The following is a 144,179-nucleotide window of genomic DNA, read 5'->3' as shown; positions in this document are numbered from 1 at the left end:
GGAGACTAAGAAAAGGAAGATTCTAGGATTATTAAACTTGCTAGAGAGTTTCACTAGCTCTCCAGTCATTTCCGAAATGATCACATTTGGGGACCCATCCTGTGTGATGTTTCCACCCATTACCACCCAGTGAAATGGCCATTCCAAACGACTCCAGAAAGTCGATCTTACTCTTGCTAGATAAAACTCCCCATAAGAGTTCATTTGCTTCAAGGTAATTTGCCTGGGCCTCTTTACTCTACTTATGTATCAGTGTCCCAGTGCTCAAGGAATGTAGTAAGAATTCTTTTTCATTTTTATGAGGATAAATTAAAAACACTGAGAAGGGCAAACCAGAAGACGCTTCCTCTGAATGTAGGTCTGTTCCTCTTTCTCCTGTTGCAATCGCATCGATTCTCTTGCTGATATTTTCTAACTTCTTTCTTAGTTGTAAAGATTTTCTTCTAATTTATTCCACCCTCAAATTCCCTGTCCCTCCAAATAAATTGATTTCCTATTCTCGTCCCAGAGTCTTTCCAGTCAACATCTGACCTTACAGCCTCTTCACTTCTTCTACATCATGGCTTCTTCTTCACAAAGTCATAATTGGCTGGGCATCTGCCACCAAGCACCACTGGCTGAGTGGGATAGCTGATAAATTCCTAAAGCCTTACACTTTGGCAGTAGTCAAATTCCGTATCCGTGCGGCCTGATGCCACCCTTCCCTTTTAAAAAGATTTTATTTATTTATTTTCAGGGAGTAGGGAAGGGAGGGAGAAAGGGAGAGAAACACTGATGTGAGAGAGAAATATGAATTGGCTGCCTCTCACATGCACCCGTACCGGGGATCTAACCTGCAACCCGGGCATATGCTCTGACCAGGAATTGAACCAGCAACCTTTTGCCTTACAAAAGGACAGCCAACCAACTGGGCCACACTGGTCAGGGCATAACCTCCTTCTCATTTAACACACCATTCTGATTACTGACAGATAATCCTGGTCCCTTTTGAGTTCCTCACCACCATCACCACTTTTGAATCTTTCTTCCAGTCTCGTAGCATTATGACAGTTTTCTAAGCTTGCTGAAGGGAGGGAGGTGCCCCCATGTGATGACAGTTAAAATCCTCTCACATACCTCCCCAATCTTTTTTCTGATTCCGACTCTGCACCTGCACTCTATTCAAACTCAATATTCACTCTGCTCACCCGGTGTTTCCCGACCACTCACTGTGGAAGGCATTGCTGTAAAGTTGTCTAGATGGTCAAGGACCTCACAAGACCGTAGGCATGGACCTAGATTTTAGGCCTACTTGGAGAATAAGGACATCCCACAGTTGTCCTTATTGGACACTGAAATGGGAATTCATAAGCATATTCCCATTTCAGCTTAAGTTACTAGTATAAAATGTAGCCGTTTTTTTAGGGAAATGTGTTGTGCTTTGTGTCACCTCATCTCCAAAATCCATTTAACTGGCGTATTTCAGATTTTTTAATTCAGATCAAATAAAAGCTATTAAAGATTAGAAAACATAAGGCAAATATATCAGGATCTTATTGCAAGCTGGTTTCTCAACCTGCATACTTGAAATGAGCATCATTAGCTGAGTTTAAATACAATAGAGATAGCAGAGAATTTGAACAACCAGCCACACAGGAAAAGGTGTTTAAACAAGCTTCCAAAATCAGTAGTTAAAGTGACATCTGATGTGGAATTTGATGAGCAACACAGATCAAGGGAAAAATGTTAATTAAACATGGTGGTGACTAGTGATAAAATAATGATAAACTATCCATTGCTTAAATATCTATGTGTAGCGGGGAAAGATGACAAGGAGGGCAAAGCCTTTTGTCACGAAAGTTCTGGCTGGTGAGTCTGCCAGGTGGTTCTGAGCTTCTGCTGAACCCCGAGTGGAAGGCTGGCCCTCTCAGAGGTAATCAGCTTGGTCGCTTTAGGAAAGTGGTTTGCAGGAGCATTTATAATACATCAAACAGCAATTAGCATAGCCCCCACCCCTTACAACTAACTTCAAATGCCTGGGGTATCAATATTCTCTCTTCAATCTCCCTAGATGATTCTATCTAATGTGCAGTGAGAATTGAAAGCCACAGTTCTAAGAGATCTGATGACTTCATATTTTGAGGGTGGCTAAGGAAATCTGGTTTCGTTTCAGGATGGTAGACTAAGTATATCCTGTAGCTTCTTCATTCCTGCAACAAGGGCCTCAACTGATGATCCTAAATAAGTGAACCTTTCAACAAACCAGAAACTTCTAAATCCTAAGATACAAGATGTAGACTGGCTTGGTGCAAAAACAAAAAGGCCACTCTAAAGTGTGCATAGAAGACTATTGCAACAGAGGAGAAGGGAGCACCAAGCCTGCTTCCTCCCTGAAGGTGCTAAACACCAGAAGCAGAGGAGTATTACGGACCATCAGCATGTGGGTCCTTGGGACACCACTGCAGGAGGGGCCAGAAATTCCTCTTCCATTGATGCCCTGACATGTACCTTGAGCCAAACAGCAGCGAGAGTGTCAGCTGCCAGGTAGGACTTGTGACCAGGGAGCCCAAATTAGACAGGCATGGCCATGTGTCATGAGGCCGGCCGTTGCCAGAGGAATAAGGTCCCAGAACTGAACACCTCTGAGAAATCTCACCCAGTGACATCCTTTTTCACTGTCACTGAGAACAGGTCAGAGGACAATTCAGACCAGCAATATCCCCAAGCAGATGACACCCACTGACAGAGAATGCAGTCTAATGGAGAATCTCAACCAAATGGTGATGGAAAAATACAATACAAGCATTTTTTTAAAAAAAGATTGCAGAGTCAAGATCACCACACATTCGAGGAAGACCAACACTACAAAAGATGACAAACTCAACAACGTGGATGAACAAACACTCAAGGAAGATAAATAATAGAGCAAGCAAAGCAGGAATTAAGACTAGGGTGGGTAAATTTTTCTAATACATGTGTGAGGTACAGCAGTCACCAGCAAATCAACCAGAAGACATGGAAATTAAAATTGGATTCTTACAATAAGAAACTGAATAAGCAGATGAAATTGATTTCTTTTTTGAAGTTTAATTTTATTACCATAAAGACTAATGTATGTCTTATAACCTAGTGCCTAATGATAGTTCCTAAGTTCAATAGTTCACTTTTTTTGAAAGTACATAATAATATTCAAATAAGAGGTTATAGGAAGTATTTTTGAAGAATGAAATGTTTTATGTATTCTTTTAAAAAGACTTGGTTCATTTTGAAAAATAATCATCAGTAAGTGAAAAATAAAATTGAAAGAAAGAAAAATACGTTTTTCCCAAAAACACATTAAAAAAATACTTGCTGGTATTTGTAGTTTAAATGTGTGGAGTTAAAATGGGCCAAATTTACAAAAGGCAGTTAACAACAGCTTGCAAAAGGATTGGTCTCATCTCTTTAGCACCAAAAAGAATGAGGTAAATACACCATGTAAGATACAGCCAGGTTTCTCCTCGACTCCTTACATGGACCCACTGCCCCGGCCAGCCACAGTACGTAAGCATGCTTCCTCCCAACCCCACTGAGGAATCTAAAGGAAGGATTTAAGAATGACTGCTCAGATTATACACACTGCCAGGATTTTTTCCCCTCTCCGTAGTATGTCAGTGAATACAAGCAGGTATCAACTTCTTTAATCAGAAATAAATAACTCCACCTTCAGGAAACTCAGTTACTTTCCCGGTCCTTTTTAACCTGTCATATAAAAAAGCCTTTTTATTGCTACAACTATTTCCTAATTATGGTTGGATTTTTTTGTTAAGGAAAATTTCCCCCAGGCATACCTGTTTCTATTTCTATTTTCGAATGACAAAGTATGTGTATTTTATGTACTGTCCCAAGTTTTCTTTTATTCATTCTTCTTCTTTTAATACTTTAATCTGTTACTTTTTGAGGCATATTGTACATTGGACCAAAAAGAGAACTGGCACGTTGACCCTAAAACACACATTTCATAATCTGAGTAAATTCTGAGAACATGACACTTCAATGACATTTTCCATCAAAGAAAATTCATCCAGTTTTGTGCTTAACCAAAAACTTCTAACATTAATTTCTAACTGGTTATATCCCCAGCGCACATGTATTTTCAAAAGAAAACAAGCCATTTCAAAGTAATCTTTTCCTAAATGCCATCTGATACATTTTTATAGCGAACTGAAAATTCTCAGTAAACTGAAGTTATGTTTAACAACAAAATGAATATAGCTTATAAGCCCACCTTATAGGTTTCTTAGTTTAAAGGCAACAGTAAATTAGCATTCTGCAATGGAGCTATAAGCCCAGTTACTTTTATCTGGAATCTTATGGCCATAGCATCTCACAAAACCATGACCCACATCCTAGCACTTTTTTGGGGGGGTGGGGGGGTGGGCATCTGGCTACGCAGAAGCCTTTGATGAGATCCTTTGTCCAAATTAGTATAATTTTTTTATTTTCCAGGAAAATATGGAAACCATATCACACATTCTTACTGAACATAAGTTACATTACCATCAATGTCTCTTTTAATTTTGCTCTAAAAGAATTTTGAAAAGTCTAGACATCGCTGATATTTTTGAATTACACACAGAAGACAATTTCAAAAGATAAATCTTAGTATCTGACCCATTTGGCGTATCTTTACTACCCAGAATAAAATCCATAAAAATGAAACTAATGTGATTTTCAAAAAGTTCATATATGGCAGAGTCTTAGGATGAGGAACTTCTAAACAAAAGAAGGTGGATACTCTCATCTTGCTACTTACAAGCATTTTTCCTCATGGGGATGCTGGTGTATTTGTGCAAGTTTTGCTTGCAGGCAAGCATGTATATAGGGCCAGAGCTTGTTGGTGTCTGTTCCAGAGAATGTTTCCAACACCCCTTTTTTCTGGTAATGTTCCAGGACAGGTTTGGTTTGGTCTTCGTAAGCCCTTAGTCTCTTGATAAGTGTCTCTGGTCTATCATCCTCACGCTTAATGAGAAGTTCTCCGGTCAGATCGTCCGTACCGGCCACTTTGGGGGGGTTGAATTCAAGGTCGTAGACGCGACCACTGGCTGGATGAACCCAGCGAGCATCGAGGTGTTGCATGATGACCTCAAAGGGCACATTCAGGTTAATCACCAGGTGTATCTGGTGAACTCTATCGAGGGCTTCAGCTTGTGCGAGAGTCCTGGGGAAACCACACAACAGCCAGCTATACTGAGTGAGATTTTTCAACTCCTGAAGTGTCAGACGAGTCATGAGGTCATCCGGGATGAGTTTCCCCTGGCCCATGAGATCCTTGGCCAGCACACCAATTTCTGTGTCCCTCAGCACATTGTCTCGGAGCAGGTCCCCGCTGGAGAGCTTCTTTAGCTGGAAGTGTTTGACGATGCGCAACGACAGGGAGTGCTTGCCCGAGCCTGGAGAGCCCAGGATCACTGCGCGGAGGAGCTGCCGGGAAGGCCCCATGGCTACCCAGCCGAGCCCTGGCCGCAACGACCGTTGGGCCCCCTCTGGGCCTGTGTGCTCCAGGCCAACGCCTTGAGGACACGCGCCAGGAATGTGCAACCTGCGGTGGAAACGGGTTTTTTAAAGGGACGCTACCAAAGAGCCAATTCATGAATTCAAAGGCTGAGCCAAGGAATTCTCTCACAATACAATATAAAAAGCTGAAGAGAGGGCATGTAGAAAAGGAAAATCAAGAAATGTAAAGTGCAGATTCAAAAGTTCTGCCATTCATAAGTAGAAAATGGAGAGGATGGAGGGATACAGTATTTCAAGAAATAATTAAATAGACAAGAATTTCCTGGAAGTAAACAATAATATGGATTGCAAGAACAGACAGTGCAACAGGACAGAGCATCTAGAAACAAATGTTAACCGAGTTGTAGGTAAATAGGTTTCTCACACTGCACTGGTAGGGTGTTGCCACTGCTATTTTGGGAAGCAACTTGGCTGTGGCTCTGGGTTGTTTTTTTAATTACTTCCCAGTATCTTCCTTACACAAATACTCTCATAGACCAACAAGAAAGCACATATAGGATGTTCCCTTCACCCTTGTTTATAACTGTGAAAATTTGTTAACAACCTGAATTTCCACTAATAAAAGAATGCCTAAACAAATCTTAACGGTACTGTGGAATATTATGCAGCAACCGAAGACAGAAAGGCAGATTTCTGTGTGCTAACCATGAAAAGATTTCTAAGACATTGTATCTGCAAACAGCTGCAGAATGGTAAAATTTATGTTCAGCTTGTGTTCAAGGGTCACGGAACTTATGTTTAAATATACCTAGTAAGTGAACTGAGAAGCCAAGTTTCAAGCAGTGGAAAGACATGACTTGACTTTTGTTTTTCAAGGATTACTTGTCTGCAAGAATGGAAGCAGGAGGAGCTGTTAGGAGGCTATTTCAATAGACCAGCAGAAAGGTGAGGAAGTACAAATATTTTAATTTAATTTCTCCAATATGAGTGAGAGTGAGCATCTTGCCATTTATTTTTGGACAATTTGCATTTTATTTCCATGTAAAATTCTTGAATTGACAATTATGCACTTAGTCGCTTTCTTGGAAAAATGTTTTAGGTTTTGTTTGCTCCTTGAGCTGTGAAACAGGTCCTTCGCTTTGTCTTCGGGGTCCAATTGCACTGGCTTAATACAGCATCAAGCCATGCATTACACAATGCTCATGCTAATTAGAGGCTGCTGAGCCACCAAGGCTGCATCCACTTCATTCTCTTCCGTTCATGAGCCAATTCATTTCTAAAAAAGATCCATAGAAAATAATCTGATGGGTTGTTCTTTTTCTATAAACAAGAGAAAGCTATTTCCAGAATAAGAATTTGGGGAGTAGAAGCCTAATTTCTGCATTTGTATTTTCTGGGAGCAGAGTAGCAATGCGCTCTAATTTCTCAGATTTCTTTTTTGTTGTTTCTGCTATTTTTGGCTTTTAAATAGTGATATAATCTCTCTTATTGTTTCTGTACCCAAAAGAGTTACACTGAATACCTAAGAAGTCTCAAAAGGCAGATGCATATTTAATAGAAATTTGGCTCACATCCTACAGCAAAGGGAAAAAATGATGTTATAACTTGAAACAGTATTTTTCATAATACTAATTGATTTGCATAATAAAGCAGCACACTATTACTGTCTTTTAGGATAACTAATTACATGCACAAAAAGGGATCTCACCAAGGCCCTTCTATCCTGGATAGATTTACGCTTCTAGTATGTCTAACCGTTACCTAATTTCATACCAGACTCTAAACATCCCAGAACATCCCAGAGAGTGTCTGCAGAGAGAGGGTACATTCCCTTGGTTCTGAGTGTGGGTGGGAGAGCATGGGCTCCCGAGTGACTTAGCCCAAGCACACTGCATGTGGGCCTCCTGGTTGGTGTCAGGCTGCTAAGCACAGAGTCATTTTTGGCTCCCAGGACCACTTTGCCCCTTCCTCCTTTTCCTACACTGATGACCCATAACCTGTTTGAGGCAAATGATTTTGAAGCTTGTTCTTAGTAACAGCTGACAAGGGATTCTTTGATAAAAAACATAACCAGTAGCTAAGTAATATCATCTAATGTATTTGACCTCATTTAGTAGTAGTAGTAGTAGCAGTAGTAGTAGTAGTAGTAATAATAATAATAATCATGCCAACCCAAAAGCCCATTGAAATTTTCTAGGTATTTCTTTACAACAACAGAAACCAAACGACAGAACAACAAAAGAAAAACAGAAGGGACTCCTCCAGTTAGTCTTAGTGTTAACATTACTAATCATTTCAGGGTGAAAATTTTCAAGTTGACTTATTGCCTGCTCCCTAAAGGAGAGTGAGCATCTTAGGGCATCCCAGGAGAAAGAGCTAAGAGCCACAGGAGGATAGCAAGTGAGACATTCATTCATGGATTCAGCCAACCTGCAGTGGGCAACCTGCAGTGTGGCTAGTTGCTCTAGAGGCAGGGGACAAAGCCCATGAGGAAGACTGAGGCCTGGGTGTCTGTTCTCACGACAGTGACATTCTAGTGGGCATTATGGGCCAGTGTTGCCCGAGGGATCCTCTGGGAATGTGAGATGATTTTAGGTCTCTGCCGAAGAGCGTTCCACTCCCCTGCCTCCAGGTTTGATAAGCATGTTTGACTCTTTGTTGCTACATATTTAACTACAGACATTTCAAAGATAAGTAAGTTAGAGAATGGTATAGTCCCACATACTCATCTCTCGTTTCAACCATGGTCAACATTATGCCAATTTTATTCTACCTGATATTTTTTTCTGGGGTATTTTTCAATCATGTTTTATCTTATTTTTTTCTGGAGTATTTTAACTAATAATACCTTTTAATTTTAATAATGAATGTTTATGTTTTAATGTGTATCAGAAAAATATAATGAGCACATCAACCTCATACTTCAGGGTGTTCTTGCTTAGGACAAAACTTAACTATAAATTCAAGTTTTCAGACAAGCTACACAGATAGGGCACAGTTCAACAAAGGAGTAATAAATGACTAAAGTTTAGAACTATTGTTAGAGGAAACAAGAGGGTAAGAGGAGGTAGTAGACATTCCCCTTTACCTTCCCTCCCTCAGTGAGGTTAGGGTGGTTACAAGAAATCCCTTCCTCTATAGACAATATTTAGCATCATGCCTGGCACTTAATAAGTGTCTACAACAGAGAAGGTAATAGAGTTTAGGGGAGACACCTTTGAAAGCAGAAAACTGATACTAGCTAATATTCATTAAGTACCTACCATGTGCAAACACTGGTAGGCGATTTATATATATATTATCTCATTTCCTCTTCACAGCTACACTATGAGTAGATGTTATAATCCCCATTCTTGGAATTTAAAAATTGAGGTTCAGAGAAATTAAGTAACTTAGTCATAAATCTATGAAGTCACAGGGCTAGGACCTGAATTCAAGCCTGCCTTCCTCTAAGTCCATGTTGTTTTCCACCCAGCTCCCCACACAGCCAGGGCCCATTTCCCAACCACCAGGAGGCAGCTGGAGAAAGAAGTAGGTAAGTGGAGTTTAGAGGCCTGGTGTAAACCTGATTCTTCCATTTGCTAAGGTCGTGACCTTGACACCATTTCACTCCACTTTTTCTGAGCCTCTGTGTCGTATGCATAAAATAAGAACAGTAATACTAGTTACTCAATTTGCAAGCACAAAGAGAAATAATGTATATGGAAATCTAACACTGTAGGCACTAAAGCTGGGTACTCTATCTGAAGGCCCTAAGAGGGCCTGTGATCTTACACAATCCCCTTCCCTGCAAAGGTGAGGGAGCTGGCCCCTAAAGTCCTGCTGGGGTTAATGTTCCAGAATTGATTAGACTGAACCTGTTACTAATACCAACTCTGAAGGTAAAGGAAATAACTAGATGAACCTCCATTCAGGATGATTTTATTTATAATTATTTATAATTTTCTTTGTCTGGATTCCTTAGAAAGCAGAGCCTGACAGCGCTCTGTTGCTGCTGCTGTTGAGTAGGAGGGAGCGCAATCCTGAGGAGCAGAAGCCAGGGACGCAGGGGTACGGCCTTGGGAGGAGGCGGAGAAATCCGAGCAGGTGTAACTGAGCTGGTCGCCACTCAGTGCTACTGACTGCTCTGTCTTACAGAACCATGCTCTGAAAGCTGCATCTTAGGACAGACTGTCTAGAGTGGGGGAAAAAAGAACAGGTTTTTCTCCCATTTGCAACATTTTGACTATGAGATGTTAATTCCTCTGCAATTCTTGGTTGTGCAGTTCTAGGCTCCAAAGCAAAGTTCACCGTGTCTCGCCTCTTGGGGTCCACAGGGAAGCCCAGGAAAGGAGACCAGAGGCGTGTGGCATGGGCGTGAGACTGGGCTCTCGGAGACACACCTGTGGGAAGTAGTTGGAGCTGGTGGAGTTGGTCAGGGTGGCATTTGGAACAAGAAACAGGTGAGGATGAGCAGACCTGAAGTTGTGTGAGTGTATGATACAATACTTATGCCCAATCAAGTTCCGATCAGAATCTGAAGAGGCTAACTTCATAAAATAAGTATGATGATGAAAAGGGAAATAATTCATAGAAGAGAAAAAAAGATCCAAGTATCTTATTCTGAAAAGGGTGGGTAATAATAGTACTAACTAATAAAGTTGTTGCAGTGATGGAATGAATTCAAGAAGTTAATATTTATGAAGCACTTAAAATATATGTGACATATAAAAGCCACTATGTCGATGTTTGTTTTAAAAATTAAATATTAGCTATACTAACTTAGATGGCTGCTGCAACTGAGCATTAAATTTACCTCTAAGCTTTCTAGCAGTTAAGGAAAAAAAAGAAAATATGATCAAAATGAGCCTGCTAATTCTGAAGGGAAGCCAAGAATTTACCTGGCATGAAAACTGAGAGGGAATTGATCCCAAGGGACATTAAAATGCAGAATAAATAATGATTTCAAAATGGTTTAAGGATGGCTAGTTCTTTTGCTGGTACTTTACCAGATATAGCTACTTCTTCTGGAAGCTAAGATAATGAAGTTCAGATTTATAGCTTTCTGAGGTGTTACTATGAGACAGTAATTCCCAAGCAGGGGTGGTGTTGCCTCCCCGGGAGCCACTGGGCAATGTCTGGTGATATTTTTGGTTGTCACTATGTGGGGCGGAAGGTGGCGGGGGAGGGGTAAAGCTACTGGCATCTACTAGATAGAGGCTAGGGATGCTATTAATATTGCACGGGACATACCTGTACTAAAAACATTATTTGTTCACTATCCAAAATTCAAATTTAACTGGGAACCCTGTAGTTTAATTTGTTTGCTCTAGCGACGTGGCTACTAAACTTTCTGGTGTGTGGGACAGCCCTCCACAACAAAGCCTTGTCCAGCCCAAAATGTGAATAGTAGGTAAATAGACAAATTCTGCCCTAAGTGAAGTATAGATCTTTGCATATTTTCCTGGAGGAATGGAGGCATAGTATGGATATTAAAATTTATTTTCCTTAGTCCAACTTCTAAGATTAGTTAGCTGACAATTAGTTCCAGGTCCAAACCTCTGGCCTCAGCCTAGTTTATTTGTGTCTGTGAAGCTGATGGAAGCTCGAGTTCTGCCTCCAATGAACAAGTGACCAAGTAGACATTGTATAGGGAGCTTCTTGAACATCCCCATTGCTCTTTCAATATCTTCTGTCCATACCAATAGTCTGACAGTTGCTACCTGCTGCCTCATCTGGTTACTTGGAGAGATTCATTGTGTAAACAGTCAGTGGATCCAGAAATATTTATCCAGACTAAAGTGATTTTAATAAAGTGATTTGGACAGTAAAAAAATGAGGCAGAAAATAGCACCTACAAAACTAGAGGGGCTTGCATTTCAGTGGCAAAAGTAATTCAGAAGAAGGACACCCTCTATCTTTATGTGGGATTAGGTCAAAGTTAAGGGGTGACTGAAGGACAAGCTGGGACAGAGAGCTGGGTGAAGTCCACTTTCCAGAGGAGGTCCTGTGAGTGTCGGCAGTTGTTGGGATATGTGGTCTTTTGAGCAAGGAGTCCCAGCTGCCATGGGGCTCTGGACAAGGGTGGTAGAAAAGATTTAGTGAAAAGTCGGAATTTTAATTCCCTCTTTCTTAAACTCCCATTACTTTTCTAGTTGCCTTTGCCAAGGTCCACATCACCTTGCCTGCCCCCACCCCACACTTTTTTAGGCGCTTCATGCAATAGGAACCAAATAATACAGCACAAAGAAAATATTCTCTAAGTAGAGATAGAAATGAAAAAAATGTAAAATCCCTCACGAACATATCAATGGGTTAATCTTTCACCGCCACCTGCTTCCCAGGCCAACCTAGAATGAGACAAACAGGAATTAGTGGTGTCTTCAGTTATTGCCCAGGGAATATGTATTGCAGTCAGCAAACTATAGTGGGTGCATTGCTAACTATGAAATGGCACAGAAAAATGGGAAAGTCAGCAGCCAGCGGCTCTGCTGAGCAAAACTGCCATCTGTTATCGTCTGTGGGGAGGTGGCCCCTGCACTTGCACCTTCACACCACACTAAAAAAGATGGAAGGGTCCTGGCCAGTGTAGCTCAGTGGATTGAGCTCGGGCTGAGAAACAAAGAGTCAGCAGTTCGATTCCCAGTCAGGGCACAAGCCTGGGTTGCGGGCCAGGTCCCCAGTGGGAGCCATGTGAGAGGCAACTGCACATTGATGTTTCTCTCATTCTCCTTCCCTTCCCCTCTGTCTAAAAATAAATAAACAAATAAATAAATAAATTGTTTTTAAAAAGCAATTATAAAAAAGAAGAAACTGGAAGGCAGAACCGTGCTTGATGTGATGTGATGTGATACCCGATGTTCACACTGGTGATCCTGATTCACCCAGAAAGGATTCAGTGGCACTTAGTGTCCTCTGTTCAGAGGGCAGGGAATTTTATCATCCACTTTTGAAAGCTTGCTATCAAAAAATAGCTGAAAATAACTTTTTCTGTCTGTGATTGAAGGGTCAGTTTCAATGTTCTGAAAAGCTGACCTCCATGCTACACTTCGTTGCCCATCTGGGCGGGAGATGAGGCCCCACGGCACTTCCACAAGGTGCTGTATGTCCCAGGGGCACAGCTGACTTCTCATTGGTTTCGTTTTGAATCGGATGCTTCTGGATGGCCCTGCCATTTTTAAAAAGTAACCTTTTTCTGATAGCATGGTGTTAGATTTACAAAAAAGTTGTGTGAATGGTCATTTGCACATACCCCGTCATCGAGTTTCCGCTACCATAACATCTTACATGACAGGGCACACGTGTCAGATCTAACATATTGGCGCATTACTATTCATTAAACTCCAGGCTCCATTTAGATGTCACCACCTCATGCACTCACGCCCTCGCTCTGTTCCAGATCCCATTCCCGGCCACCGCACTACACTGAGTTGTTGTGTGTTCCCCAGTCTCCTCTGGTCTGTGACAGTTTCTCAGTTGCTTGTTTTTCTTTCTTTATTTCTTTTGGTTTTTAATCCTTACCTGAGGATATGTTTATTGACTTGAGAGAGAGAGGGATGAAAGGGGATAGAGAGAGGAGAGAGCAAATTCAATCAATTGCCTCCTATATGCACACTGACCAGGGATCAAACCCACAACCCAGGCAAGTGCCATGGTGGGGATCGAACCCGCAACATTTTGGTGTGCAGGACAACTCTCCAATCAACCGAGCCACCAAGCCAGGGCTCTTTCCTTGCTTTTATTGACCTTGACAGTCTTGAGGAGTTCTGGCCAGGTATTTTGTAGAATGCCCATTACCCAAATTTGAGTTTGTCTGTTGTTTTTCGTGTGATTAACTGTGGTTATGGGTTTGGGGGAAGAATAATACAGAGGTGAAATGCCCTTCTTGTCACATCATGTCAGGGGTGTGAGATACCACATGACATCTCCAGTGATGTTAACCTTTATCATTAGGTCAAGTTGATGTCTGCCACCTTAGTCCTCAAGACAGAATGCAAGGTAGGATTGAGGATAATAGGATTGCAACACCTGAGCTCCAAACTTGGCAGTTTTACAAACAAACTCAGTATGTCCCAAAATAGTGATGCAAGCTGCTCTGCCATCCATGTTCCTAACTTCAACATCCATCCAGTTGCCAAAGTCGTGAACCGGGGAATCGTCCTTGACTCCTGCCTCTCTCACTCCCGCCACTAAATCATGCCCCAAGTCCCACAATCCCTGTTTCCTAAATATCTCAACGCTTCCATTTCTCTCTAGCTCCCTGCCATGGTCCTCATCCAAGTCACCCTACCGCACACCAGATTACTGTGGCGCGTGATCAGCTGGACCCCCTGCCTTCAGCCTTGCCCCCTCGATTGCTTCTACTCCGCAGGCTAAGGAAATCAGATCATACTAGTCCCCCAGTGAAACCGTACTTACTGGCCTCAGGACAAAATCTGAACTTCTAGCAAGATTTACAAGTGTCCCAATCTCTCTTTTAATTGTGTCTAGTCTCCCTCCCTACTTTTTTGCCTCAAACCTCACAATCATAACCACCCTTTTTCCCACTTTCCCAAATTCACTGCTCTTGTTTCACCTCTCAAAACTTCACATATGCTTTTCTCAGCTTATAGAATGTTATCAACCAACTTTAATTAGTTTTCCATTTAACTAATCTTTCTGCAAGAAAAACTGATAAAGACTTCCTCCTTCAAGCCCTCAAAGGAAAGAGCTTCTTTGGAACCCTCTTTTTGACTAGGCCTCACCTGGCTGAGGCCAGATTAGCAAGATCCTGCTAAGTCAGTTTGGTGAGAGCCCCTCTCTCCTTGATAACTGACCACGCTTGATATCTGACCGAGTTCTTCGCCCCCCACTCTTGATGTCTGAGTCCCTGACCTGCCTGTAGCAAAAATCCCATTAGGCCAATTAGGCAAGAAGCCGCATCCCTTGATGTCTCTCTGCTCTTAGCATTTTTCAGTCCACTGACCTCACTCTGTTTCTTGACTGTGAATCCCCAGCTGTATTGCTGTATTTTAAACTGAGCTCCGTTTTATACAGAAGTCTCTTTCCTACTGTAGTAGTTACTGAATAAATTCTGACTATACATCTTTTAATTAGGGTCTGGCTTTATTTCTCTTTAACAACTCCCTGAGCCCTAGGTGAGGTTAGGACTCCTATCATATACCTCTTCTACTTCCCCTGACGTGATTCTCATTATACTTTATTGCAACTTATTCTCTAAAATTTTTTTAAGTAAACTGCAAGTGTGCTGAAAACAAGGATTAGGTCCAGTTCACCATTGTATACGCAGCACAGCTCAAAGCTTGGCATCTGTAGGGCAGCCGAGGTTTGTGGAATAATGGAATGAGTTTTTGAAGTTGCTTACTTGCCTCTATGGGAAGTTTTAGGTGGTTTGGGGTACCATCAGAAGGTAATGTAGTCAGCCTGCACCATGGATGGAATGAACCTGTATCTACTTGTATACCGCTGAGAACTCGAAGTCCTTCCTGGCCTTGGTCTTTCCTGCCGCAGAAACACTGGCCGGCCTTTCTCTAGCAAGGCCTCGTGTACAGTGGGCTGTACCTGGCTCATTCAACTTCTCAGGAGGACTCTCTCATCACCAGTGCTGAAAACTCAGTGTTGTATTCTCTGTGTTTGTTAACCTGTCTTTCTTTTGATTTTCTGGCTAGCACAAAATATACACTAGACCTAAATTAGTCAAATTTAGTGCTCAGTCACAGAAAGGTAATCGATAAATTCTTTATTTAATGTAACCATTCCGCATTCTGTATCTGTCTGTCTGCTTACTTATTCCACTGATGGTTGGAAGTAATTGCCTGGCTTTAGAAATATTTTAGCACACTGAGAAAGGGTGTCAGATATGTGTTGAGTATGAATGGGGGCTTTCTGCTGTCTTGAGACAGATAAATAGCTGGCTGATAATTTTCAAACAGAAAAATCTTCATTTTCTAGTGTATTTTAATAAAGTCTGGGTTGTGGGTAAAGGCAAACAAGACAGTGATTACACTAAATAAAATTTTATTAAGCAAATAGGTTCAAAGTGAAAGACTGTCGTCAATACTTACACCAAGAGACCAAAGGGACCTCCTGTAAGTCCATCACAGACCACCAGATTGCACCCCAAGGGGACGAGCTCTCGTTGAAACCCCTCTAACTAATGAGTGTCTGTCGCAGTTTCAAAGGTTTGTGGAAAAGAGAATTCTGTGACCTCTCTGGCAGATCCTTCTGGGTGTTAGAAGTGCTGACTCTGGGAAACCCGAGTCTATTGATTTTTCACTTAAATTCTTTCTGCAGGTAAAACCTAACTCCTTTAGTCTTTTTGCAGTGTAGGAGAAAACAGAAGCTTAAAGAGGTTAAATTACTTGCCCATAACCTCATCCAATAAGTGGTGGATTTAGGATTTGAACCTGGAACTGTCTTACTCTAAATCCCCCTCTTATGTTCTTAACCAATGGGTGCCTTGCCTACTTAATGAGATTGTCCAGTCAACAAGATAGTTCAATTCCTTAGCTAGCTTGACTTGAAGAGAATGCCCACTATTGGCCATAAACCTATATGACTCTAGCTGTGTGCGGGGAGCAGATCAGTGTGAGGCAGCTGACAGGCTGCCTTTGGAAACACTGGAGATGGAGATAGAAGACTGCAATGTAGCAGCGCTGCCTGGTGTGGTTCCCGAACCAGCTGGAAAGCACTGAGTGTCCCAGGCCTTCAGTGCAGTGTTCGACTTCACAATGTTCCCAAAAGCTCTGACATTTAAAAAGTGGTAACAGCTAATCTGAGCTCAGGACTGGCAACTGTCTCCGATCCCTCGTCTGTAAAATGAGGCTCATAATAAGGATCAATGGCACATACATGTAAAGAGCTTGAAACGGAGCCTGGTTGGTAGTACGCTTTCAATAACGCTTAGGTGTGAATAACATATTTCAATTGTTACCATTGTTTTTGTTAGTATCATTGTTATTATTCCAAAATGGGAGCAAGGTGATTAAACACAGCCACTGAAGTGGTGACTCGGCCCTCTGTACCAAGGTCCTGAGCGGCCAGTGACTCAGCCAGTCAGGTGGTAGCTCCAGCAGCTGCTGCTAAAATGCACACACAGGGGCCTAACCACCCTGTGAGTTTTGCACATTTCCTTTAGTTTTTCCCAGAATTATACCCACTGTTGTATATGCTAATATTTACTAATAAAATATTGGTGTATTTAACTCTCATTCCCCAAAGCCTTACTTTGCAGGACTCCTATTCTTACTGTATAATTTTGGCATTTCTGTTTTTTATTACAGCTCACTAATGATTCACATCCATAGATGGTTATTAGTCTTATATCTACTCTTCAGATTTTTATTTATTTTTTTAAATATTTTATTTATTTATCTTTAGAGGGGAAGGGAAGGAGAGAGGGAGAGAAACATCAATGTATGGTTGCTTCTTGTGCATCCCTTGCTGGGAACTGGCCCCTGCTGGGAACTGGCCTGCAACCCAGGCATGTGCCCTGACTGGGAATCGAACCGAGATCGTCTGGTTCTCAGGCCCGCGCTCAATCCACTGAGCTACACCAGCCAGGGCTACTCTTCAGATTTTTAACCATTCTTATTTTAACTGAAGTCTTACTTTTGCATTCTCACTGCATTCTTCATACTTTTCTCTCATCATTTGTGTAGCTTTGTTATATTCTATTTAACCTTTCTCTAATCTTACATTAACATTTCTTACATATGGCTCATTGGTTGTTTTTTTTTACACTTTTACACTGTTTTTTTTTTTTTACTTAAAAGCCTTTGTTTAAGCACATAAACATTCAAAATGCACACAAAAATATGCTTACTATAAAAACACTGACCGCAGACATGAACTAAGAGGGGATTGCTGGAGGGAAGAGGGGTACTGGGTAGAGGAGGACAAAAGGGAAAAAATTGGAACAACTGTAATAGCATAATCAATAAAATATACTTGAAAAGTAAAAACACTGAGAAATGCATACAGTTCTTATAAGCCCTTGTCCATACTTTATTGTCATCAAAATATTGAACACTTGCCTAGAAGTTATAATTGTAAAAACTGTTATATTTAAAAATATGGAACAAAGCTCAGAAACACATAAGATAATTATGAAATGTTCCCTGACATTGTCAAAATGCATTAACTAACAGGTTCTTATTTTGACGATCACTAGGTAACTCGCACATGCATTAGCTGCAGGGCTCCCATGAAGAACTCTTTCAGGTGAGCCAGGAGGATGCAGGCCTGTGTTTTCATCTCCTTAGCCTACAGGTAGATCCCATGGGGTGCAGTTTGCCTTCCCCCTTGTACAACAGACACATGCACACCCACATGCCTTGCTCTATCCTCCTGTCTCCTTAACGACCACAATTGTTGTTCATCTTGATCACATTTTATCTCTGCATAAAAGAGGGCGAATGTGTCATAGGAGCACACTAAAGTGCCACATCTGTATCCCCAGCCAACCTCTCCCTTCTACCTTGACTGCCCTATATTTGCAAATGAGTGTACTTGCTTGAGTTGAATGGAGTCAGAATATACCTAGAGGGAGTTTGTTAAGAAGAAAAACGACATGTTTCAGTTCTTCCTAGCGAACTAGGTGTTGGTGGAGGCCAGTGGACAACAGTGACATTCATGTTTCTAACTTTCTCTGAGTGAAAACTGTGTCATGGTGAATGGCATTGTGACCATGCACATGGATTCATGCAAATATAGGAAGCTATTGAGAGGTCGAGGTCCTAATTTAGGAACATTTAATGGGATCTACTGGTGGGACCTTCTGAGTACCTTGCTAGTACGTACACACTAATTACAGACCCCTGCCCAGGGCCAGCTGCCCACAGGAAGGTTCAGAGTGTGTGTCAACAGGTAAATACCACATCAAGGCATGTAAGTTACACTCTCTACCTCTTTCAGCATCTTCTGCCTGCTGAGTAGCAGGAAGTAGCCTAATTAAAGCAGATGTATCCTAAACATCTATATTGGAGAAATAAGAAGTATCAGGAAGTCAAAGGTGTTTTAGAAGGTTAAACATCTTTTATAAACTGATGTTGAATTCACTGGAAGTGTAGCTTTGGAGGTTGAGGTGGAAGGAGCCCGATTTCCCAAGTGCAGCGATGACTCGGCAAACTACGCAGGCTCTACGTGCCAGAGGAATGCGCACCTCACTCCAGCAAAGCAGCAGGTGGAAACAGCTGCGCTGTGCAAATTTCTCTGGACCATCGCAGCAGCAGAGAAGGAATCCAATTCACGTTAACACCTGGGCCAGAAATCGGGGACCTATTCTAGGAAATAGGTGCGGTGCCAACAACCTTTTACACCAGATATAGTAATAATAAGGTGTCAAGCTCTGAAATAATTTTTAAAGCCATAAAGCTGTTTATTCTGTCACTGGAAAAATGAGATATTCTTTCTTTCTTTCCTTGCTGTATCCGATAGCAGACAAGGGGTGTGTGGTGAGTTCCTAAAGGCTCTCCAGAGGAGTCTGCCGCAGTCCGTAGGACAGACACATATGAAAGGAGGCTACACAGGGACTTTGAAAGTCAGATTCTTAGACTTTGAACTTGATCACAAACCTCCTTCTATATATTTGTGTGGAAGTTCATTTATTTTTTAAAATTTATTTAATTATTTTCCAAGTAGAGTTTTCTGTCTATTACTCCCATCCCAACCCAACCCCCATGATCCCCCCTCCCATTTCCACCCTTTTTAGTTGTTGTCCATGTATCCTTTATATTTGTTCCTCTAAATCCCTCCCCTGTTTCCCCTGAAATTTCCTCCCCTCCCCCCTCTGGTCGCTGTCCCCCTGTTGTCTATTTCTTAATCTATGTAGTCTTTCTTGAGCCCTTTCTAAAGTGACATTTTAGCCATACCTGTGTAGAATCTTTTTTGTATTTCTTCCCATCTACTCATTGACTCAGATCCCTGCCTGGAAAAATAGTTAAAAGTGAAATGGGAGAGGAAATCAGTAATATTGTCAGTTAGATTTTTTAAAATGGACTAGCTGCCCAAAAATTTATTCACCAGAACCAGTCTTGGAAATAACCATAAACTACTCTATTCTATTAGGAAGCTTTTGCTGTGTAATAAACTACCCCAAAATTTATGGGTAAAAACAATGGCTATTCATGTGGCTAACAATTTTGTGGATTGGCAACTTGAGCTGAGCTTTGCTGGGCAGTTCTGGTCTTGGCCAGGCTTGGTCATGGGTCTGCTAGGTTGGCTAGAAACTGTAGGGTGGTATCTCAGCGTGGTGAGCTTGTGGCTGCTTTCCACAGTCTCCTCACCTTCCAAGCAGGCTATCCTAGGCTTTTTCTGCATTCGCTGGGTAAGGATCCTACTGAGGGAGCAGAGTGTTTAAGGTCTCTTTAAAATCTACCTTGGAACAAGCACACATCACTTTTATCACATTCTATTAGCCAAGGCAAGTCACGAAGCTATTCCATTCAAGGTCAAGCCCACCTACTGATGGGAAGGGTTGCAAATCCCCTGCATTGCTAGAGGCACAGGCAGAGGGAGGGGAAGAATTGTAGTCTGTTATACCTACCAAGTAAAGAGAAAATAGATCCAAATAATTTTATCACAGGTAAATTTTTCACAGAAGAAAAATGGGCTGATAAATAAATTGTATGAATTTGTACCTTATTTGAAATAATAGTAAGTAGTCATTCTTGCTGATATTGACACCATGAAAACAGGAAACACAGGGCAAATTTTTATTTAATTTTAGTCTGGCTTCCTAGATTTCATACATATAATCGTAAGGCTTAATACAGTAATTGCAGCAACTTTCATTTCGCAGTGGTTTATGTAGATCCTTGTTGCAGGCTGGGATATCCCAGCGGTACACTCGGAGATGGAATGTAGCATACACGATGTTTATTAGGGTGCATCCCTGGCATTAACACCTGTGGAAGAGAGAGGAAGGAGCAGAGAGAGAAGTTGATTGTCCAGGTCAGTTCCCAGCCTCAGTTCACTGCTTACAGAGCTCTGGATCTAAAATGGCCTATCAGAGTTGTTCCAGATTGGGCCGGTATGGCCTGGCCTTTGTAAATGACCCTTCCTCCATCAATCATTGGAGTCAGCTCGGCAGGATATGACCTTGGGCAAAATAGCTTTCTGAGACAAGGCAATCCCTGACAGGGCCAACAGGTGAGGGCTGTCTGCACTTTTGGGGCTGAAGGCTCTTCCTCCCAAGTCCAGCAGAATGCTAATGAACCACAGGAGATTCTAGTTACATACAACTGATTTAATCTGAAGGAGAAGCTGCATGGACATATAATGTGATGATATTTATTTTCTGTTGTTTTCCTAAAAGGATTTCAAATAGCTTCATGAAGAGTACGTGACTCAAAGCACTGTTATCTTCATGTTGCTGCTGGAGCTGAGCAGAAAGCAGAAGGCTAACTGAGGAGTTAATTAGCCATTGGTACAAGTCTGCTCCGTGCATATTTCAGACTGGCCCTTCTCCTCCCAAAGGAGCACTGATTCCTGCTACCCTACCCTCAGGCCAGCAGTGCCTGCTGTGGTGGATGGGGATGTGGACTTTTTTCTTCTCCTGTCTGGGTCACTAGTTACACGTATTGTCAACAGGGAGTGAATTTGGGCTACGAGGAGTGGGATTTGGGTCAGGGCCCAGTAGTCGAACCCAACTCTAAGGTAGTTATGCACATAAAAATCTAAGTTTACCATATAGATCTATTGGAACTAATTGTGTGGCAATCATATTTTTTCTTTTCTTTATGAAGGAATGAAGAAAGTTTTCCTGGTATATTTAGAATAGGATTTGATTTTCAAAAATTTGATTTACATACAACTGTTCAACCATTTGGTGCACTCAAAGCTGGATTAGAAAAGGACATTACACTTTCCATCTGAACACTGGATTATCCTTTCAAGGGTTTTGACAATACTCTTTGTAAGAGTTTGACCAGCCACAGTGGGAGGCAGTATTTCCTAGCCTCAGTAGTTAAGATCCCAGGTCCTAGAGTAGGACTCTTCTGATTCTGATGCTTTTAGATGTATGTTCTTGGACAAGGCAATCTCTCAGAGCCTCAGTTTTCTCATATGTACATTTTAGACCATAAGAGCTATTTCCTCCAGGAACAACTGTAAGGATTCAGTAAGGCGATGCCCACAAAGAGCCTGGTGTAGACCCTGGAACAAAAAGTGTTAGATGATGATGGTGACAGTAATGGGGAGGCCCATTTAGTCGTTGTCTGCTGTTACATCCCCACAAACTCTCACTCCTCTTCATGGTCTACTTAATTTGCCAAATATTATTTTTCCCACTGCAAGAGATCTAAAGCAATAGGTAGTGGGTAGAAGTAAAAGACTGCAGAAGAACAAAATGTATTTTTGAAAAATTTGTAAAATGCAGATTCACTTCTAGAATAGCAAGATAGCAGAATGCAAATTAGTTCTGGGGGAATTACATAAAAATAAACAGCTATGGCTGTTTCAGTGATGTCCAAGAGCAGACACCTAAGGGAACAGAGGGAGGGGTAGACTCCTGTGTGGGGGCCATCACGGGAATGAATCGCTTGGGTTCAGGAACAGGAGGGAGTGGGTAGGGATCAGCAAGCCGAGCCAAAGGACTATGGTTTGTGGGCATGTGGGAAGCACACAAAACCACAGGCTTCTCACTCTCAGGTCCACCAGTGGCTAGCCAGCAGTGACTGACTGAGAGGGCTGACAATGCACAAGGCAAATTGAGTAAGACTTCTAAATATAAGGACTTTTGACGTAGTGTGTGAAACCTCAGCTGTTCTATAATAAGCTCTAACCTTTGTCCACTCTGGAACCAGACTTTACAAGGAGATGGTTTGCTCTTGCTTGGCCTCAGGTCACAACAGTTCGTTGCAAAGGGACATTGCTGAATTTACAAACTATTAATATAAAGAGACTTATTTTCAGTGTGGTTTAGGTATGAGCCTAACAGTCTACAGTGGAAAAAGAAGAGCTCTCTCTTTGGCAGTAGTGACTTATGATGCGGTGCTAGATTTGGTAAGGTCATGTTTAGTCGGTAAGATAGGGATCAGGTGTGTTCAGATCAATCCATCTTCTTTACTGTGCCATTTATTGTGGTCATGTGCAGGTTACCAACTTGAAAAAAACTCAGCTAAATGTGTTACCAACTTTCAGAGGAAAATGCAGTTTACCAGCTCTCAAAGAATTCAACAAAATGCATTACCACAGAAGCAATTAAAATTAATTTATCCTTTGGTTGGCAATTTAGAAGAGCTTTAGGTTCTTGGAGGACCTCATTGCTGTCACTATCACTGTACAGTTCTACAGGTTTAGAGCATATAAGCAACCAGGACCAACATCTGCACCTAAGCTGTCTTGTCAGTATGTCCCTAGTACCCAATTCTGGACTTCTGCTACTTTGTCATAAAAGTACTTGCTTAGAAGCCACTTCTGGTCAACTGAGTATTCTTTTTTTAAACATTCCTAGGTATTTTATTTTATTTTTTGAAACAATTGTAAATGAGAATGTTTTTATTTACTGATTTGAGAGACAGAGAGAGTAAGAGACAGGGAAGAACTGATTTGTTGTTCCACTTATCTATGCATTCATTGGTTGATTCCTGTATGTGCCATGACTGGGGATCAAACCCACAACCTTGACATATGACATGACAATGCTCTAGCAAACTGAGTTACCTGGCCAGGGCAAGATTGTTTCCTTTTATTTACTTTTATTTTTTAATTATATTTTATTGATTATGCTGTTACAGTTGTCCCAATTTTCCCCATTCACCCCTCTCTACCCAGAACCCCCTTCTCCCTCAAGCAATTCCCACACCATTGTTCATGTCCATGGGCCATGTGTATAATTTCTCCGACTACTCCATTTCCTACACTGTACTTTACATTGCCTTGGCCATTCAGTAACTATCTATTTGTACTTCTTAATCCCCTCACCTCTTCACCAATTTTCCCATAACCTCCTCTGAGCTGGCAACCATCGAAATGCTCTCTGTATCCATGAGTCTGTCTCTGTCTTCTTGTTTGCTTAGCTTGTTTTTTAGATTCAATTGTTGATGGGTATGTGTTTATTGCTGTTTTATTGTTCATAGTTTTGACCTTCTTTTTCTTAAATGAGTCCCTTTAACATTTCATCTAATGATGGCTTGGAACAGATGAATTCCTTTAGATTTTTCTTGTCTGGAAAGCTCTTTATCTGCCCTTTGATTCTAAATGCTATCTTTGTTTGCTAGGTAGAACAATCTTGGCTGTAGATCCCTACTTTTTATAACTTTGAATATTTCTTGCCAATCTCTTCCAGCCTGCAAAGTTTCTTTTGAGAATTCACCCAACAGTCTTATAGGAACTCCCCAATAGGTAAGTAACTGCTTTGCTCTTGCTGCTTTTAAGATTTTCTCTTTATCAGTGACCTTTATCATTTTAATTATGATAAGTCTTAGCATAGGCCTCTTTGCACCCATCTTGTTTGAGATTCTCTGTGCTTCCTGGACTTGTATGTCTATTTCCTTTACCAAATTAGGGAAGTTTTCTTCCACCCAGTTCTTGCTATTTCTTTTCTTCTTCTGGCACCCGTATGATGCCAGAAGAAGAAAAGAAATTGGAAATTGTCCCAGAGGCTGCTTACACTATCTTCATTTTTTTTAATTCTTTTTTCTTCTTCTTGTTCTAATTGGTTCTTTTTTGCTTCCTTATGTTGCAAATAATTAATTTAATTCTTGCCTTCATCTGCTCTACTGTTGTTTCTCTATAAATTGTTCTTTATTTCAATTAGTGTATGCTTTTGTTTCTGACTGGGTCTTTTTTATGCTGGTGAGGTCCTCACTGAGTTCCATGAGCATCCTTATAATTGGTGTTTTAAGCTCCTATCTGATAGACTGCTTATCTCCATTTTTTTCTAGTTCTTTTTCTGGAGTTTTGATCTGTTCTTTCATTGGCTCATATTTATTTGTCTTCTCATTCTGGCAGCTTCTGTGTTTGTTTCTGTGTATTAGGTAAAGCTGCTATCACTCCATATCTTAGTAGCATGACCTAATATGGTAGGTGCACTATGGGGTCCAATGGTACAGCCTCCTCTATCATTCAAGGTGCACCTTTCATGTGGGCTGAGTACACCCTCCTCTTGTACTTGAGCCTTGGTTGCTTTTGGCAGGTTAATGGGAAGCATGTACCCAGGCCAGTCAGCTGCAGTGACTAGCTGTGACCACTGACACCAACCTCTGCCCTCTGTAGAGGATCAGCTCTGCGGGGACATTGTCATGGTGCTCTGACATGGTCTGTAGCTGTCCGATGGATGTGCAAGCTCAGGGATTTCCTGAGTGGTACGGGCCAAGGTCAGTCCCAACTTGTGTTTTGCTCAAGGCCACCCTGCCTGAACTCAAGCAATCTGAGATGACTGCTACTTGTGGCAGGCTCAGAGATTCCCAGGTAAAGCCAAGCTGTGAATCTAGGCTGCTATTGCTAGTGACAGGCCTGGGGCCACTATGGGGACTGGGGGCTCACTGAGGTTGGCTCTTGCTTGTTAGAGAAGTTTTAGGAAGTTGTGAAGCATGAGCCAAAACCAGCCATTCATGTGGAAAAGCAGCTCGGGTTGGCCCATAATTTGGGTGGGATGGGGTCTCTGGGGATCTCCAGGGTGGGGCAAACAGTGTTAGTCAGTGCGATGGAGTCTCGGATATAGCACCAGCCTGCCAGCTCTTGGCTCTGTTGGGGGAGGGTTGAGAAAAGGGACAATGGCCTCTGCCCACATTTCTGTGTGAGAGAAAGCTGTCCCCAGCTCTTGCCTTGATGCTAGACACTTCAGTGTCTTCCTCTATACCACTGGTGCCTTTCAGCTGTTTCCCCAGTGCTGGAGCTCAGCGGGAATGAGTCGGAGTAGGTGAGTCTGTGTGTGGGTGTTTTAAGAGGAACTGCTAGGACTGCAGCAGTTTCTTCCACTGACTCATTCCCTGCTGGGCTTTGCAGCCATAAGTTATGGGGACTTATCTTTCTGGCTCTGGAACCCTGGGCTGGAGGGCCTGGTATGGAGCTAGGACTCCTCACTCTCAAAATATCCCTCCCAAACTTTTATGCAGCACATGTGGATATGGAACAAGCCCATTTTGTATCTCTGCCCCTCCTACCAGTCTGGATGCATGTGGTTTCTTTAATTCTGTAGTTGTCAGACTTCCATTCAACTTGATTTCTGATGGTTCTAAGTGATGGTTATTCTACATTTCAGTTGTCATTTTGATGTGATTGTGCGAGAAGGCCAGCCATGTTTACCCATGCCACCATCTTGACCAAATGTCCTGAGTCTTCCATTTGTCTGGATTCAGAGTCAATAAGATTATCCCATAGCAGTAGCTCTCAAATGTATGCCATCCTTGAGACATGCTAAAATATAGCTGTAGAGGAACTCCTCTGTTGGGAAAATAATCATGGGCAATGTTTTGCCTGGGGATTCCAGATCCTTTGCTATCTCCAGGTCTAATGATAGAAACCTCAGGCTTAAATATATATGGGCTGCTTGGCATTTCCATCTGATTCTGATAGCCCAATAATGAAAGTAGCCTCAAGAACTTCTTTTTAAGTAGTCTAAGAAAATATTAATCACTATTCAACTAAATAGTTCATGGCCACATAATGACATGACATATAACTCCTAATGTTCTTATATCAAAGTATTTTTGTTCCAGTTGTCTTATTCCTTTTTGAATGAGGGAAAAGATCCCACTGACTTCTTGAACCTATGGTGTATATAATTTAAATTAATAAGACTGTTTTTTTAGATGACTATTAAATGGACCAATTTCAAGTGGGGATCCTAGGAGAGCTTTAAAAAACACATGAATTGTGCAGCTATACCTGTAAAAAGGTATGATTTTCCAGGACACAGGCATTAAAAGAATATACAAGCTATCACTTGGCTGGTCCTCATAGGTGCACTGGTCAAATCCTTTCCCAGTTAGGCAGCTGATGGGATCAAACTCCTCAGCACCCTTCTTATCTTAGTTATCTTAGTTTCCATCTTATCTTCCAAGCACTTCATCTTGCCCTCTCTTCTGCTCTTTCCATAGTTCTTTATATTTTAGCGTCTTACCTTTTGCCTCGCTCTGGCATCTCCCTTGCTCTTCAGTCCTGGTGCTTGGTGCTTCTCCTGAGATCTGCCCTGGTGCCTCCCTAGGCTCTGATTTGCATACCACCTTAGGTTACACCTGCTCCCTACTGCTCTTGGTGATAGCTTCCCCACTTTGCCCTAAGGCTAGTGCATGTGTGGGGGTGGGGTGGTGTACTCTGCTCAAGAAAAAGATACCAACAAACTTGTTTTACCACAAACCCCTTTTAATGAATTTTGAAAATCTTTTTGCCAGTTCTGCAGCATGTTTATTCTTAAATCTATAGGTCCAACAGTTTTTGATTATTGATTGATTGGCAAATATCTGTTGAGGCCTGCTAGGTTTCTGGTGCTAGGCTTGACATCGAGAAGTTACCTTGTTGCCTTTAATTCTGAGGAGGATGTAAGGGTGCTTTGGCTGTGAGATATGTCTCCCCACACTTGACTCCAAGAGTTGACTACACTTATCCCCATGGCTGGCAGATAGACTCTTTTCCCTCCTAGTCTAAGTGGTTGCCTCCTAAAGCTGTTGAGAAAGACATCTTTCCCAGGTAGATCATTCCTTCATAAAGTGTGTATAGATTGTCAAGTGCAAAAAACAAGAAGTAGAATTTTATGTAGAGTATACTAATTAGTTGAAAAGGAAAGGAAAGCCCTGGCTGGTGTGGCTCAGTGGATTGTGTTCCAGCCTGCAAACAGAAAGGTCACCGGTTCGAATCCTAGTCAGGGCAAATACCTGGGTTGTGGGCCAGATCCCCAGGTGGGGACATGTGATCCATGTTTGTCTCCCTCTTTTTCTCCCTCCCTTCTCCCCTCTCTAAAAATAAATAAATAAAAATCTTTTTTAAAAAAACATCTTTCATTTAAAAAAGAAAAAGCAAAGGAGGGAATATATATATAGCACCTTTAGAAGAACATGCAAGCAAGTGATAATATCAGTTGCCTCTGAGGAAGGAGACTAGGTGGGTGGCAGTCGGGAGAGAGCAGAAAAGATTTTTCTGAGTACACTGTTGTAACTTTTGGATTTTAAGCCATGTAAATATTATAGCTATCAAAAACAAATAAATTTTTAAATATTAAGTCTCAAAAAGAAGGTGGGCACATGTTGGAATGTAAGGAGCGGCAGTTCCTTGCTGGAAACTTGAACAAACTGGTGAGAGAGGCACACAAGTGTAGGCATGGAAAGTGAGTCCCTAGGAAACCGTAGAAGAAGAAAGCAGAACTCAGCCTTATAGAATTGCATGTAGGGTTTCTTTTCCCTGAAAAATATATTAAAGTACTACTCATGAATGCTCATGTGCTGGGGCACCTTGGTCCATGGTTGGGAAGCAGATAGGCAGGCTCTTGATGGCCCAAATAAGATACCAGAGGGGGGCCTCTGAAAAGCCCTGGTAAATCTGAGGGGTTTAGTGGCTGAGATTGTCAGCTGTATTAAATTCTGCATATGCTGGTGTGGGTTTCTGTGCAGGCCCACCACCAATTAGGGCTTTGAAGACTCACAAAGTGCTTAGTTTTGTGAGGCTTGTTTTGAATTTTAGGCAGGGAGATGCTGGGTTTTGATGATACCCTGTCATAGTATCTTCCTTAATGAATCTCCTTTCTCCTCTGAACAGTAAAATTTGTGTTCCCTAGTGTAAACAATAAAAAATGTACACAGAAAGTGCTTTACAGTATTGATTAAGGCTGTTTCTACACCTGCTGTTTACACGTCCATCACTTTTTTTTGTTTGTTTTGGTAACAAATGAGCTAAATACAGTGAGGAAGCCACAAGACAGTCCTGTGTAGCCCACAGAAGGAAAGTCACAACTCACCAGATATCAGTTGATTACCAAATTTGCAAATCAACCACAGCAGGACACTGGCACTAAAACTCTTCAGAGCAATTCACAAATATTAAAAATCAGAAGTACTTAATAAGCCTTCGCGGGCCTGCGACTCAGACGATCACAGTTCGATTCTCAGTCAGGGCACATGCCTGGGTTGCAGGCCAGTTCCCTGCAGGCCAACTCCCAGCAGGGGACGCCTGAAAGGCAACCATACATTGATGTTTCTCTCCCTCTCTCTTTCCCTTCCCCTCTAAAGATAAATAAATAAAATCTTTAAAAAAAAAAGAAGTACTTAATAAGCTTTGAATGAGGGGACTATTATATTCTGTGCCCAATCTGTAAAATATAAGTCTTGCCCTGGCTGGTGTGGCTTAGTTGGTTGGAACATCATCCAGTAAAGCAAAAGGTCATGGGTTCGAGTCTCTGTCAGAGCACATACCTAGGGTGCGAGTTCAGTCCCCAGTCAGGACACATGCAAGGGTCAACTGATCAATGTTTCTCTCCCTCTCTTTATTCCTCCCTTCCCCTCTCTCTAAAATCAATAAGCATGAAGATAAAAATACATGTATATATAAGGTTTTTTTTTTCAGAAAAGCAAAACATGCACACATATGTTCTATTGGTTGTGTTTGCTGGGCATCATTTAAAAGGTCCATATCAAAACATTCCTTTTGCAACTCTAAACCATGGGAAACTAGAACAAAGTCAGATTCCTGAGGTGGGCAGAGTTCTTTACTGAACTACAGTCAAAGGAGCCACCCCTTCTAGGATCACAGAGCAGCGCTGGAGCAGAACCAGAGTTCTTCATCTTGTGTTCCTTCTTACAGTCAGTTGAGTGTATTTGACTGTTGCTCATCTTCCCCATTTCACAGCTAAACAATTTACAAGGATTACGTCCTTAAATCCTCACAACTACCAGTTGGGCTGTAATCATGATGTTTTATGGATGAAGAAACAGGGGCATAGAGAGGCTAAGTAATTTTTCCAAAATCACAGAGCTAGTCAGTGCTTGAACCCAGGCAGCGTGATTCTCGAATCTACATTCTGAACACCACATTGCACTGCTACTCTAAAGAAAAAAGGCCTGTGTTCAATGGAATGATCTTATACCTGCTATGTTTAAGGAAAAAGAATTAACTTTATACTTGAATATGAGGAGAAAAGAAAACTCTAGTAAACTTGGGCTGCTGCGTACAGTTGTGCAGGTGAGCCCGGCCCAGCTTGGGGCCCGCCCCTAGGCAGCCCCCGTGAAGGGTGCCTCTCAGTGCTCTGCAGCACACGCAGGGGGGCAGCCTGTAGGACTGGTGAACTTTGGGTAAATGTTTCTTTATCATGAGTGCTATTATTTTCTAAATGATCCCTATAAAGCTAGGAAAGTTGACTATAGAAAAAGAAAAGCAAGGGAAGGGAAGAGATAGGTAAACAATTAAGATATTGGCAAGTTTGCTTCCTATTTGACAGATTGAATTAACTTGCTTTGCTATGAGAGATATGAATTACCGCCTATGCTCCCACATCTCTTCCCTTCTGGTTTTTTTTTGTTTGGCATATTATCATTTTTACATGGTCAAGATTTATAATATTTACATTCTATCAGGGATTGTAATCCCCACAGTCGCTTGGTCATAATTCCACATCTAAACGGACCACCCAACCTTGTATCATAGCCTCTCCATTATTCATACTGATTAACTTCTTAATTAGCCGCCAGACTATCACTGGATACCTATAATTTTGTGATTTCATTCCAGTATTTCTATAGGATGGATTCCCACAGAAATTTGCATTGTTGGGTAATAGGGTACAAACATTTAAAATTTCACAGGCATTGACAAATTAGCCTCTTAGAAGGCTGGTCTAATTTACGATCAAAAACAGTCTCAAAGATCTTTTTTAAAATCTTTGCTTATTTGAAAGATTGTGAAGAGAATGCCACATAACCCAAGTTACAGGTAATGACTATTAATCATTTATTATGTATTTTCCACAACATTTTGCTGATATACAAGCATAAAATATACACGTACACACATAGTCTTTTTTAACATAAAAGGGCAATACTATACAAGTTGTTCTGCACCTTGCTCTTTGCCATTTCAGAAAATCCATATCAGCACATATCCATCTAATTTTAAGAGCTAAGTTGTTTAATATATAGATGCCCCAATATATAGATTACCATTATATAGATGTTCCAATATGTATTTAGTGTTCTATTAATGGTATCTTAGCTTGTTCCAGACTTTTACTTCAAATAATGCTACACATAATATCTTCTATCTGCATGTTTGAACACATGTATGAGTGTGTCTATTGATTGCATTCCTAGAGGGGAAATTTCTGAGTAGAAAGGTGTGGCATTTGGCTTGGACTGCTGCTGCTGGAAGGGTCTCTAAGACGCCTCACCAGCTGCAGCCGCACCAGCAGTGCATGAAGTCACCTGTTTCCTCACAGCCTTTGCCATATCGTGTGCTGTTAAATTTTGGACTATTGTCTATCTAAGAAAGTGAAAGTCATATTGTTTCATTTTAAAGTCCACTCGTCTTATTCTGGGTAACAGCTTACAAATTTTTTAGTATGTCTAAGAGGCATTTGTGTGTCTTTTTCTGTTACCTCTCTTTTTATATCCTTTGTCCATTGTTTTCATCGGTTTGGAGAACTGCTATTTCTTTTTAATTTGTAAACTTGTGTATTCAGTAAATTAGCTCTAGCTACTTGTTTTGTTAATATTAGTTCCCACCTGTAGCTTGTATTTTCTCTTTCTTTGAAGTATTTTTAGCCATGAAGAAATATTCTTTATTTTTATATAAATTTTTTTCTTTTTTAAAAAATTCTTATTAGCCCTGGCTGGTATAGCTCAGTGGATTGAGCTCGGGCCTGTGAACCAGAGGATCACAGTTCGATTCCCAGTCAGGGCACATGCCTGGGTTGCAGGTGGGTTCCCTGCAGGCCAACTCCCAGCAGGGGACACACGAAAGGCAACCATACATTGATGTTTCTCTCCCTCTCCTTCCCCTCTAAAGATAAATAAATAAAATATTTAAAAAAATTCTTATTGTATTTTTTCCATTACCATTTAGTCCCCTTATACTCCCCTCCTCCCCAGCAATCGCCACACCGTTGTCCATGTCCATGAGTCCTTTCTCCTTTTTGCTTAATCCCTCTACCCATGAACCTACCTTTCCCCTTAGCCGTCATCCTGCACTCTATGTATGAGTTTGTCTCTATTCTGCTTGTTAGTTCAGTTTGCTCAATAGATTCCACATATAAGTGAACAGCCAATCAGAGAAAGATAGATAAATTTTTTAATAGTTTATGTTTCAAGGTTTTGTGTCTTCCTTAGAAAGACCTTTTTCATTTCTTCAAAGACCTTTAAGATTTAAATAAAATTATTTCATGTTTTTAACATGCTTTCCTGTTTTCATTTTTATATTGAAATATTTGATTCATCTGCTACTTATTTCAGAGTAAGATTGGCATTCAGTTCTTTTTGTTCTAATCATTAGCCCATTGAACATCAAATGATCCATCTTTCCCCCTTGATTAGAAATCCTGCTCTCAAGAACATCACAGAATTTCCAGGGGAAAGGTACCTAAAGAAGGGTCTAGCTTAGTGGGTCATGCATCTTGGTTTGCAGATTGGTGCACAACTAGCCACTTCAGGATTTCATGAGGGAGTCAACAAAAATACAAGTCACTGCCCCAGGAGCTGCAGGTTCTGGAGGTCCTGGGTCGGGTTCAAGTTACTCTCTTTCCTGGTTTATTTTAGAACTTTCAACCCAACGTAAACATTTCATGGAGAATTCAATCCATAACTATATTTACAACAGCTTCACCTAGGTCCACTATTACTAACATTCCCTATATTTATATCTTTCTGTATATATTTATATAGCTCCATGCACACACACATTTATTCTTTGAATCCTTGAAAATTAGTTGCAAACATAATTTCTATTCAGTTTTATATATTTCCATATTTTTATCCTATGAACAAAGATATTTACTTATATAGTCACAATATAATGATCATATTCAGGAGCTTTACCATTGTTACAATACTATTATCTAACAGTCCATATTCAGACTTTCCCAGTTGTTTCAATGTTCTTTATAGTTGCTTTTTACATCCTGAATCTGGTTAAGAATCCTCAATATATTTCATTTTCATGTCCCTTTCATCTCTTCCAACCTGGAATAGTTTCTAACTTTTTCTTTGCCTTTAATTACCTTGACATTTTAATTGTTTTTGCAGAATGTACTTCAGTTTGGATGTGTGTTTCCTCATGATTAGATTTAGGTTGAGTATTTTGGTGCTATATAGATGGCATGCATCACATTGGAGACACATGTCATTTGTCTCATCATCGGTGCTGTTAAGTATAATCACGTGGTTCGTGTAGTATATACCAGATTTCTTTCTAGCCACCCATAATATTTAGATGCTATGCATGTGACTCTGAGGCAAAGCCAGGTATAGGATTCACTGATGAGTCAAATATATGACTCAGAGATGGAATCTCTTCTAGGTGGTCTCTGAAGGCTCGGCATTTACAGGAATTCAATTAGCTCTATACAGGAGAACAAAGTTTTCAAGAGCACACATATCCTTCATCTAGTTTATTCATTAAGAATATTTTAAATGCCTTAAAAGAATTATTAGAAGCAGGGACCCAGATAGATATTTTTGCACTAATGTCCATGGCAGTGTATTCACAATTGCCCAAAGGTGGAGACAGTCCTCATGTCTGTCAGTGGATGAATGAATAAACAAAATGTGGTGCACACGTACAATGGAATGTTCTTCAGCCAGAAGAAGGGAGAAAATTCTGACACATGCTCCAACATGGAAAACATCACACTATTTTAAAAAATCATCACCAGCCCTGGCTGGTGTAGCTCAGTGAATTGAGCACAGGCCTGCGAGCCAGAGGATCGCGGTTCGATTCCCAGTCAGGGCACATGCGTGGGTTGCAGGCCTGTTCCCTGCAGGCCAACTCCCAGCAGGGGACACACAAAAAGCAACCATACATTGATGTTTCTCTCCCTCTCCCCTCCCCCTCTAAAGGTAAATAAATAAATTTAAAAAAATAAAAAATAAAAAAAATAAAATCATCACCTGTGTCAAAAGTGGTTTGCAAAGTTTCTTGGTACTATTGACATTTTGTCCAAATAATTCTTTGCTGTGGGGCTGTCTGATGCATTGGAAGCTGTTTAGCAGCACCACTGGCCTCTACCCACTAGAAGTCAATAGCGGGAGATAGCCGACATGCTCAAAATATCCAAATCAATAAAGTTATTGGTGAAAATGAAAAATTTGTCTTTTATTTTATGGAAAAAAACATAACAAACTTTCCAATACTTAATGGCACTGATTGTGCACTTAAAAATGCTTAAAGTGGTTTTATTTTATCTATAGGTTACCACAATAAAAAAACCATTTGTTTATACTAAGATGAAATATTTACCCTTTGTAACTTTCCTGCCTTGTTTTGCTTTTGGAAAAACACAAAGCGCACTATTCTCTCTTCCCTATAACATCCTTCTAACTAGTCTGCAGCCTATACGTACACTGATCCTCTCTCTCCCTCATGTCCCCAACAATGGCAGGAGCAGTGTAAAGTTGAATACACCTTTTGTGTCTTACAAATTGGATATTAGGACAATACAAAATGATCTTGGAATTTTTTGAGGAAATTAAAGCTAAACATCCTAAAAGCAAGGCAGCCCGCCCATATCAGACATGGCACAGTGTGTGTGGCCCTTGCCCAGAGCCCCCCTTCCCTTCTCACCCAGAGTCTGCGCTCAGGCCCTGTACCTGCAGAGAGTCACTCAGCCCCAGCAGCAGCTTGAAAGCAGGTTGTGTGTGATGATTTCTATCAAACAAACTGTAAAGACTGCTCAGGGCTTTTATTTTATCTCTAGGAGGTTTCAGCACAAAGAAAAAATTGGTCAACAGGAAAGAGCTTGGCATTTCTTGATAGGCTCATGTAACAAGTCACAAGCAAGAAGGCAGCTCCTTTGCTATGGCAACACATTTATTTCTCCCAGTGAGGTAGGCTCTGGTCAGGCTGTTAGCTGCCCTCACAGCTCAGCATGCACTTGGTCATGAGGTTGCAGCTCATGCCACTCCAAGTTCAGGCCCAACCAGCTCTCATATCATTTGGATTCCAGGCTGATTATATGGGCCCAAGGTCCAATTCTATTCCAAGCAAGTCACTGAGCAGGGGTGAGTCTCCCCCTTCCCCTAAAGGGTAATGCTTGCTTTGGGGGAGGTCTGGGGAGGCTGCACCAGCCTGGATTCAGCTGCACTCCTTGGAGGAGATTTGTGTCTTTTCATGGAGCAGGCAGGAAAGGATGCAGGAAAGAGAGGAGTCCAGAGATCCAGAGTGAGTAGAAGAAAAAGGGACCAGACAGTCCAGGGCCTTGCATGGGAGCTCACCTCTCTACTTCTCCAGGGCATGTTGCCAACCGCCCCTAGCCTCTACCCACTTGCTACCCAGCAGAATAGGCTGAGGGAAGGAAGCAGCTCTCCCTGCTTGCAGCCTGACCCTAGATTTTCTTGTTCTTCTCTAAAGCCTTGGGCTTGTGCTCCTCAGCCTCTGCCCAAAGTAAAGTGGCCTAAAGGGATGGTTGCTGTTACCAAGGGAAAAATGCAACAAAAAATCTCCAGGGATTCGAGGAGAAGAGGGGTGTGGCCCTTAGCCTAGGTGTGACGAGGAAGGGATAGGCCTTCAGCATTCTTTGGGCCCAGTCCTATCCTTCCAGGGCCTGAAGAGCAACAGTGCAGTTCAAGTGGAAGGCCAGACCTTCAGCAATAGCCCCAGGCTAGAGGTTAGGGAGAAGGACCTAAGATCCTAAATGTAAGGTTTCTCCTTCACTTGGTCCACCATGCTCTTTCTCACCATCGTCCTAAACCAAGGCAGTACCTGGGTGAGTTGGTACTGCCTTCCACTCTTTGCAAGGAGTAGGAGGAGACACTGAGTAGAAAAGGAATTGAGAAGCTAACATCCTGGACCCTAGAGGTGTTCTTCTTCAGGTTGTCTGAAGTGACAAGAACTTTTTTTCTTTAGTCTATTTGCTTGAAGATTGACTTCTGACAATATTTTCCCTCTTAAGACAAGCCTCGTACGAATCACTCTCATCCAGGCAACCATCACCCACTCATCTGAAGCAGACTATTTTTTTTTTTTTTGCCCAATTTGCTTGCTGGAAACTACTGCACTTTAGTGTCTGCAGTGCAGATGAAAGTAAAAATGTAAAAAAACAATCCTCTGCCTTGATGATGGGACTAGAGAATCAAAAACAGCAATATGTGCAGCTAATAACTATTTAGTGGTGAAGGAGGAAGGGTAGAGGGCCAAAGGTCATGGCCAAGGTGTGTTTCCTCTATTCAGTATTCATTCTGGACTGACAATCTTACTGTATACTCCATTCTGTCCTCCAGAAATAGGTTCAGTGTGACCCGCAAGTAAAAACTACTGTAGGCAAATGAGATGCCTCTTTGATCTTTTGAGTTATATAAAACTTGTATTTGCAGGTCAGTTACAGTCAGAGCATCTCTCTAGAGAAGCCATTTTTTTAAAAATATGAGAATTGACACCATGACATGAAAGTGACAAATTGACATAAAGTAGTCTGAAATTTCATGAAATAAAAAATAGTAACAGAAATATTAGCCCCTCTGATGTTAAAGAAATGGAAGAAATGGAAAGGTCGCTGTGCAATAAAGAGGGAAGTGAGGAGTCTCCAAGTACATGGTGAGAAACATGAAATACTTGTGCCTGAGTGGACCGGAATGTGGCTGCAAGATTCTCCACACAGAAATATTTTCTGGGCATGCAAAGCCTATGAAGTGAACAGCCAGCCATGGAGAACTCTCCAATTTCCAATGCTCTGGTAAATACGATGAGATAACATTCTGAACTTAAACATTCTTTCTTCAGTGACACTGCCCACCATCTGGGAACTTTTAAATCAGTGCTCATGGGAAGTTCAGAATGAGCTGGAAAGTCACCTTCCAAAATGGGAGCAGCCCAGCCCCAGAGCGCTCCCACTGCCCTGAGCTGATGGACATCAACTCCCTACACTGCACTGTGCTGCATCAAGGAAGACGATAGGGGGCCACAACAATGATGAAAGAAACTGGTGTCAGGCCTTTGGTATCTATCTAGGGATGTAGAAGCCCTGCCCATTGATCATCTGTGGATAAAACGGTTGGACAAAAGGTTGATTGGAAATTTCAGAAAGGAGGGATCAAGATGGCCCTACCTGCACCCATCAGGCCTTACCTGGTGAAATTCAGCATTTCTAAGAGTCGGACAACCAGACAAGTGTTTCCCGGTATGGTGTACTAGTAAAAGCACAGCATCATCTATCACATATTCTTGCCAAAAAAAAGGTTAAACCTACATTGAATCAATCCTGTACATCTAACTTCCAGTTTATAAGAAATACACAGGTAGAGAAACAAAGTTAAATGATCCACCAGGAAACAAACAGTCGAAGACAGATCATGACATGTTCTGCAAGATAGTTGGCCTTGTTTTTTTCCAACACATCATTGGGATTAAAAAGTAAGGGGCAGAAAGAGGAGGAGGAGCTACTCCACATTAAAAGATATTTAAGAGGCATAATAACCAAGTGCAATAAATGGACCTTATTTGGATCCTGATTACAACAAACTGTGGGAGGGCAACTGAGACAATTAGGGAAACTTGTAGATGGACTGCTATTGAATGATACCAAGGAATTATTCATATTTGACATTGTAATTGTATAATAATGTCCATTGTTTTTTAAAGATGTATGCTGAACTTTGTAGAAGTGAAGTGATAAGATGCCCGATATTTTCTTTTAACTACTTCAGGAAATGAAATGATAGATAAAGCAAGAACACTGTTTAGAATTTTTATGAGTTGCTTTTATTAATGATTCTGTGTACATGAGTATATTATGTGCATCAGTGAAACAAATGAGCTCTGTGAAACACACGCAAATGAAAATATGTCAGGCCTATTGGCGCTCACTTAAGACAAGCAGAAAAAGTGTTTTCTGAGTTACTGAAAATAGATCTGTTCTTCTCCATCTTTCTTTTGTGTGCATGTGTATGTTCCAATAAAACTTTATTTATAAACACAGGCTGGATTTGGCCACAGCTGCGTAGTTTGCAGACTCTTGATCTAGGCAGTGCTTCTTAATTGTTAATGTGCCACAAATCATCTGGAATCTGGTTAAAATGCAGTCTCTGATTCAGTAGGTCTGGAATAAGGCCCAGTAGCCTGCATTACCTTTTTATTATTGCTTATTCTATCATGGTTGTCCTAATTTTTCCCCCTTTGCCCTTCTCTGCCAAGAGTACCACCCCTACTCCCACAGTCAATACCCACACCATTGATCATGTCCACGGGTCATTCATACATATTCTTTGACTACTCCCTTCCCCTTCTTTCCACCTTTCCCCCTCTTTCCTCATTCCTTCTGGCAGCTGTCAGTCTGTTCCATGTTTCCAAGTGTCTGGTTCTATTTTGCTCATTAGTTTTTTTTGTTCATTAAGTTCCTCTTATAAGTAAGATCATATGGTATTTGTCTTTCACCAACTGGTTTATTTCACTTAGCATAATGCTCTCTCCAGTTCCATCCATGCTGTCACAAAAGGTAGGAATCCCATCTTTCATTCTGCTGTGTAATATTCCATTGTGTAAATGTACCACAGTTTTTTAATCCACTCATTTACTGATGGGCACTTAGGCTGTTACCAGCACTTGGCTATTATAAATGGCTTTGCTATGAACATAGAGGTATATAAATTCTTTTGAACTGATGTTTTGAGATTTTAAGGGCATTTTCCCAGCAGTGGAGTCACTGGGTCAAAAGGCAGTTCCATTTTTAATTTTTTGAGGAAATTCCATACTGTTTTTCACAGTGGCTGCCTGCAAATAATGGCATTTTTACTTCCTCCTTTCCAATTTGGGTGCCTTTTGTTTCTTTTTCTTGTCTGATCATTGTGACTAGAACTTCCAGTACCATGTTGAATAAGAGTGGTGTAAACAGACACTGTTGTATTGTTTCTGAATTAAAGAGAAAAGCTTTTAGCTTTTGCCCAATGAGTATGATGTTGGCTATAGGTTTCTCATATATGGCCTTTATTATGTTGAGGTCTGATCTCTCTATTCCCACTTTGCCGAGTGTTTTTATCATAAGTAGGTACTGAATTTTATCAAATGCTTTTTCTGCATCTATTGATATGATCGTGTGATTTTTGTCCTTTATTTTGTTTATTTGGTGTATTACATTTATTGCTTTGTAAATATTGTACCATTTTTGCATCCTTGGGATTAATCCCACTTGATCGTGGTGTATGACCTTTTTAATGTTTTGTTGGAGCTGGCTTTCCAATATTTTGTTGAGGATTTTAGCGTCTATGTTCTTTAGAGATATTGGTGTGTAATTTTCTTTCTTTCTTGTATCTTTATCTGGTTTTGGAATTAGGATAATACTGGCCTTATAAAAAGAGTTTGGGAGTTTTCTCTTCTTGAATTCTTTGGAGTACCTTGAGAGGGACAGGAGTTAGTTCTCTTTTTGAATGCTTGGTAAAATTTACCTGTGAAGCCTTCTGGTCCAGGGCTTTTGTGTACCAGAAATTTTTTGATTACTGCTTCAATTTTGCTAGTTGTTATTAGTCTATTCAGGCTTTCTGCTTCTTCTTGACTCAATGTTGGAAGGTTGTATGTTTCTAGAAATTTGTCCATTTCACCCAGGTTGCCCAATTTCTTGGCATATAGTTGTTCATAATGGTTTCTTACAGTCTTTTATATTTCTGTGATATCAGTTGTTACTTCTCCTCTTTCATTTCTGATTTTATTTATTTGGGTCTTCTATTATTTTTTCTTGATGAGTCTGATTAAAGATTTGTCAATTTTATTTATCTTTCCAAACAACCAGCTCCTGGATTCACTGATCCCTTGAATTAATTTTTAGTCTCTATGTCATTTTAATCCTGCTCTAATCTTGAGTATTTCCTTCCTTCTACTTGCTCTGCACTTTCTTTGTTGTTTTTCCTCTAGTTCTTTTACATGCAGGGTTAAGTTGTTTATTTGAGGTTTTTCTATCTTCTTTAGGTAGGCCTATATTGCTATGAATTTCTCTCTCAGGACTGCCTTTGCAGTCCCATAGATTTGGGGCTGTTGTATGTTCATTTTTATTTGTTTCCAGATACATTTTTATTTCTCCTTGATCTTGTTGTTAACCTATTCATTATTTAATAACATGTTATTGAGTCTCCATGTCTTGATCTCATTGTTAACCTATTCATTATTTAAGAACACGTTATTGAGTCTCCATGTTTTTGGGTTTTTCTTGAGGTTGGTTCTAGCTTTAAGCCATTGTGATCCAAGAAGATGTTTGATATGATTTCAATTTTATTGAATTTGTTGAGGCTTGTTTTGTGTCTACCATGTAGTCTATGTTTGAAAGTGATCTACATGTGTTTGAAACAAATGTATATTTTGCTTCTTTGGGGTGAAATGCTCTGTAAATATCAATTAAGTCCATTTGATATAGAGTGTCATTAAAAACCACAATATTCTTGTTTTTTTGTATGATCTATTTATTGTTGACAGTGGAGTGTTAAAATCCCCTATGAAAACTGTATTGCTGCAAATCTCTTTTTTAAAATTCTCCAATACATTCCTCATATATTTAGGTGCTCCTATGTAGGGTGCATATATGTTTACAAGGGTTATATTATCATGTTGGACTTCTCCCTTAAGTATTATATGGTGACCTTCTTTGTCTCTTGTTACAGCCTTTGTTTTGAAGTGTATTTTGTCTGATATAAGTACTTCTATACCAGCTTTTTTTTTATGTCAATTTGCTTGAAATATTTGTTTTCTATCACTTCCATTTTAGCCTGTGTACATCTTTTGTTCTGAGGTGGCTCTCTTGTAGACAGCATATATGCAGGTTGTGTTTTCTTATTCTTTCAGCTACCCTACCGCTTTTCATTGGAGCATTTAATCCATTTACATTTATGGTTATTATTGATAGGTATTTGTTTATTGCCATTTTTCCCTTTGTACTCATGCTCCTTTCTTTCTCTATTTCTTTGTATTCTTACAGCAGTCCCTTTAGCATATCTTTCAGTGATGGTTTAGTGGAGGTGTAGTCTTTTAGCCTTTTTTTTTGTTTGTTTGGAAAGCTCCTTATTTCACCTTTCATTTTAATTGAGAGCCTTGCTGGATGAAGTGGTCTTGGTTGCAGACTTTAGTTTTCATTACTTAAAATATTTGTTGCCACTCCCTTCTGGCTTGTAGTGTTTCAGTTGAGAAAGCTGATAGCCTTATCAGAGCTCACTTGTATGTTATTAGCTATTTCTCTCTTGCTGCCTTTAAGATTCTCTCTTTCTCTTTAAAGTTTGCCATTTTAATTATGTTGTGTCCTGGAATTGGCCTCTTTGGATTCATCTTGATTGTGTCCCTCTGTACTTCCTGAACTCATGCGACTTTTTCCCTCATCAAGTTAGAGAAGTTTTCTGTCATTATTTTTTCAGACAGGTTTTCTACCCCTTGCTCCTTTTCTTTTCTTTCTGGTATCTCCACGATGTGACTATTGTTACATTTAATGTTGCCCTGAGACTCTCTTAAATTATCTGCATTCTTTTTTAGTCTTTTTCTTTTTGTTTTGTTGCTGATTTGGTGTTTTTTCTACCTTGTCTTGCAACTCACTGATTTGATCCTCTGCTTCATCTAGCATGCTTTTCATTCTTTGTAATGTATTTCTAATTTCAGATATTGTATTCTTCATTTCCTCCTGGTTCTTATTCACAGTTCTATGTCCTTTTTCATGTTGTTATAGTTTCTACTAAGTTCCTAGTAGCTCCCATAAAGTTCCTTGTAGTTCTCGATGAGTTCCTGGAGCAACCCTTATAACCATTACTTTGAACTCTGATACATTGCTTGCCTTAATTTCATTTAGCATGTTTTCTGGGGATTCCTTTCTTCCATTTTATTGGGGATTGTTTCTCTGTCTCTCCTTACTAAATGACTCTTTTTGTTTGTTTCTGCATGTTAGATTGACCTGCTCTGACTCCTTGTTCTCATGGGGCAGCCTTCTGTGGTAGAAGACCTGTGGGACTCAGTGGTGTAGTCTCCTTGATCTCCTCAGCTGGGTGCTCCAGGGATGCCCTTTATAAAGTTTATGTGGGCTCTCTTGTTATAATTGAGTTTTGGTTGTTGTTGGCTTATTCATTGATGGGTTCTCCTGTCCTGCTAGCTGACTGAGATTTATAGCCCCCACCCCATCTTGTATGCTGTTGTACAGGTGCTGCCAGAACAAAAGAAAAACCCAGCAAACAAAACCCGTACCAGCAAAAATACCCACAACCACAACTGCAATATCAGCAACAAGTGAGCAAATATTAATAAAGGTGGAGAGAGAATAATAATATTATAAAAATATCATGAGATATTTAGTGAAAAATAGTAATTATGAGAGGATAGAGGAGAAAGAAATAATAAGAGTAAAGATTAGAAACCAGGCTAATAAAGGGAAAAATAAAATTTAAACTGAAAGGGCAGGAAGAGGTAAAATGAAGTAGGGCAGGGGAACATTGAAATATGAGATTTGAAATAAAAAAATAGTGAACACCTAGCAATAAAATTGAAGAAATGCAACAACAATCATAGTATCAATGACAAGCAAGTGAACATTAATAAAAGTGGAAAGGAAACAAGGATATTATAAGAAAGGAACAAAGAATGTGAAAGGACTAGTAGAAAGAAAAATGGTTTTGAAAGGATGGAGGGACGATAAACAGTGAGGAATAGAAACCGGGCATAGAAAGGGAAAAATAAAATTTAAAACAAAAATAAGAAAGGGAAGGGAGAAAGCAAAATGGAGTAAAAGAAGGGAAGAGTAAAATATGAGAATTGAAATAAAAGTCAAACAAAAGTAGTGAAATAATAGGAACAAAATTGAAGAAAAAGAAAAAAATGTTTAAAAGCCATGCAGGAGAAGAAATAACTGAAATAGTGAAAAACAACAAGGTGGAATTTGTCTCAGCAGAGTTCAGTGTTGGCCTACTGTGTGCTCCTGCATCCATCTCTGGCTGCATCAGACGGCATACCAGTCTAGCTTTGGGCAGCCTGTTCAAGGCTACAAGCTATCCATAGCCTGTGGCTTTCTCTTTTAGGCTTGGCTTGTCCCTGCAATTATATCCTGATGACTTTTTATCAGCACAAGGCCCAGGGGTGGTTCATCACTGAACAGAGCAAAACATCCTCTGTAACCCTTTGCTGCAGAAATTCGTATTCCCTGAGATTCTACTGATTGTTCAGGTCACTGGTGGGAAGATCAGCCAAAATTCCATGCTGGGAGCATGACCAAGTGGACTCAGCATCCACCTACTCCTCCATCATGTTCTAGTCTCTTCCATGTTTTGAAATAATCAAAACAAACAAAAAAAACCCTTTGTAGGACTGAGACAAACAGCTTACATACAAAGAAATATGGATGACTTTTGAAAATGAGGATTTCTTTGAAAATCCACTGATTTCTTAAAAGTTTAAAGAATAGTAACTTCAGATTTGCCACTTGGAACAAAATGGGGCTGGATTCTTCCTGGTGACAAGTCTTCCTCTAGGACACTCGTTTTCAAAGCATAATCTGGGAACTTTTAGAAATGCAAATGATTTGGGTATATACCAGACATACAGACCTTGCAGGGAGGAGCAGCAATCTGGTTGTAACAAGGCCCTCGGGTGGTGGTTTGCACACTAATGTTCTTGGAGAGGCGGGGGTTCTCCCACTGCTCTCAGAGCGGCAAGTTAAATGTTAAGAAGCACATCAGTTCTGGGAACCCCTGAGTGGATCGTTTAGTGCAATGCAGAAATAATGCACTAAATGACTCATCGCCCTTACTTGCTAAATGATGGGGTTTCGTCCGGTGGTAATGTCCCACATCCTCTCCTGTGAACATATCTCAACTGTGTATGAGGAGCTATTATTAGGAAACATGGGTTAATAATTCTCTTTAAATCCAGACATGGCCAAGAGGTCGATGTCCTCTAAGAATTTTGAGTCTGGTTGCTAATTTGTGTCCTCTTAACCTCTCATTCCTTGAGCACATCTCAGCCCCTGATTTGATGAACTTCATTCTTGAAGGGTGATCAACTGTGAAATATTTGCTGGATTCCTTCAGCTGCAGGAGATTCAAATTGACCCACTTGTTGGCATATTCCCATTCAGGCATTTTTGGTTTTTTATTGATCTTATTAGGGTGACATTGGCTCGCACAACTAGACAGGTTTCAAGTGTATAACTCAATAAACCATCATCTGTACACTGCAAAATTAAAAACAGGAAAGAAATGGGCAGGAATCTGTGCTTATTACATCAGAAACAGTTTCTCTCCATTAATGTCTGTGGGAAGTGAGAAATTTTTGTTTTGCAAGAAAAATATTGTATTATTCAAAGAGATTAGAAACTGCCCTCGGAAAATACAGTTGAACTTCTACAACAGTCATCTGAACTCTAACTCCTGAGTGAAAGCAGAAAGTAGAACATCACCTGCGGGTTTCACAAATTCCCGAAGCCAGCCCTGAGTGGGCTGAGGTGGAGTTGCTGGATGGTCCAAGGAACCAAGTCTCTGCTTTGGAGAAAAATCAGAATGAACCAATCTTTAGTTTGAGAGACAACATTGACTATGCAATCCATTCTCCCCAGGGTCATGGCCACTTACCAACTTGGAGATGTGGGTCTGACTCTCTAAAAGTGGAAGCAGGTTCCCTAGTAAGTGACAAGACAGGGTAGAAAAAGCATTGATCTTAAAACCTGACAGTACAAGCTTCAAATCTCAACACTATCTTTTTGAAGTAGGTCACATTCGTGATTCTCTGAATCTCCATTTCCTCATTTATGAAATGAGAATAACACCTAGTGTGCAGAGGTTGTCCGGATATATATACACACAACATTCTGTTCTACTAAGGGCATGCTTTATAAACATGAGTGTTCTCAGATGTGCTTGGTAGACCGCGGAGTAATGGCATGTAACATGGAAGTCCTGATGGACTTCACCAGCATGCTAATGTTTCCCTCCATGAGTATCAGCAGCTGATCACAGCTGAATATGGCAACCGTGAGGCCTACAGTAATGCCTGCTATATCTATCACCGCTTATTATCTTGGCTCACTTTGATCCACTGCTCTGTCCAGAAAGTGTTTATCGTATGACTTTCCCTGGTCTTTGGGCGTGACGTCCTAACCACCGTAACTCAGGAGCCTCACATTCCCTTGCATCCCTTCTATCAAGCTACACTCAGTTTTTAATTTCTTTACATAAAAATTTGAGATTTACTGTAGTATTTTTAATTAGGAATTTAACTTTTTTTTTGCTGTTGTAATATTTTTACTAGGATCGTTATTTTTGTTAATGCCCTGGTTATAAATTTGTTCTATTTTTAAGAGATATGCTCCTAATATTATTTTTCCATAAGCCCTGTCTGGCAAATTGCCCAGACTGGCAAATTACCTGTCTGTTCCAGGTATCTATTGTTACATCTAACAAAACACCCCCAAATCTCAGTAGCTTAAAACAACAATTTCTTACTATCTTTCATGGTCCTGAGGATTGACTGGGCTCGGCTGTGGGCTTCCTTCTTGGGGCCTCTCATGCAGTTGAAGTTAGATATTGGCTGGCACTGGAACCATTTGAAGGCTAAACTGTGCTGGTTAACCAGGATAGTCCTTTCACGTCAACTCCTGGCTCCTTGTCCCCTCTCTCTTTCCACATGGTGCCTTGTCCCACCCTCCTGGGCCTCTCCGCAGGACTTGGGGCTTTTCACAGCATGCTGATCTCAGACTAGTCACACAAGGCAGGTGGACTTCAAGGGCAGACAATGAACACTTATGGGCTGCACCTAGAATTGACACGGTGTATCTATCATATTCTGTTGGTCAAAGCAGTCACAGTACAGGCCTATGTTCAAGGTAGGGGTGGTGGTGAAGAAATGGAGAAGTGAACCCCAGTTCTTGATGTGGGAGTGCCAAGGTCACTCTCCCTGTGCCAGAGATATTTTTGTGGCCAACTTTGGAAAAATACAATCTGCCACACTATCCTTAAGGGGCTAGTTACTGTCTGGAGAATAATGTAGAAAACACTCAGCAATCTGATTCTTAAAAGGCAAAGTGCCCATCCCTAAGGGATCGGATTGGCTGTGCTTGGAATAATATACAAAATAAAAATAGAATAATACATAAAAATATGGCATACAAAATAAATCGAAGTATGGTTTTTGAAGGCAGGTGTTAACTTCTCAGTGGAGAGACTCCCCCACCCCCTTCACACAGGGTCCTAATCTCCACTTTGTGACAAATGATACAGTGCAGTTTGGGAAACCTCTAGGAGTCTTAGAATCCAGGAGAAAAGTTCTCTCCCAGTTTTTGACTTTTTTTCATTACTTGGGAAAATCTACCACGTGAAAAAAATTGATAAGCAGTCTCCTAGCTAGCAAAGCTATGGAATTGAGAGTTTATAAAAAAGTGAGTAAATACAGAAGATAGTAAATGAACTGCTGAGCTCTGGGCCTTTCCTTGAGCTGCATGATTCCCGAGCACTTCCCAATTTCATCTCAGTGGTTAAAAACCGGGAAAAGTCTGAACACAATTTGATTTAACACAGTGCCTGCCCAAATAATAGTCTATTTACCTTCACACCAAGCAATCCTTTCTTGTGCCCGAACTTCAGGGACATAAAAAATTGTGCTTAATCTCTGATCTTCAATACCTCTGACTCTAAAAGATAATTTTTCTTATTTATCATGTTGACATTATTGCTTAGGGCTATATGTAGTCTTGACAGTAAGTACTTGATAGAAGTACCTCTGTTGGTTGTACAAAGTTTCTGACTCTAGCTTTAAAAAACCATCTCTTCACCCTGGGGTTCCCTCCAGGCTTGCCCAGGAAAGTGGCTCGCTGCTCTGGATCCTGAGGATTCTAGTATCTTATATGTGGTTTTTGTTTCATGTGCCCTGTTGGGGCCAAGGCCAATTCCATTTGTGTAATGTAATGAACCAAAAGTTCTCAATGATGTTTCCCTGGGACTTAGTTCATTTTTTCCTGCTTTGCTTCTGTCAAGGCAAGGTTTCTATAAAATCTACAGAGTCTTAATATTGAATATCATTTTTCTCTTCACATAAAATTTTCATTGGCTTCCCCCCACTATCTCCACATTATCATTATTATCCTTGGTATGAGTTCTTTCTTAGTTTCCAGTGACAGAGAACCAAACTCAAATAGGCTTAAGACAAAAAGTACACTTACTGGTTCTGGGAGCTGAAAGGCCCAGGGGCTGGGCTGGCTTCAGGCAGAGCTGGATTTAGTGCTTCAATTATGTCACTAGGATGCAATTTCTTTCTATCTCTCCTTTGCTGCTTCATGTTTCAGCTTCGTTCTGAGTCTCCATGTAGCCCCGGGCTCCTGCCTGCTCCTTCACAGTGATGTGATTGCAGGGGTAGCTCTAGCCTTACGTTTCCTCAGGTTAAAGTGCAGCTCAAAAGACACGGTCTTTTCCAGTAGCTTCTGAACAAGGCCCAAGATTTATCATGATTGGGTCAGTTTAGGTCATGTGTCCATCTTTGAACCAATCACTGTAGACAGAGAAAGACACAGTATATGCAGAGTCACATGTTCTGTCTTTAGAACCAGGGCTGGAACCACCCTGGGCAAGCGCTGAATCTGCAAGGAGAGTCAGGACTCTTGTAGAAGGGCAAATGAATTCAAAGGAAGGAGCAAACAACTGCTAGTGTTATTATTACCATCATAATTCTTTTTTAAACCACCATTATTTGTACAATTCCACTTAACCCATAGTGCCTGGAACATATTAGCTCCATAATACATATTGAAGGAATGAGTTTTTTTACTAATGGTAAATATTAGTTCACTGCCAGTCAGACAGGGCTGCCGAGCAAGAGTAAGGCATGTGAAACAAAGAAAACATTGAAGCATTAATAATACATGAGCTAATAAAGTGGTCCTTCAGATCTTTATTATTAGGCCATTTTGATACATAGGCAGCATGTGCACATGTATAAGTGAAGTACATTTTACATTGCTATATAAGTGGACGGTTTTAAATCTCTCCCCAGGCAAGCAAATCTGTCACACTTCACTTTCAGCTGAATTGGAATCCTTCTAAAATGTACTCTCAGATGTTGCAAATGCTCCTCCACTGTGGTGCCTCACTGTCTAAGCAGAAAGCCTTCCCACCCTCTGAGGGAGAGGGTACAGGGGAGGGGGAGAGAAACTGCCAGGTCAGCTTCAGCAGCGCAGAGAGAATGTGTTCTTTCTGCTGCCTCTTTCCACTCCTGCTGCCCCATTTTCCACTCCCTAAGCAGGGGAAAGCAGCTCATTGCTATCCAGTGACCAGACTTTTGATAGAGGACAGAGCTCAGAAGATTGTGTGAGCAGCTATTTCTAAAGTCTCCCAAGGGTGGTACTAAGAATGACACAAAACTAGTTCCATTATGGATGCCCAGAGACAAGATAATAGTGCCATCACATATGCATAGAGCAGAGTTAATTCAGTACATGTAATGTGTGTCTTAGGGTCAGGGGGAATAATTCTCCCACAGAGCTCCACTAGGGAAAGGCTGAGTTAGATCTCGGTGCTTCATCATCTTGTTTGATTCGAGTGCCCTGTTGTGTGTTGAAGAAAAAAGATTATTTCTTTGGCCATCGACGTGAATGCAAATTAAAATTTAGCAAAGACCTGTGCACACATATACACACACATGTGCATGTGTGTATAACACATATATTTGTACAACACATTGTGTTCGATATGTTAGATATAATATACATGTTCAATGTTCTATATGTAATATATTTTGATATATACTTGTGAATATATATGTATGTGCACACACACACAATTATTTTTTAACTTCATTAAGAAAGAAGCTGTATAGCCTCCTGAATGTAAAGGAGAAAAACCCTTTCTCTGTACTCTTGGCTCCCCTTGGGGTTGGCAGAGATTGCTGTGAGGAGCATCCCAGGAGCCCAGTGGGAGCAGAGGTGGCAGTGCAGTCAGCTGTGGGCCCTGCCCTCTTTAGGTTTGCACTGTGAGGGGCAAGTGTTTTCCCCCTTGATGATATTCTGTGGGTACCTTGTGTCTTGGTGGCTGGAATGGGTTCTCTACACCTCAGGGAGGAGGGCCAGAAGAAGCACATTACCTGCGCCTCCTTCCTGCACAAGATGTCAGACCTTCTAGCTGGGAAGAGGATCCTTCCATTCTGCACCAGGCTAAACACTAGTAATGGCTTTATCATACCTACTATCTTGCCCTTTGGCCATGAACTAACTGAAAAGATTCCTTTTTTGTATCTATCTTTAATGCCAAGGATGAGAGTTTCTGGAGAAGCATTTACCACCATGAGTCTGCTAACAAAGTTACAGGGGGTATCAACAGTACTGGGCAGAGAGAGAGGATGCTCTGTGCACTTGGCCATGGACTCAAGCACAGAGAGCCCAGAGATGATGTAAAAAAACAGCCATAACCTCACAGTCAGATATATGGGGGGTAGATGAGGTTAGAAGGATCCTCTTCTCTTTTCCAAGAAGCCCTCAGAATAACCATCCTTCTCCTCCATGCAGAGACCAGAGATAAGTTGGACACCTTGAGTTTACATCATGCTTTTTATCTAGATACCTCAAAAACTTCCTTGGAGAAATTTCTAAAAAGAAGAGTCAGAGAAGTGAGAAAAAAATGAAAGCTTGATTGTTACAGCCTCACTCAAATTTTATGATGCATTGGGATGAAATCGTCTGTCACCCAGTGAATGTTTGTGTGCATTGTTTTCCTCCCCTCTCCACCCACTGCTGCTTGCCCAGAACTAACTTAGAAGAATCCAGCGTTCAAAGGACGTCATCAATCAGGACTCCATTATGAAATTTGGACTCAGGAAAGGCAGTGTGTTGAGCAATTTTTGGAAGCTGATTTTTCATTAGAAAAAAGGTGGGAAGTTGGGAATTAAGTGGGAACAAAACACACTGGCAAGGGTCTGCATTGCCACTGCTAAATCAAACAGTGAGTCACCTGGTTTCGCCACAGCCCTTCCATGTGGAAGCTGCCCTCAGACTTGGCCTCCTGTTTGCATTTGTAAACTGCAAATAGGCCTAGAAACAACATTCTTGTGAAGGGTGGATTCACTTTATTCTTATTTCTCAGGGCTGACCTAAGGATTACATTTAGGAGTAGGTTTTATTAATAAACACTGTTCACACATTTCATAATTAAAATATTCACTTAACTCTAATTTATTTTTAACAAAACCAAACTGACTATTTCACATAGCCCTAGCCTAATGGAAGATAAAGTTTACCTTCTGTTCTGGTGTATCAGTGAGAAATATTTGCTTCATTACAAAATAAACCGAGGGAACAATTTGAAATTATGTCAAACAAAATCAGCAGTCAGGTTAGGTAATAATCTCTTTCTTTGCTTAAATTTTCCGTAAGGAGACAAAAATGTAGCAAGAGAGAAAAATAACAAAAGAGGAAAATAACTTTTTAAAAAACAGAATACTATGAAAATATGCAACCCTTTTGTCTACCAAACTGCTGGTGACAGTTGTATCTATGTGGAAAACACAGTGTTTACACCTTCATTAATTTACAAATTTTTCCCACATTTGCATGCAGATAAACCAGGAGAAACTGGAGAGTGATACAGACTGTGCAACCCAGGGTCCTAGCACCAGGAAATAAAGCCTCAAAACACCAATTGAAAATATCTATGGGGGTTGAGGCACAGAGGGACTCCCAGCCTCACAGGAGAATTCACTGGAGAGACCCACAGGGTCCTAGAACATACACAAGCCCACCCACCCAGAAATCAGCACCAAAAGGGCACAGTTTACTTCAGGGAATCGGCAGAGGGGACTGGAATTCGACAGAGAACAGAGCAAGTGCCATTGTTCCCTCTAGAACCCTGCTCCCACATATTGTGTCATAACCCAGTAAGTGGGTTGCCCCACCCTGGTGAACGCCTAAGACTCCACCCCTCATACATAACAGGCACAACAAGACAAAAAAATTGTCCAAATGGAAGAACAGATCAAAGCTCCACAGCGAATACAACTAAGTGACCAAGAGATACCTAACCTATCAGATGTACAGTTCAAAATACTGGTGATCAGAGCCCTGATTGGTGTAGCTCAGTGGATTGAGCACGGGCCTGCAAACCAGAGGATCGCGGTTCGATTCCCAGTCAGGGCACATGTCTGGGTTGCAGGCTGGTTCCCCGCAGGTCAACTCTCAGCAGGGGACACACGAAAGGCAACCATACATTGATGTTTCTCTCCCTCTCTCCTTCCCCTCTAAAGATAAATAAATAAATAAAATCTTTAAAAAAATACTGGTGATCAGGATGCTCACAGAATTAGTTTAATTTGGTTGCAAATGAGATGAAAAAATGAAGGCTATGCTAAATGAAATGAAGGAAAAGGCACAGGGAACCAATAGTGATGGGAAGGAAACTGGGACTCAAATCAAGTGAGTGGACTAGAAGGAAGAAAGAAGCAATCAAACAGAAAAATATGAAGAAACAAGAACTCGAAAAAATGGGGAGAGGCTTAGGAACCTCCAGGACATCTTTAAATGTTCCAACATCCAAATTATAGGGGTACCAGAAGGGGAAAAGGAACAGCAACAAGTGGAAAAGTTATTTGAACAAATAATGAAGGAGAACTCCCCCAGTCTGGCAAAGGAAATAGACTTCTAGGAAATCCAGGAAGCTCAGAGAGTCCCAAAGAAGTTGGACCCAAGAAGGAACACACCAAGGCACATCATAATTACATTAGCAAAGATTAAAATGAAGGAGAGAGGACAGTTACCTACAAAGGAGTTCCCATCAGACTGTCAGCGGATTTCTCAAAAGAGACCTCACAGGCAAAAAGGAGCTGGAAAGANGCTTAGGAACCTCCAGGACATCTTTAAATGTTCCAACATCCAAATTATAGGGGTACCAGAAGGGGAAAAGGAACAGCAACAAGTGGAAAAGTTATTTGAACAAATAATGAAGGAGAACTCCCCCAGTCTGGCAAAGGAAATAGACTTCTAGGAAATCCAGGAAGCTCAGAGAGTCCCAAAGAAGTTGGACCCAAGAAGGAACACACCAAGGCACATCATAATTACATTAGCAAAGATTAAAATGAAGGAGAGAGGACAGTCACCTACAAAGGAGTTCCCATCAGACTGTCAGCGGATTTCTCAAAAGAGACCTCACAGCCAAGAAGGAGCTGGAAAGAAGTATTCCAAGTCATGAAATCCAAAGACCTACAGCCAAGATTGCTTTATCCAGCAAAGTTTTCATTTAGAATGGAAGGGCACATAAAGTGCTTCTCAGAAAAGGTCAAATTCAAGGAGTTCATCATCACCAAGCCCTTATTATATGAAATGTTAAAGGGACTTATCTAAAAAAAGAATATAAAAAACACATATAGTAAAATGACAGCAAACTCACAATTATTAACAACCACTCCTAAAACAAAAACACACTAAGCAAACAACTAGAACAGGAACAGAACCACAGAAATGGAGATCACATGGCGGGTTATCAACAGGGGAGTGGGAGAGCAAGAGGAGAGGGGAGAAAAGGTACAGAGAATAAGTAGCATAGACAGTAGGTAGAAAATAGATAGGAGGAGGGCAAGAATAGTATGGGAAATGTAGAAGCTAAAGAACTTAATACAAATGGACATGAACTAAAGGTGGGGAATGTGGGTGGGAGAGGTGTGCAGGGTGGAGGGGGATGAAGGGTGGATGGGAAAACTGTAATCAATAATAAATAAAATGTATTTTAAAATATTTACAAATTATTATAAAACACCCAGTGTGTAACTGTGATAGAAGAAACATAAGCAAAATGGTTTGAGAATGCCGTGGGTCATAAGCTCAAATGGCTATAGGAATTAAGCAAGTCACATAAAAGTGTGATAGTGACCAAGGCAATATAAGGATGACTGAACAAACAGAAGAATGCTTATGCTATCTAAAACATTCATATTTGATTTTACAAATTTAGTCCAGGGCCTGCTGTGGGCTTCCAGTTTTCCACTCCTGAATTATGGAGGAGGAAGTCTACTCTTACGGAAAAGTTTTCATTTAAAGTGAACCTTGACCCTGGCTGGTAGCTTACTTGGTTAGAGCATAGTCTTGACATGCCAAGGTTGTAAGTCTGATCTCCGGTCAGGCCACAACTAAGTACAACAACAAATTGACGTTTCCCTCTCTCTCTCTCCCCCCTCCCCCTTCCATCTTCCTTTCTCTCTCTGAAAGAAGGAAGGAAGGAAGGAAGGAAGGAAGGAAGGAAGGAAGGAAGGAAGGAAGGAAGGAAGGAAGGAAGGAAGGAGAGAGAGAGAAAGAAAGAAAAGAAAGAAAAAGAAAGAAAGAAAGAAAGAAAGAAAGAAAGAAAGAAAGAAAGAAAGAGAAAGAAAGATAAAGCCTTGAAAAGTAACATTTTGAGAGGAGAGAGAGAGCAAGCACAGGAAAGGACACTCTAACCTGAAATTGCTCACACACAGAAGCCTAGGTCACAGTGGGAGTCTGTTTGAGTAGGATGATGTCTTAAGGGCCAGTGTGAGGCATTTGGCTTTATTGAGTATGTCCAGAGTGGAATCTCAGATCCCCACCGAGCTATTCTGTTTACCAGGGACCATGGCTCAGGAGTGGGGCTACCATTCCTCCTGTCACTCTGGTCAGAACCCAGGAACCATTATTTTTTTAAATATATTTTATTAATTATGCCATTACAGTTGTTCTATTCCCCCCCCATTTCCCTCCACCCTGCACACCCCTCCCCCGACTCCTCCCCTTTAGTTTATGTCCATGTGTCACAAGTTCTTTAGATTCTATATTTCCCCTACTATTCTTGCCCTCCCCCCTATCTATGCTACTTATTTCCTCTACCTTTCTCTATCCCCCTTCTCCTCCTCCCACCCCCTGTTGCTAACCCTCCATGTGATCTTTATTTCTATGGTTCCTCTCCTGATCTAGCTGTCCTCTTAGTTTGCTTTTGTTTTAGGTGTGGTTGTTAATAATTGTGAGTTTGCTGTCCTTTCACTGTTCATATGTTTTATCTTCTTTTTCTTAGATAAGTCCCTTTAACATTTCATATAATAAGGGCTTGGTGATGATGAACTCCTTGAATTTGACCTTTTCTGAGAAGCACTTTATCTGTCCTTCCATTCTAAATGAAAGCTTTGCTGGATAGAGAAATCTTAGCTGTAGGTCTTTGGATTTCATGACTTGCAATACTTCTTTCCAGCCCCTTCTTGCCTGTAAGGTCTCTTTTGAGAAATCCACTGACAGTCTGATGGGAACTCCTTTTTAGGTGACTGTCCCCTTATCTCTTGCTGCTTCTAGGATTCTCTCCTTCATTTTCATCTTGGCTAATGTAATTATGATGTGCCTTGGTATGTTCCTTCTTGGGTCCAACTTCTTTGGGACTCTCTGAGCTTCCTGGATTTCCTAGAAGTCTATTTCCTTTGCCAGACTGGGGGAGTTCTCCTTTATTATTTGTTCAAATAACTTTTCCACTTGTTGCTGTTCCTTTTCCCCTTCTGGTACCCCTATAATTTGGATGTTGGAACATTTAAAGATGTCCTGGAGGTTCCTAAACCTCTCCTCATTTTTTGAATTCTTGTTACTTCATATTTTTCTGTTTGATTGCTTCTTTCTTCCTTCTGGTCCACTCCCTTGATTTGAGTCCCAGTTTCCTTCCCATCACTATTGGTTTCCTGTGCATTTCCCTTCATTTCAATTAGTTTAGCCTTCATTTGTTCCTCTAATTTGTGACTAAAATCAACCAGTTCTGTGAGCATCCTGATCACCAGTATTTTGAACTGTGCATCTAAGAGTTTCACTATTTCTTGGTCACTTAGAGTTATCACTCGGGGGCTTTGAGTTCTTGAGCCCTGTTTTGGACTGTTCGTGCTCATTACCAATGAGGAGCGGAGCCCTAGGTGTTCACCAGGGCGGGGCCACTCAGTCGCTGGGTTGTGACGCTGTATGTGGGGGCAGAGTCAAAGAGGAGCAATGGCAGTCCCCTCTGCTGCTTCTTGCCACTGGGGCCTGCACGGTATCCCTGCTCACTCCTTCGCTGATTTATCTGTGCCCAAATGTGTGACCGCGGTCAGCCCGCCGCCCTGCGCCCTCACTGGGTCCGCCTCTCACCACCCCACACCTGGGATCCGTCCATGGCCACCTGGGCACCTGGGTCAGGGGATCTTTCTTTCCCGTCCCTGCTCCGCTGCTGGCTCCACCCCTCTTGCCAGTGCGGTTGAACAGTTTGTTGTTGTCAGACTTCCGTATAGTTCAATTTTCTGTGTTTTGGCTGCGTTTTTGTTTGCTAAAATTTTGTTGTCTTTAAACTTGGTTGTGGGAGAAGGCACAGTGTTTCCACCTACGCCTCCATCTTGGCGGAAGTCTGAACCATTATTTTTTACTTTCTTTTTCTCTCAGGCCTCAGGGACAGAGTCGAGTTTTATGGAAATGAGTCTCATGCATTGGTAGAGAGAGAGGATTCTCTTTAAGAGAAAGTCTATAGAACTAGGTGCAAAATGAATGTTTATTTTGGATGGGTTGGTGTAAGTGCCAGGAAACCCACCTCTGCAGACCCTTATGAAAACCATTATTGGAATCTGCTTCCTCTACCTTCAAAACTATGTCCCAAATCCCATGGCTCTTCCTGACATCCACCACTACCTCTCCAGACCAAGAGCTACCCTTAGCTATGGCATAAATCACCATGGCCAGCCCCCTCGTTGGTCTCCCGGCTGACACCCTTGCCCTACTGCAGTCTATTCCAAACATGTGAGGCAGAATGATTCTTCTTAGATCTACATCAGAGCACACCATACCTTTCCTCAAAATCCTTCAATGGCTATCCATCACACAGAGAATAAACTCCCTTAAATAAAGTCCTATTATCGGCTCCAAGATCCTAATATACAGCCCCCAGTTGCTTCTCAGGCATCATTTTCTGTCTCTCCCCACCGATTACTCCACCGTAGTCACACTGGCTTCCTTGCTATGCCTTTAACAAGTCAAGCACCCCACCACTTAGAGCCTTTGTATCTGTTTTTCTCTCTGCCTGGAACACTTTTTCCCCACATATTTGCTCGTCTCTTCCCCATCACTTCATTCAGTCTTAGCTCAAATGTCACCTTTTGATCCCCCTGTCTCAGTGATTTTCAACATTTTTCATCTCATGACACACAGAACTAATTACTAAAATTCTGCAACACACTGAAAAATATATTTTCTTGCCCATCTGACAAAAAAATGATTTACACCAGACATGTGTTGGCTATTGTCTTTTTTTAAATTTAAAGGAAAAGAGGTCAGTGCCCCTGATTAAATAGTCAGGTATTGTATGTTTTAAAAATTCTTGCAGAACACCAACTGAAAATCACCACCCTGTCTAAATGCACCACCCTCTGTCCTCTATCCCCTTACTTGATTTACTTTATGCCTTTTATCATACTTCACTGTATACTTTATTAGCAAATAGCTTACCTTTCTATTTCATGGAAATATAATTTTCTCTATTTTTAATTTCTTCAGAGCCCAGTAGTGGACACTTTGTGGCTTTAGATACCAGGCAGAGACGTGGCTAAGTTAGAATTTCATCATAAAATTTTAAAATCTTATTCTTTACATTATTGGTTGATGAGCCTCTTATAGCAGAGCTAACACTTTCCTTAAAAAAGAAGTTAGCCCTCAAATAAGTCAAAATGTTACTGAACAATTAAATCCACTTATGTTTATAATCAAATTATATTTTAGATTAGAATATATTTGACATCTCTACATCCAGTGACTATGACTTGTTTGCAGAGGGCTCTTTTGGTTTGGTTACTTATACTTCTCTTTTAACTTTGCAGTCACATGGCCATCTCAGTTGCCGTTTTCCAGACTACTGCTAGCCCTACTCAGTTCTGTGGTCAAATAATGAACGGACATTGGTGATATTTTGTTTAAATTTTGCAGAAAGTAAATTTGTTGTATTCTAATTTCAAATTAATAGTTTCTGTACTTCATAGTAAGTTGTGAAACGTTTAATAGTAATTCATTTTAAAGAATGAAGGCTAAGGAGGATAAAATAATGTGAAATTATCCTACACTAAGCAACATTCCCAACTCTTAATAATTTCCTCCTATTTTTACCCAGAGGTAATACAATATATATGCAAATATTTTAGTAAATTTTTATTTTATACACCACTCTCTTCAGAGTTCAAAGGTGTTGAATGTACCTCTGGGGTTAGCATAAGGTCAAATATATTTCTCTCATCTAAAGTACATTGAGCGCTGCCTGTTGTAGCTCAGTGGATTGAGCGCAGGCCTACAAACCAAAAGGTCACTGGTGTGATTCTCAGTCAGAGCATATGTCTAGGTTGCAGGCCAGGTTCACCAGTCTGGGGCACACAGGAGGCAACTACACACTGAAGTTTCTCTCCCTCTCTTTCTCCCTTCCTTCCTTCTCTCTAAAAATAAATAAATAAAAATCTTTAAAAAAATAAAGTACCTTGAATTTTGATTTACTCAGCTCCTAAAATGATTAATGCTTTGGGCAAACTACTGTTTCTTTCAAGGTTTCAGGTTTTTCTCCTATAAATTTGAGACCAGAATTCAGTAAACTGTATTCAGCAGGCCATATCCAACCAGTTCTTGAACAGGCTGTGAACTAAAAATGATCTTTCTATTGTTATAAAGATTATTTTTTAAAAAGAATATGCAGTAGTGACACGCTATGGCTTATAAAACCTACAATATTTACCACCTAATCCTTTGTTATTTACAAAATATTATCAAAGAATTATAATACTAATAACTGTGGTAAACAAATCTTACTTTAATAATTAAACTGTCTTGATCCTTTAGAGCTAATTCATTATGAATTGGGAACACAGGCAATTAATGAAGTTGTAAGATGTACATATCAACTATCCTATAAGTAAAAAAGTGAGTTTGAAAAAAATTAGCTTTGTCTTACCATATAGTTTTTATTTAGGGATAATGAGCATTTAAAATAGTACTTTTGGTTTTGAAATGTCTAAAGAGTCTCTGAAAATAATTTATGCTAGTATTAAATGACAGATTGGCATATATTATTACTAAAACCGCTGTATTTTTACATTTTCTTTTTCTCCATTTAGATAGAAGCAGATTTGGGATATCCTGGAGGTAAAGCAAGAATTATTCATAAGGAATCTGATATCATCACAGCCTTTGCTGTTAATAAAGTAAGTATGGTCACTTTTCTTTTCTTCAAGTATTAAGTATTTATAGTTGGAGAACATTTCCCATTGTGTCAGTTTATTCACTTTCAGTATTTCTTTTCCCCAAAGCTACTTCTCACTCCTAAATTGCAACGTGAATACATTTTTTATTTTATTTTTTTAGCAAGTTTTTTTAAAGATTTCATTTTTATTTATCTTTAGAGGGGAAGGGAAGGAGAGAGGGAGAGAAATATTAATGTATGGTTGCCCCCGTGTGTCCCCTGCTGGGAACTGGCCTGCAACCCAGGCATGTGCCCTGACTGGCAATTGTCTGGTTCACTGGCCGGTGCTCAATCCACTGAGCTACACCAGCCAGGGCTACCAATAGGTTTTCTATCTTTCTATATCATCTCTTTTCTTTGATTTATCCTAAGTAGTTCCTTTGTCATTCTGTCCTCACCTTTTTCTGTATCCTTTGTCTCATTTCTCTCATAGACATCTTCCCCTGAACAATGACTAGTTCTGTTAAGACAGCAAAATAGAGACAGACTCATAGAGCAGGACGACAGCTAAGGTGGGGGTTGGGGCGTTAGGGTTGGATTGAGCAAAGAGGAAAAAGGACTCATGGACACGGGCAACAGAGTGATGATTGCAGGGGAAAGGAGTGTAAGGGGACCAAATGGTAATGGGAAAATTTTTTTTAAAAAGGCAGGCACTTTTGGAAGCAGCCCTTACCCAGGCAGTTCTCAGGTTATAATATGGAATGTACATGTCAAATACAAAATTATTGTCTACACCCAAGAAGGACTTTCCTTCCTCTGAGGAAAATATGATTTTAAATGTTCTGTACTATAAAACTAGCATTTTGCTTTTGCAGGGAAGGACTGTATATAAGCAACTAGTAATGAACAATCATCTACATACACAAAGTCTGTCATTTACTGTGTAATAGCAATACCTTTTGCTTTACCTGCAGGATTTAAAAATGCCAATGAGATTGAACTTTTCCCATTTGTTTAGTTGTGAATTATGTATCAAAAACTGTGAAGGATCTGAGATATCCCTCTGCATTTAAGCTAACTTGTTTAACGGAGGCTGTTAAAAGACCCAAGACTCTTGGACCAGTGACAAAAGAGAGTTCATTTCTAGTAGCAAAAGCAGTAGCCAGAGTATCGATATTTTTGCACTGGTTCTGGAACTATAATTCCAAAACGACAGGGTGAGGGCCAGATGATACCTGCACACAAAGTGGTTTGCATTACAGGAGAGGAACACTGAGTTTAGGGAGCCCAAATCTTTGTAATGATAGTAAGCACACCTGCTCTTAGACCTGGAAGGAGAGGTTCTGGCCGTATAGACATCCTAGAGGTAGTGCTATGGAACAACGGGCAGTCAGTGACTCACTGACAGGATACCCAGAGGAGACCCAGGAAGAATTACCTCCCAGCAGTCTAGTTACATCCTTTTTCCATCTGTCTCTGGGGTCTCGGTTTTTTTTCTAATTAGTTTGTATTAGCATTTTATATAATGATGGAATATTAATCCACTTTTCTCTCTGCTGTCAATATCTTTCCTCTTTTTGCTTTAGAAATGTACATTTTTAACTCACAGATGTTTAAAATTGTGTATTATTTAATCTGACCAACTTTTCATTTATGATCTTATTTGGCATACTTCCCCCATCTTTCCCTACCCCTACAGTTTTTTTAATAATCTCTTCCCAAATTCTGCTTTTCTTTTTTAAAAATATATTTTATTGATGATACTATTACAGTTGCTCTATTTCTTTCTCCCCTTTATTCCCCACTGCCCTGTACCCTTCCTCCCACCAGCATTCCCTCACCTTAGTTCATGTCCACAGGTCACACATATAAGTTCTTTGGCTTCTCCATTTCCTATACCATTCTTAACCTCTCCATGTCTATTTTGTACCTACCATTTATGCTTCTTATTCCCTGTACCTTTGCCCCATTCTTCTGCCTCCTCACCCCCAATGATAACCCTCCATGTCATCTCCATTTCTGTGAATCTGTTCCTGTTCTAGTTGTTTGCTTAGTTGTTTTTGTGTTTGTTATTTTTAGGTCCAGTTGTTGATAGTTGTGAGTTTGTTGTCATTTTACTGTTCATATTATTGATCATCTTCTTTTTCTTAGTTAAGTCCCTTTAACATTTCATATAATAATGTCTTTGTGACGATGAACTCCTTAAAGTCACGATGAACGTGACTTTATCTGGGTAGCACTTTATCTTCCCTTCCATTCTAAATGATTGCTTTGCTGGGTAGAGCAATCTTGGATTTAGGTCCTTGCCTTTCATGACTTGGAATACTTCTTTTCAGCCCCTTCTTGCCTACAAGGTTTCTTTTGAGAAATCAGCTGAGAGTCTTATGGGAACTCCTTTGTAGGTAATTGTCTCCTTTTCTGTTGCTGCTTTTAAGGTTCTCTCCTTATCTTTAATTTTGGATAATTTAACTATGATGTGTCTTGGCACACAAATGTGGTACTGTTGGGCTGCCGCCTTGCCGCACAACCTCTCTGCCCCAGCTTTTCATCTCCTCTCCTCCTACGAGTCTGGATGAATGTTTCTTCTTTAACTCCTTGGTTGTCAGACTTCCATACAGTTCAATTTTCTGGGTTCTGGTTTTTTTTATTGTTTTTGTCTTCCTTTTGGTTATGTGAGAAGGCAAAGTGTATCTACCCACACCTCCATCTTGGCTGAAAGTCCAAATTCCACTTTTCTCACCTAAGATTGAAAGACTTTAGGTGAAAGTAATATTATCTTATTTGAATAATTCACCACACTTTCTTTACTTTGGTGTTCCTTCTCTCCTCATTTTTCTCTACCTTCCAGGACTCCTGTCTTCATCAACATCTCCCTCCCCAGTTCTAAACTATGTAAACTTTGAAAAGATTATACCATTTTAGTATGCAAGAGAGGCAGTGATGGAAGAAATAAAGTAGAACACCCATTACCACTTACAGCTAGCTTTCTGTTGGATGTTCTTGAATTCTTAGAACAAAAACATATCTCCAAGCTCAAGCTGATGATTATTACACTCAAAATTTAATTATTAAAATTAATTTAAAATATTCATTTGTAAGAATGCTATATATCCTCCACCTTAAAGTTATCGTTTCTTGAGGTTATTTCATATAGCCATATATTTCAGAATAGCCCAAATACATGTTATGCTTTATTATTGAAAAATTACCATATGATTTATTTTTCAGGCAAATAGAAACTGCACAGCAATTCCTCAGAGCCATGATGCCCCCAAACTGGACGTTTCTGGAATTCTGGCTGCACAGATCTATACTTGGGTAAATGATGTTACAGAAATGAAAACCAAAGAGCGCCCTTATACTTGTTTTTATTCAGTAACATTGCAACTTGAATGTTGATTCCACAGAATTATAACTTTCAAAAGACTTTTTTATCTTAACTATTTTTTATTATGTTTACTGTATAATTTTTTCATTACCAATTAGTGCCCTTATACCCCCTCTCCCTCATGATCACCACACGGCCATGTCCATAAGTCCTTTTTCCTTTTTGCTCAGTCCCTCCACCACCTGACCTCTTCCTTCCAATAGTCGTCACGTGCTCTCTATCTCTGAGCCTGTTTCTACTTTTCTTGTTAGTTCAGTTTGTTCATTAGATTCCACATATGAGGGAAATCATGTGGTATTTGTCTTTCTCTGACTGGTTCATTTCACTTATCATAACATTCTCCAGATTCACCATGCTGTCACAAAGGATTAAATTTTCTTTTTTATGGCTAAGTAGTATTCCACTGTATAAATATCTCGTAGTCATTTTATCCACTCGTATATGGATAGACACTTCAGTTCCTTCCAAATTTTGGCGATTGTTAAATAATGCTGCAGTGAACATAGGGGTGTTCATGTGCTTTCGAATTAGTGTTTTAGGCTTCTTTGGATATGTTCCCAGAAGTGGGAATCACTAGGTTAAAAGACAGGTCCATTTTTAATTTTTTGAGGTATCTCCCTACTACTTTCCAGAGTTAGTTGCACAGTCTGCATTCCCACCTACAGTGCAAAAGGGCTCTTCTTTCTCTGCATCCTCACCAGCACTTGTTGTTTGTTGATTTATTGATGACAGCCATGCTGACAGGTGTGAGATGATATCTAATTGTGGTTTTGATTTGCATTTCTCTGATGATTAGTGACATTGAGCATCTTTTCATATGTCTATTGGCCATCTGTATGTCCTCTTTGGAGAAGTGTCTATTCAGTTCATTTTTTAGTTGGATCGTTTGTTTTCTGCTGCTGAGTTTTAGAATTACTTAATAAATTTTGGATATTAACTCCTTATCAGATGCATTGCTAAATATATTCTCCCATCCATGGGTTACCTTTTTATTTTTTGATGTTTTCCTTTGCTGTGAGAAAACTTTTTAGTATGATGTGGTCACCTTTGTTAATAAACAAATATACCAAAAATAATTTGTATGTTTCCTTTGCCTGGGAAGATATATTAGATAAAATATTGATATGAGCAGTATCCAAGACTTTACTGCTTATGTTTTCTTGTAGGATTTTAGTATCAATAAATCAGTTTCATTTTTATGTACCAACAATGAACAAACAAAAAGGGAAATTAAGAAAACAATTCCATTCACAATTTCTTCAAAAATAATAAAATTCCTAGGAATAATTCTAACCAAGGAGGTAAAAGACCTCTGCTTAGAATATTATAAGACACTGAAGAAAGGTATTGAAGAAGATGCAAATAAGTGGAAGCACATAATGTGGTCATGGATAGGAAGAATTAACATCATTAAAATGTTCATATTACCCAAAGCATCCTACAGATTCAACACATTTCCTATCAAGAGTCCAATGACATATTTCACAAAACTAGAACCAATATTTCAAAAAATTTTATGGAACCACAAAAGGACCCATTGTTGCCATTGTCATAGCAACAATGATCATGAGAAAGAAGAAAAAAGTTGGAGGAATCATGCTAACTAATATCAAACTATACTATAAAGCCATAGTAATCAAAACAGCATTGTACTTGTATAAAAACAGACACATAGATCAATGGAACAGGATAGAGAGGCCAGAAATAAACCCACACCTTTATAGTCAATTAATATTCAACAGAGGAAGCAAGCACATACAACAGACTAAAGATAGTTTACTCAATAAACAGGGTTGAGAAAATTAAATGGATACATACAGAAAAATGAAACTAGACCACCTTCTTACACCACTCACAAGAATAAATTCAAAATGTATTAAAAATTCAAAGATATTTTAAAGGAATATTCATACATTATAAGTGGAAGCTGACATGCAAAAGAGTGAAGAAGTGGGTGTTTGGAGCTCTACAGAAGGTAATAAAGGGTTAAAAGGGAATGAGTGGAAGGATCAGAAATTATTCACGTATGAAGTGATTGAGTTAGGAGTTAAGAGCTGAAGACAATTAATTTTAAAGGGAACATAAAGTCATACGTTAGAGCTTTCAGGTACAATAGAAGAAAAAATGGGCTGCTTTCATTCTGATTCACATTCCTTTGTAGATCAGAAGATTTCTTGGTTATACATGCTCCTGATGATTCAATAGCTGTGCAAGGTACAACCCCATATACACACAGCTGTCCTGGCTCTCCAATCAACATGCCGTGGCTTGGTAGTACACAGACTGGCAGAGGAGCATCTGTGGTATGTAAAGCTAAATATATTTGTATGTGAACATCCTATTTTTCCCTCTAGCCTAATAGATGAAGGGTGATTTAATTAACATGATCTAAAAATTCTTAACTTTTTAGTAAGTCATAGTTGCTGCAAATTATAAATTTTGATTATGAAGAATATGTTTTCATTTTTAAAAGATAAAAAATATTTTAAATAAATAGTTTAAAATGCAAAGAGCAGTATATTAAATAATAATTATTTGCAACTTACTGGTCCAAATCAGCACACTGCGGCCTATGGTTAAATTGCACCCGGCATCTGTTTTTGTATAGATAACATACTAAGAATATGTTTGTTTTGTTTAGTGGTTAAAACAAAATCAAAAGAAGAATGGTATTTTATGACATGAAAATTATATGAAATTCAAATTTCAGTATCTATAAAGTGTTATTGAAATACAGCCATAGTCATTAATTCATATTTTGCCTATGAATGCCTTCATGCTAGAAAGGCAGAATTGAGTATATGAGACAAAGACTATATGCACATAAAGTCAAAAATATTTATTGTCCTTTACAAAAATATTTGCCAACCCCTAATCTAGATAGTATCTTTTAGTAGATATCAACTAACAACTATGCCCATATTAACTATGACTTTTTTTAACCCTGAGACAAATATATTGTTCTTTTCTTTGAACAAAGGAAAACAATGTAATTGTTTTAAGTTTAAGCAATGTATAAAATGCATATAAACTGAATTAGAAATTTTTTGTAGTAATGGAAGATCTTCTGGAGCCCAAATCACCAAAGATGTGATCCAGGTTTAATCCTCCATGAGATTATTTTCATTGATACTTACAGTATAGGAATTGATGCATAGAACTGAAGAAACCCAGCACCTTAATTCTCTCAGTGGTTTTCTAGATGGTAGAGTTTTTTTGTTTGTTTGTTGTTTGTTTGTTTTTTCAGTTTCCGAAATCCTATGGAATTCTTTCTTGGGCTAAAAAGAATTCTTTTTCACTAATTAATAAGGGTGATTATTTAACTAAAGGCTGAATCATCGTTAATAATATCTGATAATATTTTATACTGAATGAAGTTCCTTTATTGTACCTATCATCTTATTATTCTTTGAGATGTCTGTTGTAGCTATTATAATCACTCCTGCTTCTCATTCTTTAGATGAAGCTCCCCTTAGCTCATTGATTTCAGATAGGAGCATTTTAAAATTAAGTTGAAGAATTTAAAAAGCAATCTAGTAATTATTCAAATGAATGACTTGGTCATTAATAGTTATTCTTTCCAACTGACATTTATTAAAATTCATTTTAATAAATGATATTATCACCATTTACAGGGAAACTTAAATATATGAAATACATGAAGAGAAATATTAGGCACTTTTTCCAACTCAAGTTTCTGAGAACACAATAGGGTTCTTCCTGTAACACCTTTCTTTGCTGGTCTTTTTGCTTCCCCACTTGCCTCCTCTGTTCTGTACACAACAACCAGAGTTGCTGCTTTCTGAAGCATCATTCAGGCTATCACTCTGCTGCTTAACACTTTCAAATTTCCCAGTACAACTTGAAAAAAAAATACAAGTCCTTATTAACATAGCCGCTAAGGCCCTCTGTGATTTAACCTCTGCTGGTCTCTGGCAGCCTCATCTCCCTTCATTGCACACCTGATTCTCTTTGCTCTACTTACAGTGGCCTTTTTTCTGTCATTGGAACATATCAAGTTCATTGCCATGTAAGAGCTGTGCCTTGCATTCTGCTTAAAATGCTCTTTTTCTAGTTTACCTTTCAGATTTTAATTCACATTTTCATAGATTTTCCCTGCTTACCTAGTGAAGGCATCTGCCCCTCCCTACTCTACCCACAGTCACCCTATGTCATTGTATTCTATCATCTTTGTAGCTTTTATCAGTTTTGGAACTGTTTTGGGGATGTCTTTTTTTTATACCCTCTAGGATGTAAGCTCTTTGAGAGGTTACTTTATGCCTGCCTTATACACTGATGATCTCTAACTAAAATAGCATTTAGTGTATAGTAGGTGCACAGAAAATGTTTTATACTCCAAAGCATTATAATACAGAAATAACTATTGTCAATCTCCTTGGGACTGAATTTTCTTTCTATCTAAAGAAGGACATATTTTCGGATACTGCCATTATGATTTGTAAATTCAAGTATTTAGATTGCCTCACTCCATAATTAAGAAAAATACACCAATATAATGTGTTCTTTTTTATATGGGTTTTCTAAAATAATTAATGACTTTTTTCCCTTTGTAATGTTTTATATATGCTTTCAGAAACATTTTAAAGCTGTGTTTGTATATATTTTTATTTAGTGTTTTCCTTTGATACTTTAGTCAGAAAATATCATTTAGTTAGAAAAAAAGATAAAAAAGAACAGGACTCTTTAGGCATTTCTTTAATTAAGATGAACATGAGATTTAAACATAAAATTTACTAAACAAAAGTAACATTCAGCAGGTTTTCATTTTTGTGGAGAATTGATAAACTATTTTCTTAATCCCATTATTTTATTGAACTGTGAGTACTAATGAAAAAGAACACTTGTTGTAACCAAATGCTGCTTTATTGGTATATTATCAGCATCTCTATGTGACTTTCAGCATTTCTGCCCCTCAGCGGTTCTGCTGCATAGTCTCTTCCCTCCCTATCAAATCCCCACTTTCCTCACTGTTTCAGGCTAATCAAACAATTTAGAATTGAAAACGACAACAAAAAGTGTACCTGAGGTTGATACTATAAACTTAGGGTAGTATGTAGCTGCAGTTAAGGTGCCATAAATAGAAAATGTTCTATAAGTTAAAATTATCTTTTTAATTTCACATATATATATTTTACTCTTATTTGACAGGCTTTGTAAATCATTCAAACAAATAAACAATTCCAAAGTATCAATTCAAATTATACAATTTTTGTCTATATCGTTTTTCCCCAACACTCTTCTGCTTGTCTTTATAACCTCATACTGTTCAGAATTATTCCAGTAAATTTAATGGGACCAGAAAAGAATTAGCAAGAAAAGAGGTAAGAGTAAATACTCAAGGTGAATCTGTTCCCTAGAGCCTGGTCAGTGATCCAGAAAATGTATGTGCACTTACATGTGAGAGAGCTGAACTACTGAACTTAATTTCTGCTATTGTGTTTAGTGTTCTTACCACTCATAATAGCAATCATGGAATCACGTATAAATAAATAAATAGATAAATAAATATTATTTGAATTTCTTGTCACGAGTAACTTTTTAATACTACCATTGTAACTAAAAGAATGATTTTCTTCATTAACAATGATTAAGAAAGCCATTAATAATGTCAGAAGAATGACTTCTCATCCCACTCTTTCTTACTGTAACTTGATAATGATTTGCCATTATTCTAAGTAACTTAAAGGAAGATTTTAGTTTAAATCAAAAGATAGTCAACATTTACCTTACTTTTTTTGTAGAGAATGTTTGCTACCAAATAAGATCTTTATTTCAAAATTGGATACAGAAAAAGAAATTTCCCTGGATTAATAGAGAAGTCCAATTTATATAGTAACTCTTTAGCATTTTTAGTACATATTTGTGTTAGAACTTTTTAAATATTATTTTTAAATTTTTTTCTTTTGTAGGGGAAGGGAGGGAGAAAGTGAGGGAGAGAAACATTGATTTGTTTCCTCCTGTACACACCCCGACTGGGGACTGAACCAATAACCCAGGTATTTGCACCGACCAGGAATCAAACCTGCAAACTTTTGATTGGCAGGAGGACACCCGGCCAACTGAGCCACACCAGTCAGGGTAGCACATTTTATTTTTTAGCATTTCCAGACTCTTTATACAATGTTAAATTGTAGTTGATAATTACCTTTAATAATAGAATTACCTCCATCTTTTATTATATCAATCTGAACATATCTTGGTCATTTATTGCCTCAACATAATCAGTTTGTATTTTATTAATACTTTTTGTTCCTTTAATAAAGGACTCAATTGGGAATTTTTAGAAAGCATTGAAGTACTGAAGCAATATTCATATTGGCAGGTGAGTATTCCAACTTTTTAAAATATTATTTTTAAGTTGTCCTATGTGTTGTGATTGTTCAAGGCCTGACAGGTTGGCACATGTCATAGCACACAGTAGGGAGTCCCTGCTGGCTTAAGTACTGGAGGCTAACAAAGCTGGCTTCCAGCCGCAAAATTATATAACAGCATGATTCTACGCATGCGAGCCCACTTCATGTTATGGGAACAGTTGATCAGACCCAGTCTCAAGGCTATGAAAACACTATTTATCAGGCCCCTCCAAGGCTATGGGAACACTGCTTCCCTCAGTTACCCAGACACCTGGATGAGGAAGCCATACTGCCTCCAATTACCCTACATCCTACCATACAGTAACAAAAATAGAGCATGCTCAATATTAATAACCTATTAAAATTTTACCACTTTCAGCCCTGGCTGGTGTGGCTTAGTGGATTGAGCACTGGCCTGTGTGAATCCAAGGTCACTGGTTCAATTCCCAGTCAGGGCACATGTTTAGGTTTCAGGCCAGGTCCCCAGTAAGGGGTGTGCAAGAGGCAACCACACATTGATGTTTCTCTCCCTCATTTTCTCCTTCCCTTACCCTCTCTAAAAAATAAATAAATAAAATCTTTAAAAGCAACAAAAAATTGGTAAAAGTGGTAAAAAGTTTTACCACTTTTTTGAGAGCTATTTTGATAAAATACAATTGACAAAACCAATGTTCTTTTCAACTTAATTATTGTAAGCATCTATTATCAAAATGGTACATATATCCAATAAAAGGGTTCAAGAGAACCACATATTTAAAATGAAGAGAGTAATTTCTATTATTTATATTAGAGAAATAAAACATAAAAAACTAGTCTGTTTTTACTGCTTTGAATTTATTCAACACTAGAAGTATGTTTTCTACCCACAGTCTAATGTGAAGTGAAAACTAAGAATCAGTCATCAAGCACAGAGAGCAAGGAGTCAAATGTGTTTCATATACAAGCTTAAATAATGTTACTCCCACGGCAAGAAACATTTGCTGTTGTGTATACATCGATCCTGCTGCTATGCACTAGGGTTTGGAAGTGTCCTTAGATATGGAAGGGGCTTGTTTCTCTCATCCCCACAGCATGTTCTGACAGGCTAGGAAATATTCTCTACATCAATCTCATAAATTTAAATAAAGAGATCCCTAGTTCTGAAGGCAATTTATGGACTTATTTTCAGAGATATTAGGTTACATCAGATGATTTCTGTCTTGGAAAAAGTATTTTCCCTCTTCAGAGAGGTAGCATAGCTGGTAGATAAGAGACTTTAAAAGTTAAAAGCTAATTAAATTAATCACTGGATTTTTTTCAGTATATCTTTTCATGTCATGTACAAGTCCCACAGATAATAATTTAGTTCAACAAGAAGCATTTTATGTAGTAGAAATATTTTAAGACAAGATTTTAAAAATTTTTACCCTGAATTTCAGATACTTCCTAACAGTTTCTTCATTTGGAGTAGGTATTTAAAAAATCATAGCCATGAGAAACCACTACTTTTTGACTTCTACTCTAGGGAAATTTTTAGAAGTTAGGCTAATGGGTTAGATTAAAATAGAAATGAGAGTTTTAAAAGGACTTCCTTTTTTAAAACATGAACTTATCAAGGTTGTTAGCATTATAGTTAACCTGTTCCTTATCTCTTCGATACAACACTCTGAAACCTACTCAAAATATGGTCAAGTACCAGGTAGCAAGTAACATCTGGGAACTTCTTAGAAGTGCAGCTTATTGACTCTACTTCAAACCTACCGAATCACCATCTACATTTTAACCAGATACTCTGACAACACGTACACATGTTAAAGCTTTGAGAAGCACTGCTGGAGAACAGGGCATCAGCAAACTGTAGCCTGGGCACCTGTTTTGTAGATAAAGTTTTATTGAAATATAGCTACTGCACTTTCTATGAGTACCTTTCTACTGGAACAGCAGAGTCCAAGGGAATGAAGACTTTATACTTGGCAAACATAAAATATTTACTATATGGTCCTTTAAGAAAAATTTGCCAACCCTGCTCTAGAACATCTCTTAATGTTTTCACTTCCCATAATCCCACTTTCCTCAAACTGCCTCTCTCTGCTCCTGATTTATCACTAGCACTCTGTTTTTTCAATTTTTTTCCATTACAGTTGACAAATGATATTATATTAGTTTCGGGTATACACCCCAGTAGTTAGATATCATATAACTTACTAAGTGATCATCCCAATAAATCTCATACCCATCTGACACCACACATAGTTATTGGAATATTATTGACTATATTCCCTATGCAGTACTTTACATCCCCGTGACTATTCTGTAACAATCAATCGGGATAACTCACTACCTTCGGACCAGCCCCATGACTATTCTGTGACAACCAATTTGACCGGTTAATCCCTCCACCTTTCTCACCCACCCACCAACACCCCTCCCACCTGGCAATGGTCCGAATGTTCTGAGTCTGTGTTTGTTCTGCTTGTTCATTCATTTTGTTTTTCTAGATTCAGTTGTTGATAGATGTGTATTTATTTCCATTTTATTGTTCATATTTTTAATCTTTTTTCTATTTCTTCAGTATTCATTATGTGTTCACAGTTTTCCACTTTGGTTGTAAATATTATATTGCTCCAAACTAATTCTATACCTCAACCCTTATTTCTCTAATGCATCCTTCATATTGCCAACAAAGTTATTTAACAAATAACATACGTAATTATATATGTGTGTCTTTAAAACCTTATATGGATGAGATCATATTACTATTTTCAAGAACTCTTCAAGGCTCTTTATAGTATCTAGAAGCCCAAATTCCTAAGCATAGCATTCAAGACCTTCTGCAATCTGAATTAATTTTACAGATTAACAGTCATTATAACCTTCCACATAGGCTATTTTAAAGCACAACAAATTATTCTTTATTACCTACCAAAGTCCCCTTACTGTAGATTCACCTGAACCATAATGAAGCCAAATTACACAGCCCCCGAGGGTGTTGTCACCCTTAGCAGGGATGTGTGCTAGGGTGAACATATGGCCCACACCGTATCACAGTAATGCCGACCCACTTGTCAAGTGTGAATAAAAATGGGCTGCCTCCTGCCTGTTTCTGCAACTCATCACGTTCTGGCTCCCACTCTGGTATCGTCAAGGAGGTGCCCCAAGGTGGTGACAGTTTGTATTTCTCTGCTCATTTGATAGCAGATGGGGTTAAGGGTGATTAAAAAAAAAAGGAATTGCTATTAAGAAGTAATGTTAAAGTGCTCTCAAGTGAGACCTGTGTATAGTCATAAGTGGACCAACTTCCAAGACACATCTGTGAGGGTGGATATTATTTTACTTTTAACCTGAGGTCATTTGGTTTGGCACTTCCTATCCCCATGGGGCAGCAATGGTTTTACTCACCAAGTGACCCAATGCGTAGAGTAGGGGTCTCGTGGAGGGGAAGCAGAGAAGCAAACCTCAGAGGAGTCGAAGGCTTTCGTGAACCGGTTAAATATGCCATACTCCATAAATGCCTCAAAGACAGGGGAGTGTGGTAGAAAGTTCTGGTCTCTCCCCCAAGCAAACTCTCGGTTATTCCGAGCTCCTGGAGAAAGTGGAGAACCCCCATCTTTTATTCCTGCCCACCTCCAGGCATGTGAGGTGGCCTGTAGAACCTGTAGAACAAGTCACAACACACAGGAGGGCAACTGGGAGTCAAGACAGAAAAGGGAACACACAGATCCACAAGCGTTAATTCCCATGTCCTAGTCACAGGTGTGCTTCCGTGATAAACGGTGTCCCACAGGTCTCCTGGAAGGGGAGGTTTTTTGGGGGGACTCTTGCAGCAATTCCCTGTGGAGGCCTATTGCCCCCCACCCCATGCCCTGCCCCCAATGGTGACTGGAACAGAATCTCCCCCTTCAGTCACCAGCAGTTGGAGCAGTTCAGTGAAGCCCACATGACTATAAAGAAGGGCTCCAAACCTTGACTGTATCACAGGGGCGTGGATCATAGCACCTCCACGTTTACCATCTGAACCAGGCGGGTTGGTGGGCCATCGGCACACACAGGCTGACCCCACCAGGTGCACCTAGCTAGGGGCCCAGAGCGGAGCCTGGTCTCCCTGGGTCCGTGCACTCGCTGGAACTCAGGCTGAATTAGCACCTCCCCCCACCCCACACCAAGGGCTGAGAGTTGCTCTTCACTTGCTTATGATGGGGGACCTAAGTAAACCAGAATTATCTTCTGGAGGCACACCCCTTGTTATGCAGGTTTCCCCCACCAAGTGAGTGTTCTAGGATCCCATCTGTATCAGTGTACTAGCTGGTATTGTTGTGATAGGCTGAGTTTGGCTTCTGTGAATTTTTTTGAAGACTCTTTCAACATATTTGCCCATTTAATGATGGGTGATTTATGAGCACACCTGTGTACACTGTGCTGAGTGTTCAGCAGTTTTTGACAAAAAATGGCATGACCCCTGTGCCCCACCCTCCCTATTCATCCAATCTCAACCAAAGTGACTTTTTTTTTGTTTCTCTGAATGACAAAAGCCCTCAAAGGGAAACATCTTGCCAATGTGCAAGAGGTGAAACAAGAAACAGCAGAAGCACTAAAAGACATTAAAACCAATGAGTTAAAAAACTGTTTTGAGCAGTGGGAAAAAAGTCTCCATAGGTGCATTGCATCAAATGGAGAGCACTTTGAAGGTGACTGAAGTTTAAACACATAAGAATAAATACATAATTTTTATAAGTAAATTTCAGGGGGGTTGGGGTCCCCCCTCATATGTTTGCTTTCAGAAAACAAATTTAGTCTTTAACATAGGAGAAAAACTGAGAATGTCAAAGATCTGCAAAAATGAACTTATTTTCTGAACTAAAATCCATGGAGTGGAGGGACTGCAGGCTGGGCCCTGGAGCTCCGGCCTTCCTCCACTTGACCTCTGTGCCTGTTCAAATTCAATTATATTCTCCCTCCAAATTTGGATGAAGCTAGCGATGGATGTACTGCCCTCACTGGACTGGATTTCATAGTCTGTTTTCCCATCACTGAACAGCAGAGGTTGAGGGGCCACTGTTTAAATCTGTGAGAACATTAAGTTTGGAGCCTGGTTCTGTCTCAGCGCCTGTGGACGTGACCTCAGCACCAGCGTGGTGCAGAGCCCGTGCTGGCCTCGGCGGTGTGCTCTGTGTGGGCCCAGCTCACTGTCAGCCTGTCCTTCCCAGGAGTCTCTGCCACCTTCCTCAGTCCTTCAGCTAGCTGGAAGCTCTGGTTTCTCTCAGAATCAGATTCCTCTCCCCCGATACACTGTGTTGAAGCTTCACACAACTGGATGGTTTTCAATGCAAAGTGGCAAGAGAAAAAATAAGCGACATTTCCCCCAAATTATGGAGCACAGGAGCCAATTTTCCAAGTCCTCACCAGAGATGGGGGATTTTTTGGCATTTTAGGAGCTTATGCCCAGCCCATGGCTGCAGCTTCAGGGTAGGAGCAGGGCCAGGAGAGGAGAAGAGGGAGAGGTCCCTGGCAGTCCCCTACTCTGGCTCTCACAGTCCCCCTGTCCAGTCCTCTCTGTGTCATTCCCATCCTGTCCATGGAGCAGTGCTGAGAGTCACTGCCGTTAGGGCAAAGCTGAGATCAACGAGGGAAAACCCATCAGCTTCCCACTGTGCCGGTTGTTCATCCAGTTCCGACTCCCTGCCCCAGTCTGCTTGCTGCTGCCACCTGTCCAGAGTGCGCAGTTACCAGCCTTTTGTATTTTGTCCCGAGCTCGTACTTGTCTTCAGTGGGGGATGGCCAGCTGTAGACCTGCTCCATCCTGGTGCCTCCAGAAAGATGTGTTCTCATTCTTAAAGAAGAATAAAGGGAAGGAAGGAAGGAAGTGTGGACAGCGAGTAGATTTTCTTTGGAAAGAAGTGGACAGTGTATTCCTTCCTCATAGTCCTTTGAAGTGCTGTGCTAGCTGGAATGAGGCACCTTTTATTTCTCCCTCTGGATGTTCCTCCTGAACAGTGTGGACAGAGCTGACTGCACAGATATGGGAACAAGAGGGTGGTCAAATCACAGGGTGATCTTTAAAAAGTATAAACCAGATCATTCATCTCGTGCCTTTTCTTCAATGGCTCTATAACATTTACAACCCATCCGAGGGGTCTTTATCCACCTGCCCTCTCTCCCCTGCACCCCAGCCAGCCTGGCTTTCTCTGCCCTGGGTGCACTTGCTGTCCCTTTGGAAGTGGCTTCCCTAGTTCTCCATGTGGCCAGCTCTGTCTCAACAGCCAAGTCTGAATTTAAAAATGGCAAGATCTTGGGAAGCCCTTCCCATACTCTGGTGGGGAGTCACTGCAGAGGTCCCAACCCAGCACTGTGGAGTAGCATGTGGCAAGAGGTCACAGATGTAAGATAGGTCACAGAGATAACGTGCAACAGTCCCAGGTCAGCCAGGTGGGCCAAGGTAACCAGGTGTTGTTGAAAGTGGGAAGAGGGCATGAGGCTGGGTTAGAGATGCCATGGGAAGGAATCAACCTGCGTTTTGGCTTGGAGGCTGAAGGGAGGGACCACAGGCCAAGATAGAGGGTGGCCCCTGGAAGCTGGGAGTGCTTTGGCAGGGACACAGAAATGAACTCTTCCTCCAGGAGTGGATTCTGCCAGCTCCTCCTGAGCAGAGGATAGGGACTCTCGAAGCCTTTGAAGAGGAGTGCAACCCAATGAGCCCACAGGTTTCTGACCCACAGCATCTGCAATCACACACTTTGTGGTGTAGGCCACTGTTTGAGGTCATTGGTTAGGGTAGCAATAGAAAATTATATAGTCCCTATCAATCCCTAGTTATATCGCCTAAGTCTGTTTTCTTCATGGCTCTTGTTATCTTCTGAAACAGTGTTTTTAAAATTCTATTTTATTATTACACTATTACAGTTGTCCCAGTTTTCCCCATTTGTCCCCATCCACTCAGCATCCCCACTCCTTACAGGCAATCCCCAACCATTGTTCATGGGTCATTTGGCTACTCCATTTCCTATACTGTACTTTATATCCCTGTGGCTATTCTGTGACTACCTATTTGTACTTCTTAATCCCTTCTCCTCTTCACCCACTCCAAACCTCCCTCCATCTGGCAACCATTAAAATGCTCTCTGTATACATGATTCTGTCTCTGTTCTTCTTGTGTGCTTAGTCTGTTTTTTGGATTCAACTGTTGATAGTTCGGTTTGTTGCCATTTTATTGTTCATAGTTTTGATCTTCTTTTTCTTAAATGAGTCCCTTTAACATTTCATATAATAAAGGCTTCGTGATGATGAAATCTTTTAGCTTTTTCTTGTCTGGGAAGCTCTTTATCTGCCCTTCATTTCTAAATGATATCTTTGCTGGGTAGAGCAATCATGGCTGTAGGTCCCTGCTTTTCATGAATTTGAATATTTCTTGCCAATCCCATATAGCCTGAAAAGTGTCTTTTGAGAAATCAGCAAACAGTCTTATGGGAATTCCCCTGTGGGTAAATAACTGCTTTTTTCTTGCTGCTTTTCAGGTTCTCTATCTTTAACCTTTGGTATTTAATTGTGATGTATCTTAGAGTGAGCCTGTTTGCATCCATCTTGTTTGGGACTCTCTGTGATTCCTGAACTGGCAAGTCTATTTCCTTCACCAAATTAGGGAAGTTTTCTTTCATTATTTTTTCAAATAGATTTCCAATTTCTTCCTCTTTCTCTTCTTCTTCTGGCACCCTTATTATGTGAGTGTTGGTATACTTGAAGTTATCCCAGAGGCAACTATCCTGGGTTTTTTTTTTTGGATTCTTTTTTCTTCTTGTTGTTCTAATAGGTTGTTTTTTGCCTCCCAATATTCCAAATAGCTTATCTGATCCTTGGTGCCATTCACTCTACTGTGGAACCCCTGTAAACTGTTCTTTATTTCAACTAGTGTATCCTTGTTTCTGACTGGATCTTTTATGCTGTTGAGGGCCTCACTAAGTCTATTGAGCATCCTTATAACCAGTGTTTTGCATTCTGCGTCTGATAGATGACTTGTCTCCATTTCGTATAGTTTTTTTCCTGGAGTCTTGATTTGTTCTTTATTTTGGGCCAGGTTTCTTTGTTTCCTCGTTTTGCCAGCCTCCTTGTGTTTGTTTCTATGTATTAGGTAGAGCTGCTATGACTCCCTGTCTTGGTAATGTGGCCTAATATACTAGGCATCCTGTAGGATCCAGTAGCACAACCTCCCCTATCACCTAAGCTGGTTACTTGCGGCGCACCCTTCCTGTGGTCTGAGTACAACTTCCTCTCGTAGTTGAGCCTTGGTTGCTGTTGGCAGGTCAATGGGAGGGATTTACCCAGGCCAGTTAGCGGAAAGACCAGCTGTGACCATTGACCACATACCTCTGCCCTCCATGGAGGCCCAGCTGGCAGGAGCAGGGTAGTTGCATTCCAATGTGGTCTGCACCTGTCCAGTGGGTGCTTAGGCTCTTGGATTTCCCCGGTGGTGCAGGCCAAGGTCAGCCTCTACCTGTGTTTTGCCTTAGGCCATCCAGCCTGAGCTGTAAAGCAGTCTGAAATGGCTGCTACTTGTGGTGGGCTTGAAGGTTCCTAGGTGAAGCCAAGCTGTGACTCTAGGCTGGCTCCTGCTAGTGCCAGGCTTGGGGCCACTTAGCAAGAGGTACAAGGGCTGGGGGCTCACTGATACTGACTGTTGATTGTTTGAGAGGATATAGAAAATTGTGAAGCATGAACCTACATCAGCTATTCATATGAAAAAGCAGCTTGGGTGGGCCCATAATTAGGGTGGAATGGAGTCTCTGGGGATCTCCAGGGTGGGGCAGACACTGTTAGCCAGGTTAATGGATTCTCAGATACAGCACCAGCCTGCTGGCTGTGTGTCCCTCTTGTGTAGGGTACAGAAAATGGACATTGCCCTCTACCTACCTTTCTGTGTGGGAGAAAGGTGATCCCAGCTCTCATCTTGGTGCCGGACACTTCAGTGTCTTCCTGTATGCCACTGGTGATTTTCAGGCTACTACCCCCTGGCTGGAGCTCAGAGGGAGTGAGTCTGAGTAAGTCTGTGTGTGAGTTCTTTAAGAGAGCTGCTTGGAACTCCAGAATTTTCTTCCACCAACTCAATCACTGCTAGTTTTTGCAGCCAGAATTATGTGGACTTATATTCTTGGTGGTGGAACCCTGGGCTGGAGGACCTGGTGTGGAGCTTGGACTCCTCACTTTTAAGATATCCATCCCAAACTTTTATTCACTACATGTGAATGTGGAATCATCCCATTCTGCATCTCGGCCCCTCCTACCAGTTCTTGAATTCCATAGTAGCTGGACTTCCATCAACTTGATTTCTGATGGTTCTTAATGATGGTTGTTCTATATGGTAGTCATAATTTTGATGTAGTTGTACAAGGAGGTGAGCCATGTTTATATATGCTGCCATGGTTGGAAGTCTCTCTGTGTGTGTCCGAAATAAAGAATTGTTCCTGGTCACTTGCCTTCCAGACCCTTTCAACAACTGAAAGGTAACCTATGAAGCCCTGGCCCTGAGACCCAGTACCAGCAAGTGCCACAGCGGAGTGGAGAGCACGTTGCATTGAATGAGTTCAAGAGTGAAGGGATCTTTTCTAATTTCATAAAATTATATTTTTAATAAAACTGACTCATTAACATAAATACATATGATTTCTTAAACCTCTTTAGGACATCCCAATTAAATTTCTGAATAAAAAAATCTTTTGTCAAATCTTGTGGTCTTAGAGAGAGTATTATGCTAAGTAAAATAAGTCAGACAGAGAAAAACAAATACCATATGATTTCACTTATATATGTGATCCAAAGGGTAAAATAAACAAATAAAATGTAAACAGACTCATAGGTACAGAGAGCAGACTGAAGGTTTCCAGAGGAGAGGGGGAGTGAGGGGAAGGGGTGCACAGATTGGGGGCCACAAAGTAGTCCTGAGATGTAAAGTACAGCATGGGGAATGGAGTCAATAGTATTGTAATAAATACGTAAGGTGCCAGGTGGGTGCTTGAAATATCGGGGCTACCAGTTTGTGAAGTATATGATGGTCTCACCACGAATGCTGTACACCTGAAACTAATACGAAATAATAGTGGATGCAAATGAGAGTTGAAAAATAAAATTTTAAATTGAAAAACTAAGGATCCTATTCATTGAAGAGACTTGGAGAGGTAGGCACATGTGCTCGAGCTGACATCTTGTTCGAATCTGTTAGTTGTCCACCAAGGAAAGATGAAAGCTCGAAATAGTCAGAAGACAGACACTTGCTAAAAATCTTCACATAGAAACTCTCCAGGAAATGTTCCTCTTTTGGGAATCTCTGACCCTGAAATTTGCCAGCGGGCTCTGGGAACCATCAGCTGTAATGTTAGTTTTTCTGTTGAATACCTCAAGCTGTGGGTCATAGAGCAGAGAAGATAGATTTTTATATAATTCTAATGGATTAATGGCTCAAAATCAAATCCTGGCAGAGTATCAAAGACTCACAACAGAAATGCAAGGGTAAAAGTTTCCTCTCTAGAAAATACATGACTTTGGGCTTGTTTTTTTTTCTTTGAAAGATGTTGAATATATTTATCATATTCTTTTCATCTAAGAAGCCAAAAGAAAAACCACATGATGCCAAAGTAAGAAATAAAGCCTCCAAAGAATATGGAATAATTTTGGAAGCAATAAAAATCTTCTTTAAAAGATCTGTTTGTTTTAAAGAGCAGTGAAATGACCTGCTGCTATGCATCAAATTCTCAAATCTGGTCACAGGCATTCTGTTTTCTGTTTAAGACCTTGTGTGAAAGTCTAAGCATGTGTTTTTTGTCCAACTGGTCTGTGCCTTGAGCTGCCTCTGTCTGACAGCATTTCACCTACTTGAATCGGTAGGGAGGTTTCTTGCCACAAACTTCACACTCAAGGCTGGATCTTAGGAACATTGTACAGCAGAGATTTTTTTTAGTCTCTGGCTTCCCAGTTTGGAAAGTCTTTCTTTTCATCCTCTGTCTCCTAACTATTAAAAATTTCCTGACCCTTATCTCTGGCTGGTGTAGCTCAGTGGGTTGAACTCGGGCCTGCAAAGGAAAGGGTTGCCAGTTTAATTCCCGGTCAGGGCACAGGCCTGGGTTGTGGGCCAGGTCCTCAGTCAGGGGTTGTGCAAGAAGCAACCACACATTGATGTTTCTCTCCCTCTCTACATCCTTCCCTTCCCATCTCTCTAAGAATAAATGCATAAAAACTTTCTGATCCTTTATTATTATTAGACTTAGGCGCAAATGACTGACAATAGCTTAAACTTTTACTCCTTTCTGAAATACTTGCATTTGAGCATGGATGCTGTAACTGTGGAATCCTGGGGTCAGAGAAGGCGAGGAGCAGGTGAAGTGGGACTCTGTGGGCACCAGGGTCCCTGAGTATGAGAGGGGTATCCTCCTTCACCTGCTTGTCTAGGTGCCGATTTTATCTTCTCACCAGGTATCTCATCCTCATGCAGCCAACAGGATCATAATTTTATGTCCCCTTGGTTCACAGAAGCAAGAGTCAGCAAGCTTTGTGTAGTGACTGCTTAAATATGAGCCCCTTCGGGTTATGCAGGGGAGGGAAGTGGTAGAAGCAGATGGGACTCTGGCTCCTCCCCCACCTTCTTCTTCAACCAAAGTGACTCTTTGTTTTTTCTTCTTTTTTTCCCCCCAGTGTAAAATGTTTGAGAAAATGGTTCTATCGCCAAAATAAAGATGGAAAACAAAGCAGTTGAAGCTCTCTGGAATGGAAAGCTCTGTGCCCTAATTCCTGCTTCCTGGAGCTCAGGTGAGTTTAATATGCAGGGCTAATATGACTAAATCTCAGGGCCACATCTGGCCGAAGATTATTATATGCTACAGCTGCTTCCCAACTCAGGCTGCACATTTGCAGAGAGGGGACCTGTCCATTCCATCCTTGAGGCAGGAAAGATATGTACTTGAGAGAGGCATTTTCCGTGAGCATGGAAAACCAGACCATGGCAAATAACATGTTACATTTTAACTGACACTCCAAGCCTGAGTGTCCTCATCTATAATCATCTGGAATCATCTGGAACGATGAGAGTGACCATACAAGGTTATTGTGAGACTCGAGTGAGTAACATATGCAAAGCTGTCTGCCCAATGTTCGGCCCAGAATCCTGTACATGCTGGCTATTATCATGAACTCTATGCTGTTCTCCATCACTCTCCAGTCTCTTCCTGTGGGATCCTCTTGTTGCCCAACTGGACAGGAAGGGTTTGGATGGCGTTACACGTTTTATCCTCTCTTGTTAAACTCCCACCTCCCCACAGTACCTAGTACGGTGCCTGGTATATAACGACTTCTCTACAAAAACTTAGTATTGTCGTAAGTACTGCAGTTGAGATCGTGGACTCTTCTTTCTTCCGCAGTTGGTGAAACTGTGTCACCCCAGTTGTCCTCATTTCTGTGTGCTTTTTATATATAGAATGTTACCTTTCCTTCTAAGCATTTTTTTATTTTTTAGGAAAAGCGGTTTCTGCAATTTGATCTTTGGGTCTGCCTACATGAAAATGTAAAGGAAAAAAGAGGGATAAAAATCAGATTCTTTTATTTTTTTAAATTTACTTTTAAGTCAACCCAGTAAGAGCTAATATTTCCCACTCTCAAACTACAGAATACTGGAAAAAATCATTTGGCTTCAGTTTGCTTTATATACTCCTCTTATTTTAAAAAAGAAAAGAAAAACACATTCTTGAGTACTGTGGAGACTATCTTATTTTTATAAGATTAGAGCGGTAAATATAAAAAAGACCAAGTATATCCAACAGTACGAACATGAAGAGAATTACATTCTCCTTTACCACTGGGTGAATTTGATGTAAAAATATTGTAGATCCAAGATTAACTTTGTTACGGCAAAATAATTGATTTAACTACATTTAAAATGTGCATAATAAGTGTCATGGTTAATATTTAATAACAAAAGAGTTTTCTTATTTAACATATGTTTTAAATATAAGTGGGAGTAAAAATTGTACAGTCACTTCAATATATAGTTTGGTAGTTTCTTTAAAGTTAAACATATACTTACCATGTGACCCAGCAACTGTACTTTTGGGCATTTATCCCAGAAAATGAAAACTTATGTTTATACAAAAAGCATGTACATGAATATTCATGTCAGCTTTATTCATAATAGCCACAAACTGTAAACAACCCAAATGTCCTTCAGTGGGTAGTGAATGGTAAACAAACTGGGGTACATCCATAGTCAGCAATAAAAAATGACAAAATGATTGATTGCTATGTGTATTGATACACACAGCAATAGGCACTGTGCCCAGTGGGGGAAAAAAGCCAGTCTCAAAAGACTGCATAATGTATGACTCCGCTTATATAACATTCTTGAGATACCAAAATTAGATGGAGAACAGATCAGTGGTTGGCAGGGGTTAGGGGTAGCATGAAGGAGACATGTTGATGAAGCAGTTCTGAATCCCCGTGATAATGGTGGTTACACTCATCATCTACACGTGTGGGAAGACTGTGCACCCAGTTTTAGTGTACATAGTCCGAACTATGTACACCCACACAGAGCCTGTGAAACTGGCAACGCTTGAAGAAGTTCTGTGTATTCTACCAACGTCGATTTCCTGGTTTTGACTTCAAACTGTAGATATGCAGATGATACCACTGGAATAAACTAGATGAAGGGTCTTTGCGATCTTCATATAATATATATTTCACAATTTGTGAATCTATAATTACCTCAAAATAAAAAATTATACAAAAACATAAAAATAATAAATAAATAGAAGTTCTACACAAAATAAATTTCCATTGCAAATATTAGTGTTTTCAATAGACACGTATGAAAGGGGAGCAGCATAGTATTACAGAGAGTAAGCTGGAGGGTTCAAAACAGAAGCCCAAGAGACTTCCTCTCTGGCTTAGCTTGTTAACACAGATGGAGTAGATTTTACCATGCAATCTTTGTTCTCCAAATTAATAATTAAACTTTAACTCCAAGTGTTTTTATCAATCTTTTAAAATCCAAGGGAATTCCCCAGCATGAGCACTCATATCTACCCACATTTTCAGAGAAAAAAATAAAACATAAAGTTTTTCACTGTATGCATTCTGCATGCTACAAAACGTGTAACCCAGAAACTCTTTACTCTCCACAGTTCTCCATATTTCTTTCCCTTCCATTTGATTCTTGCAAAAATTGCATGGAGTATACAAAGGGGAAAACAGAAGCAGAAAAATCTTAGGATGCTGATACTACCATTCTTCTATGAACTGCCAAGACGAGTGCACATACCCAGACACAGGCGTCCACGGGACCCCAGAGACCCCAGGCATCTCTCAAATATCACACCAAAAGGACAAGAATGTGGAGTGACTGGGCAGCATCCTGCTAATCTCCGCTGATGCAAGTGTTGTACTGTCTGGTTCGTGGCATTCCCCGACTTTTATTCTTTAATAATCCTATGACATAGGCATCCTATAAAGAAACTAGATAACTCACACATTTGCCACAGATGTCTACACATGGCAAAGGGTAGGGCTGGTCCCGGCCTGCCACACTTGCAGTGACTCTGAGCTCAGCTTTAGGCGGCACGCTGCACGGGTGTGAACCTCAGCTCTGTAATGTTAGAGCTCTGCCATCTGCACCAGTGACAGGGCCTCCCATCAGTAAATAAAGGGGAATAATGACAATTGGGGTGTTTTGAAGGTCAAATAAGTTAATGCATGTAAGTCATTTAGGTCAGGATTCATCAAGATATGTCCTGTGGGCTATATCCAGCTCGCTGCCTTTTTGGAAAAATAAAGTTTCATTGGAACATAGCCAAACTCATTCCTCACCCATTTCCTGTGGCTGTTTCCTCACTGCAACACCAAAATTAATTACTTATTTTAAGAAGACCAGAGAGGCCACAAACCTAAAACTTTTATTTTCTAGGAGATAGGTCCTTTACAGGAGAGGTTTTCTCACACCTGGTTTAGGTAAATGTTTGGCAAAAACTGAGTGCTCTGTCAGTATTGACTATCATCACTGTTCACACTGAGGTCTCGGGGAACAGTCTTACCCTGACCACTGAGGGCCTTGTGCAGTTCATACTTCAAATAGTTTATCCTGAAATCATAATTCTAAAGCCTCTCACTTAGAAAATCTATTAATTTTTTCATTTATTTATTTATTNTCAAATATGGAACAGGCTGACAGGGTCCAGAGGGGAGAGGGGAGAGAATCATAGGGGAAAAGGGAATGGACTCACATGAGCAGGTATAAAGGACACATGGACAATAACTAGGGGTGGGGGGTGGAAAGGGGAGGGAGGCGGGGAGCATGGGGTGGGGGGTGGGCAGGGTTGGGAATATAAGACAGAAACCTGTACGTGAACAAGAATTAAATAAAAATTATATTAAGAAAAAAAGAATTAAGAATAAAGTCTGTAACCAAAAAAAAAAAGTTTATCCTGAAATCATAATTCTAAAGCCTCTCACTTAGAAAATCTATTAATTTTTTCATTTATTTATTTATTTTTACTGTTGTTCAAATACAGTTGTCTCCTGCCGCCACTTTCCCCACCCATCCCCACCTCCCACCCTCAATCCTTCCCCTCTTTGGCTTTTTTAGGCCTCTGTTATGAGAGCAGTAACCTGGGAGATAGGTTTCCTACTCTCGGAGAAAACTAGAGTCACTTTAATTAATCAAATATAGCTGACCTGTAAAAAAATCTTGAATTTTGGTGCAGTTGCAGCTTGGCTTTTCTAGGTCAAACAAACAAATGTATTTGCTAGGAAAGCATGAGGCAATACTAGGTCATGTGGCCCCAGACTAGGTCGTGTGTCCAAAAAAAGGGGTTTCTATGGGAAGTAACCTCCCAGGGTGATTTGATTATAAATTCCTAACTGGACAGGTCATAGTGAGTAGTCATGCCCCGGGCCTATAATTTCTGCAGTGAAAGGTTTCAGGCCAGCCCTGTCTGTCTAGGTCAACACACCTTTGAAATGCCAGAAGTAATTTCCCTGGAAGAGGGTACTAACCCTCAGGAGAGCCCATCACCTTAACCTACTCCCTGCCTTGCTTTCTCCAATCTTCTTTATGTCCCTTCCTTAATTTCAGAAACTTAAAACAATTTGCAAAAATGTTATTCTTCAAAGCACTTGAGATCTTGCTCCTGGGCATTTGTTGTCAGTTTGGCTCAGATAAACTCTTATAAAGTATTCACTATAGGTTTGGACATTTCTTATGTCAGTAGTCATTATGGTCATGTTCTCTGGAGATAGGAAAGGTTATTTACCTAAATGGCTCAGTTATTTGTGGAGGTCACATCTAAAGAGAAAGAATAAGGGAAGTGATCATAAACTAATCTAGATTTTCAAAAGGGAAAAGAAAAGAAGGAAAGGAGGGGGAAAGAAGGGAAGGGAAGGAAGGGAGGAAGGGAGGAAGGAAAGAAGGAAGGAAGGAAAGAAGGAAGGAAGGAAGGAAGGAAGGAAGGAAGGAAGGAAGGAAGGAAGGAAGGAAGGAAGGAAAAGTAAAAATAATTATTTTACTNTGCAAAAATGTTATTCTTCAAAGCACTTGAGATCTTGCTCCTGGGCATTTGTTGTCAGTTTGGCTCAGATAAACTCTTATAAAGTATTCACTATAGGTTTGGACATTTCTTATGTCAGTAGTCATTATGGTCATGTTCTCTGGAGATAGGAAAGGTTATTTACCTAAATGGCTCAGTTATTTGTGGAGGTCACATCTAAAGAGAAAGAATAAGGGAAGTGATCATAAACTAATTTAGATTTTCAAAAGGAAAAAGAAAAGAAGGAAAGGAAGGGGAAAGAAGGGAAGGGAAGGAAGGGAGGAAGGGAGGAAGGAAAGAAGGAAGGAAGGAGAGAAGGAAGGAAGGAAAAGTAAAAATAATTATTTTACTAACCTAGATAGTATCCCTGTATTGATTGGTATCCCTCCAAATTATGAAGCTAAAATAGATTCTTCACATAGTGTGCTGAGTGATCTTTGAAAACACAGTCCCTCCTCGACTAAAATCTGCCAACTTCTTTTAGCATAAAATCAGAATTTCATGATCTTGCTCTGCCTTCTTTTCTGAACTCCATCTGCCACTGTTCTCCTCTTGCTCACTTAGTCCCACCACATAAACCTTCCTCTGTTCCAAGCACATGCAGCTGCTTTCCTTCCTCTTCTCTCTGCCTGGACCAGTGTCCCCACATCTTCACAGGGCTGGTTCCTGCTCATGTGTTGCGCCTCAGCTCAAATGGCACTTCCCTGAACAACTTTCTCTCAAGATCACTCACTCACATTCTCCATCACATCTTCCTGTTTTATTTCATTCATAACCTTCATCACCAACTGAGATTATCCTGTTTGCTTAGTTGACAGGGTCTGTGTTCCTCCACCAGTACCTAAGTTTTGTGAGAGCCTAGAATTTCCTCTGTACATATTGGTAGTCAATGGATAGTTGTTCAGTGAATGAACTAGCAGATTTTTACCCCACAACTTAAAAAAGGGTCTGAGGTAGGTAATTAGAACTCTTTAGGAAAAGTTAATTTAGGTCAAGGACCAGTTATGTCTTTGGAGTGTTTTAAGGCAACACAGAAAGACTGTCAAATAACTATTTAGAATGTGATATCCAAATGTATTCTTCTGAGACTTCTGGACAAGATGGAGGCACAGGTGGATACACTGTGCCTCTTCATACGACCAAAAAAAGGGCAACAACAAATTTAAAATAAAAAAAAACAACCAGAACTTCTAGAAAATTGAACTGTATGAAAGTCAACAACCAAGGACTTAAAAAAGAAACATTCATCCAGACTGGTAGGAGGGGCAGAAATGGGCAGTCATGGTGGAGAGGACTTGGGGCAAGGCGGCAGCTGGCAGACTGGGAAGTCCCACATTTGCCTGTGGATAAATGGAGATCGACAACTAGGGAGCAAGACAGACCACACAATCCAGCACTGGGAAATAAAGCCTCAAGACTTCTGACTGAAAAAACCTCGGGGGGTTACAATGGCAGGAGAAACTCCTAGCCTTACAGGAAAGCAGAGACCCACAGGATCCTAGAGAGTACACAAACCCACCCACCTGGGAATTAGCAGGAGAAGGGTCCAATTTGCTTGTGGGTAGTGGAGAAAGTGACTGAAAGCCAGCTGAGAAGTGGCATTGCTCCCTCTCATACCCCTCCCCCATATACAGCACCACAATGTAGCACGTGGATTGCCCCACCCTAGTGTATACCTAAGGCTCCTCCCCTTACTATGTAACAGGCATGCCAAGACAAAAACATATGGCCCAAATGAAAGAACAGATCAAACCTCCAGGAAAAATACAACGCAGCAATGGAGAGATAGCCAACCTATCAGATGCAGAGTTCAAAACACTGGTAATCAGGATGCTTATAGAGATGGTTGAGTATGGTCTCAAAATGGAATGAAAAGTGAAATAAAGGAAAATGTACAGAGAACCAGGACTGAAATCAATGTTGTGGAGCAGAAGCAAGAAATAAACATTTAACCAGAACAAAATGAAGAAAGAAGAATTTTTTAAAAATGAGGAGAGGCTTAGGAACCTCTGCAACAACTTTAAACACTCCAACATCTGAATCATAGGACTGCCTGAAGGAGAAGGGGAAGAGCAAGAAATTGAAAACTTATTTGAAGACATAATGGAGAACTTCCCTAACATGGTGAAGGAAATAGACATGCAAGTCCAAGAAGCTCATAGATTCCCAAACAAGTTGGACCCAAAAAGGAACACTCCAAGACACATTATAGTTAAATTGCCCAAGATTAAAGATAAGGAGAGAATCTTAAAAGCAGCAAGAGAAAAGGAGACAATTACCTACACAGGAGTTCCCATAAGACTCTCAGCTGATTTCTCAAAAGAAACCTTGCAGGCAAAAAGGGGCTGGAAAGAATATTCCAAGTCATGAAAGGCAAGGACCTACATCCAAGATTGCTCTATCAAGCAAAGCTATCATTTAGCATGCAAGGGCAAATAAAGTGCTTCCCAGATAGGGTCAAGTTAAAGGACTTCATCATCACTAAGCCATTATTATATGAAATGTTAAAGGGACTCATCTCAGAAAAAGAAGATGATTGAAAATATGAACAGTAAAATGACAACAAACTAACAACTGAACCTAAAAAAAACAAAAACAAACTAAGCAAACAACTAGAATAGGAACAGATTCACAGAAATAGAAATCACAGGGAGGGTTATCAGCAGAGAGGAGAAGGGGGAGAATGGAGGGAAAGGTACAGGGAATAAGAAGTATAATGGGTAGTTACAAAATAGACGGGGAGGTTAACAATAGTATGGGAAATAGACAAGCCAAAGAACTTATATGTACAACCATGGACATGAACTAAGTGGGGGAATGATGGTAGAAGTGAGGGTACAGGGCAGAGGGGAATAAAGGGGAGAAAAAATGGGACAAGTGTAGTAGCATAATCAATAAAATATATATTTTTAAAATGCATTCTTCTGATATTTGTGTTTTCCTGCCATTTAGGCAGGAAACTCCTACTTGAAAGTCTGTGGAAATGTCTTTTAATTAGCAATTACATTCCTCCCCGTTAATCTTTATCAAACTGCCTTTAAGTCCAGCAGACAAATGGAATTTCCTTGAGTTTACCTAATACCTGCAAGTACCTTTTCCCATGGCCGCAGTGTCTCTGGGACCATGGTCAAAGGTCAAGTCCCTCAACAAAACACAACAAAAATCACATCTCAACACTCTTTGTACTTTCTGTTGATGGTTCCATTTTCAATTTTTTTAAATATGAAAAGTTAATATATAAAAGCCCATTAAAGAAAATAATGTTACACCTGAGAGTAGTTTAATATTTTCACAAAAAGTAAAAATTGACTTAAATATGGAATAAAGGATGTCTCTAACCCTTGGAAATACCTCTTATAGAAGTTCTTTCATACTAGAACTAAAATAATGCAAACACTCCACACAGAAATTGAGATCTAAACAGCCTCTTAGATTACCTACACTGGGGCACTGAGGCTGCGGTGGAAGCAGGCATCCAGCAGGAGTCTTTCCTAAGACCCACCAAGTCTGGTGCATTTGCCAATAGCACATGAATATTATCATTGAAAATGTAATGTATTTAAATTTGCATACAATGTAAAGGGCACTGCGTTCATACATGGGAACTGAGTCTAGACTAATTTTATAAATAAAAAGAAAAGAAGAATAAAAAAATAATTCATTACATTTAGAGAAAAATGACATGTAATACTCAATGCATACAAATGAAAGGTTAGCTAAGTACATTTTCCAGCTCATACATGTTTTTAGTTGTGTGATTAAAACCTTGTTGTTTCTTTTCATTTATTCATTTATTTATTAAAAAGTGACTTATTAAGTTCCTATTTTTTAGCAGATAAAATTCCAAGTTCTCACAGAAGTTAGGTACTAGGGAAAGAAGACAGATAGCCCTCAAATAAGAAAATAAATTTAATTCCATATTTAAATCTGAAATTCTAAATGTCAAGGAAAATATCTGAAAAAGCTTATCTTGACCAAGCTTGATTAGTCTTCATGTGAATTATTAACATTGATTTGGACAGACCTAGGGAACATTAATTCAGAATTTCACGTAGACACAGATTTAAGGGAGAATTTCCAAGCGGGACAGACAAGAAACATAGCTTTCCAATAGGATTATAGTTTCACTGAACCAAAAGAGGTTTGGCCCAGATTTTGCTGAAGCAAATTAAATATTGGACATTTGTTTTAATCGCATAAAAATGCACTTTCTAAATGAAGGTTATAAAATAAAATAGCTTTTTATCTATTTGGTGGATTAGAAAGGTTAGTCTTCTTCAGCGTTTTGTCACTCTTCACAGAGATCACTCACTGAGACGAATCTCTCAAGGAGAGCACCCGTGCACGGGAAAACACGGGGCCTGGTTTGCTCACTGCTGGGTCTCTGCCAAGTGTTCGGCCCTTACTAAGGGCTTTAGTCCCATGGCCTCATTTAAACCTTGGGAACAACCTGGCCAGGCAGGTAGGAAATGGACAGAAACAGAGTTGAGTAATTTGCTCAAGGTGGACTCAGCTAAATAGGTCAGTAGGAGAACCTAGATTTGAATTTAGGTCCAACTCTGGAGTTCATAGACACAGCAGCACTTCACTGGGGCCGCTCTCTCCGTTGAGAAATGTCATTTACTTGAATCTGAATCAAAAGTGTTATGGTCCATTTGGCTGTTTCCCTAATGCCAAGTTCTCTGGACAAATTCCCGGGCATTTGAACAGCTCATTTGGCAATGCGCAGCAAAGATATTTGGGCTTAGTGTTTTTGTTTTTTACTGTGGACCTTGATACAAAAGAAGTATTACCATTGAAGAATGCTTTCTGTGTCAGAGGGGAGCTTCTAAGCAGAGTTATGAGGCGTTTATATCAAGGATTTGTCTAACTTCAAATTTTAGTTACATAATATTTAAAATAAACAGAATAGTATAGAGAATAATGTAACAGTTGCCTATGTAATCACCCCCAGAATTAAGGAGGTGCTGTGGGGAGGAAAGGTGGTACATTTTTCCTTCATTCCTAAGATTTCCTCCTCCTGCACGGAGGTAGCTCAGCTACTGATGATACACTCTTGCTGATATCAGTTACTCCTGCTCAGGGGAGGTGGAGGGTCTTCCCTCACTAGTAAGTTTGGGAAGAGGAGCTACTCATGCTTAGCGCTGTTCCTTGCTGTCTTCTTCATCTTGAAAACATGCTTGCCCTCATAGAACATAAGCTCTCAGTGGCTTTCTGCCATGTTAAGAGAGAAGTTTCAAAGGCTCCCATGTGCGGGTCCAGCCCTGTTAATGATGGGCTCAGCACTGCTGCCTGTTTCTGGGGTCCGACATTTAAAATTTGAGATCTGAGCCACATTTGCATCATTTACTTGCATAATTATAAATGTGATCTTTTGTTGTCAATCTGACTCTTTGTCTTTCTTTTATTTGAATCAGAACTTAGGTGCTATTTTGAGGGATTCCTTAAACCCCAACATTAAAATTTAACAACGCTAAGAGCCTTCCTTCTAAAGATGAATAAAAGTTACAATTATAGCTAAAGGTCCCCCACCTCCAACCACCATATTTTTTCTTCCTCCCCTAGAACAAACCACTAACCTGACCATATTCTTCCCATACATGTTTTGGTACTTTTACTATATAGGTTTATGTCCACAAGCAATATTATATTGTTTTATGTGTTTAAATTTTTATAAAATGGTATCATCCTGTGAACATTCTTTTGTAACTTGCCTTTTTCATTAAATATTGTTTTTGAGATTTTCCCCATATGATATACATGTAGACTATTCATTTATATTGCTGCGTAGTACTTCACTACATGACTAAACTTAAGTTATTTTTTTTCCATTTTTTTACAGAGTGAGCAATGGTACAATTGATATTCATGTATGTATTCCTTTGTGAGAGAGTTTTTCTAAGGTAGGTATCTGTCTATATGAATTAATAAATGCTAGCTGATGTAACCCAAGTTCAGATAAGCTCTGAAACCTCAATGGCTTAATATAATGAAAGTTTCTTTCTTGCTTATATAAAGTCCAAGTAGATGTACGAGGTGGGGGTGAGGAAGGAGGAAGACAGCTCTGCTCCACAGAACCCTTCCAAGACCCAGGCTGAAGGAGAGTCTGCCACCTGTCAGCGTCAGCCTGTTTGCCAATGTCGAGTCAGTGTTGGAGAAAGAGTGGAGAAGGTAGTCTGGTTTTTTAACCTCTCTGGCCCAGAAACTACACACATTACGTCTCCTCATGTTCCATTCTGGTGTGAACCAGTGCATCTAAATCCAAGTGGCTAGGAAATGTGGCCCCTGGTTAGGCAGCCTCATTCCCCAAACTACTCCGTCTTCCGAAAAGGAACATCAGTTTTTGGAGGACAGCTGACTATCTCTACAACAGGGGTGGCAGAGACACCCCTAAAATTGATGTTGCTGGTTCTGCCCAAAAAAGGGTGTTTTCCCCTTACATGTAAGTGATATCTATTGAGGTTCTATATGGACCCAGAGATCAAACTAGGAATTGGGGGTGCTGATGAGAAAAAAATTAATATAACCCTGTTCCTCCTGGAGATTTAATCTAGTAAATGAGACATATTCCAAACAAGGACATTATAATCTAGTGTAGAAATATCACAACAAGACAATTTTATTTATTTATTTATTTATTTTTAAAGATTTTATTTATTTATTTACCTTTAGAGGGGAAGGGGAGAGGGAGAGAAACATCAATGTATGGTTGCCTTTTGTGCGTCCCCTGCTGGGAGTTGGCCTGCAGGGAACCGGCCTGCAACCCAGGCATGTGCCCTGACGGGGAATGGAACCACAGTCCTCTGGTTCACAGGCCTGCGCTCAATCCACTGAGCTACACCAGCCAGGGCCCACAGCAAGACAATTTTAAGATGCTAAGTTAAGATCACATAAAAGGACCATTCAAATCAGACTTGGGAGGTTATAGGAGATTTAGTACAAACCCCAGAGTTCTGAGTTGGAGTTAGTCTGCTGAAGCATAGGTTTCAGAAGAGTGAGGGAGGGTGGAAAGGACAAAGAAAATGTGGACAGTATTACAGAGATGCTGGAAGGTGGGAGAAAGCATGGAATCAGAGAACCTGTGGAAACCCAAAGGAATCAACACCTGATTGGATTTTGAGATAAGTGTGAAAATGAAAGTATTAATGATGATGCTTTGCTTCTGGCTCGGATAAATGGTGACAATCTGATGATGAAGATGACAGATTTGATTTTAACCAAATTGAATTTGAGGTATATATTTAACATCCAAGTGGAGATTTCCAATAACTTCATGGCTATATGGCTCTTAATCATGGGGAGAAGATAAAGATTAAATCTAATATTGAGTTGTGGAAACAATAAACACCAGAATGACACTCACAACTTATGGTGTGATGATACTGTATAGAACAAGAAGAAAATAAGACAGGAAAGAACTCAAAGTAACAGCAACATGAAAAGAAAAGGCAGAAGTAAAGGAGATAAAAGGATTTGCTGGCTAGAGTTATTAAAAATGATCTATAATTGCACAAAGTAGTTCCCTGTTATTGCCATCTTTCCTTCTGCATCTCTCTTCTCAAAAAACAGTTATTGACTCCAAGGTTTTTATTTTCTAGACTTTTTTTTGTGCTAAGGATGATGTTATAAGCTTGTGAGACTTTGTAGCAAGAGAAACAGGTAGAATTACTGCTAGCTTCTCTCTCTTGCCATTGTATTTGGTAGCATGATAAAAGAGAATATTGTTAGTTGTAAGTTGTTCAGAGGAGCCTCAGGGGAGGACAGCTCAGCAGATTTCATTCATTGTCACTTTCCTGAACTTTGAGACTTTGAGAGATCCCTTGATTACAGCAATGCTCAGTAACTCCATCAGGAAAAAAAAAATTATCAACTTTAAAGTTGGTAAGAAAGATCAGCTTGTACCCAAATGTTAGGCCAACATAAATTCCAAGGCAGGTTTTCTGAGGTCAGAAAAGCTCAAGAACCCCTTGGTGTAGGGCAGAGATGGAGTTAAGCTTCCACCCCATCCTTCAGATATTCTAGGTTACTTTCGGACCTAGTGTCCTCTGGTCTGTCACCTAACCCTGACTGAAAATAGGACATACAGTTCTATCAAGGCACTTGTGAATATCATAAAATGAACCCTGCATGTAGTTAGTATCAATAAGTAAAGCATCCACGCCCAGAGGAGAGAAAGTATTTGAGAAAAGAAAAGTTTATAGTCTTTCTTTTAAAAACAGGTTTAAAAAATACAGAAGAAAAAAACAACAAAAATATGTCATTTTTAGCAGAGTACCCTTCAACAACCTAAATGGCATTTCTTAAAGCCAAAGGTAAACCGTTTGGCTGACATCGAACGCGGCCACACTCTCTAATCCCTTTACAGTTGGCAATGATGAGAGACTGGGGAAGCAGGATAGTTAGGGTTGAGTTGAGAGAGTATCAAGTTCTCTCTTATAGTCAAGAATTCGGTAGTCATCAGAAAGAATAATTGTGCTGATAATACAATTATCTCTAAGAGGTTTGTTGTTTTAAAAAAGCATGCATAAAAAGTGCATGCAGCAGATAAATATTTGTGTAACAATAGGAGGACAATATAATGCACACACATGTAGCTGGTTGTATAGGAAAGAATATCTCTAGGGATAACACAGAGGGGGAATGAGGGACCAGGGGAATAGTGTTAGGGACGGGAGGTGGACTAATGTCACCATATACTCTTTTATGTTTGAATTTACTCTGTGTGTGTGTGTGTGTGTGTGTGTGTGTGTGTGTGTTCAGTGTGAGAAAAAGAAAGGCATGGTTGTTAGTCCCACTGCCTACTGAGAATGGCATTTCAGAGTAAGGACTAATATTTAGTGAAAGTAGACTTAGTGGCTTTCATTGAGATTAAGGAGAAGCCAGATGTTACAAGACTTACTCTCTATTTTTTCTAAGTTTATGCTTCTCAATCTGATTTTGGCCCAACACAAAATACAATCCACTCTGTTAAAGAACAGCCATTCCTCCTCCTGCAAGTGATTTTCAGTTGGGAGCCACATATCCTGCAGGAACAGGGCAAGTGGCTTTGAACTTGTTCGAGGGGCCGTGGGCAGAGAGGAATGGAGGATCAGGAGGAGCAGAATATTCCCAGAAATGGGATCACAGAATGGTTTATGGTAGAGAAACACATCCTTATAAAACCATTATGATTGTCTTGTATCCTTTTTTGTGACCAAGGTAGTATATATTTTAAGATATTTCTAGGTATTCTGTTTGGGGCAGAGTTCTCTGCACTGCATAGGGCCATCTTACCAGCTAATGCATGCATTTTGCTTTACAATGTTTGTGACCAGCCTGACCTAACCCAGCCTAGAGCTCTGTCTCTCTGCCACCCTCACCAAAAGGACCACATTTGGAATGTGGGGGAGGAGAGTGGTGACAGTGTCCCCCAGCAATCTGGAGACCCACCCCAGTCTATCACCCATACTCAGTCACTCAGCCATCCTTGGGGAATAAAGAGTTCTAAATGAAAACCAGAATCAGTGCTTGCTGGCCAAGGTAATCTTCCACTCAAGAAGGAAATTAAACCAATCAAAAGAACATTTCATCAGCTTTTTCTTGCTGTGCTAAAAAAAAAGAAAAAGAAAAATTGCCATAAAAATTGTTATAATTTAGGATCCTACTATAATACAGCTGTGGCATATGTAGCACATAGATGGATACTTTATGGACTGATGTCCCAAGGATTCCTGTAGGTTTTGCTTTAAATTTTTGTTTTTCCCACCAATTTATTAATCAACCTTATCAAAAGGAAATTTGTAACACAGCTAAATGGTAAGAGATCAGGGAACAAAATTATGGCTGGAAATAGTGACCTGGTTTCACTAGATACTGCAGGAAAATTACTGATTTATAGGTCACTGATTTCTTTCTACCAGAAGTGTCTGGCTAAATTGGGTTATAGCCTGCAGGTTCTTCACCTGTTTCTTACATAAATAAGATTTCCCAACAGCAGCACCCTTTCAGCCCTACTCATTGAATGACCGGCTCAAAGGCATTTCAGCCAGTACAAATTCTTGTTTCTTTGTTCCAGGACACACTTGGTTCCCTGAAATGCATATGGTATGAACATTTGCTAAAAGCCAAAGGTGAGTGATAAGAGAGTGTCTAAAAGGATCCTTCTGTGTCTAAGAGTCTAGAATTCTGTGACTGTAGGATACAGAATAGAAAATAATGAGATGTGTTCCATATAAGTGAGCAGATCCAGGATTAGAGGTACGTCCTAACCTGAAGACAATCCAAAATGTCTTTGTGGGGTACATGAATCTTTGTAGGTTCTTGATTTCAGAAACAAAACCCACTGTAGCTAGTTTATGCAAAAAAGAATTTTATTAAATGTTTTAAGTAGTTCTAAAAATCTCAGTTAGGGCCAGAGAATCAACCATGGATGTTCACTGAGACCAGGAGCCACATGCGAATTACACAGCATGACAACTCCAGGGGACACCCCGCTGTCCCTGGGCTCAGACAGCCCAGCCCTCACTGCCAGTGGTGGGCCCTCTGGCCCTGGTCTCTGGAAGGTGCTGCCTTTCACTCCACCTGCCACGATGGATTTCTTGAGGCACCTCATTTACTTCCACAAGGAGCTCTCAGTGAGGGTGGTCTGATGGGCGGAACTTGGACTCTATATCCTAAAATCTAATATGTCAAGACAGTTTCTGACTTCTTTGGAGAGCAGACTCTGAAATTAGGACACTGTCCAAATATAAAATGACCCTGAAGGGAAAGGGTGGTCAAAAAACCTTGGCAAACACCACTTCAGTGAAGTAGTATAACTTCAGCTTCCTCTAGGTGCCAGGAGAGAGAGTCACACCTTACTAGGGGAGTTAATGCCCCCTGGGGCAGACTCTGCCCGATGGGAGACCAGGAGTAGGAAAGAGCTGGCAGATAAATTTCTTTTCTTTCCTTCCTCCTGACGGGATACCTCGAGAAGCAGTATTTTGGTAGCAACTATAGTTAATACCTCATGAGATGGAGTATTAATCATATTTTATGACTAATCATATTTTATGTCAACAGCAGACTGACTGGAGCCTCTCTCTTGTTTTCCCCAGCCTCACTCTTCTGTCTTCTCTGGGATGGCACCTCCCTAAAAGCAGCAGCTCAGAAACTTGTCCTTCAGGCTCTGGTTTCTAACACAACCCAGGCTACAAGAGCAGATCATTGTAGATGCACCATATTCTCACTAGATCTTTGCCTGGTCTCTCTGATCAGCTCAACGATTTTCCCCAGGAAACTAGTAATAGAAACTCATGCAGATTTGTAAACCTGCACTTGCCATAACTGTCGCTCATATCGAAAACAACTTTTCTACTGCCTCTAAGTTATTGTTTGCCTTATGTTCAAAAACTAAATAGAATCCGCTATTGGGAGGGGGTGAGCTGTGAGAGTGGAGCTGGAATTATCTTGTGAACTCTCACAATCACTGAGTCTCCCAGCTTCCAGGTGAATGGGCCTCATGCTTTGTTATATAGCATGCTAACTTTTTCCTCGGTCCCCAAACAAGCCTTTGCTTCTCTTTCTCTGTGCCCTCCCTCAGGCTATTTTCTCTTCTAGGAAGTTATTTGACCTTCCCTTATTACTACAGCTAAACGCGTCTTGTCCTTGAAAACTAAGCTCACCCGTCTCCCCTTTAAGCTCTCCTGAGGACCCCCAACCACAGCCCTCATTGATGCGGAGCTATGACAGACCCTGTGCACTGCATTTATGTGCCACACTGGACTTCAGCTATCAGTCTTCCCTGAAAGATGGTAAGCTTCTTGAGGGCAAGAATCATGTCTCTTTTGTTTTTATAGCCCTAGCTTTAAGCAATGTGATTATTCAGTAGAAAGTTGTTGAATGAATGAATGAATGATAGTTGTGGAGTAACGGACAATTTCAGCTCAGGTCTCTGTGCCATGTCGTGGCAGTGCCTGGAAGAGCCCCCTGTCCAAACCATTTCTTGGATGAAAAAGCTGCTCAGCCCTTCTCCTCACAGGTGAGATCATCAGTAAGGGCACTGCACCATCCTGGCTGAAGAAGTCCTGTAATTTCCCCTGGAAGGAGAGAAACCCTGTGAAAAGGTTTCGTGTCATGTTTCTGGTTGGTCCCTAAGTGAGTGAATGAGTGTGATAAGAAACCTAGTGTAATTTCCCCTAGGACTTGCCTCACAGATGACTGGTATTTATGTCACCCACATACCACTTCACCAGTGGGCAAAAATAGTTGTTAAAAAGAGACATTTAATTGCCCCCATATTTGGCAACAGTTTGTCCCATATGTCCAAAGTTAGTCCTCATTTCATATACATGTCCAAATATGTCCTAATTTTTCGTTTAGAAAATACATACACATTCAATTATTCACAGACCCACTCACCAGATACTTACGGATGCCTGCAGTGGGCCTGTGTCAGGCTGGGGATGCAAAAGTGAATGGAACGAAGATCATCCTTTGTGGAGCTTGCGTTCTAATAGGGGAGGGTACAAACATTGTAATTCAGTAACTTTCTTTAAACAAGTATTTGTTAAGTGACATTTATTTATACTTATTAAACCCTTTATTTATAAGTGCCGTAAGTAAATATAAACTTATTTATATTAAGATTTAATTTATATTATAAAAATAATAAGCAGACATAAGTTTGTTTGATTATATTTATTGAGCACCACTAAGGACTAGAGGGCAAAGATGCAGGGCTGCCCAAGGCAGATTGATCTTTAGATCAATCATCACACAAACAGATAAGGATGAGTAACTGGGTGAAGGAAAAACAGATTAAAGGGGCTCCCACTCTAAATGGGGCTGAAGGTGGCTCAAGAAGTGACCTTCAGACTGTGTCCAGAAGGACCATGACTAATAGATAAAGGGAGGGCTAGAGGCTCACTCCAGGCTGGGCTGCTAATGTATGCAAAGGGGAACTGGTGTACTTGGGGATCTGAAAGCAGCCCAGGGTAGCTGGAGAACCAGGAGAGAAGGAGAGGGGGGCCAGAAGGTGGTCAGGCCCAGATCATGCAGGGGTCGTAGGTCACTGAAGGAGTCTGGTCACACCCATCAGGGAATAGCAGAGTGTGGAGGACTGAGTGAGATTGTTGGTAAAAATTAGTTCACAAGCTTCAAAGTCACTTGTCTCTTTTCTTTTGGTTTACATTCTGGTGTAAATAGTTGAGGTTTGCTTTTTTAAAACTGTTTATGTCATATAAAAATTGATAGTATTGAAAATATTCTAACAACTTCCACTAAAGTGAACTCTTAGATTCTTAGTATAAAATTCAGGAAACTGACTCTGTTTAAGAAACTAAAAGTCTGTTGACAACACTGAGAGTTTAACTATGAGAGTAAATGTTTTCATCTGCCAGAGATCCAACAGCGATGTGCCTTCCTACCCCTATTGCCGAAACATCACGAGAAGAACATTTGAATTTTCATGTATAAAAGATGAAAACATTTTTCTTGTGCAAAGAATCAAATATAGGCTCTGTACAGTTGTTTATTGTTTCTCAGGTGACATCTGGTGGATAAAAACTGAAATGCAGTTTTATGCAGTTTAAAAAAGGTGAAGTTCTCAAATTCCACGGGTAGAAAATCATTAAAGAGTTTGAACTGAATTGGTTGGAGATTAATTTTACTTATATTTTGGCATTATATTGTCCACAGTAGGTAGGCACTATGTATCAGATGTGATAGAGAAGGCACTCCGGTGCTCTAGTGGACTTGGCAGGCTTTGAGTTCTGCTCAGACCTCAGACAGTAAGGAGCTAAATGATTTGATTAGCTACAAACAGACAAGAATCAGATAATATTGAATTTCTCTATGGCAATACTAAATAAAGGAGACAACAAAACAACATCTTCCACATTTGAAGGGAATTTTTCTTTCTATCTTGAGAACTCTACTGAGTCAGACTCTGTTGTGAGCAAAATAAAAGAACTTTTAGACACACATGAAAGTTAACCTTTCAGAAGTCCTCTGTGGGTTGCTAATTTAAAATGTCATCTTTATCAAATAATGGGATTTAGTTTGGGGGTATTTTCTTTTATGCTATTGCAATTTGGGTCTTTATTTTTTTAATTGAGGTATAATTGTTTGTACAGATGACAGCAATTGATTTTTATACACTAATTCTGTACCCACTCATCCCATTAGTTCTCGTATTATTTGCCATGGGTTTATAATTGAGTTCCTTGGGGTTTTCAAATGCACACCTATCTGTAAACCATAATAAATGTCCTTCTCTTCCAGTGTTTATACCTCTTATGTATTTCTCTTGTCCATTGGTTCAACTTCCAGAACTATGCTAAATACCAGTGGTGACTGTAGATATAATTGTCTTGCTGCAGATTTTAATAAGAATGCATCTAGGATTTTCTTATTAAACACAATGCTGGCTTTTAATAAATATCTTTTCTACTTTATGAAGATTTTAAAGTCAAGTATGGATGTTGAAATTTATCAAAGGCCTTGTCAGCATATTTGGATAAAATTATACAATTTTTTTATCTTTTAATCTATTTTATCAGCCAGAGTTCAGCTGCAGGAACCAGAAAGGCATTTAGTGCAGGGAATGAAAATCAGTAAAGAGCTGGCTGGGGAGTTCTCCCGAACTACACTGCAGCCGGGCCCACTGAGAGACCTGCTCCCTCCCTCTGCTGCAATCGAGAAGTCACGCTTACACTCCCATCACCCATGAGCTCCAGAAGCACACCATTTTACTGTGATCTTGGAATGAGAAGCCACCACCGGAACTCTTAGCTCCAGGAGAACACACCTTCTTACCTGTCACCTCTGGATCAGGAAACTGATGCTAGAACTGTCAGCTCCAGTTTCGCCATGTCTGCCACAACCTACTCCAGCACAATGTGTGCCTCAAGCACAACTTCTTACCTTATTTACCTGAGTTCCGAAATCAAGTTTCACATGAGTGCATCTGATGGGCAAAAGATAATTTACACTGAGGACCCTAGCTGCAAGGGAGCTTGGGAAGTGAGGATTCTGAGCTTCCCAGACTCTGGAGTATAGGATGGCACACTGAAGAGACACGGGAATAGGTGCTGATGAGCCAACAGACTGTACCCAAACATCCTAACGTAGTGGATAATACTGAATTATTCTTACAATGTTATGGAAAAATATTTTTCTGTAAATTCTTCAGAGATACTGTTAGATAATTTTGCTAAAGCTTTGTTAAACATTTTATATCAATATTCATAATTGATTTTTGTCCACTGTTTTATCTGTGCATGTGCTATTGCTGTCAGTTTTGGGTAAAAAGTGTATGGTACTTTTATTATTAGAATTTGGAAGTTTTCTTCTTTTTGTATCTGTTCTGGAGCAATTTAAAAAAACATTAGAGCCTATTTATTCCATAAGATTTGTTAAGATTAACCTGTGAAGCCCGATGGGTCCGTTGGTCTTTGGGAGCCCACCATTTTGATAACTTTTTCCTTTTTCTTAGGTTTTTAATGTTTAACATTTGGATTTTTAATTTACCAATTTTAGTAAATTGCATTTTTTTAACAAGGGAAAAGGAACAAATTTAATTATATATGTATGTACAAAACCCCCACATTCTTGAGAGGTTAAGACACAGCAAGGTAAAAATGAAATAAGTGTGACGACCTAGATTTGGAATGAGGTAAGTTGCCTGAGGCTTCAAAGGGGAGGAAGGTCTTCACAGGACAATAAGAACAGATGTTTAGTAATTAGACATTTGTCCAGAAATATAAATATATCATAAAAAGATTTCTGGTAATAACTCATTATGGGAAAAGGCCCAATTTAAACTCTTTAGGGGAGAAGGTAAAGTTTCTCTTGGGCTTGGTTGGGTGTCATCCTGCAAACTCAAAGATCGCTGGTTTGATTCCCAGTCAGGGCACATACCTGGGCTGCAGGTTTGACCACCTCCCCCCCTAGTCAGGGTGGGTAAAGAAGTCAGCCAATTGATGCTTCTCTCTCACATCAATGCCTCTCTCCCCCTCCCTTTCTCCCCCTTTGTCCTCTCTTCCCTCCAAAATAAAAAATAAAAATAAAATAGTTTTTCTGGAGTGCACAAGGTCTCCATTGCCTTAGCTCAAAATAATTCACATGTTAACGTAGCACATCTTGGGGAGGCCTGTTTAGGACACCTGCTGAGGTTATCCTAATCAGCTGCAATTGCATTAGTGGATCAGAACCAGGGTTCCAGTAATTATAATAAGCAAAGTTTCTAGACTAGTTAGATAACTCTGCTGGTATGTTCACCAGTCTTTTAGTGAATGGGTAATTTTTTTTCTGATCAAAATGTGTGTCCATGCTGTTTTCTTGTTTAATTATAGAGACAAGGAATAGGCAGACACATTGATGCAGCATTCAACGTGGAGGGCAGGATGGAAGTAGAGGAATTATCACAGACGTCTGGATGGTGTCCTTAATTCCCCCCTCAGCTATTGAATCTCAGCTGTCTGCAATCAAGTACTAAGTCACAAAATGGTTTGCATTGTGTTGCTATTTTAGTTTGACAGACTGCCTTTCAGCATGGAAATCATGAACAATTCACCAGGTTGCATTTTTTAGAAAAAAATTATTTCATTTGGATTTTCAAATTTATTTGCAGACAGTTGAGCAAAATAGTCCCCTGTGATTTAAAAATTCTCCTTTGTATCCTTTATTGTGTATATTTGTACTTTCTTAGTTTTAATTCTTATACAGGTTAGCTAGTGGTTTAACTACCTTAATTTGTTAAATACATTCATTTAGATCATCATTTATCTGGTTTCTGTATTATTATGTTCTGCTTTAACATTTCTTAAATCATTTTTCTTTCTTTCCTTTTTTGGTTCTTGATTTTCACCCTAAGCTGTGTGATTCATTCATTTATTTTTATTCTTTCTTATTTATTAGTACAGTTATTGAAACTGCTAATTTTCTTGTGATGAGTGCTTTAGCTGTAATCCATGGACACTAGTATGTAGTGTCACCAATGTTTTCTAATTAAATTGCAACTTTACTTTTGTTATCTTCTTTGACTCTAAAGCAGTGATTTTCATCTGGTGGCACACTGCTGTCCCAAAAAAATTTTAAATGTTGCAGTCACTGTGGAAAATAGTAGGGAATTTCATCAGGAAACTAAAAATGAAACTGACTTTTGACCAGCAATTCCACTGCTGGAATTGTACCCTAATAATCCTGAAAAACCAATTCAAAAGAACCTCTGTGCCCCAATGTTCATAGCAACACAATTTACAATAGCCAAGTATTGGAAACAGCCTAGGTGCCCATCAGTAAATGAGTGGATCAAAAAAAATGTGGTACCTTTACCAAATGGAATATTATGCAACAGAAAGAAGGAACTCCTACCCTTCACAACAGCATGTATGGAACTGGAGAGCATTATGCTAAGTGAGATAAGCCAGGCAGTGAAAGATAAATACCACGTGATCTTACCTATAAGTGAAACCTAATCAACCAAACAAACAAGTAAGTGATACAGAACCAGAGACATGGAAATAAAGAACAAACTGACAGTGACCAGGGGGACAAGAGGAAGGGGATAATGGGGAAAAGAAGGAGAAGGGTCAAGTCAAGGAACATGTATAATGGACCCATGGACAAAGACAATAGGGGTGAGGATTGAATGTGGGAGGTGAGGAGTGAGTAGGGATGAGGAGAGTAATGGGGGAAAATGGGGACAACTATAATTGAATAACAGTTTTAAAAAAACATGCAATACCTAACTATTTAGTCAGGCACACTAACCTCTTTTCTCTTAGATTTTCAAATTTTAAAAAAGTACAGCAGCAAATACAACAGTAACAGTCCAGTGTGAATAAATCAGAAGTATACTATATATATATAGTATAGTATATATAGTATAGTATATATATAGTATATATATATATATATATATAGCTTTGCTGCAGAATTTTAGTTATTAGTTTATATATGCCATGAGATGAAAAAGATTAAAAATCACTGCTCTAGAGTTTTAAAAGAGTTTTGAAATTCCAAGTAATTGGGTCTTTTTGTCTTCTCCATTGGTTTGCTTTGTGATCAGAGAATTATACCTGCATTATTTCTGCTCTTGGACACTTGTTGAGGATTTGTGTTCTAAATATATGGTCAATTTTTGTGAATGTTTCATGACTGTTAAAAAAGAAGCCATGGCCCTTGTTTTTGATGAATAAAGTTCAATATACTAGTTCTATCTTATAAAATTATATTTACCTTATAAAATATGTCACTTAGTTCACTCTATATTGAGAGCCTCCTTCACTATGCCCTATTTGTGGGTGATCTCCCCATGGATTGGCAGCCTTAAAGAAGTAGAGCAGTTCTGTAGCAGGTGTCTGACAGCTGAAATCCCAGGCTCTGCCAAGAGAGTGAACATCCCTGCCTCCCAAACTTAGAACCAGTCCTTGCAGAAATACTGATAAGGAGAGGAAACAGACCTACAAGAACTAGTCATTATCTCTCACTCATTTATACTCACCAGCAGTCACATCAAGCACACACTTGGATTTACATATTTTATAAAGCCAAAATCTTCTTCCCCCCCCACTTTTTTTGATCAGGTTTCCACCAGATACTTCCTTCAGACTGCTCTGTATCACCATCTGTGCAGTTTCTCAGTACTGCCTACTTCCAAGCTCACACCACAGTAGAACTTCCACTTCCCTGTATTTCCCTATCCTTTTAACCTGGTTTGGTGTCTACAGTCTTTCCTCAGTAATTGTCCTAATGCTTCTTGATTTTCTTGCCAACATGAGCGAGCCATAAAATGTTTCTGTGCTCCAAATTATGCCCATAACTAGACATTTACTTTCTGTTAAATTTTATAGGCATCAGTTAATGTTAAGCTGGCAGTGTCAGGATTATCTCAGCAAAAGTACAAAAAGAAATGGTTAAAAAAATTGTTGATTATTTTTCTCAAACAAAAAGAAGTCCAGAGGTAGCCAGTATAACTACTGAAATTAACACATGATAATTGTAAAAACAACAACAACAACAAAGCAAAAACAAAACCTGCAACATAACAGAAGTCCCAACCATTCACTGTTTTCTTTATTTGTTTCTTGATGTATAACTTGTTAACTTTCACATTTATGTATAGGGATATGTTTTTAATTTAAAATTCTCAAGAATTAGGTAAAAAGAGACTGGGGAGCAGATTGCACTTCCCCCTGCACATGGGTGAAACACCTAGCCAATCTTCGGAGGAACAGAGTGAACAGCCAACAGTATCCCAGCATATATATGAAGATTGGAGACCAAAAATTGTAGAGGACATAGAAAAATCAGATGAGTGGGTGGAAGTAGTGAACACCAGGATACCTGTTGGAAGGGGAAACCCATGAACAAAGGAAGCACTAACAGACAACAACAGAAGAAGGTGAAAGAAGGAGTGGAAGCCACACTAACTCAACACAAGACCTATCTGGAAATACAACTAAATGGTGGAGAAATTACTCAGAACAAAGAGTGAGAGAGAATTCTCAAAACCTTGTACACATGGAAGAACCAGCTTCAACACAACCTGCCCACACATGTACAACAGAATACAAGAGGTGGTGGGTGGAGTGACCCTCAGTTAACCAGCTAGGGAAAAGAACCCACCAAAGAAAGACTCAGCAACAATCAAAACCAAAAGTCATACAGAGAGCCAACATAAATGACCACCCAAGACCAGTGAGCTCAGGTAATCAAGGACACTGCACCACTGAATCTCAGAGGTCTTCTACCATAGAAGTTCACACCAGAAACCCAGGGAGGCAGAACAGATAAATTTAAGAAGCAGAGGCTAACAAGAAGAGTTTCACAAACAATGGGAAGACAAAGAAATAATCCTCAAATGAAAGGAAAGGAGGAAGCCTCAGAAAGAATGCTAGATGAAATAGAGGCAAGTCAACTATCAGATATTGGGTTCAAAGAAACAGTTATAAAGAAGTTCAATGAGCTCACAGAGCATTACCAAAAACTACAGGGAAAGTACAATGAACTCACTGCAATGAACTCACTGCAAACTATATCAACATGAAAAGGAAGTAGAAACTATCAACAAGAGCCAAGAGGAAATGAAGAATACAATTTCTGAACTGAAGAACACAGTAGAAGGAATCAAAAGCAGGCTCGATGAAACAGAAGATCAGATCAGCGAGCTGGAGGACAAGTTAGAAAAAAATACCCTGAATGAGTAAGAAAAGAAAAAGAGGCTCAGAAAGAATGAAGAGGGGTTAAGGGAAATGCAGAACAATGTGAAATGTAATCATATCAGTATAATAGGGATACCAGAAGGAGAAGAAGAGCAAGGGATAGAAAACCTGTTTGAAAAAGTAATGATGGAAAATTTCCCTAATTTGATGACATAAAAAGTCACACAAATCCAGGAAACACAGTCCCAATCAAGAGGAACCCAAAGAGGCCCACTTCAAGACACGTCATAACTAAATTGGCAAAATTCCAAGACAAAGAGAATCTTAAAGGCAGCAAGAGAGAAACAGGAGGTAACATACAAGAGAGCCCCAATAAGACTAGCAGCTCTCAATGTAAATGCTCCAAGCCAGAAGGGAATAGCAAGAAATATTCCAACTAATGAGAACTGGAGGCCTACAACCAAGACTACTTTATCCAGCAAGGCTCTCAATTAAAAATGGAAGACCAAATAAGGAGCTTCCCAGACAAAAGAAGCCTCAAAGAATATACCTCCTCCAAACCAGCTCTATAAGAGATGCTAAAGGGTTTGCTTTAAGTACAAGAAGAAAAACAGCGAAAAAGAGGAAAACAGAGGGACGAATAATTGGCAATGAATAAGTACCTATCAATAATAACCTTAAATGTAAAATGGATCAAATACCCCAATCAAAAGACACAGAAAAGCAAAATGGATAGGAAAAGATGACCCACACATATGCTGCCTACAGGAGATGCACCTCAGAACAAAATACCTACACGGACTGAAAATGAAGGGCTGGAAACAAATGTTCCAAGCAAATGGGCAAGAAAAAAAAGCTGGGGTAGCAATACTCATGTTGGACAAAATAATCTCCAAAAATAGCCCTAAACAGAGACTCAGAAGGTCACTTCATAATACTCAAGGGAAGAACCCATCTAGAAGACATAAACATTGTGAATATATATGCACCCAACATAGGAGCACCCAAATACGTGAAGAAAATCTTGGAGGACTTCAAGAAAGATATCAACATCAATACAATCATAGTAGGAGATTTTAACACCTCACTGTCAAAAATGGACAGATTTTTCAGACAAAATATCAACAAAGATATTGTGGCATTGAACAATGCCCTAGATGAAATGATCTTAACTGATATATAGAGAACCTTTCGTCCCAAAGAAGCAAAAAACACATTCTTTTCAAATGCACATGAAACATTTTCAAAGAAACACCACAGGATAGGACACAAAACAAGTCTTAACAAATTCAAGAATATTGAAATCAAATTTTTAAAAAAAGAAATCGTATCAAACATTTTCTCTGACCACAAGGTACTGAAACTAGAAACCAACCTTAAGGGAAAACCCCAAAACACTTAAAATCATGGAGAGTGAATAGCATGCTATTAAACAATGAATAGGTCAAGAATGAGATAAGAAATCAAAAAATTCCTGGAAACAAATGAAAATGAACTCATAACAATCCAAAACTTATGGGACACAGTGAAGGCAGTCCTGAGAGGGAAGTTCATAGCAATATAGGCCTACCTAAAAAAGATAGAAACATTTCAAATAAACAACCTAACCCTAGCAAGTAGAAGGAAGGGAATAACCAAGATCAGAGCAGAATTAAATGACATAGAGACTAAAAGCACAATTCTAAGGATCAATGAATCCAGGAGCTGGTTCTTTGAAAAAATAAACAAAATTGACAAGCCTTTAAGCAGGCTCATCAAGAAAAAAAGAGAGAAGACCCATATAAACACAATCAGAAGTGAAAGAGGAGAGATTATAACTGATACCACAGAAATACAAAGGATTGTAAGAAATTACTATGAAGAAAGAAATTTATTACTATTACTAAGAAATTTATAGGGCAATAAATTTGAAAACCCAGATGAAATGGACAAATATCTAGAAAAACATAATTTTCCAAAACTCAATGAAGAAGAAGCAGAAAGCCTGAACAGACCAATAACAGCAGATGAAATTGAAACAGTAATCAAAAAGCTTTTGATACACAAAAGCCCTGGGCAAGGTTTTACAGGAGAATTTTAAAAAGCATTTTAGAGAGAAATAACCCTCATCCTCCACAGATTATCCCCCAATTCAAAAAGATGAAAGACTCCCAAACTCTTTTTATGAAGCCAGCATCATCCTAATCCCAAAACCAGATTAAGACATAACAAAGAAAAAAAAACTTCAAGCCAATATCACTGATGAACATAGATGCTAAAATCCTCAGTAAAATATTGGCAAACCACATCCAGCAATATGTTAAAAAGATCATACACTATGATCAAGTGGGATTCATCTCAGGGATGCAAGGATGGTACAATATTTGCAAATCAATAAACAAAATACATGACATAAAATAAAACACAAAAATCACATGATCATATCAATAGATGTGGAAAAAGCATTTGATAAGGTACAGCACTCATTTATGATAAAAACACTCAGCAAAGTGGGAATAGAGGGAGCATTCCTCAACATAATAAAGGCCATATATGAGAGACCTACAGCCAACATCATATTCAATGGACAAAAACTTAAAGCTTTCCCATTAAGATCAAGAACAAGACAAGGATGCCCACTTTTACCACTCCTATTCAACATAGTACTGGAAGTCTAGCCACAGCAATAAGACAAGAAAAAGAAATAAAAGGCATCCAAATTGGAAAGGAGGAAGTAAACTGTCATTGTTTGCAGATGATGTGGTAATGTACATAGAAAATGCTATAGACTCCACCAAAAAAACTACTTGACCTAATGAGTGAATTTGGCAAAACAGCCCAATACAAAGTCAATACTCAGAAATCAAAGGCATTTTTGTACACCGACAATGAAATATCAGAAACAGAAATCAGGGGGAAAATCCCATTTGATATAGCAACAAGAAAAATAAAGTACCTAGGAATAAACCTAACCAAGTAGGAAAAAACCTTTATGCAGAAAACTACATAATACTGATGAAAGAAATTAAGGAAGACACAAACAAATGGAAGCATGTACCATGCTCATAGATTGGGAGAATTAACATCTCCAAAATGGCCATACTACCCAAAGCGATTCATAGATTCAGAGCAATCCCTATTAAAGTACCAATGACATATTTCATAGATACAGAACAAACATTTCAGAAATTTATATGGAACCATAAACAATCCTGAATAGCTGAAGCAATTTTGAGAAAGGAACAAACCAGAAGGGATCACAATATCTGATATCAAACTGTATTACAAGGCCACTGTAATCAAAACAGCCTGGTACTGGCATAAGAACAGCACATAGACTGATGGAACAGAACAGAGAGCCCAGAAATAAACCTAAGTCTCTACAGTCAATTAATATTTGACAAAGGGGGAAGAAACATAAAATGGAGTAAAAACAGCCTCTTCAACAAATGGTGTTGGGAGATCTGGACAGCTACATGCAAAAAAATGAAACTTGATCACCAACTTACACCATACACAAAAATAAATTCAAGGTGGATGAAGGACTTAAATATAAGTCATGACACCATAAAAGTCCTAGAGGAAAACATCGGTAGGGTAATCTCAGACATTCCATGAAGCAACATCTTCACTGATGTGTCCCCTAAAACAAGGGACATAAAGGAAAGAATAAATAAATGGGACCTCATCAAATTATAAAGTTTCTACATGGCTAAAGAAAACAGCATTAAAATAAAAAGAGAACCAACTATATGGGAAAAAATATTTGCCAGTGATACCTTGGACAAGGGATTGATCTCCAAAATATATAAAGAACTCACATGACTCCACTCCAAGAAGACAAAAAACCCAATTTAAAAAATGGGCAAAAGACTTGAACAGACACTTCTCCAAGGAGGACATACACAGGGCCCAGAGACATATGAAAAGATGCTCAGCATCACTAGTATCAAAGAGATGCAAATTAAAACCACAATGAGATAATACCTGACGCGGGTCAGAATGGCCATCATAAACAAATCAACAAATAAGTGTTGGAGAGGATGTGGAGAAAAGGGAACCCTAGTTCACTGTTGATGGGAATGCAGACTGGTGCAGCCACTATGGAAACAGTATGGAATTTCCTCAGAAAACTAAAAATGGAACTGCATTTTGACCCAGCAATTCCACTGCTGGGATTATACCCTAAGAGCCCTGAAACACCAATCCAAAAGAACCTATGCACCCCAATATTCATAGCAACACAATTTACAATAGCCAAGTGCTGGAAGCAACCTAAGTGCCCATCAGCACATGAATGGATCAAAAAACTATGGTACATTTATGCAATGGAATTCTACGCAGCAGAGAGAAAGAAAGAGCTTATACCCTTGGCAACAACATACATGGAACTGGAGAGCATTGTGCTAAGTGAAATAAGCCAGGTGGTGAGGCACAAATACCATATGATCTCACCTTTAACTGGAACATAATCAACAAAAGAAAAAAGCAAACAAAATATAACCAGAGACATTGAAATTTAGAACAATCTAACAATAACCAAAGGGGAGCGGGGAAGGGACAGTGGGGAGAAGGGTTTTCAGGAACTACTATAAAGGACACGTGGACAAAACCAAGGAGGAGGGTGGAAGCAAAGGAGGGAGGTGGGTTTGGCTGGGGTGGCAGGGAGTGGTGGGGAAAAATGCAGACAACTGTAATTGAACAACAATAAAGCAATTTATGAAACAAAAAAATTCTCAAGAATCAATATTTCATTGAGAAGTTATTTTGTTCCTATGAGCTAAAAGTTTCTGAAACATTTCCCATAAATCTATAGGAATATATAGATGATACAACACCACCTATAAGTTTAATTTTCTAACCCCAAAAAGTTTAATTTTCTATCTAACTATAAAAGAATGACTTTATGGTAACTTTTTCTGAAATTAATTTTTAAATGATAGACTCACGTTTATCAAGTGGGTTGAAATTCTCAGGGACCAGTGTTCTATTGGGACTAAGTGGTGTACTCATAAACCTATCACCCACACTGAAGATATTTCATTTTCCCGAAGCTGACCTACGGGATGTAAACCTGGGACTACCTGCAAATGACTAATCAACATCCATTTAAACACAACTGATTTTCTTCTTTATTTCCTTCTGTCCTCCAGGAAAAAAATTATTTTTCAAAAAAAGAAGAATGGCTTGGATGTTTTTGTAATTTTGGAAAATTATTAACTCTACAGTCATATTCAGTCTTCATGTTTGACTCTGCCATATTTTAGCGATATTATCTTTAAAAATTTGTTAACTAAGGTCCTCAAAAGTTTGTTAATTAAGGATAGGTAGGCGAGTAAATAGGGGTTTGGCACACAATAGGCAATCAAAAATAGGAATATTTTATATTCACATTTTTTTATCTAGTGTTGCCCTCAGACTGCCTTAACATTGCAAATATTTTCACTGTTGTTGCTACGGTTGTTGTTGTTGTTGTATTCATTGTATTATTAACCAACAACTCTTTTTGGCCCATCCTCAGGAAAGTGATGGTCTGTTGAGGTGTATCTGGTCAGGGAAATTTAACCTTACTGAGAAACTGTCTAATGATAGCAGAAAGGCTGAGAACTCTTTAAATCACTACTTTTTTTTTTTAGTTTTCCAGAAACCAACTTAAGTTTAAACAGTTGAACATTTTGTATAGAAATAGTCATTTAAGAGTTGATAAAAGGAGCTCAAATGTTTTTGTTTGAGATTGAAAATTGTGGAGGTAGTTGTTACCCATCTATAAGTATGTAATATTGGTGAGCACTTACTGCATTTATTCTGATTTCAGAAGTCAGTATGGATGAAACAACTATGAGACATTTACACAATGGAATACTACTTAGCTATAAAAAAGAAGAAAATTTTGCCCTTTGCAAGAGTGTGGTTGGACCTAGAAAATGTGATGGTAAGTGAAATAAACCAGGCAGAGAAGGGAAAATATTATATGATTTCACTCATATGTGGAAACGAATGAACAAACTGAACTAACAAGCAAAGTAGAGACAGACTCATAGATGGCAGAATGACGGCTAAAGGGGAGGTGAGTGGGGAGTAGAGGGATCAAGCAAAAAGGAAAAACGACAGTGTATAATGCACACCCACATTTTGTGTGCATTATACACGGGATTATTATACCCATGGTATGTAGTCATTATACCCATGTACAATGTACAACCTTATTTTTCCTTAAAAAATTGGGCAAAAAGTACACATTATACATGGCAAAATATGGTATGTTGTGTTGGCATTTCACCTTTGATTCCATAACTCTAGTGAAGATATAGTTGTCCAAATATGAAATACTAATGAATCATTACTTGTAAGAGCAAAAGATTAGAAATCACCCGACATCTATCAGTAGATGACTCATTGAAAAAAATGGAATATTATACATTCACTTTTAAAATGAGGGAGATTTCTGTAGACTGATAGCAGTGAGTTCCAGGATACAGTACGTGAAAAATGACAGGTGTGGAGTATTATATATAATGTGTTAGGAGTTGAATTGGGTCCTCCAAAGAGATATGCTGAAATCCTAATGCCCAGTGACTATAAATGTGATCTTATTAGGAAATAAGGTCTTTGCAGATATAATCACGTTAAGATAAGGTTATGTGGGATTAGAGTGGACACTAATCCCATGACTGGTATCCTTATAAGAAGAAGAAAATTTGTACACAAACACACAGGGCACTAGGCCATGCAAAGATGGAGGCAGGGCATGGAGTAGTACTTTAACAAGCCAAGGAACACTATTGACTGCCTACAACCTCAAGAAGCTAAGAGAGAGGCATGGAACAGGTATTCATCCCCTCTGGGCCCTGCAAAAGGAACCAACCCTGACACCACCTTGATTTTGGACTTGTGGCCTCCTGAAATGTGAGAGAATGAATTTCTATTGTCACTAACCACCCAGTTTGTGATACTTCATTATGGCAGCCCCAGGAAAGTAACACAATATGCTACATGTTTTTGTAAAAAAAAAAATGTAAAAGAAAAAAGGGAAAGTTAACATAGGTATATATATTCATTTTTTGCAAAAAAAAGAAACATAAAAGAACAAGCTAAGACATAAAAATGATTACACATAGAAGATCAGTTGAAATGGTACAGAGAGGATATGTTTGGAAGCAAGACTTCTTTAAACATACCACATCATATAATTTTGGATTTACCTATATTACATGTTTTACGTATTTTTATAAAAGAGTAATCAAAAGAAAGTAAAAGACAAAACACTGGCATTGAGCCCAAATACAATGAAAAGAACCCAACTTTATACAGATGGATTCTATAACCACAAAAAGCAGAAGATTTCAGAAAACTTTTCAACACAACACTCATCCTGCCCAGGAGATAGTCTAAAGACAAGAAGAATTGCAAAATGATTTTAAACTTCGCTTACTCAGTTACTGTTGGTAATATTAGAATTGTCATTTGAAATCACATAACTGTTGCAAGAAAAAGCAAAAAAGTAAATATGTTGATATTCTAAGGAACCCAGATTTTCAGTGTAAGAGAAAAGAAATGCACATATGTGAGATGTTAAGGAAGAACAAAAACCTCAAGTCCCGTGGCATTCCTGTCTCTGGTATCCAGTAAGTGGGGCACGCTTTGTTTTGTCTTTTTGAAAAGGGTGATATAGTTTATTGTTCAAGCCCATGAATAATATTTTTTCATTTAGCTTAGGTTTCTCCAGCATTCAGTAGAAACCTAGAAAGAAGTTATATTATGTAACATACATCTATAATATATATCTAAGATAGATATAGAAATTTCTATATATGACAAGAATACAGTAAGTATGGGAATGAAAGATAATGAATTTTCTTGGCTGTTAGGGAGAGGTACGGTGTAGAAAGATTTTGCTGAATAAGAGGAGATACGTTTCTAGGAAAAGGTTATACTCAGACCGCCTGCTCCCTGAGAAGCCCGGCGGCCACCGAACCCGCACCCCAGCGGGCCCCGCCCTGCGCTCCGCCCTGCGCTCCGCCCTGCTCCTGGCCCCGCCCCGCGCCCCCGCCCCGCGTCCCGACTTCGATCCGCAGCTCGGAGAACTGTGCGGAGGCGGCCGCCGCTCCCCGCGCCAGAACGCCCAGGTTACGGTGGTCGCAGCGCTCAGAGCGGTGGTGGGTGGAAAGATGGCCGCCCTGACAACAGTGGTGGTGGCAGCGGCGGCCACCGCGGTAGCCGGGGCTGTGACGGGGGCGGGCGCGGCCGCCGGGAACGGCGTGGGAGCAGCTCTGGCGCCGCAACAGGTAAATCAAAGAGGGCCGGGAACCTCTGTGGTGGCGGACGTGGGCCCGAGGGGTCTGCAGGGCCCAGCGCCTGGATGGGGCCCCCGGCCCGCACTGAACAGGTGTCCTCTGCAGCATGGCCCTGGGAGGCGTGGTGTCAGCCTCCCTTTCTTTGCTCCGGGCCTGGCACACTCCCGGCTTTGGGCTTTGTTCGCCTGTGCGTTTAACTGCTTTTATGGAGAGGCACCTCCCAGCAGTTTTGGAGTCCAAGACGACCTGGGTGGAAACCCTGGCTCTGTCGTTTCCTAGAGTGTGATAGGAACATACTTACCCTCTCGGCGACACAGTTTCTTTTCCAAAAAATTGGAGCTGGTAATATTCACCTTTCCGAGCCGTGGAGAAAGATTTCCTGCCGAATAATTAATTGGTGGCTGCTCTATTATTGTTCCTACGCTGGGAAGACAAGGAGGAATCAAAAATGGGATGGTCCGAGGCACATGTGTTTCCAGATTCTTTTGGGACCCTATTGCCCACAGTGAGAAACAAAGGATCCCTCAAGGAGAATGGCTGGATCCAGTAACTCAGGTAAAGAGCTCGACTCCTCTTACTCCCTCACAGACTTCAGCTAAAGCATGGGCGATTCCTGCTTGTTCGTTCCACCTTCAGAACAAACCCGGAATACCGCCCTTCTCACCACTATCCTCATTTCCCCCTGGCTGAAATACGGACTTTCCTAATCGGTTTCGGTTTTTCCTCTCTTGCCTTCCTAAAGTATGCTCAACAGCCAGGGTGATTCAGTCCAGTAATAATAACTCTCTACTGCTCAGAAGCCTCCAAGAGGATGTTGATCTCACTCAATAAAAGCCAACATCCTTTCTTTCAGGGCATATTAGCGTACCCCACCACCTCCCTGTCACCTCATCTCCAGTCCCTGCTCTATCTGAGTCTGCTGCAGCCAATCTGGCTTCCTGGTGGTCCTTCAGAGATGCCAAACCCTCTCCTACCTTAGGAGCTTTGAAATTGCTATTCCTTCTGGTCGGAATGCTCTTCCCCCATGGCTAGCACTGTCACTGCCTTCAGATATCTTTGTTCAAACGCCATCAGCTCAGATTCTTTCCCCGACCTTCCCAAACTGAATTCCCATACCCAGCACAACTTGCCCTCTTTTTTGGTTTTCTTTTTCTTATAGCACTTATCTGCCATGATGTAGTACATATATGATACCTATTTTCTTCATTGTCTTTCTCCATCCACTACCCACCATTGGGAATGTAAGCTCTATGAGGGCAGAAACCTTTGGAAGTTTTACTCGCTATTGTATTCCCAGCATGAAAAGCTCTGCATGTTTAGTCCTGGAACATAGTAGGCGCTCACTAAATATTTGTGGATTAGTCCAAACCTGAAGTAAGGCTGTTATGAGCTGAGGACAGGTTCCATTCTTTTCTTTCTCTAAGGAAATGCCACGTCTTTACTTACATAAATTCAAGAAATTGACCTTAGGCAAATTTTCTCACATATCCTCCATGATTCTCTTTACTATTCTACTCTAGCCAAAATGACTCAGGGAAAAATATAAAAGGTATAAAAATATATAATATGTGAAATGTTTTTATTTGTTTATTTTAATGATATTGTATTGATCATGCTATTGCGTTTGTCCCAATTTTTCCTTCTTTGCCTCCCCAAATAGCACCCCCCACTCCCTCAGGCAATCCCTACCACTTTGTTCATTCCCATGGGTCATGCTTGTAAGTTCTTTGCCTACTGCATTTCCTATACTTTACTTTACATCCCCATGGCTATTCTGTAACTACCTATTTGTACTTCTTAATCCCCTCACCTCTTTATCCATTTCCCCAAGACCTCCCATATGGGCACCGTTAAATGCTCTCCATATCCATGATTTTGTCTATGTTCTTCTTTGTTTAGTTTTTTTTTAATTTTCAGTTGTTGATAGGTATGTGGTTATTGCCTATTTATTGTCCATAATTTTGATCTTCTTTCTCTTAAATAAGTCCCTTTAACATTTTATATAATAATGGTTTGGTGATGATGATGAACTCCTTTAGTTTTTTCTTGTGTGGGGAGCTCTTTATCTGCCCTTCGATTCTAAATGATAACTTTGCCGGGTAGAGCATTCTTGGCTATAGAGCCCTGATTTTCATGACTTTGAATATTCCTTGCCAATCTCTCCTGGTTTTCAAAGGTTTTTTTTTTTTTTGAGAAAGCAGCTGATAGTCTAATGAGAACTCCCCTGTAGGTAACTAACTGCTTTTATCTTGCTGCTTTCGAGATTCTTTGTTTATCATTAACTTTTGGCATTTTGATTATCATGTGTCTTGGAGTGGGCTTGTTTGCATCCATCTTGTTTGGGACTCTTGTTATTTCTGGACTTGGATGTCCATTTCCTTCACCAAATAAGGGAAGTTTTCTTTTATTATTTTTTCAAATAGATTTCCAATGTGGCACGCCTATAATGTGAATGTTGTATGCTTGGAGTTGGTCCAGAGGTTGCTCACACTATCCTCATTTGTTATTATTATTCTTTTTTCATTGTGTTATTCTGATTAGTTTTTTGTTTCCTTGTGTTCCTTATCATTGCTTTGATTCTTGGTTTCATCCATTCTGCTGTTGATTCCCAGTAAATTGTTCTTTATTTCCATTAGTATATCCTTCATTTCTACCTGGGTCTTTTCAGCTGTTGAGGTTCTCACTAAGTTCTTTGAACATCCTTACAGTGTTTTGAATTGTGCGTCTGATAAATTGCTCACCTCCATCTTGTTTAGTTCTTTTCCTGGAATTTTGATCTCTTTTATTTGGGCTATGTTTCTTTGCCACCTCGTTTTGGCAGCGTCCCTATGTTTATTTCTGTATATTAGGTAGAGCTGCTGTAACTCCATGTCTTGGTAGTATAGCCTAAAGTAGTAAGTGTCCTGTAGGGTCCAGTGGCACAGCGTCCCCTATCACCCAAGCTGGGTACTTGATGTGCACCCTCTGTGTGGACTGAGTGCAACCCCCTCTTGTAGTTGAGCCTTGATTGCTGTTGGCAGGTCAGTGGGAGTGTTTTACCCAGACCACTTAGCTGCAAGGACTGGCTATGACCATGACCACCAACCTGTGCCTTCCATGGAGGATCAGCAGTGTAGGGACAGAGTGGTGGTGTTCCAGCATGGTCTGCAGCTGTCCACGTGGTGCACAAGCTCTGAGGTTTCCTGGGTGGTGCGGGCCAGGTTCAGCCCCCACCTGTGTTTCACACAGGGCCACCCAGCCTGCGCTATAAAGCAATCTACAGATGGCTGCTACGTGTGCTGAGCCTGGAGTTTCCTAGGCCAAGCTAAACTGTGATCCAAAGCTGACTGCTGCTAGTACTGGGCCTGGGGCCTTTTAGCCAGAAGTACAGGGGCTTAGGGCTCACTGAGGCTTGTTATTACTTGTTTGAGAGGATTCAGGGAGATATGAAACCTAAACTGAAACCAGCCATTTGTATGTAAAAACCACTGTTAAAAGCTTGGGTGGGCCAACATTTGGGTGAGTTGGAGCCTCACAGATTCTCCAGGATGGAGCAAACCATGTGAGCCAGGTTAACAGACTCTCAGAGATGGCTCCCGCCTACCGGCTCTGTGGCTCTGTAGGGAGAGGGCTCAGAAAAGGAACAGTGGCCTCTGCCCACCTTTCTGTCTGGGAGAAATCTGTCCCCCAGCCCTTGCCTTGATGCCAGACACTTCACTTCTAACCCATATGCCACTGGTGCATTTCAAGCTGCTGCCCCAGTGCCTGAGCTCAGAGGGAGTGAGTTTGAGTAAAGTGCCTTCAAGAGGTACTGCTTGGGACTCCAGTAGTTTTTTTCACTGACTCAAACTCTCCTGGTTTGTACAGCCAGAAGTAATGGGAGCTTATCTTCCTTGCACTGGAGTCCTAGGCTGGGGGACCCAATGTGGGGCTGGTACTCCTAGCTCCTGAGATATCCCTTCTAAATTTTTAGACTCCTACCAATCTGGGTGGGTGAGGTTTCTTTAGTTCCAAAGTTGTTGAACTTCCTTTCAACGTGATTTCTGACTGTTTTGAGTGATGGTTCTGTAATGCAGTTGTGATTTTGATGTGGTTGTGCAAAGAGGGAAGCCATGTTTACTTTTGCCTCCATGTTAACTGAAAGTCCCTTCCTCGATGTGAAATATTTGGAGTTGACCCAGAGGTTCCTCAGCTTATCCTTTTTTTTTTAATTTTTGTTTTTCTTCCAGTTGAATGTTTATCTCTTCCTTATATTACAAATCATTGGTTTGAATCCCAGCTTCCTTCCCTTCTCTGTTGGTTTCCTGTGGATTATTCTTTATTTCACTTAGTGTACCTTCATTTCTTCCTTTATTTTTTTGCCATATTCAATGAGTTCTCTGAGCATCCTTATTGCTCACTGAGCATCAGTGTTTTGAACTCTGTATCTGATAAGTTGGCTATCACTGTTTCACTTAGTTCTTCTTCTGGGGATTTGTTCTCTTCTTTCATTTAGGCCATTTTTGTTTGACTCCTCAATTTAGCAGCCCTCCTGTATTTGTTTCTGTGTATTAGGTGAGCTGCTTTTACACTCTGTCTTAGTAAAGTGGCCTATGTAGAAAAGGCGTATATAAATGTGTACAGTGAAGCCTTAGGTAATTGTGAGGGCACAGTAACCTGATTCGCCACCATGTGGCTCTGTGGGGAGGGCTCTGACAGGAAACAGTGCTGCTGCCTGGCTTCTGGTGTGTCACCGGGCACTCACCTCATTTCTAGTTTCTTCAGCTCCTTCCCATGTGTAGCTGGCCCCTGGAGCTGCTGCCCTGCTGGTGAATCCCAGAGTGGGTCAGCCTGCGTACATTCTAAGGTCATGCTGGCACTTTAAGCAGTGAAAACCCGGCAGTTCCTTCTGCTGCCAGAACCACCACTGGTTTTTACAGCCAGAGGTAATGGGGATCTATCTTCCCGGTGCTGGAAACCTGGGCTGTGCAATCTGGCCTGGGGCTGGGATCTCTCACTTCCAAGGCATCCCTCCCTGTTCCTGCTGCCACAGCCTTTCCGCATCTCACCACCTCTCTGCCCATCTCTGCAACTCCATCTGCGTGAATGTGTCTTCTTTAAATTTTTGGTTGTCAGACTTCCATACAGCTTGATTTTCTGATGGTTCTGGATGTTATTAGTTTTGAGACCTGGTTGTAATTCTTTCTATGGTTGCATGAGGAGGTGAAGTATATCTTCCTGTGCCTCCATCTAGGCCAGAAGTAAATAAACTATTTTAAATATGTTTAAAAAACAAAGGAAACCATTTTCAAAGAATTAAAAATGAGAGAATGATGTCTTACAGAAATATTTTATAGCAAATATCTATAAAGAGATAAAAAATTACAACAAAGGAATTAAATAGTAATTCTGGAGTCAAAAATGCAATAGCTTAAATGAAATTTATTAGAGAGACTCAACACTAGATATAAGCTGGCAGAAGAATTAGTAAACTTGAAGATAGGTCAATTCAGATTATCCAGACTAAAGAACAGAGCTTCAGAGCTCTGTGAGACACCATTGAGCATCATATATAATGCGAGTCCCAGAAGGTGAGAAGAAAGGGGGGAGGGGAAGAATATTTGAAGAAATAATGGGAGGACTTACAGCCAAGATGGAGGCATAGGTGGAAACACTGTGCCTCCTCGCACAACCAAAATTAAAGACAACGAAGATTTAGAAACAAAAATACAACCAGAACAGACAGAAAATTGAACTGTCTGGAAGTCTGACAACCATTCAACCAGACCAGTAAGAGGGGTGGAGTCGGCTGCCAGTGGAGGGGGATTGTGGCAGGAAAAGGCAGTGGCTGCCAGACCCGGAGTGCAGGCAGCATGGGGCTAACAGAACCCGGGTGCAGGGAGGAAACGAGCAGAGCGTGCAAGGCTGTTGGCTAACCACGGTCACACATTTGGGCACAGATAAACTAAGCAAAAATGGGCAGCGAGACAGACCATGCAACCCAGGGTCCCAGCACCAGGAAATAAAGCCTCAAAACACCAATCGAAAAGGTGCTGGGAGAGACTCCCAGCCTCACAGGAGAATTTGCTGGAGAGACCCAAAGGGTCCTAGAACATACACAAGCTCACCTACCCAGGAACCAGCACCAGAAGGACCCAATTTGCTTGTGGGAAGAGGCAGAGGGGACAGAAATTCAAGAGAGAGCGTGGAACAAGCACCATTGTTCCCTCTCTGACCCCACCCCCAAATACAGCATCACAACTCAGAGACTGGGTTGACCTGCCCTGGTGAACACCTAAGCCTCCGCCCCTCATACGTAACAGTCGGGACCTGACCAAAAATGGCTCAAGCAGAAGAACAAATCAAAGCCCCAGAGTCAATACTTTTAAGCAACCAAGAGATAGCCAACCTATCAGGTGCACAGTTCAAAACACTGGTGATCAGGATGCTCACAGAACTGGTTAAATTTGGTTGCAAAATAGATGAACAAATGAAGGCTACACTAAGTGAAATGAAGGAAAATACTCAGGGAACCAATGGTAAAGGAAATAAAACTGAGACTCAAATCAATGGAGTGCACCAGAAGGAAGAAAGAAACAACCAAACAGAAAAGAATGAAGAAACAAGAATTCAAAAAAATGAGGAGAGGCTTAGGAACCTCCAGGACATCTTTAAACATTCCAGCATCCAAATTATAGGGGTACCAGAAAAGGAAGAGGAAGAGCAACAAGTTGTAAAGTTATTCGAACAAATAATAAAGGAGAACTTCCCTAATCTGGCAAAGGAAATAGACTTCCAGGAACTCTAGGAAGCTCAGAGAGTCCCAGAGAGATTGGACCCAAGGAGGAACACACCAAGGCACATCATAATTACATTACCCAAGATTAAAGAAAGGAGAGAATCCTAAAAGCAGCAAGAGACAATGAGGCAGTCACCTACAAAGGAGTTCCCATCAGACTGTCAGCAGATTTCTCAAGAGACCTTGCAGTCAAGAAAGGGCTGGAAAAAAGTATTCCCAGTCATTAAAGGCAAGGACCTACATCCACGATTGCTCTATCAAAGCTTTCATTTAGAATGGAAGGACAGATAAAATGCTTCTCAGATAAAGTCAAGTTAAAGGAGTTCATTATTACCAAGCCCTTATATGAAATGTTAAAGGGACTTATCTAAGAAAAAGGAGATAAAGAATATGCACAGTGAAAGGACAGCAAACTCACGGTTACTAACAACCACACCTAAAACAAAAGCAAACTAAGGAAACAACTAAAACAGGAGCAGAGCCACAGAAATGGAGATCACATGGAGGGTTATCAACAGGGGAGTGGGAGGAGGAGAGCGGGGAGAAGGTACAGAGAATAAGTAGCATAGATTGTAGGTAGAAAATAGACAGGGGGAGGGTAAGAATAGTATGGGAAATGTAGAAGCTAAAGAACTTATAAATTATAACCCATGGACATGAACTAAAGGGGGGAATGTGGGTTGGAGGGGGTGTGCAGGGTGGAGGGGAATGCAGGGGGGGAATGGGACAACTGTAATGGCATAATCAATAAAATATATTAAAAAAGTAATGAATGAAAACATTCCAAGTCTGATGAAAATACTAATTTATATATAGTTTTATGTAATCCAAAGAGCATAAACTCAAAGAGAGCCATACCTAGATACATCATAGTCAACCTGTATAAAGGCAAAAACAAAAAGAGAATCTTGAAAGCAACTCAGCACATATGAACGATCCTCAATAAGATTAATGGCTGATTAGGCAGCAGGATGACAGTCAAAATGCTAAAAGAAAACCATCAACCAAGAATTATGTCCAGCAAAATTATTCTCTAAATGTAAAGAACACTGTATCAAACTAAAAAGCCCCTATGTAGTAAAGGGAACCATCATCAAAGTGCAAAGGCAACTGACTGAATGGGAGAAAATGTCTGCAAATCATATTTTATAAGGAGCTGCTATCCAAAATACAGGGTCTGGCCCAAATAACACCCCTCTTTTATTACAAAATCATAAGCAGGTAATTCTGTAGCATAACTGTCACACTTAAGCACACCATATAACATTTTAGATGAAATGTTCAAATTAAAATTATAAATTATTACACCCATATTGTTACCCCACCAACCACACTCAGGCCTTACTTCTGTGCCACCCTGTATATAAAGAACTCACACAATTCAATAGCAGAAAAACAATTCAATTAAGAAGTAGGCAGAGGAAGAAAACTGACATTTTTCCAGAGATATACAGGTGGCTAACAGGAATGTGAAAGGTCACTCAACATCACTAATCATCAGGGAAATGTAAATCAAAACCACAATGAGATACGGCTTCACACTTGTTAGAATGGATATTATCAAAGAGATAAGAAGTTACAGGAGTTGGCAAGGATGCAGAAAAAAAGAAACCCTGTGCACTGTTGGTGGGAATGTAAATTGGTGTGACCACTTTGGAACATTATAGACAATCCTCAAAAAATTAAAAATAGAACTACGGTATCATCCAGTAATTCCACTTCTGGGTATTTATTGGAAGGAAATGAAAACATTAACTTGAAAAGATATATTCACCTCGTGTGCATTGTAACATTATTTGCAGTAGGCATCAGTGAATGAATGGATAAAATTATCCCCTGAAAAATTCTATTATTGACATTTCATCTTTGAAAAGAAGTCCACCTTCATGTCTTACCATTTTTATTATTGCTGATAAACTTATTTTTATTTCTTATGCAGAATGATGGCTGTTTTGGTACTTCAGGTGGAATTCATCCTTTTCAGCTTCAAAACTGGAAACAGAAAGTTAGTCGGACTAAGAAAGTAGAATTCTTACGCACGGCAGAAAAACTTAAAAATCAGTAAGTATAAGAACATGATCTTCAAATACCATTACTAGTCATTTTGTTATGAACAATGTATAAAATTAATTCTACTGCACCCTGTCCAATTCCACATTAAATTAACAAATTTCTGGTTACTGGCCTTACAAATATAAAACAAGAGAAAGATGGGAAGTGTGAAATAGACAAATGATAATAGACTATTTAATATAAAGTTAATTTTAAGTAGAGTTATTTAAATTCTATTTATTTTTACCATTTTGAACCAGTGTATTTCAGGGGGGGAAAGCAGTTATTTCTTTATACCACGTATGTCAAATAACAGATTGAACACATTTTCACTTAGTAAGATAAGCACTTGGTAAATATTTTTGAGTGAGTGAATAATTTAGTGAAAAGTCTGTACCTTCAAGTTATATTTTTGAAATGTCCTTTTCTTTGGTCTCCTTCCCTCGGTCTCTATCCCTTTCATCTGTCCTGCCCATTATGACTAGGCTAATTGAGAACTTTTAATTTGTAGTATATATGTATTTTTAAAAAATATATTCAGTGATATGTATTGAATGTTCAGTGTTCCCAGCAGCACCATAATAATGTATATCATAAGGAATGAGAAAAGAATTAGAATTCAAAGCACTCAACCCTACCCTATAGCTGAAAACTTCATCAAAACACTGCTTTGAAGTCATGCAGTATCAATTTGCTAAAGAACCAAGAGAAAAGGAGACTTGTGAAAAATGATCTCTGGACCAGAATTAGTAGCAGTTGTCTGTTTAGAAATTCTACCAATAAAAAAGTATACCGTTTGACATTTGAAAAGTTATACTATAGCTTTAAGGTATAGAATTCTCAATTGCATTTATATAACACATAGTATTTTTAATACTCACAATTTGAGAATATACAGGTTTTTTCTTTGATTTCCAAAATGTACTACTTCAGATAGAATTGGACTCTAGGTTAGGGGTTCTGGTTTATGTTTCTCTCTAGATTGGTAATCTACAAAGCCATTAACGCCCGTATATATAGTAAACCAATAGATTATGCCAGTATTGATACCTTGTCTACCATTATATGTTGGTTTTACAGCTCTCATTAGGCTTTCTCCATCTGTTGAAAGGGCTTGGAAAAACTCATTGGAAGAGTGTTAGAAAAATTTGTTGGAAGAATATTTCTATCTAGCACTTCTCATTGCATACTAAGAAGAAAACAATTTGCAGTATAATTGTGTTCTATTTTCAGAGTAGGTAATATTCAGTACAATCACATGGTTTAATAATCAGTACCTGTCAAAGGGTACACAGTGAAGGGTCTCTGTTCCCCTGTGACCCCAGCCCCCCACTGCCCCACCCTGAGACGACCACTATTTCTAGTTTCTTGGGTATTATACCATAGATGTTTTGTAATCTATGCTTATAAAAAATACATATTTATATTTTGTCTTTTTTCTGTAAATGGTAATATTTGTTCTGGATCTTGCTCTTTTTTTTTCAACTTTAGAGTATATCTTAGAATCCAAGGAATTGTTGATCTTGTCAGGCATGATAATGGCATTATAGCAATATAAGTCAAATATCTGTAGAGATGCACCCTGAAGTATGTTGGGGTGAGATTACATAGTATAGTGAATTTGAGAGTACTTAAGCAAACCAAAAAAAAAAGGAAAGAAAGATACATGAACCAAGAGAGGAAAAAGAAGTAAAATTATGGAATAAAAGTGATATGAAGAGTATAAAATCATTTGAGTGTATACAAGGAGAGTCCATTTAGCATTTTCTACTTTTGGATATGACCAACATTTTCAAATAAACTATTTGTTATAAAATGAGTATGTCTTGGAGATATTTCCTTATCAGTGCATAGACCACAGGACCACTGTATTGTATCCCAGTGTATGATTGCGATGTAATTTAACCTGCCCCTTAGTGATGGGCACGGAGCATATAGTCAATCTTTTATTATAACAAACGATGCTGCAATGAATTGCAGTATTCACATATCCACAGCATTTTGCATACATGTGAGTGTGTCTTTAGGAAATAGTCCTAGAAGTAGAAGTGCTGGGTCAAGGGTATATGAACATGCATGTGATATTTTTCTGGGTTGTCTTCCATAGACAATTTATAATATTTTCCCACAGTTTTATCATTAGTAAATATTATTTAAACTTGGGATTTTTTTGCCAGTCTGATAGGAGTACAGTGTTACTGTGATAGACTTTTGATTTTAATTTCTTCTGTTGTAAGCGAGGTTGAGCATCTTTTCATATGTTTAGCAATTTGTCTCCATTATTGCCTTTTGACTCTCTATAGGTTAGTATTTTCTAATCCAGGAGTGGCTCTACTTACTGTCATAGCATAAACAGTGCCAATGCTAGAAATCTCTATCTGATTATATAATACTTCCCGCCCTCCCAACCCCCACCCAAACCTGAGCCTAGGTGGGCTTCCCAGTCCTGAGCATGGGACTCAGTAGCCACCCTCAGTCCGTTAGAGTTCACTTGCAGCCTGAAATCTGTATGATGTCTCTCTGTGCTATCCATTGCTTCCTCTCTGAAACACAAGTACCAAGTTAGATCCCCTGTCTTTGGGGCAACCAGGTAGGCCTGGAGCAGTCTCGTCTGTTTTCCCAAGTATGCCGTATAAATATCAAGTTTTTCTGTTTGTGTGCCAAAGGGGAAAAGGTTGGGAACTCCACCTTAGATAGTAGTTGTCCCTCAGGTTGTATGAAATTAAGTCAATGGCCAGAGCTACTCCACCACTCCTTAAATCCAGGATTAGTGGAGGAGTATTCATATTAATTTCCACCTTCTGAGAGAGAGAGAGAGCAGGTATTGAGAAAATAAATTTCTTTGTCCAACCAAAAAAGTTTCTTGATTGTACAAGTGCTTGTGTGTCTTACCCCAGAATTCAAACTAACATTAGACCTTCTTACTGGTGGATGGACTTAAATCAAAGAATCTGTGAAGTAAATGTAGGCCGTATCTTTCACATACACTAAAATTTCTGTCTTCATAAACCGTTGCCTCTTGAAGCTTTGGTTTTATTAATAATATGAATAACTTGCACTTAAATACTACGTTTTTACCGTATAAAGATCCCTTGTGCTTATTATCCCATATAATGTTAATCATACAGAGCCCTGTGGAGAGGTGTTATTATTCACATTTTAGTGCTTAGGAAATTCATACCAGGAAAGGATAAATGTCTTGGTTCAGGTTGCAGAGTTAATAGTGTTTTAACAAAAGCAGCCGTCAGCAGTGGCGGCGATTTTCGGGCTACAGTGAGGTTGAGTTGGAATCAATAGTCAAAGGCCTATGTATTTTCAAAGCAAGTATGACTGCATTTTCTTAAATTAAGATTTTATAATTTAAATAGTTCAAGTTACTTGTGATGTTAGTTGAACTCCTTTCTGACTATTTTGACTTCTTAGATGAATGGATCCAAATATAAAGTGCTGATTATTGGGAGTGTCTTCATATTATAAGCAATTAAAAATATATGTAAGTCATATTTATACCATTTGTTTCTTTTCCTAAAGAGTTATTAACATAGAAAAAGATAAACACAGTCATTTCTACAACCAAAAAAGTGACTTCAGAATTGAGCATAGTATGCTGGAAGAATTGGAAAATAAGTTGATTAACAGCAGGAAAACAGAAAGTAAGTTGAGTTCATGATGAACAAAAACTGTTAAGTGATATAAAGTTGCACTTTTGCCCTGTGCTTTGTATTTGTTCTTTGACTGTTATATTTTCTATCAAAGTACTTTCTAGTTAGTAATGAGTTTGTCTTTTAGGGATATGTATTTATTTTGTCAGGTTACTATTTAGTGATTCTAGCTGGATTATTTTCTATGTGAATTTCTTCTAATTTAATAGGAAAAAGAGGGTTTGGGGGTTTTTTGGTTGACAAACTAGTTAGTGTTACTAAAATTCCTTAAAATTAACAGAAATTTATTCCTGGGCTATCTATTCTTAGCTCATCACCCTGGTATTGTTGACTGAGACCTGAACTAAGAGAACAGCCACAGAGTCAGAGCCCGTACTTAATAATAGCGTGAAGCGATCGGTCACAGTCTCATAAACCTGAGTTTTCTGTCTGTGCTATAACCTATAACACCTACCGTATCTACCTCCAGGGAACTGTCCTGTGCATCCCATGAGATAATATATGAGAGAGTGCCTCGTGGATTGCACAGAAAATGTCCTATTGTTTGCTATGGGTATCAATCATTGTTAATAGTACACTAAATGTTAGCCTTAAAAATAATTCTACAAGTATACCTTATTTCATTGTAGAGTAGATTTTATATATTGAAAGATTCTTAGATTATAATTAAAAACTGCTTAGCATTTCTTAAAGGAAAAATAATGGTTATCAACTAAACTTTATAAAATATTAATTTATGTAGAGATTATACAGCATGTGGCAATCCCTTGTAGCCAATTAAAAGAAATCCTTAATAACTTCTTTCAGAATGTAACACTGCACTGTTTTAAAAAGTTATCATTTTTCAGGTAGTGGCAAGAATCATTCACCCTCTTCTGCGTGAATGACAACAGGACCTAATATGAAAGTCAAATTTTTGGTTCTCCTCTTTGATTCACAGAGCAATCTGAACATCCCTGGTTTACTGTCTCTTACTTGCCCTTAGTTCCTTGGTGGACAACTGAGAGGCTGATCTGTCTCAGTCATGCCACTAAGTAGAACATTTTCATTGTCTGCATTTTAAGTCACTCCATTTTCTCTCTTAAGACCACTTTATTTTATCTTTTTATTTCTTTTTCTGCTACACTTTGGCCTGTCTTTATTCACACTTTGTGTTTATCTTATTTAGGAGAGGAAGGAATGTACTTAGCACAGCGATACAGAAGTTTTCCCTCCCCACATTACAGTCCAGAAGTAGAAAATGCTTTTTTCTTACCTCCAATATGATGCCACAGTTTCAGCCTGCATTGATGTAATACTGTGTTCAGGTGCTTTGCCCATAGAGTGGCAGTTCCCAAAGAATAACTAAAAGATCGCTTGCCATATAGCGGTGTCACTGCAGCTGATCAAAGTGTGGCAAAAACAGAACAACAAAAATACTTCCCTAATTACTTAACTTTACTGGAAAACTTTCTTGACCTGAAGTTCCAACAGTGAATAAGACCCTATAAAAATACATTGGATAAAGTTTCTGCTTTTCTGGGACACTTGAATTTTAATTAAAAAAATAAGCCGATGACATATTTTTGTGTTGGATATTAGCACTGGCTTCAAGCCCATTTATAATGGTAATGTTTTTAATTGCTTTTAAGGACTTTTGGACAGAGCTATGTGGTGCTTCATATGCATTTGTGAAAACATTGAAAAAAATGGAGGGCCATAAATAAAGTACCAAAAGATGATAAAATGACATTACTATTAAATGTATTGTACAAATATAGACTTGTGCATGTAAATACATGGTTTTTAGCCTAATTTAAATAAAATACTAAAGTAAGATGATTAATTCGGGGAGAAAATAAGAATGAGTAATCCAGTCTTTCTGTTGCTGATACTGAACATCTGAAAATGTATTGGAGACCCTCCTCTGTTTTGGGGGCTTTTATTGTGGGCCTAACATTTTCAGGCTGGTCCTTTGGATGAGCTTGGCAACCTGTAGGGCAGATACCACTAACTGGCACCTGAGGCACTTCGTCACGGCTGTAACAGTGGGTATCATTAGCCCCCACAGCTCGGAGGGTGTGGTTAGATTAAATTAATTCTCATTAGGAAGTTTGTCAGTATTCACAGAATTAATATTGTTTAGGCAGTTTTAATATTTCCAAAAATAGAGTTGAGATCTATTTCAAATTCTACTTCGATAAGTTATAAAAAATTAAAGAAAAATCTGTTGAAGAACAAAACATGACTAAGCCTAAGCTTCTAATCCATGTATTTAAAACAGTGTCCAGCCCTGACTTGGTGGCTCAGTTGGCTGGAGCATCATCTTGTACACCAAAAGGCTGCAGGATCCATTCCCAGTCAGGGCACATACCTCGGTTGTGGGTTCGATCCCTGGTCCCAGGCATATATGGGAGGCAACTGATTGATGTTTCTCTCTCTTTGTCTCCCTCTTCCTCTCTCTCTAAATTCAAAAATATATCTAGGTGAAGATTTTTAAAAAATTAAAAATAAAAGAATAAAAATAAAACTGTGTCCAATAAGTCCATCTCCACAGGGTAAAAAAAAAAGAAAAAACATTTTCTTGGCACGTGTTATAGTAGATCTAACCCTTTGTGCTTTTAAATATTGGAGGAAAATGAGGAAAGCTTCATTTAGAGCAAAGGTACTTATTAAAATGTTCAGGCTGTTTTGATAACTTAAGGGACCAACTTTTGTTCATTACTCAATTGCTCTCGGCTATCTTTTACTAAGTGAAGATGATTTGTCCAGGTTTAGAATTCTGAATTGTAACCATGTTTGCCATAGAATATTTTTAAAGTACATACTTCTTCCTTATAGGAGCAAAAATCCAGCAACAATTGGCCAAAATACATAACAATGTAAAGAAGCTTCAGCATCAGTTAAAAGATGTGAAGCCTACACCTGATTGTAAGTGCATTTAGAATTTATATTCTTTCTGATATATTAGTATTTTCTGTTGTTCATTAGAAAAATATATACTAAAAATTTTTGTATTTATTTTTAGAGGGAGGGGAAGGGAGAGGGAAAGAGAGAGAAACACCAATGTGTGGTTGCCTCTCACATTTCTGTAGGGGACCTGGCCCTGGAGGCATGTGCCCTGACTGGAAGTCAGCTGGCAACCTGTGGTTCACAGGCTGGCACTCAGTTCACTGAGCCACACCAACCAGGGCGAAAAACGTATACTTTTCTAATAAGAATTTTTCTATTTGGTGTTAATGGAACTATGCCTTACTTTATTGGTTAAGGATTGATAAGGATACATTGGAGAACTGTGCTATCTGACACTGATGTGGTTTTTAAATCTTTAAAATGCTATAAATCTTTACAAATTATGAAGTGGGCAGAACAGAGATTAGGGTCATTTATAGGATGAAGAATCTGTGCTATGTAAAGATTCAGATTGAGCCAATGAGGAGGAAAAAATGAAGAGGACCAATTAGGATCTTGATTCTTAGCCTAGTAGTTTTCCTGTCATTGGATTTTTGAAATAATTGCTTTAGAAGCATTTCAAATACCTAAAGAAATGGTTAAATAGTATTGGGGCAAATACTAGTCATTTGTAAAAAACAAAACTATGTCCTAACCTCTATACTTATATCAACATTCATTCCTAAATGATCAAAGCAGTAAAATGTTCACAATAAATGGACTTAATCAGATGTTCAGTCAAATCCTTGATCTATCAGTTATGTGATTTTGGGCAAGTCATTTGATTTTTCTGAGCTTTCTTTTCCTCAGCTCTAAAGTGGAAATACCCATAGGACCAACGTGAGACAGTTCACATAAAGCATTCGTGCACTGCTTGTAACATAATAAGCACTAAAAAGTAGCAAATATGAATATTATAATTTGTTAAATTAATACATGGAACCACAAAAACACTGGAAGAGAACATGAGTTAATGTTTTTATAATGGTATTGTGGTTTATAAGAATGACAATGATCAGAAACCATAAAAAAAAGTGAGCACTCCATCAACTTGGCTAACACTGTTTGCCTTGCCCTGGAGGTCCCCTGAGGCTCTGCCCCACCCAACTTTCAGGCTTACCCAAGCTGTTTACAGTGCCTTTTCCATATGAATGTCTGGTTTTGGCTCATGCTTCACAACTTTCTAAATTCTCTCAAACAAGCAACAGTTGACCTAAGCCAGCCCCCAAACCCTGTAACTCTTGCTAAATATCCCTAAACCTGCACTAGCAACAGCCAGTGGAGGCTCACAGCTTGACTTTGACTGGGGACCTCCAAGCCCAGCACAAATAGCAGCCATTTCAGGTTGCCTTGTAGCTCAGGCTGGATGGCCCAGGGCAGAACACAGGTGGGGCTTGACCTTGGCTGGTACCATCTGGGATACCCCAGAGCCTGCAAACCCAGAAGACAGCTACAGACAACGTACTAGCACTACCACCCTGACCCTGCACAGCCACAAGAGAACAGCAGGTAGTTTCCTACAAGGGAACACCAATTACACTGTCATCAGATTACTCAACAGAAATATTTCAGGCCAGAAGGGAGTGGCATGAAGTATTCAAGGTGAGGAAAAGCGAGGACTTACAAGCAAGGATAGTTTACCCAGCAAGGCTATCATTTAAAATCAAAGGAGAAATAAGGAGCTCCTCAGACAAGAAAAAGCTAAAGGGGTTTGTTAACACCAAACCAGTACTGCAACAAATGGTAAAGGACTTGCTTTAAGGAGAAGAAAAAGAGAAAGAAAGAAGAAAAAAACAGGAAACAGGGTGAAATTGAAGCAGTAATCAAAAAATTCCCAACCAACAAAAGCCCTGAATCACGTGGCTTCACAGGTGAATTTTACCAAACATTCTGAGAAGAACTACCATGTCTCTTTCTCAAACCATTTCATAAAGTTCAAGAGGAGGGAAGGCTCCCAAACTCATTTTCTGAGGCGAGCATTATCCTAATTCCAAAACCAGATAAAGACACTACAAAAAAAGAAAATATAGGCCAATATCCCTGATGTGCATAGATGCTAAAATCCTCAACAAAATACTAGCAATCCAAATACAGCAATGCATCAGAAAGATCATACAGCCCTGGCTGGTGTAGCTCAGTGAATTGAGTGCAGGCCTGCAAACCAAAGGCTTGCTGGTTTGATTCCCAGTCAGGGCACATGCCTTGGTTGCAAGGCTGGGTCCCCAGCTGGGGGTGCATGAGAGGCAACCACACATTGATGTTTTTCTCCCTCTCTTCCTCCATTCCTCTATCTCATCTCTAAAAATAAATAAATAAAAATCTTTAAAAAAAATATCGTACACCATGATCAAGTGGGATTTATTGTGAGAATGAAAAGTTGGTATAACATTTGCAACCAATAACTGTTATTCACCACATAAAGAAAAGGAAGGATAAAACCACATGATCATATTAATAGATGCAGAAAAAGCATTTGATAAAATCTACCACCCATTTATGATAAAAACTCTTAGCAAAGTGGGAATAGAGGGAACATACCTAAACATAATAAAGCATATATGACAAACCCACTGCCAGCATCATACTCAATGTGCAAAAACTACAAGCATTCCCCTTAAGATCAGGAAGAAGACAGGGATGCCTGCTTTTACTTCTCTTATTCAACACAGTACTCAAAGTCATAGTCACATTAGTCAGACAAGAAGAAATAAAAGGCATCCAAATTGGAAAGGAAGAAATGAGACTGTCTTTATTTGCAGATGACATGATACTGTTAATAGAAAACCCAAGATTCTTCCACCAAGAACCTACTAGAACTGATAAATGAATTCAGTAAAGTAGCAGGATACAAAATTAATATCCAAAAATTGATTGCATTTTAATATACCAATAATGAACTAACAGTAAGGAAATTAAGAAAACAATCCCATTCAGAATTGCTTCAAAAAGAATGAAATGCCTAGAAATAAACCTAACCAAGCATATAAAAGACCTGTATGTGGAAAATTATAAGGCACTGAAGAAACAAATTGAGAAAGATACAAATAAGTGGAAGCACATACCATGTTCATGGATAGGAAAAATTAACATCATTAAAATGTCCATACTACCCAAAACAATCTGTAGATTCAGTACAATTCCTGTCAAGATTCCATATGATATGTTTCATAGAACTAGAACAAATATTTCAAAAATGTATATGGAACCACAAAAGACCCTGCATAGCAACAGTGATGTAAGAAAGAAGAAGAAAGTTGGAAGAATCACACTACCTAACATCAAACTATATTATAAGGAAGCGGTCCCCAACCTTTTTGGCACCAGGGACTGGTTTGGAGGGCAGGGGCACAGAAGGTGCAACTTAGGTGAACTTCACTCGCTTGACGAGTAAGGAAGGCATGGGGAAGAGATAGGCAGCTGAGCTCAGGCAAGCTTCGCTCACGGTTAGATTCCTGACAGGCCACAGACTGGAGACCCCTGCTATAATGCCAGGGTTATCAAAACAGCATGGTGCTAGCATGAAAACATACACATAGATCAGTGGAACAGAATAGAGAGCCCAGAGATAAGCACACACCTTTATAGTCAATTAATATTCAACAGAGGAAGCAGGTACATACAATGTGCTAAAGATAGTTTATTCAGTAAATGGTGTTGTGTAAATGGTGTTGTACGGATATGTGCAGAAAAATTAAGCTAGTCCACCTGCTTATACCAGGGGCAAGAATAAATTAAAAATGGATCAAAGACTTAAATGTTAGAGTCAAAACCATAAAAATCTGGGAAGAAAACATAGGTAGAAAATCTCAGACACTGCTTGTAGCAACTTTTTTTTTAATTTTATTTATTTATTTATCTTTAGAGGGGAAGGAGAGAGGGAGAGAGACCTCAATGTATGGTTGCCTTTCATGCGTCCCCTGCTGGGAGTTGGCCTGCAGGGAACTGGCCTACAATCCAGGCATGTGCCCTGACTGGGAATCGAACCACGATCCTCTGGTTCACAGGCCTGTGCTCAATCCACTGAGCTACGCCAGCCAGGGCCTTGTAGCAACTTTTTATTGGATATATCTTACCAAGCAAGGGAAACAAAAGAAAAAATAAATGGGACTACATTGAACTAAAAAGTTTTTGAACAGCAAAGGAAAACATCAACAAAATAGACAACCCATAGACTAGAAGCACATATTTGCCAATACATCTGACAAGGGGTTAAGATCCAAAATTTAAAAAGTACTTACAAAACAACACCAAAAAAAAACACAACCCTAATAAAAATGGGCTAAGGACCTGAATACTTTGCCCCTGAAATGGGCAAAGGACTTCTCCAAAGAGGACACACAGATGGCCAATAAGCATATGAAAAGATGTTCAGTGTCAATAATTGTCAGAGAAATGCAAATTAAATGAGATATCATTTCAATGAGATACCATCTCACACCTGTCAGAATGGCTATCATTAATGAATCAACAAACAACAAGTGCTGGTAAGGATGTGGAGAAAGGGGAACTTTTTTGCGCTGTTTGTTGGAATGCGGATTGGTGCAACCACTGTAGAAAGCAGTATGGAGAATGTACCTCAAAAATTTTAAAATGGATCTGTCTTTTGATCCAGCCATCCCATTTTGGGGAATATATCTGAAGTAATCTAAAACACTATTTCAAAAGAACATAAGTACCCCTATGTTCACTGTAGCATTATTTACAATCGCTAAGATATGGTAGCAGCCCAAGTGTCCATCAATAGATGAGTGGATAAAAGAAATACGGGACATTTACACAATGGAATACTACTCAGCCATAAAAAAGACATTAAATTTTACTCTTTGTGACAGTATGGATGGACCTAGAGAACATTATGCTAAATAAACCATTCAGAGAAAGACAAATACCACATGATTTCATTCATATGTGTAATCTAATGAACAGATTGAACTAACTAGGAAAATGGGGACAGAGTCATAGATGGAGAATAGATGACAGCTAGTAAGGGGATGTCAGGGGGTGGAGGGATTAAGGAAAAAGGACTCATGGACATGGACAATACTGTGGTGATTACTGGGGGGAGGAGATATAAGGGTACTAAATGGTAATGGAAAAACATTTTTGGGAAATAATAATGTAATGATATGTATACATAGGGAAAATTTGCAGTAAAAATTTAGAACCATAAAAATTCTCTTTTTAGAAGCACATTTTTTCTTATTCTTTAGGCTAAGAAATGTTTTTAAATTAGGGAAACATTCCATTTTTTCCCCAATATTTAACTGTTAGTCATTCTGAAGTGATGTAATATAATTTTCCTTTTTCTTTTTTACAGTTGTTGAAAAGCTAAGAGAAATGATGGAAGAAATTGAAAATGCAATTAATACTTTTAAAGAAGAACAGAGATTGATGTATGTTTTAAACACATTTTAATATAAAATTATTGATCTATATATTTTTCCAATAAATTTCCACTGGGTTGTTATATAAAAACCATTTTATTATTATGTATTTAATACTAGTTTTATGCAAATGCAGCATAACACTTCTTTTGTTTTAGGTTTTAGATTGCTTTTTGTGTTTAAAGTAAATTTTCATTTATATATGGACACTATAAAATCTCAGATAAGAATTTGAAAGATTGTTTTATTCTCTGAGGAAAGTCAAGACTTAAATTTATAAACATAAGTAATGTTAAGTAGGGAAGATGACAAGAAAAGAGCAATAATTTAAGTCAGAGGAAAAATAAAGAGTTAATATGGATTGGCTTATATCTTATTATTCAACTTTATTTTTGAAATTTTAGATATGAAGAGCTTATTAAAGAAGAGAAAACAACTAAAAATGAGTTGAGCACCATATCAAGAAAAATTGACACATGGGCTTTGGGTAGTTCAGAAACAGAAGAAGCTTTCAGGGCAATGTCAAGCAAAGTTCCTGTAGACAAAGTAATACCAAGTACTCTTCCAGAAGAAGTGGTAGATTTTGAAAAATTCCTTCAGCATACAGGAGGTCGACAAGGGGGCTGGGATGATTTTGATCACCAGAACTTTGTAAAGGTGAGAAACAAACATAAAGGGAAGCCAACGTTTATGGGAGAAGTTCTAGAACACCTTCCTGGAAGAACGCACGATGAGGTCCAACAGCATGAGAAATGGTATCAAAAATTTCTGGCCCTAGAGGAAAGGAAAAAAGAGGTAATAATAATTATGAAAGCCGTTGTTTGTTCTATATTGCTGTGTTCTAGGTACTGTGCTAAATTCTTTAATGTTTTTTTACAACTCCATGAGGTATATTGCAGTTTCTACCACCCCTCCCCCCAATCTTATAGAAGGTGATACAGGCATTGAGAAGTTAAGTAACTTTATTTAAGTAATGGAACTGTGGTTTGAGTTTCTCAAGGCTAACATTTCTACCCCAAGACATAATACAGTGGCCCAGAAGGCTTCTGATTATGGGCAAAATCCCATGTGTCCACCAGAAATGTGAGAAATCCAGATCTTCCCAGGCTTTTAATAAAGGCATCTTTCCAGCAAAAGCCACATGGTTTTCAATAAGAAATACAGAGGCAGCAGAAAAATTCTTTGACTCCTTAAAGTTTCATTGAGGTTTAGAACTTCAGCCTCATTGCTTATTTGAAAAGACTCAAATGTTGACTACCCCAGAGAAAAGAGCAACTGTTAAGTGTAGCAAATATCTAACAAGTTCCATTTTCACAAAAATATTTTTCTGGCTTTGGTTTAGTTTGGACTTCTCAGTCTTGCCACAGCCCACAGAGCTCCCGCAGCCACTTTGGATGAGAATAAGTCTACCAAGACTTGATCTGCTTGGGGAGGAAAGGCTGACAAGTCCCTCGGGAGAAAGGTGTCAAGCCTCTCTCTCAGTGAGCTTTTATTGACTTTAGCTTGCATAGGGATGCATATCAAAGAAAAGAAAAGAGATACGGTTTACAAATAACATTTCTGGGATCACAGGGGTCCTTTTGAGTCAGGGTCTGGTAGACAGGGTGACTCCAGTTGGCTATAAAACCTTGGGAAACAAATTTATTTTGTGCTTCGACCATTAACATTTAAATTGAGGACATTCTTAGCAAAGCAGGTTCACAGGACTTTATGCATTCTTTCTTAGGCCTGATCACTCCTTGCCAGGAACCACTGTTTCTGGCACAGGGCTACACCCCCCTTCAGCATTGTTTCAGGTCTGAATCAGGCTGGGGAAGCAAGGCAACCAAGGGATTAAGACAATTTTTACAGCTAGAATGAGGACTTAGGCTATGATAAAGCCGAGGGGTGAGGGTATTTTGTCCGTCCTCCACAATCCCCTAAGTCCTTCCCTGATGGCCCCTTTGCAACTGTGCCTGTCTTAGGTTGTTCCTTCCTTGAATATTACCCATCATGGACTATTCAGCCATCCTTCAGGGGCCAAGCAGGGTGAAGTAAAGAGGGCAGAGGCTGGGCCCCTGTCAGGAGGGTGTTTTGTCTCCTTAGTGGCTTATGGTCCCAAGGTCCTTTAGCCGTGGAGCCCTTTTGCCTGTCAGCATGGTTACAGCTCCTGAAACCAGGCAGGGCGGTTCCCAACAGTTCCATTTTCACAACATTTTTCTGGCTTTGGTTTAGTTAGGACTTCTCGATCTTGGCACAGTTGACTCTTTGGGCTACGTAATTCTTTGCTGTAATTGCTGTGGTGTGCATTGTAGGATGATTAGCAACATTCTTGGCTTCCACCCATTAGATGCTTGTAACACTCCCTTGGTTGTGGTTATCAGAAATGTCTCTAGACATTGCCAAATGTCCCTACAGGGCAAAAATTGCCCCTGATTATGAACCATAGGTTTACCTACTTGAAGTCTGAGTCACATTTTTTTTGTAGACTTTAGGAATTATAAACCTCAGCTTACTTGAAGTAACAACAAAAGTATAACTGTTCAACAGATGACATACCTAGAGATCATCAAAGAAATATTGATTCTGTGTTTACTATGAATTTTAGCAGGAAATAATAAATTGTTGTATCTCCCCTAAATCAGTTAAGGGTAGGAAGATTGAAATTGGGGACTTTAAGAAAATTTTTGAAAAAATACATCATTTTTAAAAACTCAAAATAACAAGGTGTTAGGAATTATTTGGGCTTTTTTCCTGGATACTGAAAACATGGGGTCCCTGACCCAGCGAAGTGGTGCATATAAACTAGCAAAATTAGCATCACCCGAGAAGTTGTTAGAACTCACCAGGCTCTAATCCAAGCTCTGGGGATGGGGCCCAGGAATCTGTGTTTTAACAAGTCCTGTAGGTTATTCTGTTATAGGCTAAAGTTTGAGAAAAACCTCTAGGGAAAAAGAACAGACACAGTGCTTCATGTAATAAAGTAAAGCACCTTGATTCTAGCACACTCTTCTTGTTCCCAACCACTGTTTTCTGGTATTTGATGATTGACTAAATGGTAGGGGAGAGGTAGGAGGGGCTGTGAAAGTCAAGGTGCCATTTACTGAAGTAGAGCGTGTTGAAGGAAGAAAAAGAAATTTTAAGGAAAGCATCAGACATGTAGTTTTAAATCTAAGACTCTGAGTAGGAGATTTATCATTTTTATCCTCGTTTGCCTAAATAAAGATACTTATTTTCAGACATGGCCTGAACTTTCCCTGATATTCCTATGTATTGCTACATTGAGTAGCACTGTACTAGATGGCATTTGGTATTACTTTAATCATCTGTGATTCCTATTACATTGCCTTGTATAGCGTATACATACAATAAGGATTTATTGAATGAATGATACACCATGAGGAAAGATGAGGGAACATTTTTCTGACTTGAGGGTAAAGAAATTCAGTAGATGTATATCCTTCATGGCATAGAGAAGGCTGCTAGTATTTTAAATAATCTTTACGTACTCTCTTAATTAGTAAATTAAGCTAATTTGCTTTTTTTACACTTAAAAAGCAGTACATGCCAGTCACTGACTCATTTTAATCTTTGCAATATCTTTGCTTAAAGAGGTACTACCTACCACTTACAGATGAGCAAAATGAAGACAGAGTACTTCAGGGATTCATCCAAGGTCACACTTAGTAAATGGCAAAGCCATAATTTGATCCTCAATATCCTGGCTTCAGAGCCCATGTTCTCAACCATGCCACTTTTAATTCCTCTTCTGATACTTGAACAAAAAAGGGTCACTGGGAAAGGATTCTAAGCTTAAAGGATTTGGAAGTAAGAGATAGAGGAAAAGAGTGTTTCCCATTCACAAAAACAAATGAGGTGCAGTCCTTAGGCACCTGGGGATGAAGAAAGGAAGAGGAAGGCCAAAGGTATAAATCATTCAGTTTTTAGACACATTAATTTTTTAAAATGGAAGTAGAAAAAGTACACTGGTTAAAAACAAACAACACTGACAAAAAGCACTAGGAAACTGAAGTAACCAGCATTTTGCAATCGATACTCTTTCTAGAAAGATGGACATGAGATTGTATTTTAAAGTGCTATTGGTTATTAAAAATATTTTTCCTTTGCTGTTTTATTCATCAATTAGTCTATTGAGAATTGGAAAGCTAAAAAGCAGCAAAAGAAAGAGCAAATTTTCAAGTTAAAGGAAAAAGCAGAGAACATACCTATGCTTTTTCATAACAAACAAGAAGATAATCAAAAGCAAAAAGAAGAACAAAGAAAGAAGAAATTGGCAGTGGAAGCTTGGAAAATACAGAAAAGTATAGAAATGTCAATGAAATATGCTTCCCAGTTAAAAGAAGAGGAAGAGAAAGAGAAAAGGCAACAGAAAGAACGCCAACGCCAGTTTAAACTAAAATTACTACTAGAAAACTACACCCAGCAGAAAAAAGAACGGGAAGAATTTTTAAGACTGGAAAAGGAGAAAAGAGAAAAAACAGAAAAGACAGAAAAAAGGAAAATTGCTGCTGATGAAATTTCCAGATTTCAAGAAAGAGTAAGTAAATATATTTCCTAAATAATTTGTGATGCTGCACATAGAGGTATTGCTTCCAAATTCAGTTCAGGAAAAACTGAGTACTTCTGGTATGTTAGGCTTGTACTTACCAAAATGAATAAGCATATTCCTTCATTTCTAGTAGATTATAGTTTAGTGGGAAAGATGTGCAAGTAAATTTCTGTATAATGTGGTAAATAGTGTAGTGATTGAGGTGTGACAGAATTTTAGGAGGTGAATATGTAGGGAAGGAAGCTTATCATAGCTATTAGTATCAGAGAGGAGGGATACTTGAGTCTTGAAGGAGAAGAAAGGAGTGTAACAGTGGTTTGTGGGGGAAGCTCATTCTTAGGGCATCAAGTAGAAGACAGGAACCAGCAGGAGACAAGGCTGAAAAGGTAGCCAAGGCCAGGTCATGAATGTGTTTTCTTTGCCAAACTAACTATCTTTTCCTGACAGGCGATTTTCTTACTTGTTCATTGTCCATCTTCCACCATAATAGAAGCTTCACGAGGGCAGAGGTTTTGTCCTCTTGTTCATTCTTATACCTTAAGTAGAAGGAATATAAGGGTATTAAAGGAATCAAGGGTACTACTGAGAGGTAGGACTATGACCGATTTTAAGCAAGTATGTACAAGAAATATGCCAATCAGAGAAGGGGATTATAATCTTATAAGACAAAGTGGAATTCAGTCCAAAGAGCATTAAAAAAACGAGGAATTTTACTTTAAAATGAAAAAGGGTACAAACGAAATATAGCTGTTATGAATATAACTGCTATGAAATGATATATGCATCAAAATACATAGCAACAATACTCATAAAGTAAAAAGCAAGGGAAGTACAAAAAATAGAAACATTATTAGTGGAATTTCCTTTAGTCTCTATAAAAAAATCTCCCTAAATAACAAAATACCCCTTTCCCCCAAAAAAGTAAATAGGCCACATAATAAAAGACATAGAAAAAAGAAAATCTGTGAAATAAAAAATATGAGAGATCTAAAGCCAGACATACCTGTATTGGTAAGTGAAAGTGCACTTAATTCTCCTATTAAAGGAAAAGGAGTATTAGATTGAACATAAAATAAGAGACACGGAAAAGAAAGGGATTCTGAAAGGATGTGCATGTATATTTATAGTCAAAGAAAGTAAAGCTTTTACTACTGAAGGAATGTTAATATTTTTAAAATTTATTTATTTATTTATTTATTTATTTATTTTTATTTAACTTTTGTTCAAGTACAGTTTTCTTTCTTGTATTCCCAGCCCTGCCCCCTATTTTATTTTTTTTTAATTTAATTCTTGTTCAAGTACGGTTTTCTGTCATATATTCCTAGCCCTGCCCCCCCAGTGCTCCCCACCTCCCTCCCATTTCCGCCCCCCACCCTTAGTTATTGTCCATGTGTCCTTTATACTTGTTCATGTGACTCCAAGCCAGAAAGTAAAATAACACATTCTAGTTATTTTACTTTCTTTTTAAAAAATATTTTATTTATTTATTTTTAGAAAGAGAAGAAGGGAGGGAGAAAGAGAAGGAAAGAAACATTGATCCATTGCTTCTCACAGGCCCCTCAGGGACCTGGCCTACAACCCAGGCACGTGTACCAACTGGGAATCAAACCTGTAACCTCTCAGTTTGCAGGACAACACCCAATCTACTAAGCCACACCAGTCAGGACTTTTACTTTCATAATGTTATCTTTTTTTGTTGGTGTATGTTTTTTAGGATTTACATAAACTTGAATTGAAAATTCTTGATAGACAGACAAAGGAAGATAAAAAGGCAGAAAAACAAAGAAGACTGGCAAAATTAAAGGAAAAGGTACTCAGTACTCAGATTAATTCATTTTTATTGTTATTATCCTAATTCCTTGATTTGCAAGAACACAAACATCAATTTTCTTTACATCCAGCTTTATTTCTGTATCATCTTTAAAATTTATACTTACTGACATAAGTATAGCTTAGTACAATTTAAGCAACTATTGTTTCAATTTTACCATTTCACATTATAAGCACCTCATTTTCTTTTATCTTAAATTAGTTCTCTCTTTCTACTCTGTTCTTTTCTTCATTGATTCTGTATGAGCCTCTCTTTTAGACCAGTGTGGTGTTGCTGAATCTCAGTGGGTGATACTCACAGCTAAAGGTGTTAGTGACTCGTGGGTAAACGAAGAACTTGCTGTTGGTTATTTATCCTAAGTTTATTGTCTGGTTGTGCCACCATCACACTTTGCTGAATCGTATTTTCCTCATGATAATAGAACTAGAAAAAATAAACTAAAGTAACAGTTTATTAATGGCTGATGTAGTCCAAATTTTATTTTAGCTATATGAACACACTGAACAGTTTGCTGAAGAGGTTATTAATAGTTTTATTATTTAGTTCAAATCAGATATTTTTCTTAAACTGCTATCTTATTAAGATCCTTACTACAGGTTTTACTAAAAAATACAAACAATATTTCAGGTAAATTAACTGGCACTCATTTTACTTCTCGTTACAGGTTGAAAACAATGTTAGCAGAGACCCCTCTAGGCTTTACAAACCTACCAAAGGTTGGGAAGAACGGATTAAAAAGATAGGACCAACAGGCTCTGGGCCACTTCTACGTATCCCACATAGGTACAAAGGAGTTAGAATGGGTGTTCACTTTATCATAATTTAATAACTGCATGTTTACATTTTATGCAACTTCCATATGTATATTATATTTAATAGGAAAAAGTTGATAAAACAAATCTATATACATTTTTAAAAGTTCACATTTAATGGGCACAACTCATTCAGGAGTTAGCCCACATCTATTTGGATGTGTACTTTTTGCTTCTTTCACATCAACCCCCCGCACCCTAGCCTCTTTATCTACTTGAGTAAAACTTGCTTTATAAAAAAATAAAATAAAAGTTAATGTTTAATCAGTTAGGATTTTAAAAAAATTTCCCTTGTATTTATAATTGCTCTTTTCTTCTTCTCCTTAGGGCTATTCCAACCTGGAGACAAGGAGTTTAGAAAAGAATATGAGATAATGAAATTGGTATTCAGTTGATGAGAATGTTAGCATATTCAGCTATAACAGGACAGAGTGCTAACCATGTTTTTTAAATATCACTAGCCCAGACAGACTGATTATTGTGTTGTATGTGAACTGACAGTCATTAAGTTCCAAGTGGTATTGTCATTAGTATTTCCTGTTTATACTAAGAGGGTATTTAATGTCTTTGTTGGCCTATTATTGACGTAAAAGTTTTTTAAATGAGTTTATGTTACAAACAGTATTTCGTTTAAAATATTGAGAATACTTCAAAGATATTTTGATCTTGTAATAGCACAGCAAAATAAATTGGGACAATCACAGAGTGACATTTTTCCAGCCAAAATTTTGTAATATTTATATTTTGGAGGTAAGTTAGCTTGAGTAACAAAAATGTATGGGTGTTTTTTTTGTTTGAGTTATGAAATAAGTTAGTACTTTTTCTAAGTTTACAAATTGGTACTTTGTCAGTTCCTAGATTTTTGTGTAATAAATACTTTGTATTTGTTTGAAGCATGCTTGATTTTATATAAAGAATATTAATTTTAAAAATATGCCTCACACCTGACACCTCATATCTGCTCTGTTATTTGTATTGATAAAAATCTTTTTGGTTTCCTTTAGCTTTTTCAAATTTTCCTCCAGCCTTTCTGGACTTTACACATTTATAAAATTGTTGTTTCTTTCACATCTTCCTGGCTGATTCAGTTTTCTTCTTCTGTTTGTCTCAATATATTTGGTTAACAGAGTTAGTTTAAAAATGTCCAAACTTTTGTACATGAAAACACAATATAACAATTTGACTTAATTTTTCATACTATAAAATCTTAGCTCCTAACTGTAATTAGTTCTCATCTTATAGGAAAATTATTACATCTATAATAAACATAGGAAACTTATTTCCTATGACTTTTATCTTAGAATATCTTTAATTATAACTTGATATATTTAGGCCCGATGATTCAGAAATTTACTGAGTAGTAGTCAAAACCTCTCCTTATTTTACACTTACTATTTAAAGTAGATATAACTTCCAAAGGAAACTGAATTCTAATTGTACAGTTATTGGTGCAAAATAGGAAAATTAATATAAAACATCCTTAATCAGGAATGCCCATTTTGCGGTACTCATTTCCCATGACTTTTTAAAATTATTTGAGGCAGTTTAGAAATAAAATATATAACAGGACAAGGGAATTTAAAAATAGAATTGAACAGCTAGAAGATACAGGAGAGTGTAGGTTTTTATGTGCTGTGTACTGACATGTTGCTCTGTTTTGCACACAAATGCAGCTTTCAGTTTCCTGCATCTAAGGTAAGCATACCAGGCAATGTGATTCTTACAGGGTTTTTTGTTTATTTTTATTTTGTTTTTTAATAAAAGAAGGTGTGGAAGTTTCTTTGAAGGAACTCGTCCTTCTACCTGAATCTAAAATAAATGAGGAATTTGTTATATGGATCCTTTATATAGACTATGTAGAATAAACATAATATAAATGTCTTCAGTTGCAAGCTTATAGAAGAGATGCCAAATAAACACTTCTTATAGTGGTTCTAGAAGTATATTAAAACATTTATCCCTGGCTGGTGTAGTTCAGTGGATTGAGCACGGGCTTTGAACCAAGAGGTTGCTGGTTCAATTTCCAGTCAGGGCACATGCCAGGGTTGCAGGTCAGATCCCCAGTGTGGGTTGTACAAGAGGCAACCACACCTTATGTTTCTCTCCATCTCTTTCTGCTCTTCCCCTCTCTCTAGAAATGAATAAATAAATTTTTCCAAAAAAAGTATACTAAGACATTCAGGGAAAAAATACTAAAAAATGTTATAAAGTACCTATAATTCAACCACCCCCTAGTAACTTTTTCCAAGAGTATGCTTATATACAGTGGTACGTTGGTGCTCGTCTTTAATTCATTCCAAAACTCATGAGGAGCTCTGAAACCGATGAGAACCAGGCAAGCAATGAGTGATGAAGCATTTTCTCTTATGGGGCGGCATCTTGACTCATACAAGTGCTAGCAAGTGCAACAAGTCCCAATCAAGCACCATGCTGAAACAGTTATTTTTCATCTCAATGGGACGAGTACTGAGGTATGACTTTCCAGTTCACGGGCTGGCGCTCATTCCACTGAGCCATGCCAGTCTCACCTGACTGTATTTTTATATAGACTGCATTTCAGTTACTATATTGTAAGCACTTAATGTTATATTACATATATTTTCCTATTTTTCTACATAATTCAAACATCACTACTTAATGGCTAAATAAGATTCCATAAATGGATGCTTTGTCATTCTCATACTTTAAAGACTTGAGCTATTTATATTTTAGCTAATAATGTAGAGTGGCATTTTATGTAGGGGTTAGATTCTGTCATATATGTCAAAAACGTTTTATGATCAAAATCACCCACAAAAAAACCTTTCATTTACCTAAGAGTATATTATATTATTTCTTAATGAGTCCATCATTGAAGTATTTCCTCCAGATTTGGATCAGATTGCTGGTTCTTGAGCTGAGAATCAGATGAAATATTTGACTTACTTTTAAGGGCCAGGTTGAATAGGGTTGTCTTTCTGAGCACACACAGAGTGTCCAGAGTTGATTCTATTTATATATAGTAAGTTAAATGCATGTGATATGACTCCACTTTGAACATCTTCAGACATTTGATGATGTGTGTGTGAGAGAGATCTTAATTGTAATAATGTATTGAAAACTACTTTGATTGGGCATACATGAAGGACAAGGATTATGGCCTCCATACTTGTAAGAATCACCAAGGACAGCCCTCTGCTTATACTCAGCCATTTGATAATGCAGTATTTCCTAAAGATACACAGGATAAACTATGAATAAGATAAGTAGTACCTAAAATTATATAAGACACTTTCGATTGTTGAATAAGTATAACTTCAGTCCACTCCAATCTTAAAAATGGTAATTTTTAAAGAAACATATTTTCTAAGAAAGCAATTAAAAGTATACCCAAACTTCTATTAGTTCAATTGATTATTTTAAAAAAAAAACTATTTTAGGCCTGATCCTTAAGGATTTTTTTCCCCTCAAGATTTCCATATCAAGTTTTATAGGGAACATGGCTGAAGCAACTTATATCCCTCTTTTTGAACAAATCGCTAGAAACATGTTATTTCATTTTTTTATTTTTTATTTTTTAGTGTATGGGTAGTTGGAGAACATCTGGAGCTTACTTGCTGTTACAAATTGATAAAAGTGATGCTGGAGTCAAAACATTGACTCAAACAGAGGACAACCTGAAGACTAGTGAAAGAAAAGTGAGGCAAACGGCCACACGTGCGAACATATTTATGTACAGTGCAGTTAATACATTTTAGAGTGATTTCTGATATTCTAGAGAGACTGGGAACGACTCAACTTTTATAGTGTCAATAATTATTTAGTAAACGCTTATTTCCATAACTTGATTTGTAGTTTAGTTTCCGTATCCATTCAGGTTAAAAC

General features: G+C 39.3%; 2 protein-coding genes and 1 long non-coding RNA gene across 6 annotated transcripts; 2 read left to right on the top strand and 1 right to left on the bottom strand.

Moving 5' to 3' along the window:
- Positions 1-4,770: 4,770 nt before the first annotated feature.
- Positions 4,771-5,460, bottom strand: LOC118977481 (GTP:AMP phosphotransferase AK3, mitochondrial-like). The gene has a single exon (XM_037032414.1). The coding sequence runs from the start codon at positions 5,458-5,460 to the stop codon at positions 4,771-4,773; it is 690 nt and encodes a 229-aa protein (XP_036888309.1).
- A 686-nt stretch (positions 5,461-6,146) lies between these two features.
- LOC118977361 (uncharacterized) lies at positions 6,147-57,673 on the top strand. The gene is made up of 3 exons (XR_005064505.1): positions 6,147-6,227; positions 6,352-6,420; positions 57,586-57,673. It is a non-coding gene; the product is annotated as an uncharacterized LOC118977361 (long non-coding RNA).
- An 8,971-nt stretch (positions 57,674-66,644) lies between these two features.
- Positions 66,645-141,569, top strand: CCDC112 (coiled-coil domain containing 112). Of its 4 annotated transcripts, XM_037032339.1 has the most exons (11): positions 66,645-66,703; positions 79,062-79,175; positions 121,034-121,155; positions 124,678-124,799; positions 127,629-127,718; positions 133,057-133,132; positions 133,528-133,918; positions 137,250-137,660; positions 139,387-139,482; positions 140,168-140,286; positions 140,643-141,567. In XM_037032339.1, exons 4-11 carry the CDS (start codon positions 124,751-124,753, stop codon positions 140,671-140,673), a joined length of 1,263 nt encoding a protein of 420 aa, XP_036888234.1. In that variant the 5' UTR covers positions 66,645-66,703; positions 79,062-79,175; positions 121,034-121,155; positions 124,678-124,750; the 3' UTR covers positions 140,674-141,567. The 4 variants fall into 4 exon arrangements, with proteins under 4 accessions (XP_036888234.1, XP_036888231.1, XP_036888232.1 ...); XM_037032336.1 differs by lacking the exons at positions 66,645-66,703; positions 79,062-79,175 and adding an exon at positions 112,119-112,328; XM_037032337.1 differs by lacking the exons at positions 66,645-66,703; positions 79,062-79,175; positions 127,629-127,718 and adding an exon at positions 112,119-112,328 and having other exon boundaries at positions 140,643-141,569.
- The last annotated feature ends 2,610 nt before the right edge of the window (positions 141,570-144,179 follow it).

Source organism: Sturnira hondurensis, unplaced genomic scaffold (assembly GCF_014824575.4).
Source record: "Sturnira hondurensis isolate 20B ecotype Veracruz unplaced genomic scaffold, ASM1482457v3 Scaffold0021354, whole genome shotgun sequence".
NCBI classification, from domain to species: Eukaryota; Metazoa; Chordata; class Mammalia; order Chiroptera; family Phyllostomidae; genus Sturnira; species Sturnira hondurensis.
The sequence above is the reverse complement of the archived record's forward strand: the minus strand, read 5'-3'. Positions and strand labels throughout refer to the sequence as shown.

Coding starts and splice junctions, on each gene's coding strand:
- LOC118977481 (XM_037032414.1), bottom strand. CDS start 5,460: ATGGGGCCTTCCCGGCAGCTCCTCCGCGCAGTGATCCTGGGCTCTCCA.
- CCDC112 (XM_037032336.1), top strand. CDS start 112,212: ATGGCCGCCCTGACAACAGTGGTGGTGGCAGCGGCGGCCACCGCGGTA. Junction 133,919..137,249: donor TAGAGGAAAGGAAAAAAGAG/GTAATAATAATT, acceptor TTCATCAATTAG/TCTATTGAGAATTGGAAAGC. Junction 139,483..140,167: donor TGGCAAAATTAAAGGAAAAG/GTACTCAGTACT, acceptor TTCTCGTTACAG/GTTGAAAACAATGTTAGCAG.